The sequence below is a fragment of the Leucopleurus acutus genome (genome assembly GCF_964270905.1).
Source record: "Leucopleurus acutus genome assembly, chromosome: X".
Taxonomy (NCBI): domain Eukaryota; kingdom Metazoa; phylum Chordata; class Mammalia; order Artiodactyla; family Delphinidae; genus Leucopleurus; species Leucopleurus acutus.
The window spans coordinates 60,609,513-60,724,657 of NC_139148.1; the positions used below are offsets into that span (position 1 = coordinate 60,609,513).

Here is a 115,145-nt window from a genome sequence, read left to right on the forward strand (position 1 = left end):
GTAGAAAGAAAAATGTGAAGAGGCAAGGACAGAATATTTAAAAATTGATGAAGGCATGCAATGTTGATGAGAGTGTAAATCTGTACAATCTTTCTGGGAAGCTAATTGGCAGTATGTATTAAAAAAAACAAACAACACCTTTGACCTCAGGAAACTTGTAATACTGGTTGTCTCTGGAGAGCAGAACTGGAGAACAGGAGTCAGGGACAGCAGGGAGAGTTGTTTTTCATTTTCATTTCATTTATGTTTAAGTGCTTTTGTATTGTAAACATATTTTAAATGGGAATTCCCTGGCGGTCCAGTGGTTAGGACTCAACTCTTTCACTGCTAGGGCCCGGGTTCAATCCCTGATGGGGGAACTGAGATCCTGCAATCCATGGGGCACAGCCAAAAAAAAAATTAATGTTATTTATCAAAACTTTTGGCTCAAAATTTTCACCTCGATCATAAAACTCAGTGTCTTGTGTAAATGGCCAAATTCAGGGTTCTCCTATGTATCCATGTAAAATAATGTTCTTATATTCGTTGATATGGAATGATGCCCACGAAAAAAGTGAAAAAAAGCTGGTAAAAAAATACTGTACACCATGGCGGTCAGCAAGAACAAGCGCCTTACAAAAGGCAGCAAAAAAGGAGCCAAGAAGAAAGTACCATGATTGAAGCTCACGTTGACGTCAAGACTACCGATGGTTATTTGCTTCATCTATTCTGTGTGGGTTTTACTAAAAAAATGCAACAATCAGATTCGGAAGACCTCTTATGCCCAGCACCAGCAGGTCCACCAAATTCGGAAGAAGATGATGGAAATCATGACCCAAGAGGTGCAGACAAGTGACTTGAAAGAGGTAGTCAATAAATTGATTCCAGACAGCATTGGAAAAGACATAGAAAACACTTGCCAATCTATTTATCTGCTCCATGGTGTCTTTGTTAGAAAAGTAAAAATGCTGAACAAGCCCAAGTTTGAATTGGGAAAACTCATGGAGCAACATGATGAGTTTGCATGGTGAAGGTAGTAGTTCTGGGACTTCCCTGGTGGCACAGTGGTTAAGAATCTGCCTGCCAATGCAGGGGACACAAGTTCGATCCCTGGTCCGGGAAGATCCCACATGCCGCGGAGCAACTAAGCCCGTGTGCCACAACTACTGAGCCTGTGAGCCACAACTACTGAGCCCACGTGCCTGGAGCCCGTGCTCCACAACGAAGAATAGCCCCCCACTCTCCGCAACTAGAGAAAGCCCGCGCGCAGCAACAAAGACCCAACACAGCCAAAAATAAATAAATAAATAAATTAATTATTTTTAAAAGGGGAAAAAAAGGTAGTAGTTCTGGAAAAGCTACTGGGGATGAGACAGGTGCTAAAGTTGAATGAGTTGATGGATATTAGCTGCCAGTCCAAGAATCTGTTTAAAATTCAGACTTTTAATGGTGACAAATAAAAGATCTTGTGAAAAAAATATTGTAATGTGATACCATTTGTATTACTGTATATGATATATATGATAATTTTTAAAGACTAGAAGGATATAAATTAAAAATGTTAGTGGTAGTTACCTCTGTGGTGGTGGGGTTTCAGTTTTATGTTTTTATTTATAATTTTCTAAAGGACCTGATTTTTAACAATAAACATGTACCTTTTTTTAATCAGAAAAAAAAAAACTATTTCCATCTGGGAAAAAAATTAAAGGACAGGCACAGGAAGAGAAGCTTGTGAAGGAAACCCAGGAAGGAATTTTCGGAGAGGTAGAAAGAGAACCAGGAGACAATAGTGATCTGAAGGAGTGGGATAAAAAATGTTTCCAAAAGGAAAGTAGGTGGTTAACAGTGTTTAATACAGTAGAATGGTCAAATAAAACCTGGGAAATGTACAGTCAATTTGACAATTACCTAAAGGTGAGAGGTTTGGTAGAGCGCTGGGAGTAGAACCCAGATTGCAGCAGATTAAGAATTGAATCAGGGCTTCCCTGGTGGCGCAGTGGTTGAGAGGCTGCCTGCCGATGCAGGGGATACGGGTTCGTGCCCCGGTCCGGGAAGATCCCACATGCCGCGGAGCGGCTGGGCCCGTGAGCCATGGCCGCTGAGCCTGCGCGTCCGGAGCCTGTGCTTCACAACGGGAGAGGCCACAACAGTGAGAGGCCCGCGTACCGCAAAAAAAAAAAAAAAAGAATTGAATCAGAGGTGAAGTAGAAACATTTAGTACAGACTATTCTTTAAAGAAGCTTGCCCAAGATTTGAGGAATGTGGTAGCTAGAGAGCAATGCATTGACAAAGAAGGATTTGTTTGTCTGTTTGTTTAAAGAGAAAGGAGGCTTGAATATGTTTAACGACTGGCGTGGGGGGGAAGAATTTCATAGAAAGAGAGAAGTTGAATATACAGGTAAGTAATAGGAAAAGGCTTAAAATCAAATAGCCCTTGGAGAATTGCGAAAGTTAAATTCACAATGAGGTGTAAATACACGGTCTTTTTTTTTAAGAGAAAGATTTGATAACGTGGAGAGTAGCAGGGTACTGGGCTACTTAAATGTTTTGCAGTAATAATGCAATTGACAGCTGTTATCAGCTGGCTCCTATACACACACACACACACACACACACATACACACACACAGAGAGAGAGAGAGAGAGAGAGAGAGAGAGAATAGAATAGAATAGCCAAGGCAAATCTCTTGGCAAACAGGTGACATCAGAGCATGATGTGAGAGCAATGCGCGTTTTTCTCTCATTGGATTTCTTTGACTATGTTCATTCTTTGCCAAAAGGAGTCCAGTGTTGGGAGGGGAATGAGAGAGAGAGATTTAGGATCCTCAAATTGGAAGGAATCTCATTAGTTCATCCTCCTGCCCACAGGCAATACTGGACCTTAAACATACATCTATCCATCTTTCTGCCTTTAAATTTTTCCCAAAGGAGATTGCACAATCTCCGAATCAGTCATACGCAATCATACTGACAAGAACTTCTTTCTAGTCTCTATTCAGACTGTCCTGAGGAATTGGCAAATCAAGAGCCCCTATAATTTGGAGTGTTTGTGTTCTTGGGAGCAGGGGTCTGGAACTGCAGGGAGGGAGTAGGGGGGAGGGTCTGAGTGTAAAAGAGGTAGTGCAGAGAGGAAATCCAAAGAGCAGGGCTCATGACATACAGTCTACTCCAGGGAATGTTGATCCAGAATTTACCTGCCTTTCTATGGAGCCCCGCTCTCCTTCTGCACACATCCATTCAACTGCTTACTACTAGTAGTGACTTCTCCTCTTGAAGTTCCTTTAACCCTAATTTCACCTGGCGCCTCCCTAGGGATCGTCTCTACTTTAACTAAATCCCTTCTGAAAGTTGGATGAAATGTTAATGAAACATTTCCAATGTTGATGAAAAGTCCTTTAAATACTCAACTTGTCTACTTAAGTTGGTGATTGTATTTACTTTACTAAAGTATCTCTCGATCGCCTAAGGGTGAGGGCAATCTGAGGAAAAGTGGTGCGGCCTAAGTGTGTGAGTAGCTATGCATGTTTATCAGGTGTTGCTAAAGACCTAACCCTTTAGCTGACAAGAGTTTGGCCTCCAGCTTCCATACAGGTGTTTGTTAATTATATAATGAATCATCTAGCAACAATAAGACCTGGAAAGATGATAATGTTGCAATTAGCCAGCTTTCTTCCCTTAATAAAAGCTAACATTTATTGAACACTTACTATCTGCCAGGCACTCTTTTAATCACTTTATGTATTTTAACTCAGTTAATCCTCAGAACAATCCTATGACATAGGTGCTATTTTTATAGCTGCATTTTACTAATGAGGCACAGACAGATTAAGCAATTTGCCCAAAATCACACAGCTAATTAGTGGTAAAGTCAGGATTTGAACCCAGCCAGTCTGGTTTTGGAGCCCAGGTTTTCAACCTGCCGCCCAGAGAAGATCCTTTTAGCCCATACAGGGCTAAAAAGGAGTCATCATAAAGGGTGTGAGATGGAAAAAGAATTAGGAAAGGAAAAAGGAGAGAAATAAAGACCAAAAAAAAAAAAACTTTAAGGGGTAGAATGTCACTAACAACAGCTTAGTAACATTCTGGTGTAAGTTGCCTGCTCCTGCCTAGATGTTCTTCATCTGGCCTTTAATCTGAAACTTTTTGTATTGAATTCTATCTTCTTAATACCTATGATAACTTCAAGCCTATTTAATTTCTGCCCATCCTTCAAAGCCCAGTGCAGGTCCCACCTCCTCCATAAAGCCTCCATATTCATCCAGTCTACAGTAATCTGTACTTTTGAAATTTTTTACAGACTTCTTGTCTGTAGCGTTCATTTGGCTCTGACTCGCATTTTTAATTAGTCTTGTGTACATTTATGTCTCATCTTACCAACCATACCGTAAACTCCCTAAGGGAAGAGACTATGACTTTTATTTCTCTTGCATCGTGTATCCCCCATAATGCCTAGCATGGTGTATTGCAAATAATAGGCACTCAGCAAATATTTGTTGGTTGACTAATTGATTGGGAAAGGTCAGAGACTACATCAAATCTTGGTTAACCCCTGAATCATTAGTGAAGAGCTATGCACTAAATGTGTACTCAATAAACATTAATGATGATTACAAAATCATTCAAAGAGTTTTTATAGAGCTTCTACACTGTGTAGAGAATGGTGTGTGGGGATAGAAATTAAATAGAGGATACAGCTTCTACCTTTGAATACCTTAGCTTAGGCTTCTCTTACTACTTCAATGCACACTATCTCCTTTCTCTGAATTCCTGCTGCATTTGAAGTCAGTACTAGCTATCACTCAGTTGTTGTCTCCCCTGATTCAATTGCAAGCTCCTTGAAGGAAATGGATAACACTGTGCTGGGACCATAATGGAATCACAGAATTAGAAAGGACTTTAGAGATTTCCCTATTGTCAAACTTCCCACCCAACGCAAAAATCCCTTTTGCAACAGCCCTGATTCAGCTCTTATTTAATTATACACTTCCAGTATCAAAATTAATCAATATAGGAAGCATAGGAGGAAGAATAGGTTCAGGAGCTACATAATGAGTTGGATTCTGACTACATGCAGTTTACTGTGATTGTTAGACAACGAAGTGGAGACAAACAGCTGAAATTCAAGTCTCAATCTCAGGAGAGATGTCAGGACTGCAGACAGAGACTTGGAGTCTTGGGTATGTAAGTAGTAGTTGAAACACTAAGATTAAGACTACTAAGGACAAGAGAACAAAGAAACCAAGGACAAAATCTCCGAGAATTCCTCTAATGGGAAAATGAGAGGAGAAATCAATGAGGTGAGAGAACTGGAAGATGAAGAAGAGAGTTTTAAGGAGAGACTGGTCACCAGAGTCAATGGAGGATGGATCAATGAAGTTAGAATGGATAAGACTGAGATAAGGTTATTTGATCTGGTGATTAAGAAGCCAGACGTTTGATGACCTTGAAGAGAGAGGTCTCAGTGAAGTAGGGTCTATTTTGACTTACTCTTGTTACCTATAATGCCTAGTTCAATGCCTGGTTCAATACATATTTGTTGAATAACTGAATAAATGGTTGGAAGAACTGTAGTTCCTGCTAAAAATAGGAGGTGATGGGGAAAAGTAAACAAGTTAGCCTTTCTTTTTCTCTGAAGCAAGAGGAGAATATGGGTAATAATATAGAGAAATGTTAAGGTGAAAAAGAAAGGGGCAATGATTTTCCCCCCAAAATGTGAAGTAAGCTCATCTGAGATTCTCTCACAGGTTTGATGGAATAAACTCTCAACCGGTAACAACTATAAACTCTGGACAAAATACACAAAATACACACACACACACACACACACACACACACACACACACACACACATACACACACATGAAAGCTCCAGAGAGTAAACAAAAGTAGGCGGATATTGGATGGAGGTTGGAACTTAGAAGAAGGGAACAGCAGGGGCCAGGGTTCCTATTTTTATGGATTTGACCTGAGGACAGGCTGTAGTCATCAGCCACATCGCTAAAACTACAACAGGAAGCCCTCATCTTTCTAGCCTATAGAACCAGAGGACAGGATCTGGGGAAACGACAGTCTCTAGAAAATGAGGGGATATATTAGAAAGACACCCTGAGGAGGAGCCCTAAATTATCTGTATAAATTCCTCCCAAGACTTATCCTAAACCATGCATGCACAGGGTGGACTGAAAACAACTTTCATCTAAGACTAAAAGAATGGAACTGAGATTTGAGCTGCTACCCACCACAGGCAAGGCAGGGTTTTTAGTTTGAATCTAACCAAGTTAATTGCCTGCTGAAACAAATGCATCCTCACTCTTCAGAGAAGTATAACAGTATCCAGAGACTCCACAAGATAGCATTCACAATGTCCAGTAAACCCTCTAAAATTGCTCACTATATGAAGAATCAGGAAAATGTGGCCCATTCTCAAGGGAAAGACAATTCATGGAGGCCAACCCTGAGATGATGATGCTCAATGAGGAGAGGAAAAATGTCCTGGTAATGAATGAAGAGATAGGAAACTTCAGCAGAGAAATAGAAAATATAAAAAGGAACTAAATGGAAATTCTAAAACTGAAAAACACAATGTCTGAAATTTAAAAAATTAACTAGATGCACTTAATAGCAGAATGAAACACCAGAGGAAAGAGTAAGTGAACTTGAAGGTACAGCAATAAAAACTATCCGATCTGAAGAAGAGAGTTGGTTGAAATAAAATGAACAGAGCCTTATAGACCCATGAGAGAACATCAGTGGTCTAAAATAGGTGTGATTAGCATCCCTGAAGGAGAGAAAAGAGAGAATGGGGCCAGAAACAGTATTGGAAGAAAAAATGGTTGAACACTTCCCAAATTTGGTGAAGGACATATATTTAAAGATTCAAGCTCAGCAAAGTCCAAACAGGATAAATATGGAGAAAATTGCACCTATGTGTATCATAGTCAAACTGCTGAGAACCAAAGATCAAGAGAAAATCTCGAAATCAGCCAGAGAAAAACAGCACATTACATATAATGATTCAAATAACAATGGACTTCTCCTCAGAATCTGTGGATGCTAGAAGACAGTAGAAAAACATCTTTAAATTACTGGGGGAAAAAATCACTGGCGACCCAGAATTCTATGTTCAGTAAAAATATTCTTCAATAACAAAGGCAAAATAAAGACTCTCTTCAGATAAAGAGAGTCTCTCTCATGCTTATAATCCTTTATTCTTGCTGTTCCCTATGTCTGGAACACACAGTCTCTCCTCTAGTCCCCTCCCTATCTTCAGCCTGCTAACTCCTACTCATCCTTCACAACTAAGCTTAAACGCCACTTCCTCCAGGAAGCCTTCCTGATCCCCCAAGTCCAAGTTAGGTGTCCCTCACTAATACATCAATAGCCCCCCACATTTCTCCAGTCTTAGCATTTATCATGCTGTATGTAATTACATGAGTTGATTGTCTGTGACTTCACTAGACTATATGTTCCATTAGGGCATGCATCATGTTTTCCTTATTGGTGTATTTACAGTGCATGCAATAAGCACTCAATTAATATTATCGAATAAAGAAAAGAAAGTCTGATTCCAAAGTATTTTTTCCTTTCTACTATGCCAGGCTGTCATCATCGAGAAGGAGGTCCTGACACTACTATAAGATTGACTACTATTATACTCTCTTAAACTTTATGGAGAAATCTACTGTGCTTTGAAAAACTGAAGCTTTCATTGAACTATCATTTTCCTGTGATTTCATGGGCAATTACTGTTTGGAGGCTATCCATATGTGCTTAACATAGATCCTTGGTAATCAATGCTTGTGAAAATCCTCATTCAATACCACTTCAAGATAAATGATGAGTAACGTGGAAATGATTAAACTATGGTGCATCCAACTTATAGAATATTATGTAGGCACTAAAATTATATTTATAAACCTGTGTAATCATTTGAAAACACACTTATATGTTAAGTGGGAAAAAGACAAAACCAAAAATACAAAATTGTATGTATAGTGTGATTACATTGTTTTTGTAAAAAAAAAAAATCTATGTGGAAGGGAAAAATAATGCTAGAAAGAAATATAGCCAAATTATTGGCTGTGGTTTTCACTGGGTGATGGAACTACAGTTACTTTAAACAATTATTTTCTGTATTTCACAATTTTTTTTTAATAAACACATTATTTAAGCAGCATTATTCCTATAGTGAGTGTGGGGGGACTTTCTTTTTTAAAAAGTTTAAAATAGAAAGTCTAAGGGTAGGTAGAGGTCCCCTGATACACCAGACGACAATCACAAGTAAAACAGGACTGTGTTTAAGCCTCCTTTCTCTTTAACTTGTACCTTAATGGCCTGATACCACTCATAGATTAACTAAGTGCATGACCTTGTTGAAGGATGCTATAAGACTGGCCTCAGGAAAAGAAGAAAGGGGATCAGCAGTGGAAACTGCCAGAGGCAGAAGGAGAAAGAGACTAAGCAAAGAGATCAGAGAAAGTAAACATAAAAGAACAGGAAACGGGAGGGGGGAGGGAAAGACAAGAGGATAGGTATATGTATATACATACTTTCATACATTGGCACCCGCATGAAAAAGAGGAGCTGGTCATGGATTTTTATTACAGGCATAGCTAGCATATTTTTCATGTTATTTTATTATTATCTGTATTAAGAGTATGTGTGTTTGTGCCTCGTGCCTCACTATTCCCCAGGGGCACACTATGTATTTCTTCAGCCCACATGTGCTGTCATATCTGCCTGATGTTGCCAGGGAAGATCAACTGGACACTAGGTCTGGACATTCTGGAGCCTACTCTGGGAGCAAATTGCATAACCACGTGCCTATCTACGTGAGCTATAGATTTAGCAGACTATGTGGGACAGTCGGGAACATTCTGGGTGATAAAGGAGATCTGGTTGGGGATTCGGGAAGTCCCAGAGGCATTTATGGAACACAAGAAAGTAGATTAGTTCTCTCCGGGTCTAAACCCATTTATGACAAACAACTCGACAGCTCATAGCCAAGATTGTTTTTAAGATATTCATATTATTCTGTTGACTTTGTATATTGCTTCCGTCATCCTTGAAACTTTCACTGGGCTAGTGGGATGGCTGATGGGGGGGGTTCGATTATTAAATGTCATGCGACAGTGTTGGAATTAGAAGTTAATTTCTACATGGTTTGGTTTGAGTATAGTCATTTCCCAGAAAGGATTTCCAGCAACCTTGTCTTTTCTGTATGATAATCCATCTTTTAACCCACCTGGAAATCAGGAACAAGGAGACTTAAAAGTAGGACATGTAAAGGGACCAACACAAGATCTTAGCATCATTCATTGACCTTTAGAGGGTGGATGCAGTTGTCTTAGAGCTCCTGATGATATAATTTGTAGGGTAAAAAACTGTGGCTTCCATTACCGTACGCTAGAGTCTTGCACCATCCAATACAGTAGCCACTAGCCACATGTCACCAAATTTAAATTAAATTAAAACTTCAGCTCCTCAGTTGCCTGGCCACATTTCAAATGCTGAATAAGCACATGTGGCTAATGGCTACTGTATTGAACAGAGCAGATATAGAATATTTCCATCATCATAGAAGGTTCCATTGGACAGCACTGTGAATCTAGACTCGCAGGATGATGATCTGAGGATCAGGCATCCCTGCGTCTGCATGTAAAGTGACTTTTAAAAAAATTTTATTGGGGTATAGTTGATTTACAATGTTGTGCTAGCTTCAGGTGTACAGCAAAGTGAATCTGTTATACACATAATATATCCACTCTTTTTTAGATTCTTTTCCCATATAGGCCATTACAGAGTACTGAGTAGAGTTCCCTGTGCTGTACAGTAGGTCCTTATTAGTTATCTATTTTATATATAATAGTGTATATGTGTCAGTTCCAATCTTCCAATTTATCCTCCCCCCTTTACCCCTTGGTAACCATAAGTTTATTTTCTACATCTGTAACTCTATTTCTGTTTTGTAGATAAATTCATTTGTAGCCTTTTTTTAGATTCCACACATAAGTGATATCATATATTTGTCTTTCTTGGTCTGATTTACTTCACTCAGTATAACAATCTCTAGGTCCATCCATGTTGCTGCAAATGGCATTATTTCATTCTTTTTTATGGCTGAGTAATATTCCATTGTACATGTGTACCACATCTTCTTTATCCATTCCTCTGTTGATGGACATTTAGGTTGCTTCCATGTCCTGGCTATTGTAAATAGTGCTGCAATGAGCATTGGGGTGCATGTATCTTTTCGAATTATGGTTTTCTCTGGGTATATGCCCAGGATTGGGATTACTGGATCATATGGTAGCTCTATTTGCAGTTTTTAAAGGAACCTCCATACTGCTCTCCATAGTGGCTGTACCAGTTTACATTTCCACCAACAGTGTAGGAGGGTTCCTAAAGTGACTTATTTTTTTTTCTTACTTCAGGTTGTCTCTTTGCATCAATGTGCTCCAAGTGACACCAGGGAAACTAAGGCAGTTTAGCAGACCTTTTAACCCTCTTGCCACACACACACACACACACACACACACACACACACACACACACATAAGAATTCTCCCTTGGGGAATGGCTAAATAAAATGTGACATATTCGTTAAATGGAATACAATACAGCAGTTACAGGGAATGAGCTAGAAGTATCAACAAGGATAGATCTCAAAAACATTTTTGTGTGAAAAAAGTCAGTTGCTGAATGTAATCATTTATTGCACACAAAACAATACTACATTTTTCCTATGTAAGAGTATTTTTTTAAAAGGTCTGGAAGAGTACATATCAAACTAATGACAGTGCTAACTTCAAGGAGGGAGGAAAGGTGAATGGGATAAGGGACCAAAGGGATTTTTTTTAAAGGGATTTTTAGATTTTTCTGTAATGTTCTAAAATTTTAAAGAAAAATCTATTCATGTATTACTTGTGTAACTACAATTATTAAAACAGGACACAAATTTATATACATAACGTGAATATAAATATGTAAAAATATGGTGGTGAAAAAAATAAGGGAAGTATACAAAATCCTAATGATAGTTGTGTTAAGATGGTGGGTTTGTGGGTAATTATTTTATTCTATTTCCCTATTTTTTTTTTTTTTTTGTGGTACACGGGCCTCTCACTGTTGTGGCCTCTCCCGTTGCGGAGCACAGGCTCAGCGGCCATGGCTCACGGACCCAGCCGCTCCGCGGCATGTGGGATCTTCCTGGACCGGGGCACGAACCCGCGTCCCCTGCGTCGGTAGGCGGATTCTCAACCACTGGGCCACCAGGGAAGCCCATATTTCCCTATTTTTAAAAAGTTTTTTTTTTGTTTTATGGCTGTAATGCTAATACAATAAAAATTCTTAAATAAAAAATGAATCCGGGGACTTCCCTGGTGGCACAGTGGTTGAGAGTTTGCCTGCCAACGCAGGGAATACGGGTTCGAGTCCTGGTCCGGGAAGATCCCACATGCCGTGGAGCAACTGAGACTGTGGGCCACGGCTGCTGAGCCTGCACTCTAGAGCCCGTGAGCCACAACTGCTGAGCTTGTATGCCACGACTGCTGAGGCCCGCGTGCCTAGAGCCCATGCTCCGCAATACGAGAAGCCACCACAGTGAGAGGCCGCGCATCGCAACGAGGAGTAGCCCCCGCTCGCCGCAACTAGAAAAAGCCCCCGTGCATCAACTAAGACTCAACACAGCCTTAAATAAATAAATTAATTAATTTAAAAAAATGAATCCACCTTTATTCTGCTGACATAGTATTATCACACATTAGATGTAGTTCTTAAGAGGCAATGGGCTCTGGTATACAATTAGTGCCAGAAATAACAGCTCAATCTCATTTATGTAAAATATTTCAATTGTCCTTGGTGACAGTCTCCAAGTTTCAATTGGTCAATATAAAACCCCATTCTGCAGCTAATTCATACTGGCAGACACACTGGGACCCTACAGTTCCTAAAAACAGAGGATCCATTGGAATATTTACGAGAATTCCCTTCTTATGCCCAGGACACCTGACTGGTTATGGGCTTTGAAAATTGTTCAGATCAAAAATGCCTCCTCTGGGGATTTCCCTGGCGGTCCAGTGGTTACGACTCTGCACTTCCAGTGCAGGGGGTTCGGGTTTGATCCCTGGTCGGGGAACTAAGATCCCACATGCCATGCGGCATGGCCAAGGAGGTAAAAAAAAACTCTCCTCTGTAGTGTGGAACTCAGTTCCAAAAGCTGTTTCCTAAGAAAAATCTGGCTTCACCTGCACCCTACCTCCATGGGGATGCAAGGTCAACTTCCACGCAGGCAACAACACTGGTCAAGCTTCTCAACTTTCAAGCCAGAATGTTAACCCTGTCACCCAACCACCTGTTCATCTGGCTTCCAAAACGTATGGATCCTGCCTCAGTCAACAACAGAGCATACCAACTCTTCTGGGCTTCATCAGAGAATAAATGTAGTCAGCCTCTGAGGTCCTGTCAAAAGCCTGGCTGTGAGAAGAGATATTTATGGAATATATTATAAGGGACATTCTATCCATCCACTTCTTTAGGTGGCATTTTAAGTTGTGTCCTCAGATCAAGTTAGAGCACCAGAAGGTTACATGCCTGAACCATATTAGCTCAGCCCCTGCAGAAATGCTTTAATGTTATACCCTTGGCTTTTAGCCAGGGTAGTTACAAGAAAGTAATATGAAAATCTCTTCTGTGTGCATTATAAAACTGTTACTGAGGACATTGTCCCTTATGGTAAATCCCACATGAGAAATTTCTTATGGAATTTAGTGTCAGCGATGAACCATTATGTAGCTGTTAAAAATTGTAATTCTGGAAGACTAAATATGAAAACGTGTTTATGATATGTTCATTGAAAAAACAACACAGAATGGTACATAGGGTCTAATTGCAGCTATGAAAAATTATTTGTGTCTGTGGACAAGGACGGAAAGCTATAGGCAAAGATGAAAATTGCATGAGGGCGATGGGATTACGAATCTTTTATTTTTTTCAAAAAATTTTGTTTGCTGTAGCCCTGTCTTTTCAAGTGAGGGAAAGAAGAATTTAGTGACGAAAATCTCTATCTCTCTTGAGGAATTGCCACGTGTCTTTCTTTCTGATAAGAAGAATTGTGTAATTTACTGTGTTTTCCCCGTTCCCCTGGGCGGCCCAGAAGATTAATTTAATGTTCAGTCATCGCACATTAGCTGCTTTTTCCTCTACATGCCTCTGATGTTCTACTTCTATAATCTGATGACATTTGTACTGTTTTTTTTTTCTGGTAAAGTGCCTCAAATCCCTTATAGAAAGAGCAAAACATAAGGCATTTCCCACATTTTAAAAGTTATACACAAAGAAAATTGGAAAAATATAAGAAAGTAAAAAGAAAAAATAACCACTGTTAACACTTTTGGGTATTTCTTCCTATTTTTTTCTCAATGTATTTTAAACAAAATTATGAGCATATAAAGCATCACATCTAGCTCTTTTCATGCAATTTTAAAATACAAGCATCTTTTTGTGTATTGGACGCTCTTCTGGTAATAAGCCTAGTAAGTATCATGCCATTCGAAGGTTGAAACCATAGAGGCCTATAGGAATGGTTACTGAGAAAGCTCAAAGGTCAGTTCAAAGAGCCAGAAATGTGAGAGATGAAGCTTTGTGGACCTTATTCCTGCAGGGGACCAGGACAGAATTTGTGTGGGTGTGAATTGTAAGCTCAGGGCAGTCTAAAGCCAAAAGGGCAATCTAGAGTCTTGTACCCATATCAAACATCACAGAAAATAGGATTTTAGACCTAGGAGAGACTTTAGAGATCACCTAATACAGTATTCCCATTTTACAACGGAAAAAAACAAAGCCGAAGAGGTGAATTGATTTGTATAGGCTCTGGAGTCAGATGGCCTGGATTTGCACGTCTGCCTTACCACTTAGTAACTCTGGATCTTAAGTAGGTTCCTGTACCCTCTCTAAGTCTCATTTTCCTCTGTGAAATGAAAATAGCAATAGCATTTAATTTACATGCTTATCGTGTGGATTAAACCAGATAATCTGTGTAAAGCACTTAACACGGTGCCTAATACATAATAAAAACTCAATAGATGTTACTTATTAACAGTAGTGTAATTATTATCATTATTCAACTAGTTAGTGACAGAACAACGACAAGGACTCAGATCTCCTGACTCAACCTAGTGCTCTTTTTACTACATCAGACTGACTTCCAGGGTTTGGAAAGGACTGAAAGCTGCCTCGATCTTAGTAGTGGTGCCAACTCAAATCTACTTGGGGCTAAATCTTAGGACTTTAGTCTGGGGTGTACTTTATGCAAAAGCACGTAGCCTGGTGTCTGGAAATGTAGGCTCTTACGAAATGTTTATTAACTAAAAAGATTTTTAAAAACAACGACAGGGTTGGGAGGGTGTTGTTGGCTTCTACGAGAAGAACAAGAAATCTTTCACGGAAACACATAAAAGAAGGATTTAGGGAAGAGGGCTACAAAAACATGGATGTTCCATACACGTCTGTGAAGACCAGGGACAAGCTGAGGTTCCTTGAGCTTTCTCATTGTTATTTTTGTTAACCCCTTCATCTTTCTCTGTAGTTACTAGCAAAAACCCTATGCAAACCCTAGATGGGGGGAGGGGTGTTTTCAAAGCTGGGCAGGGTAAGAAAGAAGTGGGGAAATGTCTATCTCAATTCAAATGAATAAAGCCGGTTTGGCAGCAGGCTTGGGGGGTGGCACCCAGGTAGAAGAGTGGGTGGTGGCGGTGAAAGAGGCAAGAGAGCCAAACATCTTTGACCTTCAAGAGGAAAAAAACACGTGGGAATGGGGAGCCAGTTGAGATCATAAACTCCTGGCTTGCAACTGGGAAAAAGGCCTGTGCCCCCCATATCCTACCATATTTCTGTTTGTAACTTATAACTATAGCAGTTTTCTGGGGGCCTGCTGTTGGTCCTCTTTTTTTTTTAGTTTTATCGGAGGATGGGTGACTTACAATGTTGTGTTTAATTTCTGCAGTACAGCAAAGTGACTCAGTTATACATATATAAATTCTTTTTCATATTCTTCTCCATTACGGTTTATCACAGGATATTGAACATAGTTCCCTGTGCTATACAGTAGTAGGTCCTTGTTGTTTATCCATCCTATGTATAATAGTTTGCATCTGTGTTGGTCCTCTTTCATGACCAATGTCTCTTCTATTTTCCAAGGCCACCATGCTGACTCTCTCTCTTGACTAATGTATATTCCAACACTGCCACAGTAATAAAGTGCATAATTCTGACCTCTCTGGATGCATGCTTTAAAGTCTTGGTGTTCTTACCATTCCATCGATCCTTCAGCTCACCCTCCTAAAGCATCTGGAGGTCCTATGGTTTATAGTCATTTTCATCTGTCTGGAGTTACAAGGTATACCCTCATCTTAACAGTAAAGGCTCAATAAGCATTTGTGGATTGACTGAAGAATTTATACTCTAGTTGGGGAGACAATATGCCCTCATGAAATGAAAAGCCATGTAACCCCAAGCACAAAATGAAAGAATACAAACTGAGTTCATAGAGGCTCAGGAGATGCAAAGTTGTTAAGTGATCTGTCAGGTTGGGCTAGTTGGGGAAAGTTTCCAAGAGCATGTAAGTTTTGAGCTTTGAATTGGAAATTTAAGGTGATGGACATGAGTTGGTAGAGAGGTGGACCTTTCCAAACAAATGCACAAAGGGAGACAACACAAGATATAACTCAAGCCATGACAGGTGCCTGCCCCACCCTGCCATTTCCCTGTCTCAGCAGCTCCTCATGATCTGCCACCACACCTGTTTCAGTTAGAAGAGAGCTCCTTGTGACCTAGTGCCCACCAGGCTCCCTCTTCTACCAAATTCACTGCTCGTGCAGCACTTTCCGCGTACTCCAGGCTGTTCTGGAAGAGGCGTAGGCAGGAAATGTTCGCAGACATTGTGAGCAACTATATCCTGTCCCTCTAGTCTGGACCTCAGGTGGGAATACACAGTCTTCTCTTTACCCTCTATATGACAACTGCGTGTTGGAGTAGAAGAAGGCAGGAATATGTAGAACCAAGATGGTTATGTTACCATGAGCAGACTAATATCACTTTGAAGGTCTAATGTGCTGCGGCCTCTGAAAAACTTCAGGTGGTATGGCTTTACAACCGTGATGGGAAGAAAGCCTGGTCATCACAGAGCACGTATCAAGCAACACTGCCAATGGTATAATGCTAGGCACTATACAGATAAGTTAAATTACAGTCTCTACCCCTAGGAGCTTGTCATCTAACAGGAAAAATGGGACATGGCCAGGCAGTAAATAAATATGATACATTTATTAAAACGTTGTCAAATGCACAAGTGCAATGGTCACTCGATTCCTGACCTCATTCATTTGACAAACATTTATTGAATGTCTGTTATGTGGGCTCACAGAGATACATAAAACTCTGTCTCTGCCTTCAAGGAGTTCACAGTTTAGTGAAAGAGACATGCATACACATAAGCAAATAATTACAGTATAATATGGTTTATGCTATATAACATAAGCCTGCACAAAATGCTTGGGAATGCATAAGACAGAGAACTAACTGTACGTGAGGGAGACCAGGAAGGCTGAGTAAGAGTTTTCCAGAATAAGAGACTTGGGGAAGGGATGATGAGAGGGAGGACATCCCAGGATGTGGAGGGAAAGGTATAAAAGGGTATGTATGGCATTTCCAGGAAATAGTGTGAAACTCGAACTGGTCAGAATTTAATGTGCCCAGTGAAAGAGGAAGCAGGAAAGGTGGCCTGAATCTGAAGAGACCTGTATGCCTTGCTAAGGAGTTTGAACTTTATCACATAGGCAATGGGGAAAATCAAAGGAAGTTTTAAGCAGGGAAATGCTATGATCACATATAGGTGATATTCCAGTTCTCCTGCCTCCTAGCTGTGTGACTTTGGGCAAGTCACTAAATCTCTGGGCATTAGTGTCTTCGTCTGGAAAATGGGGATGACAGGGGTACCTACCTCACAGGGTTGATTTGAGGAGTAAAGGAGCTAGTTTATATAAAGCAGTCAGCACAGCGCCCAGCACATAATAAGTGCTCCATAAATTTTAGTTATTACCAGGAGTGTTTCTTAGAAAGGTTACTTTGTTGACAGCACAGAACATAAACTGCAGTTGGGAAAAGATTCGTGGTGGGAGGTCTGATTAAGACGATGCTGCAATTTAGTCCGGTGATAAATAAGATCCTGAACTGGGATTTGGATGTGGGAGGTTAGGGAGATGAAAAGATGAAGGGTAAATCTAGCTTAGGAGACTGGGTAGATTAGGACAACCATTAACCAAATTCTGAGATAAGAGTATCCAGAGGATAGGGGTGTGGGTGCAGGAACAGATAATGAGTTCTGTTTGGAACCTGTTGAATGAGAAGTGAAGCCGCCGAAGATGGGAACCTGGAGAATATCAATATTTGAGGAGAGGCCAGAAGAGCCAGTGGAGAAAACTGGTTAGCAACCGCACTATCAATGGGAACTGCGTATGGGGAGTCGAGAGCGGTGGGGGAGACACCATCATCAGCTAACCATTTGTTTATGTTCCCCAAGCCCTCTGCCCATCTCCTCAACACGAAAACAAGCCTATTCTTTAGTCAGTTCTTTGCTTCGTGCTTCTCGGTTTTCTGCTTCTTGCAGAGACCGCATTTTTTCCTTTTGCCCTCTTCCGATGGAAAGACGGAACGGTCTAACATCTCTCGACACGCTCATCTAGGCGATCCCGAATCACAAGGGAGGAGGGGGGAAGGGAAGAAAAGGAAGAACATGATTTTTAAAGAAAAGAAAAAGTCCGCGACGACCTCTAATAATTAATGTTCCCCCTCTCTATATCCTGCCACGCCGCTCTCCTGCCACCCAGATCGGGCTCCTGGCCGCGAAGTAGGACGGGAGATGTAGTCCCCAAGCCCGACCAGGCTGGCACGACTAGAGAACTCTGTTTCCCAAACCGCTCTCCAGGCGCGTGCGCAGATGGCTGCCCCGGCGAGTGGTAAACAGAGACGTCAGGCGGGGGCCGCAGCTTGGAGCAAAACAAAAGGGAAACCCGGGGGGCGGGGGGTGGGGGGGTTTGATAGGGGGATCGGTGCGGGAATTCGAGAGGCTGGGGCCGCGGGGACGTGGACCCGAGTAAGAGTTGGGGGGAGGGAAGAGGCGGGGGGAGGGGGAGTCAGGGGAGGGGCGAGTGACGCGGGGGAGCGGGGCGTGGGGGAGGGCAGTGATCCGGGTGGAGGAAATTCGGGAGGAGTGTCCGGGGGGCAGCAACTTAAAAGGGGGAGGGAACTGCGGCTAAAGAGACGTTCGGTGATGGGAGCGCGATTTGTGAGGGGATACGGTGCCTCAGGTTTAAAAGAGCAGGAAGCTGAGTGAGAGGTTGGGGAAAAAGTGCCTTCGCTAGGCGAAGGTTACAGGTGGTGTCTCGGAAAGAGCTCCGAGGCTGCAGGCTGTAGTGGAGGAGAGGATCAGAGAACTAACTGTGTGCAAGGGACAGCTTAGGGGCTAGCGTCCAGGGGCGAGGGGGAAGTTCGAGACTTTCTGAGGACTGGCAGGAATGTGCCTCCTGGCCCTCGGTGCTTCCCCCCTGGGGGGAGGCATCGCGAGGGACTGTGGCAGGCTCCTCTGAACGCTGAGCGGCGGAGGTCCAACTCCACGTATGGATCCAGTGAATGAGAATTCAGCCAGAGAGGCTGCCGCGCTCGTAGACCTCGATCCCGACTTCGAACCCCAGAGCCGTCCCCGCTCCTGCACCTGGCCCCTTCCCCGACCAGAGCTCGCTCCCGAGCCGTCCGAGCCGGCCGAGGTGGAGTCAGGTCTGGGAGAGAAGGTACACACGGAGGGGCGCTCGGAGGGGCGCTCCCAGCCGACCCTGTTGCCCTCCCGGCTCCCTGACCCGGCAGGGGGCCCCCAGCCTGGGATCCTGGGGGCCGTAACAGGTCCTCGGAAGGGAGGCTCCCGCCGGAATGCCTGGGGAAATCAGTCATATGCAGAACTCATCAGCCAGGCCATTGAAAGCGCCCCCGAGAAGCGACTGACACTCGCCCAGATCTATGAGTGGATGGTCCGCACAGTGCCCTACTTCAAGGACAAGGGTGACAGCAACAGCTCAGCAGGATGGAAGGTAACTATGACCCCCTTACCTCCGTCCCAATACCCGTCTGCTCCTGGTCCCCCCAGTCTCCTTACCTCTACTCTGGGGCCCCTTTTACACCCCTAGCCCAGAGGTCCACCTTCCGTCGTCATTTAGACAAACATTTACTTAAGACATAGTATATGCCGCTGGGTGCTTGATGCTGGAGGATCACAGATGAATAAGACACTGTCCTTGCCCTGGAGAAAATCGAATTCTCTGCTCACTGCTCAACACTCCCAGCACTTTGGCTTGGCCTGCCCCAAACACTTATCCCCACAGAGAAGTCTTTATCCTATGTACAGCAGGAACTGTGTGGATTCCCCACAGGAACCTAGCCTTCCCTCCTCCCCCACCTCCCACCCCAACACCTTTTCTCCCATTCCTGTGGGATCACTTGGATTCCCTGCTTGCCTCCCAATACCTCAGGGTAGAAGTACTGTTCTAGGACTCTGCTACCCAAGAAGATGGAGTGAAGTGGCGAAAGGTAAAAAGAGTGATATCCATGTGGTAAGGTAGCAGATCTTATGCACTAAGAAAAAAGGGTGGGCTGTCTCGGTTTACCCTATATAATGCCAAGAAACTCTCCTTAGTAAGGGGCTATCCAAGTTGTGGGGGGAAGTTTTCATTTACTGTTGAGGAATATTTATGGAAAAAATAGATAGGGCTCTGACTTCAGAGCACAAGGTTGGGAGCTCCCTTGGCCTTCCACGAGGAAACTGCGAGGAAAGATCTCGCTAGATGCTCTGAAAGCTTGTCCTGAGAAATATGGGACTCTAATCACAAGATTTGGGAGCTTTAACTCCTATTGACGCCTTGTGCCCCCATAGGTGGTGAGATCAGCATGCAAGGAAATGCAGAGGGTTGAGTGAGCAGAGGAGGGTCTTCTCCTAGGTATAAGAGATCAAGGGATCGGATCCGCAGTATCCCCAGGGGTTGGGCAGAACAGAAAGCAGGACAGCTGACTGAGACCCTTGGCACTATTTCTGGGTAGACTGCCACACCACAGTCTCAGCTCATACAGAGCTCCCCTCCTTGGACCCAGCCTACACAGCTGTTTTTCTTTTCTCTTAGGTTCATTTTCCAGGGTAGAAGAAATAACCATGAGTTGTTAGTTATGCTGTGGTAGTGTAGTCCCTCCTTAGAATTTACATTTGTACGGGGTTTTTTAGTTTACAAAGTAATTAAAAATTTTAATTTCATTTATCTTCACAGCAATTCTGAGATTCCACATTTTACATATTAGGAAACTAAGGTACAGAAAGGTTAGGAAACTCGCCAAAATCGATAGAATGAGGACTTGAACTCAGGTCTAACTATAAATCATATGCTCTTTCTGCTAATCCATGCTGCCATGGAATGATGGCAAAGTCAAATCAGGCCAAATCTGGGGCCTCCAAGGCCCTCACCTCCCACTCCCCACCCCCACCCCACTCCAAGGGGGAGACCTCAAGACTGAGCTGGCTTCCCTGGTGATGTGCCAAGGTTACTACCACTCCACCAGGGGGCGGCACTCACCTAGAACAAGAAGGCTTAATTTAGGTGGCTGGGGGAGCAATTAGCAGTCACCCCCCTTCCAACAGGTTAGAACGGTAGGCTTCTAGGGAGCCGACCTCTCCAGGTAGGAGGCTGTACAATGTACTAGTTCCAAGGCCTAAAGAAGAGAGGATGAACAAATGGCACTCGTGGGTACTGAGTAGTAGGGAAAGGAATGAGCCTTCTCAGTAGACCCAGAGTTAGAGGATGGGAAGGCAGGGGGTGCGGGGGGGGGGGGGAAATCACAGTGCCAAAAGTCACCGTGGTTCTCAGTTACTAAGAGCCCAGGCTGGATGGACAAGTGTGATTCCTTGAAGGAACCAAAAACATTAACGCAGCCAGAGGAGTTGGAATGCCATTACTACAGACAATGACTTCTAAAGAGCCCTGGAGCAAGAGGCTGCTTAAACATCTTTCCCCAGGCAGAGGGTCTCCTTATCTAGAGCATCAGTCTGAAACACATGAAGTGATTTCTGACTGTCCATAGCCTCAACCTGCTAGTTGCTCTAAGCCCTTCTGGGCTCCTCCCAAGTTTCTAAACACTAAAGACCTTCATGTGGGAGGTCAAATGCCTCTAAGGTTGGAGATCCTATGCACAAATTCCTGAGGAGAAGTGGGGAAAAGGAGGTAGGAAAGAGAAGGGAGGTTCCTGGAGGGTGGGGTGGGGCGGACACAAAAGGATGGTGTAACTAGCCTGGAGCAGCCAGTAGAAATAAGCTGCTCTGGGGGCTCAAGAAGCTGCCAATCTCAGCTCCCTGGGCCCCTGGAGAAAAAAACTTATCTCTAGCAGAAAATCAGCAGCGAGGGAGGAAGGAAGAACACAGCTTCTAATACTCAAGGCACTCAAGAGCTGACGGAGCCTCAAGGGGAGATTCACCATCCGTCACCAGAGGGCCACCCACCAATCAGGCAACAAATATTGATTATGTACTGGGAGATTGGCACTCTGAGGGGGGCACTGCTGGGGGCTGCCCACCTGGACAACGTGTCCTGGCGTTTACACTTGATAAGACGAATTACTTGAAACCATAAACAGCATAATGTAGATTGGGGAAATTTGTGTGGAACAGATGAAAAATGCTGTACAAGAAATTTGGCTGCAGAAGTCAAGCAACCACTTTAGAAAAGAGAGAGGACTTCAGCTTTATCTTGACGAGCTAGTAGAATTTAGAGAGGGGGGAGATCCTTCCCCGGACAAGGAGGGAGGGAGGGGAGGGATGGGCCTGGTGTATTTGAGGCACAGAGAGAAGCCTGGCCTGAATGTACTTGAGGGTGTGTGTCCAGGAATTGGGAGAAATCAGAAAAAAGGAATCTGCCGATCCTATAGAGAGTCGGGGCCCAAATGCCCTGTACAGAGTGGAGCACCAGCCTTGCTGAGGTTCCAGCCCCTCAGCCAGTTCCGAGGACCGGCTCAGGACAGGGTGGGTCTGTCCTGGGCTGCTGTTGCGCCACTGTCCTGTAAATTCCACCCAAGCCTGCACTCAAGGAAAGGGGTGGAGCTGTGGAACGCTCTTTCCCACTTGAGCCTAGTTCTTGCTGAACCAGGAGTGCGTCTTCTCAACGCCCACAAGCCCCAGACAGCCACCAGAGACTTGGGAGGGGTAGAGTGCTGTGAGCTCTTGCGGGGGGTGCGGGGAGGGGGGCACAGTGCCCTCTGACTAGCTCATTGCTCGGGTGGGAACTGTGTGTGGTCTCATCCCCTGCCACCACCCCCCACCCCTACCTTTGCCTCTTTTCCCCCTGGATTTGAATAGCTTTGCGTCTCCAGGAATGCCCCCGCTGCATCCCAGCGTCCTTTTAGACTGCACTGCCGGCCGCTGACCTTCCTTTCCTGTTGCCTCTGCCCCCTCCAGAACTCGATCCGCCACAACCTGTCCCTGCACAGCAAGTTCATCAAGGTTCACAACGAGGCTACCGGCAAGAGCTCTTGGTGGATGCTGAATCCAGAGGGAGGCAAGAGTGGCAAGGCGCCCCGCCGCCGGGCAGCCTCCATGGATAGCAGCAGCAAGCTGCTCCGGGGCCGCAGCAAGGCCCCCAAGAAGAAACCAGCTGTGCTGCCAGCTCCGCCCGAAGGTGCCACTCCGAGGAGCCCTGTTGGCCACTTTGCCAAGTGGTCAGGCAGCCCTTGCTCTCGAAACCGCGAGGAAGCTGATGTGTGGAGCACCTTCCGTCCACGAAGCAGTTCCAATGCTAGCACTGTCAGCACCCGGCCCTCCCCCAGGAGGCCAGAGCCTGAGGTGCTGGCGGAAGAGGAAATGCCAGCCTCGGCCAGCAGCTATGCTGGGGGTGTCCCTCCCACCCTAAAAGAAGATCTGGAGCTGTTAGATGGGCTCAATCTCACATCTCCCCATTCCCTGCTGTCTCGGAGCAGCCTCTCTGGCTTCTCTTTGCAGCATCCTGGGGTTTCAGGCCCTTTACACACCTACAGCACCTCCCTCTTCAGCCCAGCAGAGGGGCCCCTGTCAGCAGGAGAAGGGTGCTTCTCAAGCTCCCAGTCCCTGGAGGCCCTGCTCACCTCTGATACGCCACCACCTCCTGCTGATGTCCTCATGACCCAGGTAGATCCCATTCTGTCCCAGGCTCCGACACTTCTGTTGCTGGGGGGGATACCTTCCTCCAGTAAGCTAGGCACAGGGGGTGGCCTGTGTCCTAAGCCCCTAGAGGCTCCAGGCCCCAGTGGTCTGGTTCCCACCCTTCCGATGATAGCACCAGCACCGCCTCCAGTCATGGCGGGTGCTCCCGTCCCCAAGCCCCTGGGGGCTCCTGTGCTCACACCTCCTACTGAAGCTCCAAGCCAAGACCGAATGCCTCAGGATCTCGATCTTGATATGTACATGGAGAATCTGGAGTGTGACATGGATAACATCATCAGTGACCTCATGGATGGGGGCGAAGGACTGGACTTCAACTTTGAGCCAGGTACGGCACCGCCGAATCACGGTAGCATCTCACAACCTATACCTCCTCCTAGGTGTCCAGCTAGTCCTGTGATTGAGCAAAGGAGAGCTAGAACAAGGGGTAGCTGGAGGTCCCGGGGAACTGGAAGGGCGATGTCATGTTAGAGTGGCATAGTTTCCAGATGGGACCTCCAGGCCCCTCAGCAGTGCTCACCCCTACAAGGTAGCATGGGAGAGGTGGGGAAGGGGCCGTCTCTGTTTTCCTTGGTGTGGATCTTGATGGTGGAAAGTTGTCATGCCCCAGATGAGCCTCTTACGTTGTCCTCCGTTTTCTCTTCCCACAGATCCCTGAGCCATTGGCTGGCAGCTTTATTCCCTGCTTCAGAGACGGAGCCAGGCGTGCCCATATCCACTCTTTACCCTTGACCCCTCCCTGGGAATTTGGGACCCTGCTTTAGAGCTAGGGTAGGGTCTGCTCACCTGGGTGTTGAGGAAATTATAAAGCTGGGGGTGGGGAGGGAAAGGGGAGGGGGAAAGGGAGAGGGTTTATTCTCACTGTGCCAATTAGGGGGTAAGGCCCCCCTCTCAGGAGCCATCCTTGGGCCCCTCCCATTCCCACCCCATAGGTTTTGTAGCAGGGGCGGGCAGTACTGTTGGAAATGTGAAGTCACCAGTGGCCTTACCCCTGCCTTTGGGAGCAGGATTTTTTGTAGAGTCTTATCTGAGCTGGTCCAGGCTGGGTTGAGCCTGGGATTTTTATGCAGTGGCCCCTTGGGCCAGTGGTGTGGGACTGGGGGGGGGTGGTAATGGGGAGCTGGAAGGGCCGAGGTCTGAAGCCTGGAGTGGCTCACCAGGCCAAATCACCCTTGGATGGCTACAGATAACAGAAAGGCTTTTTATAAACTTTTAAAGAAATATAAACACAAATATAGAGATTTTTAACAGTGGCAAGGTGCTAGTGATGGGGAGAATGCTTTCTTCTTTCTGAAGGCTTTGTCATAGTGACCTGATGCAAACACTACAGACATTACTCCGGGAAACATGGGGGAAATAGGGGAGAGAACCCCAGGGCAGCAGAGAGCAGGGGGCAAGGGGAAGAGCTCCCGTGAGGACCAGGTGTAAAACATGGCCTACACGGAACTAGCTTGGAGTTTCCCTAAGCCAGGTCCCCTCACTCTGTCACCTTGTGCCTGGGAGTGTGGTGTTGGGGTACAGTCACACTCTCGTGTGACCCCCTGTGGGTTCGTGCTATGGTGGGAGAGTGTGTTGAGGGCCAGGAATGAGTTTGTGGCCTGGGAAGGGGGTGGGAGGGGGGAGAAGAGAAGGAGGGAAGGATTTAGGGTGGTAAAGTTAGGCACAGAGACCTCCCTGTTCAAGGCCCCAGACAGCTGTCCCTGCCCTTCTTCCCCTTGCCTGACTGCAGGGGTTATGTGGAAGTGTGTGCAGTAGCAGGCAGGGGGAGGGGCGGAACAGGGAAAGGGGAGCTGGGGAGCTTGGCTGAGGGTCTGGGAAATGAGCAGGGATGGAGGGGAATGTGGATCAGGTTTACTAGCACCTGCTAGGAAAGGCCATCTGGGGCTCCTTCTCCACCCTAGCCCCCAAAGCAGCCCCTCCCCCAGTCCCCTTTGCATTGTCCCCTCCCCCGCCCCTGCTGTGGGTTCCCATCATTTCCTGTGTCAGCGCCTGGCCTACCCAGATTGTATCATGTGCTAGATTGGAGTGGGGAAGTGTGTCAAATCAATAAATGAATAAATTCAATAAATGCCTATAACCAGCTCTGGTTTCTGCTGCCTCGCTGTTCCCCGCGGATAGCGGAGGGGGAGGTAGGGACTGCCCAGAGGCAGACTGATGGGAGGTGGGGGAATTTCAGACGGGGACTTGGTGGAGTGTGGCGGGGGGGGGGGGGGGGGGGGGGGGGGGGGGGGATGCCCATCCGTCACCTAACCCCAGCAGGAGTAGGCGGGCTGTGATAGGCCTCCCAGGGGGAGGTAGTCTGGTTGGAGAAGACCCCACCCCCCACTCTGTCCCTCAAAGGCTCATTGTGCTTGACTTCGCTGTCTTTCCTCACCCCCACCCATGTGCTTGCCCTCGCTGCTCCTACCCACCCTGAGAGCCTCCACAATGCCTGGCGCAGACTTAAGCCTTGGTGCAGATATTGGGAGAAGTCTTTCTTGAAAAAAGGAACCTCACATTAAATGCCAGTAATTTCATACCTAGTATTGCTGCTCTCAGTTGGTCACTTTATTTTGCTGGCGACCTTTATCCCTACTACGAGTTAAGTTCGCTTTGGTCTTAACGGGTGGACCACTGCGAGTGGTCCCTCCTCCATCTGAGCGTCCTGATGATTTGGACTGGAAAAGGATAGGGTCAGTAAGTAGAGAAAGAGGCCCCTGCAGGGAAGCTTTCTACAAACTAGGACCGAAGGCAGGACAAAAGAGGTGAGAGGCAGGTCTTGGGCATGGATGTTGGATTTGGAAAGGAAATTCATCCCAGAGGGCCAGGGTGGAGGAGCCTTCCGTAGACTGGCGGGGGAAAGGAGGTTGCTGAGACAGACCATGTTTGGGAAGACTTACTGGGAGTTTCACTGATTTCCCTGACGATTTCCCTGACGATTTCCCTGACGATTTCATTGACGATTTCATTGACGATTTCATTGACGATTTCATTGACGATTTCACTGACGATTCAGTTCGAGCACGTTTCTTGGCTTCTTGTCTTCTAAGCATTTTTATTTGACCCCTCCGCAGGAGGTCACATTGTGTATGCAAGGCATCTAGGAACCAGGAAAAGGCACCCCCACCTCCGAGGACTGGAGAACTTCCCTTCCCATCCTGTCCCTCCCATCATTCAAATGATCACTTGGAGTAACCGGGCCTAAAGCTAGGCTGAGGAGTGACCTGAAGGTGCCCAAGCTTTGCTCTTTTCAGTGGCAATCGGGACACCAAGACTCCAAGAGCGAAAGGTGAAGGGAAAGATGGGAATGATGTGGTGGGGATAGGGAGATGTACTGAGGAGATGGCTGAGAAACAGCGAGGAGGGATGAGTGACACAGGCACACTGCACCTGGTTTGAGCTAAACATCCCTTCTGAAGTGGCCCTAGACCCTATTCCCCTTTTCCTAGGATCTTGTGATCCTGCCTGATGGACTACACCAGCCCCACCCTATATTCTCCATCACCCACCATTATACAGTACCCTCCATGTGCCTTCTTCCTCCACCATGCTCCTTACCAATTAGCTTGGGATCTGGGTTCTTCAGGAGGGGCACAAAAGCTCTGTAGACATTCTGAAGTACAGTTCCTGTGAACACGGCAGTGCATGATCCCCAGCCCCCGTCACCCAGCCTCCACCCTTCCAAAGCCCAAGATTTCAGGACCCTAACACTCAACACTACCTTGAGCTGGTGTAACTTATTTTCTCCCCTCTGGTCCATCCCTAGGTCAGGTCAGGGGAGGGGGGGAGCAGTGCATAGAATGTGCTAACCTAACCAATGTCATAGAGGCAGTGCCCTTCCTTAGGCTGACTAGAGACGGTCAATTTGGATCTGGTTTAGGGGCCCTATTTGAAGGGCCAGGTCCACAGTCCATCTTTGGGGCCTTGCTCTATCTCTGGGGAATGCTCCCAAGCCGCTACCTGCTAACCCATGCTCCACCCTGCAAACGTAGTAGGTGTCTCGAGCTGTAAGGAATTTGTTGGCATAGTCTCCAAGGGTCTTCTTCAGGAAAAACATCTGCATTGTCCCCATTGCATCACACAAATCGATGATGTCTGGAGGGAGACCACAGGGTAATTGGGGCAGCTAAGGAGGGAGAGAGGGAGCAAAAGAGGCCAGTGATCCTATTCAGAACGTGTTGGAGGAAGCTGTCTGGATTCAAGAAGCTCTCTTCTTGGCAGGAGGAGGACTTGACGGCTAGAGATGACCCTGCTACTTCTGATCCTTGGCCATGAGTCTCCTCCCCACACTCCTCACCTGTTTTAGGCACCCCCACTTCATGACGGACATATTGCAGCAACAGGAGGACAGAACAATTAGTATTGGCCAGAAACTGCTGATTATCTGAGAAGAGATGGCACGGGGTATGTGGTCCTTCCGCAGTTATACCACCTCTGTGATCTCCACTGCCCTCCAACATCCCCAACCCTACACATAGACATCAGCTATGTGATACCCCTCACCTCCATGTTCGACATAGATGAACATGCTCTGAAGATCTTCTCATTCTTCAGAGAGTCTTAATAAGTCATGGCAGAAGGAGGGTGTTCTAGAGGCCTTGGGGGGCCAAGTGGGCCCATAAGGTCGGGGGACTGGAGAGGAAGATGGATTAAATTGGCTGAGGAGGTCCAGACTGTGCAAACAGGAGAGAGCTATGGGCAGTTGTGGATAAGCAGCATCCTTAGGGGTAGGGCCTGAGGCTGCAGCTGAGGGATTATGAGGTCAGAAGTGGTATGTGTGACAGAAGGTGAGGTAAGGCTAAGGAAAGAAGAACCTGGGTGGGGTCTATAAAAGATTTGTTAAAATGGGGGCAACAACAACAACAAAAGAAAATGGGGGCAGCATGGTAAATCTAACTCTAAACTGGCCCTTAGAAGGAGTATAGGATACCTAGAGAAAAGTCCGTTTCTGGAACAGCACTCTTTTCGAGTGAGTCTGTAGTGCCGCTGCCTCCGCGGCATGAATCCACCGCGCCTCTTTCCTCCCCTCGGCACCATGCCTCCCACCCGCATTGCACCCCACGTTTCCATTGCTTCCCCCCCCAACAGCAGACTTCCTTGATGATTATCAACAGAACTTTTATTTCTCATTCGTTTCTGGAACAGTTGAAGGGTAGATGGAAAGGGGGAGGGAGGGAGGGACAGCAGAAGCAATGCTGTGAGGAGGAAGGGCTGGGCTGGGGGAGATGAGAAACATGGACAGGGCAAAGGGGCAATTCTCAAGTAGGAGATATTAAATGAGAAGGCAGTTATAGGGGGCACAAAATTCAAAATCTGCCACAGGGGGGCGAGGTGAGCCCTGGACCCAGGTTGGTTGGACAAGGGCAAGTTAGTAAAATTTAGGGCTACAGGGCCCTGGGGTTCTGTCAGGGTGTCAGGGCTCAGGTTTCAGGGTGTAACATGGAGGAGCCCAGTAGGGGCTATGCTGGCTGCAGGGGGAGCCCCCAGGCCCTTCCCCTCCTTTTGGGGGGATCTCACTGACGTGGCAAAGCCGTTCACTGTAGTCTGGCTGCAGACTTTCTGCCAGTCCCTTAGACACACCACTCCAGGCCTAAAGACAGATATCTCCAGGTCAGGGCTCAATTAGGAGCAGGAAGTAGAAGACCCAGGCTCTGTGCCAGGGGAACTCTCCCAAGATCTGCAACCACTGTGATTACAGAAGGGACACACACACTCCTGGGCCCTCAATACCACTGTTTCCATCTGCCTCAACCAATCTAGGATCAGTTCTTCTGGGTGTCTCTCTGCATCTAGCCTATCCCCCAACTGGTCGGCCACATCCTGTTAGTGCAAGCCTCCCTCCCCTCCCCTCTGCCCCCCATGCTCTGTCTGTCTAGCTGGCAGGCAGTTGGCCATTGACAGACTGCAGTCTGCCTATGACAATGTTCTCACCGAAAAGTTCCCGTGGTATTCAGTAACCAGATCCTCTAGGTTCTTGAGGGTAGGAATTCGGGGCATCATCCTGAGTGGGGAGAAAGAGGGAGCAGGAACACATCGGTTACGCTCTTTTATTACCCTTCTCGCAGTTCTCCCACATGGAATGAAGCGATTCTGTGTTGTCTGCGCCTGCATCTTCCTTCCATCACCATGCCCACTTGGGTGATCCCTCATTCCTTACTGTCCCGCCCTCTACTCCTGGAGACTCGGTAACAACCCTCTTCCCCTATTCCCAGCCCCCACCTCATTTTTCTGGGATTCCGAATTCTCACCGTTCCAGCCAGCAGTACAAACAGATGAGGATCACGATAGATGCCATGGAGACAAGGGGGATCAGCACAGCTTTCCATGCAAACAACGAAAGAGTCTCAGGATTCTCTATGGAAAAGAGGAAAGGAAAAGAGACCGAACATTTGTAGCGCCCCTACTACGTGCCAACATTTAGAGCCCCAACTTGGTGCCAGACACTGTGCCAGACGCTATCTGTATACTTAATCCTCAAAACTCCTGAGCGGGGCGGGGAGCAATTATTATCTCCATTTTACAGATGAGGAAACAGAATCAAAGAGGTGAGTGATGTGCCCAAGGTCAAAGAGGTAGGAAGTGGCAGAGGCAGGTTTAAACCCTAGATTTGCCTGATTCCAAAGCCACCTTTACCATGCAGGCTTTCTGGGAATGCTGCGGGGAAATTTTATACATTCTGTATCCCCTTTGAGGACCCCCTCAGCCTCCTTCCCAATCCACCCCCCTACTGTAACAACACACTGATCCAACCCTACACAGAAAAATCCTGCTTCCTGGGGGTTAGAGTTGAACAGTGAGGGGAGATGAGCCACCAAGTTTGGGGGCTTAGGGGTAGGGAGGTAGGGCAAAAGACAGTGGTGCTAGAAAGGTTCCTGGGCTCATGGGTTGGGGTGATGCATTAGGCCCATTTTACCCTTTGAAGTATTGCTGCCCCAGTGAACGGGGCAGCTCCAGTCACTCCATTGCTGAGCGCTTCCACAGAGTGGGTTATAGCGGCTTCGAACACGGAACGTGTAGAATTTCTGTGCATCCACGCTAGGCAGAGAGAAGCTATGTCTCTGATCCACGGCTTGTTCCTTGAGGTGAAAGAGGGTGAGGGAAAGATGGGTGTCTATAAAAGAAGGGAGAATGGAAACTGCTGCCCCCCACCCCCACCCCAGGTCATCTTCTGGTTCTTCCCAGTTTCTCCCTCCTCTCTTGACTACTCAAGCCACACTGCTCCCTTCACTGCCTAGAATTTAATGCCTCCTTAAAGGCTTGCCTTTGTTTACTTGCCTTTCTGGCTTTGGGAAGAGCATGGGTAGGGAAACCTTGAGGAAAACTCACTGGTGATGAGAGGGAAAGGAGTCAGAGGAGGGTGGAAGGTGGGCAGGGGAACTGGGAGGCACAGAACAGGAGCTGGGGATCAGACCTTCCTATTGGCTAATTGAATCCTTCATCCCCACTTGCTCAGCCTGAGCTGCTATCCCCACTCACTCACAGTCCAGCTGTGGTCCCGGTCACTCCGGTACTGCACCAGGTGCTCCAAACAATGGTCCAAGTGTCTGTTGCTCCAGCTCAGTTCTAGCTGGAATTCACTCAGGTTGCGAAGTGTCAGATTCTCCGGAGCCCAGGGGATCACTGGAGATATGTGTGCGTGTGTGGTCATTCCCCTGGCCTAGACAAGTCAGGATCCTGAAGGTAGTGCGCCTGAGCCCTCCTCCCTTCCCCATTCTATTCCTCGCCTCTTTTCTGCCCAAGTACCCTTATGGTGAAAGAACACTAGTTTATATACCCCTTTCCTCAATACCCCACAATATCCTTTGACCCTCCTATCCAAATTACCCAGATCCTGCAGTTTTAGCAACTGTTCGGGCTGCCTCCTGTGTTCCCATGGGTCCTGGAGCTGGACAACAAATGTTTGGTAGAGATGGATCTCCTTTTTTCCAAACCAACAGCCAGAAGTGATCCCTTCAGAGAATAGATAGTGGCCACACTCTTGGAGTTTATCATCATCATTAAAGTTCTTGTACCTAGAGAAGGATTTCAAGGAAGAAGAACAGTGAGGTAAACTTGGGTACTCCGGATTTCCACAGCCCAGCCTCAGCTCCTCTGAACTGACTTATGACTCACCCCACGAGAAAACAGTGGGGAGCCTGGGATACTCTTGGTCCCCACGCAGTCTCTCACATCTAGCCCACCTCCTCTTCCTCCCCCGTGCGATTCCCTCTCCCCTTCTCATACCTATAATGCAGAGTCAGGTTGGTGCGCTGGGGCTCAGAGCTGCTGTTCCAGGTGCAATTCATGTACTCGACATTGAACACAAAACACTGAACCTTTGGGAGGGGCAGAGTGGAAACACTGAGGGTCCCAGCGGGTGTAGAGGTCAGGAAGAAATCTAGGTTGGGGAGAAAATGAAGTGGGGGAGGGTAAGAGAAGACACGATGGTCAGAAGAAGCAGTGTGAGGCAGGGAACCCTTCCCCTTGCCCTCCCCATGGTACTCTTAAAACTCTGCCCGCATCCTAATGTCCAGTGGCAGGTTCCAGAATTCAGTAGGACCCCTTCCCACAGCTTCCCTTCTCACCAACCTCCTCCAGTCCCAGGTTTCCCACCAGCTGTGATGTCTTCATTCCCATTGGGCATGAGGACCTTTGGGTTCAGCCCCACCCCCAGCAGAGGCAGTTGCAGGAATAAGAGGGATCTGAGTGGCAATGGTGGCTTCAACATGGCGCTTACTCTTCGTTCCCTGGGTGTAGACTGTGTCAGGAACCTGGGCCCCTTACCCACTACCCCTCCCCACCCACACATTTCCTTCTGTCATAACTTCCGGTGGAAAGAACCTTAGAAGCCAGGGCTTTACGGAGGGTGTGGTGAATGTGTGCTATGACACAGGCTAAATCCTCTGGGAGATTAGGTGTTAATCTAATCTGTAGCAGTAACACCACCACTGTAATGTGGTGTTAAGTAGAGACTAAAGCTGGGTATCCAAAATTGTCACAGACCCAAGAAGCCTCAGACTACCTAGATCCTGGGAAGGATCTGCTCATCACCACCACCATTCCCGGCCACCTTCTCATCTAAATTATTTTATCCCATATAGTGGAGTGTCTGAACCTCCCTCCATCCTATGCTATGCTCCTTCCTTGGCTCAGTCACCCTGAAACCGCTATCAAAGCTCTACTGTCTTGGCTGGATGGAAATTGCAGTCTTGGCTCCCGTGGGCACATCTATAGCTATCTTTCCCCTGACCTTATCCAAACCAGAATAGCCACCCTTAGCTGTTGCGAGAGCTGGGTCCCCATTGTGACTGGTGAGGAGGTCTGACTTAGAAGTAGATTCTGGAAATGAAGGAACAACAATACTGGCTTCAAACTCCTCATCTTCCCCTGAATCTGCTTCTCTTCCTGTGTTCCATATCTCAGTTAATGGTATCATCACTCTCTCAGTCACCCAGACTTCAAACCTCAAAGTCATCTTCGATTCCTCCGTCTCTCTCACCCTGAGAATCCTATCAGCTCTACTTCTGTTGTGTTTCTCCCAGTCGTGTCCTCCTTTCCATGACCACGGCCATGGTGCTAAATCAGCCTTTCATTCCCTCTAGTCACGATTAGTACTAGAACCCACTAACTGGCCTCCCTTTCTAAAGGCCCCCTGCTCTCTAAACCACTCTTCATTCTGTTGCCAGATGTATCTTCCCCCAAATGCAGAGCTGATTGGAGACACTATTTACATAAAGTTTATTTAGTAAACATTTACTGAGCCTTTAATATGTGCCAGGCACTATGCTTATATTCTAACCCACCCTAATTTTCCGTGGGTTTAAATTCCTCAGGGTTAGCGCAAATGTTACCTCCTCCAATATGTCTTCCTCTCCCCAATCAGAATTAATTTGTCTTTCCATTGTGATTCAATAGCATTGTGTTATTGTTACTTTTATTTGTTATGTGCTAGTTTTATTATTTTTTATTTATTGTTATTTGTTACTTTTATTACAGCACTCTATATTTTCTCTAAAAGGCAATACCATCATAAAAAGAATATCAAGAGTCAAGAAAAGTATGATATCACTTATATGTGAAATCTAAAAAAATACAACAGGGAATTCCCTGGTGGTCCAGTGGTTAGGGCTCCGCCCTTCCACTGCAGGAGGCACGGGTTCCATCCCTGGTGGGGGAACTGGGGAACTAAGATCGTGCGAGCCGCGCGGCCAAAAAAAAAAAAAAAGATAAAAAATACAACAAAGTAGTGAATATAACAAAAACGAAATAGATTCACAGATACAGAGAACAAACTAGGGGTTACCAGTGGGGAGAGGGAAGGGGGGAGGGGCAATATAGGGGTAGGGGACTAAGGTACAAACTATTACGTATAAAATGAGCTACAAGGATATATTGTACAACACGGGGAATATAGCCAATATTTTATAATAATTATAAATGGAGTGTAAACTTTAAAAATTGTCAATCACTATGTTGTACACCTGTAACTGATATAATATTGTACATCGAATATACTGCAATTGAAAAAGGCAGGAAAAAAAAGAACAGCAATGAGATGATACACTACTTTAAAGAGAGAGAGTGAGAGACAGAGACAAGAAAAAATCCTAGTCTCAGCTCTGTTACACAGTAGCCATATAATATAGGGCAAGCAAACTTCCACTCTTTGAAAATCAGCTTCCTCGTCCACAAAATGGAGACAATAATAATCCCTAACTCATAGGAGTTTTTTGCGGATTAGAGGAGACAATGTCTGAAAAGCATCTGACACTCAGTAGGTGCCTCTTTCGATACAGCAAGGGTTCTTAACCTGGAGTTCATGGACCCTTAGGAGATATGTGAGTGAACTTCAAGAGGGGGTCTAAGAATCTCCCGGCAAAGTATCTAACATTTTGTATATCTTTACGTGCAGTTTTCTGGGAAGAAGGGCCATAGCTTCCATCAGCATTTTAAAGGGACTGTGAAGCAGAAGAGGTTAAGAACCTCAGTGCTAGACCATAAAGACCTTGAGCCGACCTTTCAGGGTTTAATTGGTGCTTTCTTATGCATACATAGTTTCTAATAAAGATTAGAGCCGACCTTTCAGGGTTTAATAGGTGCTTTCTTATGCATACGTAGTTTCTAATCTTCGCAACAGTCCCTTGAAGGTGTTAGTACACCCATTTTTCAGATGCAGGAACTAAGAAACAAAGAAGCGGTTTGCAAAAGGCAGAGTTTCTAAGCAACGCACATACGATAGAGCACTTATTCTAGGCCGAGAACTGAGCGAGGCGCTGGGAATCCAGTTCCAGTCGGAGCTCAGCGCCGCGTCCGCCTCCCGCCTCGCAGGTTCGTATCCCCAGCGCCTGGCTGGCGGACGTTGCAGGGATCTTGACTGAGTGAAATCGATTCTCCGGCGGCCGGGGTGGAAAAGCTCCCCGAGCGCGGAGCTCCGCCCCACGCCGGGCTGGGCCCCGCCCCCACCCCCGCTGCTGTCGGTATTGTCCGATGGTTCCCGGCGTCCCTCGGTTTCCCTCGGTAGTTTCCGGCAATGATCGAGAGTTTCTAATGTGCCCCCTTGTCTCTCGGCTGCCGTCCTCGCCACCGCCGCCCCCCTTTTCGGCTCCCTCTCCCCCTCCCCCGCGGCCGGGCCCGGCTGGCGCCTCTGGCGCTACGGGCTGGGCAAGATGGCGGCCTTCGGGATCTTGAGCTACGAACACCGGCCCCTGAAGCGGCCGCGGCTGGGGCCTCCCGATGTATACCCTCAAGATCCCAAACAGAAGGAGGTGCGTTCAGAAATCCGGGCTCCCACGGGGCCAGGGGCCAGCGATCGCCATAGGAGGAAGAACTGATGGCTCGGGGAAGGGGGGGGCGGGGCGGTTCGGTGGGAGCGCAAGTCCCGAAAGGGGGAAGAGTAAAGTGGGCTGGTGTAGGAGAGTAGGACCTAGTGGGGGTGGGGGTTGGTTCCTGGGCGCGAACCGGGAGTGATGTCGGGGCCACGCTGGAGGCGCCCCCCTCTCCACACACACACACCTCAGAAAGTTGTCTGAGGCGGCTGGGTGAGCTACGGCTGCTTGCAAGCTCGCAGGGGCACAGTGCTGTTGAGCGAGCTCTGGGGAATTGGGAATCTTAGTGAGGGTGGGGTCCAAATGAATATAAGGGCCTAGCTTTAAATCACAATCTGTTCTCCGAATCCTCCTCCTACCTTTTCCCCCGCTTGTTCCCCTCTCTTCTACCCTCCTCTCCCATCACCCCCACCCCCAAGGGAAAAAAAAAAGCTAAAATGTTGTTTTCCTGCCTCAGGATGAACTAACGGCCTTGAATGTAAAACAAGGTTTCAATAACCAGCCAGCTGTCTCTGGGGATGAACATGGCAGTGCCAAGAACGTCAACTTCAATCCTGCCAAGGTGAGACAACCCTGCCAGGCTGAAGGAAAAGGCTGGAAGAATCTGAGAAGGAGCAAAGGCCCTGGGTTGGGAAGACTTAAAGGGATGACCTAAATGGCCGAGTTTTCCTTCATAACCTAATGCTACCACATTGGCATTTGCCCATCAAAGGCACGACCACTTCTTTGCCCCTTCTTCCCACCCTGAGGTGTAGTTTTCTTCCCTCAGATCAGTTCCAACTTCAGCAGCATTATTGCAGAGAAGTTACGTTGTAACACCCTCCCTGACACCGGTAGAAGGAAGCCCCAAGTGAACCAGAAGGACAACTTCTGGCTGGTGACTGCACGATCCCAGAGTGCCATTAACACCTGGTTCACCGATCTGGCTGGCACCAAGCCACTCACACAACTAGCCAAAAAGGTGAGGTACTGTTTCCTGTTCTTCAGGCCAAGGAGGGGAGCGCGGGTACCAAGTACCCTCCGATTTCCAGATGAAGCTACACGGGTGCCAGCTCATGGGGGTGAGAGAGGTCTCACTATTTGCGATGTCCATCCAGGTCCCCATTTTCAGTAAGAAGGAAGAAGTGTTTGGGTACTTGGCCAAGTACACAGTGCCTGTGATGCGGGCTGCCTGGCTCATTAAGATGACCTGTGCCTACTATGCAGCGATCACAGAGACCAAGGTTAAGAAGAGACACGTCATTGACCCTTTCATGGGTGAGTAACTCCTAATACCAGAGGTCCCACCACTGATCGCTTCAAGGAGCGGTAGAGAGACCCTTGCAATTATTCTCCTTCCTCATCTGTATTCCTTGCTTCTGCTTGTATCTTGCATTCACTCAATTAGTAAGCATCAAGTATCTTGAGTATCTGCTGTGTGCATGTACTGGGCTATAAAGATGACCACTACCTAATCCCTGCCCTTAGGATGCTTATAGTCTAGTAGGAATGCTAAGGCATATGTACGAATCCCATAATTGAATATAGAAGCGTAGTGTCAAAAGTGGAGGCAGAAGGTTCTTTGAGAATTCAGTGAACAAAAAGATTACTTTCTTTTGGGGACACCTGGGAAGGCTTTAGGAAGGTGGCATTTGTTTCTTTGTTTTGTTTTAATTAATTTTTTTTAAGTATAGTTGATTTACAATGTCACGTTAGTTTCTGGTGTACAACGAAGTGATTCAGTTTTACATATATATACATATATATATATACACTCTCTTGCATATTCTTTTCCGTTATTGTTTATTATGGGATATTGAATATAGCTCCCTGTGCTCTACAGTAGGACCTTGTTGTTGAAGGTGGCACTTGACTTGAGCCTAAGGGGATGAATAGGATTTAGAAGTATGGTGACTGGGGGTGGGGGACAGAAGGTGTTCTAAGCAAAGGGACAGTATAAAATAGCCCTTTTCCCATCTTTCCCCTAGAATGGACTCAGATCATCACCAAGTACTTATGGGAGCAGCTGCAAAAGATGGCTGAATACTACCGGCCAGGGCCTTCCGGAAGTGGGGGCTGTGGTTCTACTATAGGGCCCTTGCCCCATGATGTAGAGGTGGCAATCCGGCAGTGGGACTACAATGAGAAGCTAGCCATGTTCATGTTTCAGGTAGGAAGAAGGCATGTCGTGTGGGATGTGGGATTGAGCCTGACCTCACACTCTGCCAGCATAGAACAGAATCCGCCTGCCACCTTGCCCCACTCGTGGTTCTCTTCATTATTTCATTTACTTTCTCTGCCTCATCTCTAATAGTCCCTTGGCAAAACTAATCCTCTTCCCATCCCTTGTACCCATAGGACGGAATGCTGGACAGACATGAGTTCCTGACCTGGGTACTTGAGTGTTTTGAGAAAATCCGCCCTGGAGAGGATGAATTGCTTAAACTGCTGCTGCCCCTGCTGCTTCGAGTAAGGCCTAGGATTTGGGGGGGTCTAGGGAGGATGTGAGGAGATATAAGACGTGAAAGCAATGTCCCTTGGAGAGAACTGTTTTTTGTTTGTTTGTTTGTTTTCCTAATATTTATTTATTTATTTGGTCGCGCCGGGTCTTAGTTGCGGCTCCAGGGTTCCTCAGTTGTGGCAGGCGAGCTCCTTAGTTGTGGCATGCAAACTCTTAGTTGCGGCATGCATGTGGGATCTAGTTCCCTGACCAGGGATCAAACTCAGGCCCCCTGCATTGGGAGTGCAGAGTCTTATCCACTGCGCCACCAGGGAAGTCCCCAACTGGGGGGTTTTGATCGTCGTGTCTTCACAGTACTCTGGGGAATTCGTTCAGTCTGCATACCTCTCCCGCCGCCTTGCCTACTTCTGTACGCGGAGACTGGCCCTGCAGCTGGATGGCGTGAGCAGTCACTCATCTCATGTGATGTCTGCTCAGTCAACAAGCACACTGCCCACGACCCCTGCTCCTCAGCCCCCAACTAGCAGCACACCCTCTACACCCTTTAGTGACCTGCTTATGTGCCCTCAGCACCGGCCCCTAGTTTTTGGCCTCAGCTGTATCCTTCAGGTAGGTACTAGGTGGGCCCATGGAAGTATTAAAAGGCATCTTGAGAAGACTCAGGTGCCTGTCCTGGAAAATGGGACTGGTTCTAAATTGGAGGCGAGAGTAGGCACTGAGTACTTGCTTGGAAATTGTTGGCTTCTCATTTCTGGGGTGTTAATTCCTTTTCAGTTAGTTCCCTTCCAGGTCTAAATAGGAGGCCCAAAGCCTTTTAGGAGAGTGGATGAGGGGAGGGGCTCGGAGATGGAGTGATGCCACCTCAGGGGCTCAGAATAACTTTGGATCAGAAACTGAAGGGTTGGGTCTTATAATGGGCTTCTAGACAGGTAGCTGTGATAACTGAGTTTGACTTAGCTGTTCCTGTCTGGCAGACCATCCTCCTGTGTTGTCCTAGTGCCCTGGTTTGGCACTACTCACTGACTGATAGCCGAATCAAGACTGGCTCACCACTTGACCACCTGCCTATTGCCCCCTCCAACCTGCCCATGCCAGAGGGCAACAGTGCCTTCACTCAGCAGGTAAGTCTGACCAATAGCCTGGTACTCCCAGGCAACTGGGATGTGAGAGGCTTAAGTTACTCTTTCAGAAATAGTGACTCGGAGTCTGCTACTATTCTTTTAGCTTGGAGCCCTGGCCTTTTTTGTATGCCTTGCTACATCCTTAAAGCCTTCCTCTTTGCAGGTCCGTGCAAAGTTGCGGGAGATTGAGCAGCAGATCAAGGAGCGAGGACAGGCCGTTGAGGTTCGCTGGTCTTTTGATAAGTGCCAAGAAGCTACTGCAGGTGGGTGCCAGAGGACAGACAGTAAGAAGGATGTTTGAGGAAAGGATGGGGACGGTAAGGACATATAGATCTGAAAGTTGGAGTACATCGGGCCTCTAGTTAAAGTCCCCTTTACCACTTTCCTCCTCAGGCTTCACCATTGGACGGGTGCTCCATACTTTGGAAGTGCTGGACAGCCATAGTTTTGAGCGCTCTGACTTCAGCAACTCTCTTGATTCCCTCTGTAATCGAATCTTTGGATTGGGGCCTAGCAAGGATGGGCACGAGGTAATAAGCAAGAAGGGGAAGAGAAGAAGTGAAAAACAGCAAGAGCAACATTATATATGAGGGGAAGGCTTGGCAAGGCATTGAAACCAGAGGATGTCTGAAGAGACAGCCGGTCTTACTGGGCCTAGGATGTTTTAAGATGGGGCCTAGTCGCTGGGAGACTGCAACTCGGTTCTTTGTCCCCAGCTCTACCTTACTCACCCTTTTGGTCTTCCTTTGGTCTCCAGATCTCCTCAGATGATGATGCTGTGGTATCATTACTGTGTGAATGGGCTGTCAGCTGCAAGCGCTCTGGTCGTCATCGTGCGATGGTGGTAGCCAAGCTGCTGGAGAAGAGACAGGCAGAGATTGAGGCTGAGGTTAGGGGGCCCATGGGGCAGTGGCAGCTGGGGTTGGAGCCACATTGAGCTGGTAGTGGGACCAAAGTTGAAGTTGTGAGAGTGAAGAAGGGGTAGAGAATGTACAGGGAAAATTGAGGACATAAGGCAAAAGTAGAAAGGAGTGGATCAATGTCAGAGTTAGAGAAGTGACCAAGGCTGCAGCTGGGAGACGGTAAAGAAAATGGGAGTCAAGGGGGGGAGGGTAGAAGTGAAAAGCTTGGGATGGATCCAAAATAGGCAGTAGTTCAAGGATTGCACATGGACGAGTGAAGAAACAGGTAAAACCCAATCCTACAGTTTGTTCTCTCATCTTACAGCGTTGTGGAGAATCGGAAGCCGCAGATGAGAAGGGTTCCATAGCCTCTGGCTCCCTTTCTGCTCCTAGTGCTCCCATTTTCCAGGATGTCCTCCTGCAGTTTCTGGATACACAGGCTCCCATGCTGAGTATGGACCCCTGCCACCCTCTGGTTACCTCTGCCTAGACTCACCCATCCCTGTCATCAGAAAGCATATGAAGGGCCTTCTGGATATATTTCTGTCTTGAGCTCTATGCAGAATGACTTTGGGACATAATTCTAGCCTTTGCTCATCTTACAGTTTAACAGAGTAGAGAAGTAAAGAGAAGAATAAAAGGAGCATACGATCGAAGCATTTTCACGTATAAATAGCAGAGATGCTGTATTCCTTTATGAGATGGTGTGTGGGGCAGGAGTTTGGGTAACCAACCACACTTTATCCTTCAACAGTTTTGGTTTTATTGTTGTTGTTGTTTTTGGTTTGGCTTTTGGTTTTTCGGGTTTTTTTTTTTTTGAGTCATTGCTATTCTTGCCTACTTCAGGAACCCTAGGAGCACCATGCCTTAGGTGTGTCTCTCTCTCTTTCTGCCCATCTCTTTTGTGCTCCCCTAACTCATCTTTTCTCATCCCCTCTCTCCAGCGGACCCCCGAAGTGAGAGTGAGCGAGTGGAGTTCTTTAACTTGGTACTGCTTTTCTGTGAACTGATTCGACATGATGTTTTCTCCCACAACATGTACACTTGCACCCTCATCTCCCGAGGGGACCTTGCCTTCGGAGCCCCTGGTCCCCGGCCTCCCTCTCCCTTTGATGACCCTGCCGATGACCCTGAGCGCAAAGAGGCTGAGGGCAGCAGCAGCAGCAAGCTGGAGGTGAGGGGGCTTTTCCTCGCCCTAGATCATTTCTTCTGACAGTCCCATCTTCCTGGCTCCTGGAATCCTCTGAGAATCCTTTACCTAGTGACAAGGGTAAGATTTGCTTAGTGCTTTGCAGTTTAGCAAGCACTCTCATATCAGTTTTTTTCATTGGATCCTCACAGCAGCCCTGTGAGGTATTCTTTTTTTTTTTTTTTTTGGCTGTGTCGGGCGGCTTGCAGGATCTTAGTTCCCCCACCAGGTATCCAACCAGGGTCCATGGCAGTGAAAGTGCTGAGTCCTAACCACTGGACTGCCGGGAATTCCCCCTTGTGAGGTATTCTTATCCTCATTTTAAAGCTGAAGGAAACCAAGGCCTGTGGTGGTTAATGGACCAGTCAAGGCTTGCATCTGGAACTGGTGCTTTTCCCAATATGGTCTCCTCTCTTCGACTCCCTGGTCAACTTTTCTAGATGGTGGGGAGCAGCTCCTCGGGGCTAAAGCAGCTTCGCTTCTGTTCTCTGCCGTCAGGATCCAGGCCTCTCGGAGTCTATGGACATCGACCCTAGCTCCAGTGTGCTCTTTGAGGACATGGAGAAGCCTGATTTCTCAGTAAGTTAGATCCTGGTGTGGGAGAATCCAGCTCCTGAGGTCCTCCCGTTATGCCACTTTGGGGAGTTTCTTTGTGCCCTCTCATCCCTTTGTCTTCCTCTAAATGTTCTGCCCCCTTTCGCCTTTCTCTTAGTTGTTCTCCCCCACTATGCCCTGTGAGGGGAAGGGCAGTCCATCCCCTGAGAAACCAGATGTTGAGAAGGAGGTGAAGCCCCCACCCAAGGAGAAGCTAGAAGGGACCCTTGGGGTTCTTTATGACCAGCCGCGGCATGTGCAGTATGCCACGCACTTTCCCATCCCCCAGGTACCGTTCCCCAACACCTTGCGACCATCTGTTCTGAGCCCAGGTTTCTGTCCAAGGACTGTGCTGAGGGGTTGGAGCTGTTCTTAAGGGTGTGGTATGCTGGGAAGGGCTTGAGCACTGGGATGCTGAGGGGCATGGAGCATGCTTTTAAGAGGAGGGAGAACGATCCGTGCTGGAGTCTGATGGTGCCGCTGGGATGCAGGAGGAGTCATGCAGCCATGAGTGCAACCAGCGGTTGGTCGTACTGTTTGGGGTGGGAAAGCAGCGAGATGATGCCCGCCATGCCATCAAGAAAATTACCAAGGATATCCTGAAGGTTCTGAACCGCAAAGGGACAGCGGAAACTGGTGGGTTTGAGGCACCTTAAATGGATCTCCCCCAAAAAGCGCCCTAGTCAGTCTTCCCTTCCCCAGTGTAGGGAACTCCCAGTCATGTCCCGATGTCCTGTCTCTTGGAGTCTCCTGAGAGCTCTAGTCCTTTTGAAACTTCCCCCCTCATTCCCCCCCTCTGCAGACCAGCTTGCTCCTATTGTGCCTCTGAATCCTGGAGACCTGACATTCTTAGGTACCTCACAGTAAGCCCCATACTGCCCGCCCTCCCTCTCCCTTCCCTCCCTCAACCTAGCACCTCCCTGTACATATTCCTCTAAGGTCCACATAGTCTGTGGTCCTCCAAACCTTTGCTTCACTGTCCCCTTCCCTTCATCCCTCCCCGCCCCTTCCTTGACCCTCCCTTCCCATCTTCCCTCTTCCTTCCTTCCCTCTCTCCCTCCCTCCCTTCCTTCCCCTTGCCCCCCCAATAGCCTTCTCTCCATACCCCCCCTCCCCACCCCCAGTCACCTAGTTATCTTCCCTGTCCTGACTGGTCCCTTTCAACTGTCCCCTCAGGTGGGGAGGATGGGCAGAAGCGGCGGCGCAACCGGCCTGAAGCCTTCCCCACTGCCGAGGATATCTTTGCTAAGTTCCAGCACCTTTCACATTATGACCAACACCAGGTCACAGCTCAGGTGAGGGCCTAAGTCCAGCCCCCTTCCCACATTCTGGCCTCCTTGTCCCGTTTTCCTTTCCTCCTTGTCTTTTTTCCCCCCTCCGGCAGGCTAAGCCTCCTGGTCTCATCCCCTTCCACCATCCTTTCCTGCTTCCTTGGTTTTTCCCACCTCTCTCCATTCCTCTCCCACTGCCCTTATTAGGTCTCCCGGAATGTTCTGGAGCAGATCACGAGCTTTGCCCTTGGCATGTCGTACCACTTGCCTCTGGTGCAGCATGTGCAGTTCATCTTCGACCTCATGGAATATTCACTCAGCATCAGTGGCCTCATCGACTTTGCCATTCAGGTGGGGAAGCTGGGGAGATGAGGGTGGAGGAAGGAGTTTGTGCTGTACAGGGTCATAAGGACAGGAGGAGAGGCTCAAGCCAGTGTCCCAGGCTATTTGGAGGGACCGAAAGACTAGTGTGGAGGGAGTGGCCCATGAGCTAAGCCAGCAGGAATAGAGACTCAAGTGCTCCCTGAGGAGACCCGAGAGATGGATTAGAGCCCTGGGCACAGACTGTCCTCCCATCGTGAGGTTCATAGGATTGTATCCCGGAGACTGGTTACATCATTGACGTGACTTGTCGTTACTAGAATAAAGGACAGTGGGATATGGCACCAGGGCCCTTCCAGGCTGAGGCAGCTCCAGCAGAAAGGGGCTCCAGTTTTCTCACAGGAAGGCGGGTTATGTGTAATACTCAAGGCCTCTTCTCATTTGTCAACCCCCGCTCACTCTGCTCTAGCTACTGAATGAACTGAGTGTAGTTGAGGCCGAGTTGCTTCTCAAATCCTCGGATCTGGTGGGCAGCTACACCACCAGCCTGTGCCTGTGCATCGTGGCTGTCCTGCGGCACTATCACGCCTGCCTCATCCTCAACCAGGACCAGATGGCACAGGTCTTTGAGGGGTAAGCAGGGCTTCAAAATGCAGGGCCCTGGTGCAGGGCCCTGGTGAATGCTGGTGGAAGTGGCCTGCAAAGAACATGTGAGGCTCTCACTGTGCGGAAGTGCGTGCCATTCAGGTGGGGAGGGGAGAGAGTATTGCCAAGGGATGGGAATCTTTGCGCCCCAGCCTGCCATTACTTCAGGCACACCTCCCGACCTTGCCCCTTCGTGACAGGCTGTGTGGCGTAGTCAAGCATGGGATGAACCGGTCCGATGGCTCCTCCGCAGAACGCTGTATCCTTGCTTATCTCTATGATCTGTACACCTCCTGTAGCCATTTAAAGAGCAAATTTGGGGAGCTCTTCAGGTAAGAGAGGTGGGAGGTAAGGGGTAGAGACTGGGACCTCGTCCCGTCTCCTTCCCATTACTGCCCCACTCAGGAGCAGAGCACAGCCCAGGACCCTGCTGTCTCTGAAGGGTCATTTGGGGATGGTGTCCTCTGCGTGTTCTTGGTTCCTGAGAGTGGGCCTCCTTCCTCATCAGCCTTGCCTCCAGCCCATGTCTGCGGGGCCCACATTCCTCCTCCCTGCCTCCAGAGGCCCCTGTGCCTTCTTCTCACTGGGTTCCTTTCCTGCCCGGTCGGTCTGCTTTGTCCCATTTCCCCTTTTCTTGCCCTAAGGCCCCTTGTCCCTCACATTCTCCTTTTTTTTCTTTCTTTTCTCGCCTTTCCTGACCATCCCTCTAGTTCACTAGCCCTTCCTCAACGCTGCTCTCTCCTTTCCCCCACCCCTGCAGCGACTTCTGCTCCAAGGTGAAGAACACCATCTACTGCAACGTGGAGCCGTCAGAATCCAACATGCGCTGGGCACCTGAGTTCATGATTGACACTCTGGAGAACCCTGCCGCTCACACCTTCACCTACACAGGGCTAGGCAAGAGTCTTAGTGAGAACCCTGCTAACCGCTACAGCTTTGTCTGCAATGCCCTTATGCACGTCTGTGTGGGGCACCATGATCCCGATAGGTATGGGGCGTACTGAGTGAGGAATGGGCACCACGCTCCCGCCTGATATTGGGAGGGATGAGATGCCTGGGAGGTACTGCAACCTTGGTTATGGCCGGGGTGGAGATGAAAAGTTAATGAGTCTGAGGTTTTGCCGGGAACAAGGTTTTTCCTGAGGGCATTTGTACTTTTCCCCAGGGTGAATGACATCGCAATCCTGTGTGCAGAGCTGACCGGCTATTGCAAGTCACTGAGTGCAGAGTGGCTGGGAGTGCTTAAGGCCTTGTGCTGCTCCTCTAACAATGGCACTTGTGGTTTCAACGACCTCCTCTGCAATGTAGATGTGAGACTGGGGGTGGGGGAGTGCCGGACACCGGGCATGTCCCGGGGCAGGGGTCTGCTCCCAGTAATCACAGGAGCGGAGGGACAGAGTTTTGCAGAGTGGAGGCCAAGCGCTCTGAGTAGCCGCCCTCTCTCCACACTGAGTCCTGGTGTCTGTCTGCTTTTTTCCTCCAGGTCAGTGACCTGTCTTTTCACGACTCCCTGGCCACTTTTGTTGCCATCCTCATCGCTCGGCAGTGTTTGCTCCTGGAGGATCTGATTCGCTGTGCAGCCATCCCTTCGCTTCTTAATGCTGGTGAACTACCAATCCATAACCCCTAGAATGTCTAGACCCCCCCCCCAGTCTCAATACACACTGGATGGTCGCACTCTGGTTGTTCAGTGTGGGGCTCCTGGTGGCACCAGAGGCCAGTCCTGTGGTGTGCCTCAGGCTGGGAGGGGCGTCTTTCTAACCCTGCATTTGCAGCCCCGATCTTTCCGGTTCCTGACCCTTCCAGGTACTCCCCTTATACTGCAGAACAGTTTGCTACCCCACCTCTCCTCCAATGTTTTATCTCTTTTCGCCTGGCCTCAGCTTCCCTTTTAGCCCCTCACCACCTACAGATCCACATACAGTCCGCCTTCATCCTTTCCCCTCTGCTTTGTCTTCCTCTCTGTAGCTTGCAGTGAACAGGACTCTGAGCCGGGGGCCCGGCTTACCTGCCGCATCCTCCTCCACCTTTTCAAGACACCTCAACTCAATCCTTGCCAGTCGGACGGAAGTAAGTGACCTTGATCTGAGCCGGCCAGCCGTGGAAAGTGTGGCCACCCCACCCACACCGTTTCTACTTTTGCTTCCCCTGACTTCAGCTGTCTCCCCAGACAAGCCTACGGTAGGAATCCGCTCCTCCTGTGACCGCCACCTGCTGGCTGCCTCCCAGAACCGCATTGTGGATGGAGCTGTGTTTGCTGTTCTCAAGGCTGTGTTTGTACTTGGTATGGGGGTAGGAAGGGAGTGGTGCCAGAAGTGTGTATAGGGTGGAGCGCCAGCTAAACTACAAAGGACAGTCTTTCTCTCTCCTGAAGGTGGTCTCTCTGACCTTTGGGGAGGAGATGAGGGAGGGAAGTATATTTCTGTCCCATAGGGCAGGATCTGGGGAGTTGCTGCTTCTGTGGGTCCGGGGTGGGTCTCCACACAGCATTCGGATCTCACTCTGCCCTCCCTATCTCCTGCCTGTGAACCACAGGGGATGCGGAACTGAAGGGTTCAGGCTTCACTGTGACAGGAGGAACAGAAGAACTTCCAGAGGAGGAGGGAGGAGGTGGCAGTGGCGGTCGGAGGCAGGGTGGCCGCAACATCTCTGTGGAGACAGCCAGTCTGGATGTCTATGCCAAGTACGTGCTACGCAGCATCTGCCAGCAGGTCAGTCTCACCTTCCCCCCACACCTCCTAAACGCGGCTATATAATATAGTCCCGTTTCCTACCGTGATCGCACCACCTCCCTGCCATACATCATGTCCCTCACCAACCCCCCAGTCCATCCCCCTTATTCCTAACCTGCTTACTGGTTGCCCCAGTCCCCCGATTCTCGGCTTCCTCAGGAATGGGTAGGAGAACGTTGCCTTAAATCGCTGTGTGAGGACAGCAATGACTTGCAAGACCCAGTGTTGAGTAGCGCCCAGGCCCAGCGCCTCATGCAGCTCATCTGCTACCCACATCGGCTGCTGGACAATGAGGATGGGGAAAACCCCCAGCGGCAACGCATTAAGCGTATTCTCCAGGTAGGCCAAAGCGATGGGGGTCTTGGAGGAAGCAGTGGGGCCTGAGCCTGGGGTGAGACGATGGGGACCTTGAGAGGAAAAGAGAGAGGGAGTGAAGTAGGAAGGCTTCACTCGAGGATGTGGGTGAAAGGTGGTGAGAGAAACAGCTCCAGCATGGGTTTCGAAGTTAAGCCAATATGGTCTAGACTGGAGAGTGAACTGTTGGGTGAGTGCACAGCTATCTGGAGTAGGACTCCAGCTTAGCAGTGGGAGGCATAGCATCTGGGAGGCCTAGTTTTTGGCCTTGTATGTTTGGCATGTTGGTCGTGGCTCTGTCATGAGTAGTAATACTACCGAAGAGCTATTAATTATCGAGCGGCTGCTTTACGTGGGGTACCATGCTCAGCACTCTACGTACATTTTCTCATTTACTCTTTACAGCCCTGCGAAGTAGGTAAGAATATCCCTATTTGACCAGTGAGGAAACTGAGGCTTGAAGAGGTTAAGTAACTTGCCCAAGGTTCAGGAACTCACACAGCTAGGAAGTTTATGAGCCCAGTCAGTATATGAGCCCAGGTCTGCCTGTGCCCTTCCTGCCTCACCACGCTGCTGCAGACATTCATGTGACTGGAGGGTGGAAAAATAAAGCCGTTGAGGAAAAGCTAAAGGAATGAGGCCTCTTCAGCCTGGAGGAGATAATGCCAAAGAGAGATTAGCTGAGACTAGCCTTCGGGTCTGTAAAGGACTTTGAGCAGCTGGTTGGAAACAGGAGCGGCGAGCTTCAACTTCAACATCAAAGATTTAGGTTAAGCATTAAGCAGAACTTCCTGATGCTAAGGAATGTGAGGCTCTGGAACAGGAAACTGGGGAAAGATGTGAAATCTTTCCAGAACCACTTTTAAAATAGGATAGACTTTTCAGTCATTTTGGACTATTTAGGTATGATCTTCCCTAAAGAGGGGACATAGAGGTCCCTTTCAGACCTCCAGGCATATGTGATTCAAGTTTGTGAGAGATCAGGAGCTGGCATCAGGGTGCTGAGTGGCTGGGATGACACAATGATGACTAGCTTGTGGGTGGGGTCTCTGTCACAGAACTTGGACCAGTGGACCATGCGCCAGTCTTCCTTGGAGCTGCAGCTCATGATCAAGCAGACCCCAAACAATGTGAGTGGTGCCCGGGCCCTCTCTTTCCCATGCTTACTTCCAGCGACACATGTCAGGGAGGCGGGCCGCCATAGAAGAACCTAGGTCCTACCTTTGGGTTCTGGAGATCAGAGAGGATGGGAAGATGGCGGACGTTTGGAGCCGATGATAAGGCACATGGGTTGGGATTGTTGGGGCTCTGAGCTGTGGGGAAGGTTGGTGGCGGTGGCCATAGAGGCTGTTTCTCTGGCCACAGCTGTAAGGAGGTATGTAAAGGAGAAGACAGTGGGGCATTGGAGAGATACTGCGAGGTGCTGGAGGACACGACACCCAGCAGAGTTGTGTCCGTTACCCTCCTATCAACCTCCATGGATGCCTTCCTATGTCCTCATCTCCCAGCTCTCCTATCATCTCTTTGCCTTTGCCGTCAGCTACCTATTTAGCACCCCTGTGCCCTTCATCCTCCTCAGGAGATGAACTCCCTCTTAGAGAACATCGCCAAGGCCACAATCGAGGTTTTCCAACAGTCTGCAGAGACAGGGTCGTCTTCTGGAAACACTGCAAGCAACATGCCCAGCAGCAGCAAGACCAAGCCCGTGCTCAGGTTGGGTAGAAACGTGTTAGGACCCATCCCCTTCTGAGTTTTCTCCTCTGGTAGTGTAAATGATTTCAGCCACCTGGAGATGCCAGGCATGTCCATCAGGAAAGGAGAGGATGGGTTGTTCCAACCTTGCCCGGCTCCTCTGTAACCCTGTGCGCGCCATCTCTCCAGCTCCCTAGAGCGCTCTGGTGTATGGCTGGTGGCTCCTCTCATTGCCAAACTGCCCACCTCAGTCCAGGGGCATGTGTTAAAGGCTGCTGGGGAAGAATTGGAGAAGGGCCAGCACCTGGGTTCCTCTTCGCGCAAAGAACGCGATCGACAAAAGCAAAAGAGGTAAAGCGGCTACGACGGGGCCGGGATTGAGGGGTAGAAAGGAGAGGAGGCATACCCAGGGAAGAAGAAAAGTTGGGGCAAAGAGGTGAGGATCAAAATCAGAAAAGTGGACAGAGGATAAGAGTGATAGTTGAGCAAGAGGCTAGATCTTTTTTTTTTTTTGAAGAAGGCTAGATCTTAAAAGAGTAGAGTCTGGGGCTCAGAGGAATGAGGTTGCAAATCGCCTGACCTACAACCCACAGTCCTGTACTTTTCTTTTTCTTTTCCTCCCATCTCTAGCATGTCCCTGTTGAGCCAGCAGCCCTTCTTATCCCTGGTGCTGACGTGTCTGAAGGGTCAGGACGAGCAGCGCGAGGGACTCCTTACCTCCCTCTACAGCCAGGTCCACCAGGTACAGGTCTCTGGGCCCTGGAGCCGGGCAGGAGGGCAGAGAAGGATGCAGCCAAGAGGCCACTGAATCTTCAGTGTTTTCTGACAAGAACACCCTGGGTGCTTTGGCACGGAAACGAGAAGATCCCTGAGCTGTGTGTTGTACTTGTTTTTATCTTAGATTGTGAATAATTGGAGAGATGACCAGTACTTAGACGATTGCAAGCCAAAGCAGCTAATGCATGAGGCGCTCAAACTGCGGCTCAACCTGGTGAGAGAGGGAGCTGGGGAGACGAAGGAAAGGGGTGGGGCTAGGACTACAGACAAAGAAGCCCCAGCCCAGGGAGGCGAGGGTGAGGATGGAGGGCCCAGGCTCTTCTGGGTCTTCACGTATTAGCCCAGCTCTCCTAAAGGATGCAGGACCTGAAAGTGGTTAAGGAGACTGGATCCTTGCAGGGAACCTGCCTCAGTATCCTAGATTCTGGCTGGGCCCGAGAAGCCCTAGACGTCTATTGTGGAATGTTGAATGAGATCCTGGACATCCTTTGGTCCAACTCCATCATTTTATAAGTAAGGAAACCAAGGCCGAGAGATGTCAAGAATTAAGTCGTTGGCCTGAGATCATGTAGCAAATCATAGGTACAGCTGGAACATTGACCTCAGGTGTCCCGAGTCACATCCAGCCCAGGTTCTAATCTAAGCTTTCCTTAAATGCTGCACTCCGCCCCTGAGCCATCTGACTGACTTGTTGTGGCCCTGGCAGGTGGGGGGCATGTTTGACACGGTGCAGCGCAGCACCCAGCAGACCACGGAGTGGGCTGTGCTCCTCCTGGAGATCATCATCAGCGGCACTGTCGACATGCAGTCCAACAAGTAAAGCATCCCCATCCCCTCCCTCCAGTTTTGTACCCGAGAGGATCCCCTTCCCTGACACCAGGTGCACGACCCGCCGCAATCGGTGTGGCTCATACTGCGGACTCTGCGGTCCGGGGTTCCCCACACGGTTTTGGTGCCCGCTCCCTGCTCGTGTCCAACCCGGCTGTCTCTGTCTGTCTGAACTCTTTCTCCTCTGGTTTCCCCCCCGCCCCCGGCTTCCTGCCACAGTGAGCTCTTCACCACCGTCTTGGACATGCTGAGCGTGCTCATCAATGGGACCCTAGCTGCGGACATGTCCAGCATCTCCCAGGGCAGCATGGAGGAAAACAAACGTGCCTACATGAACCTGGTGAAGAAGCTGCGGGTGAGAGGAGGGGACGAGGGCGAGGCCTAGAGGCCTGGGGTCTCAGCCCCCTATTCCCTGACCTTGCGTTTGCTGTCCAGCCTCAGTGGCATCGTCCTGCCCAGAGCCCCTTACCCTTCCCTTTCACGTCCGTGTTTTCTTTGTTATTCATATGGTAAGGATTTACCGAGTGTCTTCTTCCTGCTAGCTTCTGTGCTGTCCCCTGAGACTTCCCGTCCCTCTTTTCCTGTGTCCTTGAACTCTTGTCCTGTCTTTCTGTGCCTGCAGAAGGAGTTGGGGGAGCGCCAGTCAGACAGTCTGGAAAAAGTTCGCCAGCTGCTGCCGCTGCCCAAGCAGACCCGAGATGTCATCACATGTGAGCCGCAGGGCTCCCTTATCGACACCAAAGGCAACAAGATCGCCGGCTTCGACTCCATCTTCAAGAAGGAGGCATGTTCCATTATCTTCCCATCCCCTGCTCCCCGCTCCCCACCTTTGTTCCCCTTTGGGTCAGAGCCTCCCCTGCATTAACCTCTGTAGCTGCAACAGGTTTATCACGCTCTGTGGGCGAGAGCCATCCCTGGGGTGTTGAGCTAATCACTTAATTTTCCTCACATTTCTTCTTCCCATCTTGGGAGTCTCCCTCTCTTTCCTTGGTCTCTCCCTTCACCCCTCTGCACCTCCCATCACCCCCACCCACCTTTATACGTACCACCCGTTTCTCAGCACCCTACCCTCCTCTTTCCTCTGCCCCACCTGCCTCCCATACTGCTCCACCCCGGCCTGCACCCCTTTTATCCCTGCATCTCTCTCCCCCCGACCCTGTCAACCCATCTCTGCACAGTTTTCTCTGTCCCCTCTCTTTGTCAGTTACAGTATTTGTTGAGTAACCATAATCATTGTGTGAGTAGAGGGAGAGGAGAAAGAGAACGCGGAGTTCAAAAGCCAAAGTCCGACCCGTTCATATAGCCATACTCTTCGTTCTTTTCCTGGCTCAGTGTGTCTCTGTCTGTCTTTCTGCCTGTCTTTGTCTCTCTCTCTCTCTCTCTGCCTGTCTCTCTCTTCCTGTTTTTCTCTCTCTCTCCCTGTCTCTGTCTCTCTCTCTCTGCCTGTTTTCAGTCTCTCACTGCCTTTTCTTTCTCGGCCTTCCTGTTTCTGTATCTGTCTTCCTCTGTCAGTGTCTGTCTCTGTCTCTGTCTCCCTCTGCTCCCCACCATCTCCTCTTAACTCTCTCTCCCCTGTGTGTGTGTGTGTGTGTGTTTCCGTGTGTCCGTGTGTCTTCCTTTCACCATCTTCCCTGAATCTACCCATGACTTTCTTTTTCTTTTATTGCCAACAGATACTTTTCCCTCTCCTCCAAGTCCTCAAGTTTTCCAAGTCTTCTGTCTTCTGTTTTCCAAGTCTCAACAGCTCACTGTTTCTCATTTTCCGGAGCAGGGTCTACAGGTTTCCACCAAACAAAAGATCTCCCCCTGGGATCTTTTTGAAGGCTTGAAGCCATCAGCACCACTGTCTTGGGGCTGGTTTGGAACAGTCCGGGTGGACCGGCGCGTGGCCCGCGGAGAGGAGCAGCAGCGGCTGCTGCTGTACCACACGCACCTGAGGCCCCGGCCCCGCGCCTATTACCTGGAGCCACTGCCACTGCCGCCGGAAGATGAGGAGCCCCCAGCCCCCGCCCTGCTGGAGCCTGAGAAAAAGGCTCCAGAGCCCCCCAAAACTGACAAACCTGGGGCCGCTCCCCCCAGCACTGAGGAACGCAAGAAGAAGTCCACCAAGGGCAAGAAACGCAGCCAGCCGGCCGCCAAGACAGAGGTGAGCACCGCTGCCACCTCGCCACAGCCCCGTCATGCCCCTTCCCCAGCCCCTCTCTCTTCCGGATGCTGTCAAGCGACTGGTTTGTGGGAGGGCTGGGGGCATCTGGGGAAGGGGTACCTTTAGAATTAGAACAGGGAACCACGTACATCCAGCTCCTGTTCCCCCCTCCTACCCCACCTGACCCCAGCCCTCTCCCTTTCCTCCTGTGCCGTTCACACAGGACTATGGAATGGGCCCAGGCCGGAGTGGCCCCTATGGAGTGACAGTGCCTCCGGACCTCCTGCACCACACCAACCCTGGCTCCATATCCCACCTTAGCTACAGGCAGGGCTCCATAGGCCTCTACACCCAGAACCAGCCACTGCCGGCAGGTGAGTGCCAGCTACCAGGCACGAGGGACTGACCCGAACATGCCTTCCGCCTGAGGGGCGATGCCACTCCTCCCAGGAGCTGTGGATGCCCGGGGCGCTGAGCAGGGCGCAGAGGGACGAAGAACCTAAAGAGGTCAGCCTGCTCCCCTTTCCAGGTGGCCCCCGTGTGGACCCGTACCGCCCTGTGCGGTTACCGATGCAGAAGCTGCCGACCCGACCACCTTACCCTGGAGTGCTGCCCACCACCATGACTGGCGTCATGGGACTGGAACCCTCCTCCTACAAGACGTCTGTGTACCGACAGCAGCAGCCTGCGGTGCCCCAGGGACAGCGCCTTCGCCAACAGCTCCAGGCAAAGATAGTGAGAGGGGCCGTAGGGAGGGCCGTCAGGGAGAGGGGCTTTTGGGGTCACAGGGATTGGGATCTTCACAAGGACACACAGAGTAGGAGATACAAGAAACGAGGTGGCAGAAAGCCCTTCCTGAGTTTGAGTTTGTCTCCTTTTTCCCTCTAGCAGAGTCAGGGGATGTTGGGACAGTCATCTGTCCATCAGATGACTCCCAGCTCTTCCTACGGTTTGCAGACCTCCCAGGTAAGGGCACGAGATGGTGAGAATCAGGGAGCTTGAGGCAGGCTGCGCTGCACAGTCTTGGCCCTGACTCCGTCTCTCTTCCTTCCCTCCAGGGCTATACTCCTTACGTTTCTCATGTGGGATTGCAGCAACACACAGGCCCCGCAGGTACCATGGTGCCCCCCAGCTACTCCAGCCAGCCTTATCAGAGCACCCACTCTTCTACCAATCCTACTCTTGTAGATCCTACCCGCCATCTGCAGCAGCGGCCCAGTGGCTATGTGCACCAGCAGGCCCCAACCTACGGACACGGGCTGACCTCTACTCAAAGGTACCCAAGGGAGCCGGGGGTCGTGAAGACACACTGAGGCTTTCAATTAGGGAAAACCTGGGCCTGGAGGTGATGGGACTAGTCAGAACTTTTGGTGGCATAAAGAACACTTATCTGGCCACCTGGCCTGTCGCCACAAAATGCCGGAGCTGGAAGGCACCCTGGCGGCCAGTGTTCTCACACCTGCTTCCCAACATTTCTTCGAGGACCAAAGAGGGGAAATCATTTATATATGACTATGAAAAGGAAAGATCGGGGGTTCATAGATGCAGTGTGTGGTAAGGAGTCATCCAGCCACTATTAGAGCAGTTTAGTGCTGGAATGGACCAGCGAACACATTCTCCCACCATGCCGAACGTCAGTCAGGCCTTAGTTAAGACTTTGGAGTCATGGCTTGAGGCTCTGCAGCTTAGGGTGGAGAACATTGCAGGGTGGACCAGAAGCAAAGTCCCTTACTTAGACGTGCCTTAGGCCCCCTGTGTGGCCAGCACTATGCTAGGACCAGGTGGGGTGAGGAAAGCTATTTGAAAAAAATACAAAGTCCCTCACCACAGAGAATTTCTACTATACCTAGGGAGAGGAGACTTACTCAGAAGAACACTTAGGGAACACAGTGATGAAAGATATAATCAGCTGTGCAGTTGGGTGCCGTGAAGTAAATGGGAATTCAGGAAGAGTGCGGGATGATATCACTGTGGGCCTGAGTCATCAGAGAAAGTTCCGTGAAGGAGGTCAGACTTGAGTTGGCCTTTGAAGCATAGCTGTGATTTGGATTTACGGGGAGGAGGAGAAGGAGGGGGATCCCAGGTAGAGGACGTAGCATGAACAAAGACATGGGGACCCGAGTGAGTAGGGTGGCTGGGAGGACAGGAAGGAGAAGAGCTTGGCTGGAATGTAAGACTTGTGCCAGGGAAGGAGTAGGGATAAGCTGGGAGTGTGCAGGTTGAGAGAGAGCCTTGAACGTTCGGTGAGGGATTGAGACACAATCCCAGAAAGCACTCTTTTTTTTAAACAAATTTATTTATATTTTATTTATTTTTGGCTGCGTTGGGTCTTTGTTGCTGTGCGCGGGCTTTCTCTAGTTGCGGCGAGCGGGGGCTACTCTTCGTTGCGGTGCGGGGGCTTCTCATTGCAGTGGCTTCTCTTGTTGCAGAGCACGGACTCTAGGCATGCGGGCTTCAGGAGTTGCGGCACATAGGCTCAGCAGTTGTGGCTCGTGGGCTCTAGAGCGCAGGCTCGGTAGTTGTGGCGCACGGGCTTAGTTGCTTCGCGGCATGTGGGATCTTCCCGGACCAGGAATCGAACCCGTGATCCCTGCATTGGCAGGCGGATTCTTAACCACTGCACCACCAGGGAAGTCCCCAGAAAGTACTCTTTTGATCAGGAAAGTGATGTGATGATTTGGGCGTGTTGAGAGATTAACGTGGAATTCATGGAGAGGATGCGTACGGAAGGTGACAGAAGACTTGAGACGGGCCCAGCCAGTAGCCTGTTGCAGTGAAGTACAGATTGGGGTCAGAAAGGTGTAAGGAGCAATAGAACACAACAGTCTTCAAGACCCTGATGTGTTACTGGGGACCAACAACAGTGATAAGCAGAACCACCTCAGTGGTGTCTATGGAATGCCTAGCTTGTGCTGAGACTGTGTTTCATTTTCATAAGAGAAAACCAGCTACAACAGAATTGAAAAATTCCTAACCACGAAGGTTAGGAGACACTAAAATGGGGTGTTGTCTTTGCTCCTCATTCCCCAACCTAGAAATCTGTCAGAAGCCAAAAAGCCTCTTCTGGTTGGTAACAGGAGGAGTGAATGAAATGGCCTGTTGATGTTTCTTTGGGGTCAGGGACCTGGGGCTCATCTGCACCCCCATCTCCCACAGCCCGTGCCTTGATCTCTGCGCCTCCTTGTCTTTGTAGGTTTTCCCACCAGACGCTGCAGCAGACACCCATGATAGGCACTATGACCCCACTGGGCGCCCAGGGTGTCCAGGCTGGCGTCCGGTCGGCTTCCATCCTGCCTGAGCAGCAGCAGCAGCAGCAGCAGCAACAGCAGCAGCAGCAGCAGCAGCAACAGCAGCAGCAGCAGCAGCAGCAGCAACAGTACCACATCCGGCAGCAGCAGCAGCAGCAGATCCTGCGGGTAAGGCCCTAGGATTTTCGTCTGGGACCTGGGAGCCCGAGGAGGAGGGGGAGGAGGAGGAAGGGGACTGGGAGCGGAGAGGAGGAGGGGGAGGAGAGGCACAGGCTCTTCCAGGTGGTTTTCAGCACTGAATGAGGCAGTGTAAGGGCGTACCCCGGCAGGGCAGCTGGCACGTAGTGGGGGCTTAAGAAGCCAGTTCCTTCCCTCCCCCTTTTTCCGGGGGTCCTGGTGGGAGAGTGTTGGGGGTCATCTGCTTGGTGCTCCACATTTGATTTTCTCTGCAGCTCTCCGAGCGGGGAGGGCAGCGGAGCCGGAGTTCCCACCCTGTGCTTCTTCCCCCATCCCCATCCCTCCACCACTGAGGTTCAGCCCCTCGCTCTCCTTAGACAGATCTCTTCTGTCTTCACAGCAGCAGCAGCAGCAGCAACAGCAACAGCAGCAGCAGCAGCAGCAGCAGCAGCAGCAGCAGCAGCAACAGCAGCAGCAGCAGCAGCAGCAGCAGCAGCAGGCACACCAGCAGCAGCAGCAGCAGGCAGCTCCTCCCCAGCCCCAGCCCCAGTCCCAGCCCCAGGTAGCTGCTGGACTCCAGCCCCGGGCTCTGGGACAGCGGCCCAGGCTGCGGACAGTGTGCAGCCATTGGCGAGGCGGGAGGCAAGGCAGGGCCCTCCTCCGAGAGCTGGGGACACGAGGACGGGGAAGGAAGGGGAAGGTTCGAGTTCAGTCTTCCCCTTCCCATTTTCACCTCAGTTCCAGCGCCAGGGGCTTCAGCAGACCCAGCAACAACAGCAGACAGCAGCTTTGGTCCGGCAGCTCCAACAACAGCTCTCCAGTAAGCCCGCCTTTCTTCCCAAGGAGAGCCCCACAGAATAACTGGGGGGCCGGCGGGGCGGGGAAGGCCAAAGTAGCTGAGGTGATTGCTTCAGGCCCCGGTTGTGAGGGGAAGCGTTGCCTTCCTTCCCTTCCCTCGGTGCCTGAATGGCTCTCCTCAATGCAGACAGCCGCCACCCCTGCTCGGCCTCCCACCCCTGATAATCTCTGGTTTTTCACAGATACCCAGCCACAGCCCAGTACCAACATATTTGGACGCTACTGAGCCACCTGGAGGAACTGCTTGTGCACTGGATGGGGCCCCACCCTTTCCTCTTAATTCCCAGTCCCCTTCCTGGGCTAGCACCAGTAGTGGTTGGGGCTCTTCCCTCAGGCTCCATTTTTAATGAGTTTTTAGTATTTTTGTTAATGTGAGGCATTGAGCTGTTGGGTTTTGTATATTATTTATATAGAGACCCCAGAGCTGTTGCACCCAATACACAGAGCTTCTTTGCAAAGGGAGTGTGTGAGTCTGCATGTCCGGGAAGGGCGGGCTCTCGGAAGGGTGCGGGCCGGACCAGCAAGTCAGCACCTTCATTCTGTTCAGATCATCTCCCCTGTTTACCTCCCACCCCCTAAATTTCTGAATTCTAATTGGCTTACTACCCTGTCTTTTCTCCAACCTGGCAACGTGTTAAGGGTTGGGGCCTTAGTCTCTCAGTAAGGGCGGTTCACCTTCTCAGCTAGATGGTGCGGCTTCTGTATAGTTTGTCTCCGTGGGAGGATACACCACTGGGATTGGTGGGGGGCCGCTGGGCCAGAGGAAAAGTCACTGGAACCTGATTCTCCTTCCACCCATCCCACATGCTGGGTCTCGAACAAGCTTCGGGGTGGGGGGGTGACAGACACTGCTTACCCATTTTGCCACCTTCTGTGGTCTCCCTAACGTTCCAAGTGATATCCTAGATAGAGAACTTCCCTGAGTCACATTTCTGGGATGAAACATTGCCCTCCATTGGCAAGTGTCGCCACCACATAGGTGGTGGAAGGACAGTATGGTTCTAGGAGGAAGAGAAACCAGCAAAAGGAAGCATCCTTTTCTCTGCTCTGTTGCCGGAACTGCTTGTTTTCACACGACCCACCTTGGCAGTTACCCAGTGTGACCTGCTCACTCCCATTTTACAGTAGAGAAAACTCAAAACTGTTGCTCCGGGGTCACGTTTGGAACTGCGGCGGGGCCATTCTCAGCCCCCTTGCCTTCAGGTTTGGGGCCCTAGATCTAAGGCTATCCAGTAGAGCCAACTGGTTTACTACCATGGAGTCTTCTGGTATGCCCAGGCTGGAGCTGGAAGAGGGCTAGCCCCAGCCTCATGGGTGGGTGGTACCAGATGATCTGACAACTTCAGGATACCGTCCAGGTCGTAGTTGCACTCTATTACTGGGAAGTGTCAAGTGTGCTGGTAAAACCAGGAGCACCAGTCAATACCCAAGTTACAAAAAAAAAAAAAAAATTCCCTCTTTGAGGTCCATGAAGCCCTTGCTCAGATGGGACTTACCAAGTTTAAGAGTTGCGTACGCAAGGAGTGGAACTCCCCGACAGGGTAAAGTTGAACATGATTAAAGCTTTCTTCTGCCCTGTCCTATCCTGACAGAAACATTCTGAGGAGCTATAGGGGTGGAGGCTTTGCTGGGATAAGGGACACTCAGAGGGGCTTGGGGTGGGGGGCTACTGAAACTGGACAGGTGCACTACACACAAAAACACAAGACACAAAGACAGCCAGATCTGGAGGAGAGAGACTGAAATGGTCCGACAACTGGCACGCTGACAGCTGGAGTGTGACATGCCCCAGCAGAAAGGAACAGCATTGACCTTTGGGAAAGTGACAGGATGAGGGCAAAGTGCCCCTCCCACACGCACACCTCCTGGTTGCTGCTTGAGTGGTGCTGGTGCTGAGGAGAGGTGAGGGATGCCAAGTGAGGTGGAGGTGGGTCTTCGTGGAGTGTGACTGGGGACTCCTGCAGGCAGTGCCTCAGTTTCTCCCTTTGTTTCAAGGTCTCAAGCTTTGCAGGTAAAGTTTGGACTAGCTGCCCCGGAAGATCACCTGACTGTGACTTGAGGGGTGTGAGAGAGAGAGGGTGGGGAGAGAGCTTGAGGAGAGCGTGCTTGAGCCTGGGAGGAATTGGGCCATGCCCCAGGACTTGAGCCATCTCTGGCACAAAAGGAGTTAATGGCAGGGACCGCGCCCCCCCGTGTCCGGGCACGCGCAGCGCGCCCCCTCGGTGCGCGGGCACAGCAGCCAGGCTGCCGGAGAGCAGATCTCGGGGATTCGGGTGCGGAGCCCTTGGCCTGGAGGCGATATGGGTGGTCCGTGGCCCGGTTCAGTCGCTCGCAACAGCCCGGGGAACAGGTGAGGCCGCCTGCCCCGGTCTCTCATCCTCTAGCTGCCCATACCTTGCCCTGATCCTATCCCCCCCCCAATCCTGGGGTGCTCCACTTCCCAGCCAGTGCTCCCCATCCATCTCAACCCCACGTTCTCCATCAGCACCCCTGACCCCCCAATCCTCCCCTGCTTTTCTCCTCCACCTCCTCCCTGAATCCCGCACCCTTATCATCCTCCCGCCCATGGTCCCTCTATTTCCACAGCCCGGCCCGCATGCTCATCAAAATATCCCTCCTGAAGGCCCCCAGCCCCATTCCTGTATAGTACATTGCCAGTCCCCCCTCCCCCGCAGTGCAGCCCCATCTCTCTTCCATCATAGCATCTCACAGCCAGGCTCCCTCCCCCACTCTCTGCAGCCCCCCCCCAATGGAGGCCTTTATCCTATCCTCCCCCATTCCAATGCAGCTCCGTCCCCCAATACCATTCCGAACCCGCATAGCCCCCAATACTGCAGTTCTTGACACCAGTCCATTCCTGCACAATGCCCCTAGCCCAATACTGCTCCAGCCCAGAAAGTACCCCCAGATGCCATTCTAATCCCCGGCATTGCCGCCTCCCCTTGTCTTCTCCCAAATTGCAAGTTGGACCAGGATGGAGATCTTGGCCTTGAAGACTCACAGTGGGTCCTAGGGTACAAAGGGCGTTTGGGGGTCGGTCGATTTGTCTAGGTGTTCACGGGGGGAGGGGCTGCAGGAAATTGACTCAAAGGAGAATGGCATTTGGTGCTGAAGGGTTACTGGAGAGGGAGGCATCCCGAAAGGGTTAATGGAATTTGCGGGGAGGGGCGGCACCGAGGGGGTTAATGATGTGTGTGTGGGGGGGTTGCTGGCGGGGAAGCCGTGTGAATGAGCGGTCTGTGCCCCGGAGTTGCCATGGAGACAGTGAATGGGGGGATTGTGTGAACTCAGCTGCGGACTATCCCCCCCCATACACACACACACACACACACACACACACACACACACACACACACACACACACACACACACACACACACTCCCTCCTGCCCCACCTCCCTACTCTTACCCCTTCCTTCCCCGTCCCCTCCTCCCCTCCACCCGGGTGCATTCTGGGCAGCGTCTGGGATCTAACCACCCATACTTTGCTCCCCTTTTCCTCCGAGCCCCCACCCCTTTAGTCGCTTTGCCCGCCCTCCCTCCTCCTCCTCCTTTTTCTCTTTCCCTCTCTCTCCCTCTCCCTCTCTCTCTCTCTCTCTCTCTCTCTCTCTCTCTCTCTCTCTCTCACACACACACACACACACACACACACACACACACACACACACCACACACACACACACACACACACACGACACACACACACACACACACACACACACACACACACACACACATTCTCATTCCTCTCTCTCGGTGGCGGCCGATTGCCGGGCGTTCCCAATCTCCCTCCCCCCACCCCTTCAGCCAGTTCTTAAAGGAGCAGGCCCACAATCTTGGAAGGCGGGAGAAATAGGGGGAAGCTAAATTGTGTGTGTGTGTGTGTCCATGCGGAAGTGTCTGTGTGTGCCTGTGTATATATGTTGACTGTACAACTGTTTTGTCAGAAGGCCTGTGTGCCTCGAGTGTGTTGCTGTTTCTGTTCCTGTCTCCACCTATGTGTCACCATTATGCTGCATGTGTCTCTGGATATTTACCTATGCGATGTGTGTGTGATTATGTTTCAGTAAGTCTCTGCGTGTGTCTCTGAATGTATCTCTCTGTGAGTCTCTGGCTCTGTGAAGCTCTCTGTCTCAGAATGTGAGACTATATGAGGCGATCTCTGTGGGTTTGGATTGTATGTCTCTGTGAGTGAACATCACGGTGTCTGTGGTCCCGGCTTGCTCTCTCACTCCCTCTTTGAGTGTTTGTGAGTTTATTTCTATGAGTCTCTGAGTGTGTGTCCCCCGCACTCTGCTGTTTATTTTACACTGGCTGAGCATCAACAATGCCTAGGGTGCTAGGCAGAACGCTTTCTGCCTCAGTCTCTGGCACCCCATGTGAATTAGAGATAGCTGACAGAAAGGACCAAGGCTTAAGGATGTGGGAGCAGTGAGGGCTTTGAGAAATGTACAGGAGGGTCTGGGGACTCTGGTGAATGGCTGTCCTGCCCCCTGCCCTGCCAGAGGGAGACGGGGTCTCTCTGGGGGCCCCTTTGCCTATCTGCTGTGTTCCCTTCTTCTGCCTTAGTCCCGGAGTGAGGTTCACAATCCTACCGTCTCCTGAGGTTGAGGTCCCTGTGTGGGGTCATGGGTCTTGGGGGGCTAGGAGCTCAGTGTCCACGCAGCGTGCCCAGCTCCATTTCCTGTTCTCCCATCGCCTGCTACCATATGCTACTCTGGTTCCAGCTGACCCCGATGAGCTCCATTGGCTGAGGAGTTGAAGTCGGGGACTGGCAACTTGCAGTGGCAACAATTGTCAATCTGTCGACCCCCTTGGCTTTTCCAACCATGGCCCGGACACAGCAAATGGCTCTGACTGGCAGTGGAGATCGTCTGAGGGTCCCTGGAACCCTGGGCATGGGAAACCTCTCCTAACTGTAGGAGAGTAGCCCAAGAGCAGCAGGGCCCCAAAGACCCACTCCATAGCCCTCCGCGACCATCTTGGATGACGCATACTTCCCTCTTTCCACAGGCCTGTCTGGCCCTGAGGGAGTTCCCTTTCTGAAGCTGTGGTGCTCGGAAGACCTGCTCTCTACGTTGCCGGGCACCTGTAGGTGTCCCTCGAGAGCTCAGTTTTGAGGTTCAAGTCAGTGTGGCCATGAAGGGGCTGCCTATTGGGCTGATGCTGTGACCCCGGAGTCTGCCTTTCCTGCCAGTCCCCCGGCCCGGAACATGTGGCTGCGGCTTGGCCTGCCCTCGCTGTCCCTGAGCCCCAAGCCCACAGTTGGCCGGAGCCTGTGCCTCACCCTGTGGTTCCTGAGCTTGGTGCTGAGGGCCAGTACCCAGGCCCCAGCACCCACAGTCAATACTCACTTTGGGAAGCTAAGGGGTGCCCGGGTACCATTGCCCAGTGAGATCCTGGGGCCTGTGGACCAATACCTTGGGGTGCCCTACGCAGCCCCCCCCATCGGCGAGAAACGTTTCCTGCCCCCTGAACCACCCCCATCCTGGTCGGGCATCCGGAACGCCACACACTTTCCCCCAGTGTGCCCCCAGAACATCCACACAGCTGTGCCCGAAGTCATGCTCCCTGTCTGGTTCACGGCCAACTTGGATATCGTCGCTACTTACATTCAGGAGCCCAACGAAGACTGCCTCTACCTGAACGTCTATGTGCCCACGGAGGATGGTGAGTGCGGCCAGGCACTGTGCCCTCCTTGCCTCCCACCCGCCCCGCTGTGTTTGTGGCTGGCATGTGGTGGTGTGCCCTGCTGCATGCATCTGTCTGTCTGTGAAAATGCTTCTAACCATCACTCTGCTTGGCCTCCCCCTTCCTCCTCCCTGTTCTTTCCTCTCCCAGCATTGTCTGAGCTCCCATGTGTGAGTGACACTGTTACCAGGAGGGGCCTGGCCAGGCCTGAGAGCTTTGACAGGTCTAGGGCCAGGTGATGGATGGGGGTTCCCTGGGGGAGTATGGGTCACTGCTGGCAGCTGCCCGCGGGAGGATGCTGGTGCCACCAGGCCCCCCTGTTGCCATTCCACCTGCTCGGAGAGGTGGTAGGTGTGTGTGGCCAAGGGAGCTGGGTGTGTGAGGGGGGCAGGGGGCAAGCCTGGTGGGCAGTGCTCAGGTGCCTCCTCTTTCACTAGCTGATGCCTCCTCCCGCGGGGGTCACACTAAGGTAAGTGACAGAAGCAAGGAGATGGTGGGACAGGCTCTCTGCCACGTGCCGCCTGCAGAGCAGCTCTTGGGGCCTGGGGGGGTGCGGGTGCATGCCCCTGGGCAGAGGCCTCCTGTTATTTTTTAGTTTTTTATTCATTTTACAGTAAAGCGGATTTCCAAGGAATGCGCCCGAAAGCCCAACAAGAAAATTTGTAGGAAAGGAGGTAGGTAGCGAGCCGGCGGGGAGGGAGAGAGAGAGAGAGGGAGGGCTGCCTGCCCACCTGCCCTTGCCCCCGAGGACCCAGCCTTCCTTCAAGTAGCCCAGGCTCAGGGGGCGGCCGGTGACAAGCATAAGCTCCCTCTCGTCCGAGGGCCCCGGCTGCTCTTCAGGGAGGCTCTGGTGGCCTAAGGCAGGTCCAGAGCAGAAGCAGCAACCCCATTTCTTCCAACCTTCCCAGCCCCAAAGTCCACCCTAAAGTGTGTGCCAAAGACAGAGCCAGTGGTTCCCTCTGGGACACCTCAGGAGAAACTCTAAGCCGCCAAGATGGAGCCAGAGGCTCTGACCTTTGCCAGGTGAGGGAGCCACCAGCTCATCCTTCCGTGCTCTTTCCCGGATTGAAAGTCGAGAGTCAACTCTCCAGCCGTGGAGCTTAGACCAAACTGTAGCCAAGTGTAGCAGCCCTGCCCACCCCCCCACCCCCGCCCACCACCTCTGGCCAGGGCCTAGCTGAGTGACCCGGGCTAGCCTGGTGGCAGACCTTGGGGGTCTCCAGGAACTGTGCACTCTGAAGGAGGCACGGGATCCCGAATTGCAAACTGACCCTCTTTCCAGGAGGAATCTGTCACCCTCCACCCGTGTAATAATTCTTCCTGTTCAAATACCACTTTATGTTTTCTGCAAAGCGCTTGCATACTTACCTCAGAAAATCCCCCCCTCCCACTTCTGTGGAAGCTTATGAGGCAGGAATTGGTATCCCAATTTTACAGATGAGGAAACAGGCCCAGGGGAGTGACTTGCTGCTGCTCAGGGCCCCGTCGCTGGTCTGTGGCAGGGCCTGGACCATAACCTGGGTCTCTTGACCCTCAGGGCCGTGTTCTTTCCACTGTAGCATGCGAGGCAACTCCCATCTGGTCCTTCCCACCTCCCCTACTCTGAAACAAATGGTGAAATGTGGATGGGTTGAACCGAATTGGAAACAGTAAGACTAAGGAACAAGTGGAAAAGCACAGCCTGGTCCCTACAACCCTTTGGCAAGCTTGGAGTTTGTTTTCCTTTGAAATCATAGGGCGGGGTTCCCCCAAGTGGGGTCGTCAGGATTCCTGGGACTGAGCGCCCCCTACTAAGTAAGAATCTCTGCGGGCAGAGCCCGGCGATCTGCCTGTTGCACTTTTGATGCTCACTGAAGCTTTGAGTGAGGTCTGCTGCCCTGGGGATAAGCGTTACACCACCTCCCCACACCCAGCCCAGGACCTCACACTCAGAAGGCAATCAGTAAACATGTTTTTGCACGAATGAAGACGCATTGCGGTGCCGCAGAAAGAGTATGGGTCTGGGAGCCACAAGCCTGACCGAGTCCCAGCTCTGCTGCTCACTCACAGTGAAACCTTAGACAAGTCTTTTCCTTTGAGAACCTCTGTTTCTGCATCTGAAGGTGGTAGGGGACTATTCTGGTCTTAACATTCCATTAACGTATAAAAGATTTCAGGAAGAGGGTCTCTTAAACCTGCTGCTACTAGTTACTTGCTTACTTGGGTGCAGGGTGGCGGAGGGGGAGGCGATGACATTAACCATTTCCTAAGAGCAATGATCCCCCAGGGCACCAGTAAGAGCCTAGGGCAGTCCAGTCCAGTCCAGTCCTGAGAGTTTGGCTAGAGAGCCAACTGGACGCTCCAGTCAAGTTCAAACACTTACCAATCGTGATTGTTGACTATGGGCAAGGTCACGTGCTAGGTGCTGTTGGGATGTGGAGGGATACGAGGTGGAGGAAAGATTTAGAAATAACTGAAGACCTGATCGCTACTCTGAGGAAACTCCTAGCCTAGCACTGAAACTCAGCTGGTTTAGCTAAGCCCCACAGGCCGAGCTGGGAAGTGGGTTCCAGACAGCGTGGGAGAGGGCATCTGGTCATTTAGCTGCTCAAATGAGTTCCCTATCCAGGGCCTGTTGGCCATTTGGAACAGACTTTAAAAGTCTGCCTCTCGGGGGAGACCCGTCCCCAGAGGTGGTTAGGGTTGTGATGTGTGCAGGGCAGGCAGGGCTGGCCTGGCTGGGCTCCTGCCGCAGCACAGTGTTGGGCTGGGGGACGGTGGTCGAGCTGGCCCGGGGGTGGGGGACAGGCCTGGCAGCAAGGAGTTGCTCAGCGAGTGCTAAGCTGAGGGAGCAAAGGCATCTGTAAGGAGGAGGCTGGGACAAGGCAGCAACCCAGGGACATTCCCAGAGGGGGGCAAACGGGATGCATCTTCTAAGTTGGGGTCCAGGGGAAGCGAAGGATTTCTTGGGGAAGATAGGCCCTGTCCCCCAACCTCCACCCCCATCAAGTTGGAGGGAATTCATGTTTAGGGATGGGTGATTCCTTGCCGTTCGGGGGCCGTCTGCTGTGTGGGTGGTGACGCCCCATGTCCCACAGGGTTTCTGAGGGCAGCACCGTCGTCGTCAGGTGTTAAGAGGGTAGGCGCCACGGGAGGTTCGGGAAGCCGGAGGCAGTTTCTGCCCCTCAGGCTGGGCTCTTGCCCTGGTTGAAAAGCCATTTTGTAATTGGAGGGCGGCTCCTGTTGTGATTAATAGCTGTAAGGGAACCCAGACCAGCTGAGAAAGAGGGCTATTTGCTGCCTCCAGGCCGAGAGTATCTGACGTCTTAGACAAGAGGATAAGCCCTGGGATGCCAACAGAATGACCTCCGTTTCTACACACTGACAAGCACCCAGGCGGTGGGTCCTCTTTCTCAAAGCCGTTCTCATGATGAACTTCTCACCTCCTTAGAATGAGAAGGAGAATTGGGGATAGCTCACCCAGGCCCTAAACGTCTCTCTTCTCTCCTCGGGTCTCTTCTTTTCTCTCCTTCCCTCCCCTCCCCTCCACCCCACCCCATGCTCCACCTCTTTCTTGACTTATTTTTTCCCTTCCCTTTCCCCCGTCCCAGAAAGGTGGCATGGTGCAGTGGAAAGACCATGGGCTTTGGAATCAAGCAGACCTGGGTTTGGATCTCACCTCTAGCACTTCCTAGCTGTGCAATCTTAAGCAAGTCACTTTGCCTCTCTGAACCTCAGTTTCCCCATCAGTGAAACAGGAATAAAGATAGTCCCTCCCTCAGTGGGGTGTAAGGATCAGACAGTAAGGCAGAAGTAGAGTGTCTGGCACATGGTAACCATTCGGTACATGGTAGGAGCTGCTACCATTATTCCTATCTCTGTTTTTTCTCTCTCTCTCCCCCTCTCTCTCTTTCTCTCTCTCTCATGTCCCTTTTCTCCTTTTCCCCTTCCTTCTCTCCCTCCCTCCCTCTCTGGCTCTCTTTCGATCTCAGAGCAATGCTTGCTGCTCTCAGGCCTGGTTCCTGTGGGCAGGAACCCCATTTGCCATTACCCAGAGCAGGCCCCAGTGAGGAAGACCGGAGGGAAAGCTTCATCTCCCATTTTCTCCTGTGGGAATCAGGGTCAGCTGAGGCCCAGCTGGAGCCTGCCCACTGGGCCCGAATAGCTCAGGGCTGGGGTCCCTGGCTCTGCCTTAACAGCTCATATCCATATCTACACGTGCTGGCGATGCCGCCTCTCACCTTTGGTGCCTGCCTCTGCTCTCCAGCTCAGCCTGCCTGTGTACACACGTGCAGCCCCTTCCACCCAGGAGAAGTCCTTCCCCTGAGTGGGCCTCTGGCTCTGTGCCCTGGCCCACCTGCTGCCACCTCCTTCCTAACTGGGAAGGTGGTTGGTTGAGACAGGCTGTTGGGGACAGAGAGGCACAGGGAGGCCAGCACAGCAGGGGCCTTGCAACACTGTCATCCTGATGAAGGTCTGGGCCTCAGCCCACCCATTCCCTCAGTTCTTGCCATCCCTCCTGCCTGTCCTGGGCCCAGGCCCAGAGCTGGCTTGCTGGGCCACACTGCAGTCATGCTGTTTTTGAATTCTCTCTCTGTTTTGTTCTCTGTTCTGTGCTGTTGTGTCTCCCCGTGTCTGGTCCCCAGGATCCGGCGCTAAGAAACAGGGCGAGGACTTAGCGGATAATGACGGGGATGAAGATGAAGGTATTTGGGGGCTGCAGGGCGTGGCGGCTGGTGCATGGCACAGAGCCCCTCCCCCTCTCGATGGGGAGAAGCCCCGTCTGTCTGTCTGTCCGTCCGTTGGTGTGTTTCTGTTCCTGTATGAGGCCGTTGGGCTGTTCATCCATCTTTGGCCTGGTCGGCCACTGGGAGTTCCAGGGTGATGGACACGGCTGGCGGGAACAGGGCACCACGAGCAGAGCCATGGGGAGGGCATCCTCCTCGCCCCGGTCCCCACTGCCCAGAGACAGCTTCCTCCCCCATCTTCTGTGGTTCACGGGCACCTGCCCCTACTGAGCAGCAGCGAGAGTGGAGAGAAAGCAGGACTGAGGGGGGCGGGGGCGAGGAGAGGCACAGAGGAAACGGAATGGCGAGGAACCCCTGTGTTTCTGCGGGGAGGCTGGCTCCTGGAAGAGGGGCCCAGCAGGATGCTGAACTGAGGAGTGAGGCAGTGACAACCACAGGGCCTGGGGAACAGCGCCACCTAGAACCTCCTTGGCCTTCACCCAGAAAGAGAGAGATGGCCTCAGGGCCAGGGGCTGCATTAGGTTCAGGACAGGGCCACAAGGACTGGGCCAAAGCACCGGGCTGAGGCCAGGACGCCACAGCCCGGTCAGCGGATGGCATAAGATCCTTGGGTGACGGTTGAACCAGTCTTCCTTCCTCCTCAGGAAAACAGGTTGTGTTTGCTCGGCAGCAGAGAGCATTCCCTTCTACCTCCACGCCCCAGACCTGGCCTGGGGGCCACACAGCTCAGGGGGGCCCACTGGTGGCTGGTAGGGCTGTGCCGGTGCGGCAGAGTGTGGTCCAGCTCACAGGCCGAGAGGCTTCAGGTCGAGGTGATCAGGCTGGGAGCCTTCTCGTGGCCGCCCAGCCCAGTCGCCGCACTGCTCGGGTCTTGGGAGCAGCCGCTTAAAGGTCTCTCGTTGAGTGGCCTCTGCGGAGGCTCCATCTTCATCTTAAAGCTGCCTGGGGGCAGGCTCTCTCATCCTTAGTTCTGCCCTCACCTCTTCCCCATCCCCAGTGTTTCCAGTTAAGTCTTCCTGATGCCCGGGGAGAATGGGGTAAACGAGCACGTGGCTGAGAAACCATGTCAGTGAGGTTCTCCCCGCCACAACACACACACCCCATCTCTGCCATTCACTCCCCTGTCCCCACATTCTCCCTTGTTCTCTTCCTGTGCCACCCCCTATTCCCGCCCCTCTTGTCTCTGTCTGCACTGGGGGGCCAGCTGCTGCCAATGGCCGTATTTCCATGTAACTGGTCTAGTCCTGGGGGTTTCAGGGCTCCCCAGCCCCTGCTCTCTAAAGCCATGTCAGGTCCCAGGACTCCTGGGTGCCCGGGGCAGGGACTCACTGATCCAGCTAAGGGACCTGCCCTTTCTCTTCCTCCCTCCCCCTGTCCCCCAGGGCCCAGCCACGGCCTCTGTAGACCTAGCTGTATCAGGAACGCCTAGCTGCCTTCTACTGGGAGGCACTTGAAACCAGAGTCTTTAAAAGCATCACTGACGTCCAACTTTCTCTGGCTGATGCTCAAGCTCTGGGCTGAACAGCCCCATGAGTCCTGCCCTCAGAGATGGCGGTGGTGTCCTGGCACCTGGGATAGCTTTGCTGCCCACACCCCCCCACCCAGGGCTGGCGGGGGTGGGGGAGGAAGGGCAGCCTACCCAGCCTGTGTCTCACCCCTTCTCCTTGCAGACATCCGGGACAGTGGCGCTAAGCCTGTCATGGTCTACATCCATGGAGGCTCTTACATGGAAGGGACAGGCAACATGATTGACGGCAGCGTCCTGGCCAGTTATGGCAACGTCATCGTCATCACCCTCAACTATCGGGTTGGAGTGCTAGGTATGGTTCCCTGCTGGGTGCCTAGAAGGAAGCCTGGGTTCTCAAGGAGGGAGGAAAGAAAGCTGAGGAGCTGAGAACAGGCCTCCTTGGTTCTCTAGCTGGTGCTAATGACCATGGCCACAATGTTGTTATCCCATAGCCCCTACCCAACTGCCCGGGGCTTCCCCACAGTGTCCCTAGGCCCGTTCCTGGAATGTTGAGATGCCACTGGAAACTCAATTCAAACTTCACACCTTCTCTTAGGTCTCCAGCCAGGTCTCTGGTTCCAGACTTTTGCCTGGCTGAGTTTTGTAGAGTCGATTCATTTTCTGGTGTCCTAGCCTCATCCCGACCCACCCACCCCACATCCCTAAACACCCCACACATGCACAGATACTCCTTCTAGCCAATCACATATCCACACACCCACGTACTCTCACATGTCCACCGTCCATGCTGCCCACATCCACCAGCATGCATCTATTTCTCGCTCACCCCCCCAAACACTCATACATACCCATACACATACAGACCCCGACATCTACATCTACAGACCCCCTCACATATATGCACATTCCCCCACCACTCCATACACACTGCACGCGTATAGTCTCCCTGATGCACATATCCACATACCCAGGTGCCTCTCTACACTCCACATCCACACCGCACGTCTACACAGATTTCTCTCACCTTCCATGGACGCGTACACACACATACGTTCCCATGTATCTCTCCCTCCGCATCGCTGTATCCACATCTGTGCCCACATACACCACAAGTGCCCCCACGCTCACGCTTTCCTCTACCCCCATAATACACTCTACACAAAGACCCACACCCTGCACGTCCACATCCGCGCACAAGCCCCACATATATGTACCTTAAATGTACACAAATGTTCCTTCCACACATACACGGGCAGATCCACGTCCCCCTACACACCCCACTTCCACCTCTCCTCCAACAGCCACACACACACGTATGTCCCTCACCTTCCCTACACAAACATGAACCAGCGTTCCCCTCCCTACACATGTGGGAGCCATACCTGCACGTCCACACCTCCCCAGCCCATAGTACACAGATACTACGCACGTACCCCTCATATCCCTGCTTCCACATCTACGTACACATCCCATGCACTACGCTTACACATCCCCCCTTATACACACACCCACAGACCCCGATACACGTACCCGTATCACATACACACACACACTCTTCCTATACACATCTGGCATATATATGTCCAATACATACATATTATATATTCCTACCCCACGAATATACACGCATCCATATCCCCACACCTGGTCATCTATATCCATACACACATACACACTCACGCACACCCCACACTTACATATCCCACATACACACATTGCACATTTATTCTACTCTCTCCACACATACATCCCCATACACTCCCATCCATTACACCATCTTCCTCCCACACACACACACTTACTTCCCAAATACCTCCTGATACACACCCATATCCCCTTCCCCACACATACTCTGTCACCCACATGGTTATTTTGGTGATTTACGCTGCCCCTCTACCCTGTGCCTTCCTTGGTAACTGTTAATGCCTAACTGTGGCCAAGGTCTTGAGGTAAACAAGTGCCTCAGAGAGGGCGACCAAGCACACACGGCCTTGCTCCCTTTCGGATGCTCACCCAGGCCTCTGAGGGCACACGCGGCCCCATAGCCCTGGAGTGGCACAAAGAAGCCAACTTCCTGCCCGGAAGGCTGGGGTCCTGAGTCCCAGTGGCTGTCTGGGCTGTTTCTCAGGTCTGCAGGCCTGGGTGCTGAACGAGCAATTAGGCACGGCTTACTCCAGGGCTTGTCGGCTGACAGGACCCTATTTTAATTTGCTTTTGAGTATGTGGCTTTGGCAGTTGGCATCCCAGAGGCCCCAGAAATGCGTTTCACTTCTGGGTGCATCCACGTACACGGAAAGGCAATCTTCTCTTGACTACCCCTTAATACTATGTGGGATAGCAAGACACCTTCTGGGGGTTCAGATGAGAGAAATGATATTCCCAGAAAAAAGTGGAGCCTGCATTCCCTTCAGCGGCATCTGGATGCTGGGTGTGACATATGCAGGGCGTCTCCCTGGCCTCTCCACAGTCTAGTGGGCTTTGGGTTTCATGGTTCTGCCACTGCTCCTCTGTCTCTCTGAGTTGCCACAGACATCATGGCAAGGCTCTGTTCTGTAAGCTGTTCTGTCCTGTTGAGAAAGGGGATCTGAGTCTCTGATAGTAAAAATGGTACCATGAAGGTGGCTGCAAACCCACACGCTTGGGCTGCATAGTTCCTGAAGAGTAATGCGTATACCAACGTAATCACACACAGATACACAGGCACAAGTGCATGGTTGTTGAAGGCCAGAAGTAACTGTGTTACTTTATTTTCTAAATGAGGGTGACAGGAAATATTCAACTCGGTTGCTTTTAAAAATTATCAACACAAAGCTCCAGTCTCTAAGGATCAATGGAAAGCACGGAGAATACTAAGAATATGCTTCAGTTCCAAATGATCGGACCAGGTAGGAATGAAAGAAAAAAGAGAGTGGAGCATCGGGGGAGAAGAGAGGAGAAAACAAGGAAGAGAAGGAAAGGACGGGAAAGAGAAAGAGGATACGAGTGACACACAGAAAGGAGGCGGAAAGGAGACAGAGGAGAGACTCAAGATTTGAAGTGTCAGTTGGGAGCTGTGGGCTTCACGGAAGGCTATTATTGCTGGCGAGCGCTCCCTATGATATCCTGATTTGCTGATTACTTCACAACCCTTCAATTGCTCTAATCTTTAAGCTTGTATATCAGAAGTTCTTAATCTTTTGGGGAGTCTTGGACCCCTTTGAAATTCTGATGAAAGCTATGGACTCTTCCCCCAAAAATGCATGTGTGTGCACACACACACACACAGAAGTTATTTCATGGATCCCGCTGAAACTCATCCACGGAATTCAGGTTAAAAGACCCCACCACCACCACCTTATAACCTCCTCTCGTTTGGATAACCAGAACAGCACATCTCGGGGTAGGATTTTTATTCTTTGAGCTTAAATAGTTAATGATCAAACTAATATTACCCAAACCTCAGAAGGAGCCATAAACTGAGATTTGGCCAGAAGTTCCCCACCACTTCCTGTGTACCCTTTAGTGCCTGCTCTGGAACACAAATGTAATCAATAAGCCGCTGATTGGATTCTGGGTACATTCAAGATGTTTTTGTCTCTTGGCGCCAGATTTAGAACACGGGTCTGTCTCTGAATCTTGGGGATTTTGCTGTAGAGCTGAGGCTCTGTTGTTTTGTTTCCCAAAACATCCCAGAACAGGTGGCCAGTTTTGGACCTCAATTATATGCATTCATTCACCCTCCCTCCCATCAGCTTCTCTGAGCCCTGAGCCCAAGCAGACGGTTTCCTCCAAGGTGCTTCTTTAGACATCTTGGTGATTCATGTATTTGGAGAATGTCACAGGCTATTCCATGGATCCCATCCAAGGCAGAGGGGTAGCTATAATCGGAGAAGCCCCCACTGGGCTTGAGACCAACAAAAGAAAGGGACCCCAGCAGGATACAGGACGTGGATATCCCTGGGGCTGAGGAAGTAGGGGCTTGCCGAGTTTTATTCTGGATTTCAGAATTTAATCCTACATTCTTGCTCAGGTACCCTTCAGGCAAACTGAAAACCTGATAAATGTCAAGCCTTGGGTGACACAGATACCTGGTTTTGATACAATGTGCCAGATTCCCCTGTCTTCTGTTGACAAGCAGCTTACCATGCACTGCAGTATAAACTTGGGCCCAGGGAGACTGGCTCAGATTTGCTCTAACAGTTTATGGAGTTTGGTGTTTCAGCCCTCATTCTCACATGGTTTCTGTGGGTGACTGAGTTACTGGGGAGCTAGTAGCGAGTGATCGCTCTCCCAGACTGACAGGTTTTTGTGTGCTTGTGGTCGGCGACGTTTTCTGTATCATCCGCCTGAGCCTGTTGGATAGAGCACTTCAAGCAGGACGCTTGTAGTAGGATGGTTGGCATGACGTCATCCACAGGCTTCAGTGCCTCTTATCCTGAGGTTTGTGTGATCTGAGGGAGCAGAGAGTGATGGTCAAATCCTCCACCCAGCCCTTTCAGACCTTTGTTTCTAACCCAGGGAATTGGTACATGTTGGAGAAATCTACTGCATCCAAATGCAGGCTCTTCATGCTGGTTAGGACAGACATATTTGACACATTTCACTGAACGATACCTTGGCAAAGACCGAAGCCAAGTCTGCTATTGCGAAAATAAGAGGAAAGGGAGAGAGAAAACGGGGGAAGGAGAGAGGAGGGAGAGAGGACAGGCAGGCTAAGAGAAACACATAGTGATTTTTGCTGGAGGGTCGCAAGGCTTGGACAGCCGGGATGGATCTTGGTCAGCATACTTTAAGACTTGCAGGAGCAACTTCAGCTTGTGAACGAGCCAGGCAAAGGAGAAGCTGGTTCTCTTGTCTAGAGGAACAAGAGCTCCTCCGTTCATCCTCATTCAGGCTTTCTCTAATTCCTTCTCATTTCCTCATCGGGAACCTGGGGCTAAAGAGGGCTTGTGACTAGGTCCTGGGAGGAATAACTAAGTACTTTACATACTTAATTGCACCAAAGGTAAATTAATAACACACTTGAAGAGGGTGAAATGAGCTCTTTTACAGAAACTAGAAACAAAAGGACTCAAGAAAGACAGTGATGGGGTCTTGTCCCTGCCTGAGTCTGTTTAAGGTCAGCTTCTGCCCGTGGACTACCAGGACCGTCAGAGAACTCTCTGTGAGCTGAGGGAGCCTCCTCAAACATGGCCTCCCACAAAGTTGATCTCAGGGGCTACAAATGAGCTTTTAACTGTGGGGTCAAAAAATACTCACCCAGGTATAGGTTTCCAATGTGTAGGAGCACCACAGCTACCCACTTGGAAAGGACCTTTCTGAAAGCCTAGGGCAGGAGAAGATAGAGCCTTCCAAGGAGACTAAGGATCAGGGAAGAGAGAAAAAATGAAGCAGCAAGATCAGACTAAAATGGAAGCAGGGTGGGGGGGAATATAGGACATCTCTGTGGGATAGCCAGCAGGTGGGCGGGAAGGTAGTTGCCATGGCAACAAGTCTCCACAGCAGCAAATCCCAGCAGGTGGGTGGGAAGGTAGTCTCCATGGTGACATGTCTCCTCAGCAGCAAATCCCAGTGGGTGGGCAGGAAGACCTGTTTCTGTGGTAACCGCACTGCACTGACTTCCCCATTTCTCCACTAGAGGAAAAAGATGGTCTAACCCAGTGGTTTTCCAACTTTAGCAGGCATCAGAATTACCTGGAGAGCTTGTTAAACACACGGATTGCTGGGCCCCATCCCCGGAGTTTCCGATTCATTAGGTCTTGGAGGAGGGGGAAGTGAGGACCTGCCGTGAGAATGAAGAGAAGGGGGCATCCGAGACCCTGGAAGGAAGTGGAAATGGATGAACTTGGACAGGAGGGGCAAGGAAGGCTTAGGAATTGTAGCCTCTTGGGATCTTCACTTCCTCCAGAGAGAGAAGGATGGGGAACGAGAAGTAACTATAGATGTGTAATGTGCTGAGCATATTCGAGATGCTTATGTTCATTTTATCCTTGTTACAACCCTTTGAAGTATTTTATCCCCATTTTACAGAAGAGGAAACTAGAGCCCAGAGATTCTCAATAACTTGCCTAAAGCTACATGGCCAGTAAGTGGTAGAGCCAGGACTCAAACCAAACTGACTCCAGGGTCCCTGCTCTTTCCACTCTATCTTGCCAGGTGCTAGGGTAATGTCCTGGCTGGTACATCAGGGCAGAGGATGCTGGGTCCTGGTCATTTGCAGTTCCTGCAGTTTAAGTCTCCCAGCTGGAGGCATCCCTTTTGAACGGTTTGGAGACCTCACCTTCCAAACTGGAGAATGGGTGGGAGGTAGGAAGCCGATCCTTCCTATAGTGATGGCGCTGGTCCTTGCAGAAAGGAGCAATGGTTAATGCTAGCTGGGTGGAAAGAGCTGCGCTGCATGCTCATCCTCCGTCCTCATGCCCCCAACTGTCACCGTCATCCAAATCCTCCATCCCTCCACCTTCACTGTCCTCGTGCCCTTTGTTGAATCCAGGTTTCCTGAGCACTGGCGATCAGGCTGCCAAGGGCAACTATGGGCTCCTTGACCAAATCCAGGCCCTCCGCTGGGTGAGCGAGAATATCGCCTTCTTCGGTGGTGATCCCCGCCGTATCACCGTCTTTGGCTCAGGCATTGGCGCGTCCTGTGTCAGCCTCCTCACGCTGTCGCATCACTCTGAGGGTGAGTAGCTCTTGGAACGAAACAGGAACTAGACAAGTGCTGGCCGCCGACCCTGAGCCCCAGTCCCTCCAGGCTCCAGGGTACCCAATTCCATGTCCCAGGAGCATCCAGGGGAGTCAGCAGCCCTCACCTGCCAGCTCGGTGTCCCTTTGGGGAGAAGTGGAAGGGAAATGTTTCTCGAGGGGAAGATGTAATTCTCCCACTGTGAGAGAGGGAAGGAGAGAATCCCATTTACATCTTGAGAAAGGAATGTTCTCCTGATGTGGGAGTCTTATTGAGGAGCGTGGGAGTAGAATGTCTCTCTCTGAAGGACAACGGCTCTTTTTGGGCGGGGGCGGGGGGGGGAAATCTTTCCGTGTGGGAAGGACACATGACTTCGGGTAGAGCTCTAGAGTGGAAATTAGTTTTTAGGTGTAAGAGACATTCTCTGCCTTTCTCGCTGAACAAATCTGTGCAAGACGGGAACTGCCCTTGACGGGGGTGGGGGGGTGGGGGTGGGGGTGGGGGTGGGGCAGAGATGGGACCGAAGTGAGGATTACAAACCTGCGGGTGGGCTTTGCCTGAGGGATGTCGAGCTCTTATCAGACTCCAGACCAGACCTCTCCCGCCCCCGGGCTGTTCAGCCCCCTCTAAGGGAGACTCATTTTTAGCCCGAAGGGAAACCTCTCTCCTTGCTGTGGGTCCCCCTGCCAGTGACCCTTCCAAGGGGGCCAAATAGGGCCTTTTTTTTGCTCAGCAGGAAGTGTTCTCTTCATTCTCTTCACCTCTGGACTATAAGAGCCCTTTCTACCTCTGAGAGGCAAAGATGAGCTTCTCACAAAGAAGAGATCTTCCCAAAATAAGTGTCTTTCTCCAAGATAAGGAAGGCCGTAAGAGAGGACAGAGTTTATTACTGAAATCAACCTTATGAGTTAGTGATATTCTAACAGAAAGACTTGCAGTCTCTCTTTGAAGAAGGCCTGTCTTTCTGAAGGAGAAAAATCACCTTCTCTGACCTAGAAATTCTGTCTCTATCCCTCCAGGGACTCCATGAGGGGAGACTAAGGTGGGATGTAGGGAATGTCGGATGTACATCCCTCCTTTAGAATATGTTTCTAGGTGACAGTACAGGAACGGGAATTCCTTTTTTCCACCAAGGAGGGTGAAGTGACTAGTTGTGAGGGTGCCTCTGTTTGGAAAGAGGAACGGTGCCTCCTCTGATTAGGGACTATTTCCCTGGGAGAAGGCCTTTCTTGGTGTGCTGCTATTCTCTGTCTCATAGGGGGCCTGTGTCCCTGGAGACCTGGCTGCTTTTAAGATTTATTCTCTTGGGACTTCCCCAGTGATCCAGAGGTTAAGACTTTGCCGTCCAGTGTATGGGGTGCAGGTTTGATCCCTGGTCCAGGAGCTAAGATCCCACATGCCTCCTGGCCAAAAAACCAAAACAGAAAACAGAAGCAATATTGTAACAAATTCAATAAAGACTTTTTTTTAAAAAAAATCTAAAAAAAAAAGATTTATTCTCTCTGTTTTTCTGTAACCGATTAATGGAGAATAATCTTTCAAAAAGTGAGGCTCACTTAAGTACTCATCTATATTTCTCTCCCTCTCTTTTTCACCCATGCAAACTCCCTTTCTCTCTCTCTCTCTCTCTCTCTTTTTTTTTTTTTGGCCGCACCATGCGGCATGCAGGATCTTAGTTCCCTGACCAGGGATCGAACCCGTGGCCCCTGCATTGGGAGCATGGAGTCTTAACCACTGGACCACCAGGGAAGTCCCATAAACTCCCTTTCTCTTAGAGGAACAGAACTGTGCACCTGAGGGCCAGGTTCTCCCTTACTTGGGAATGTTGGGGCCAGAGAGAGAATGATACCTTTTTCCCCTAGGGGGGAAGAATCATCTACTTTTTGAGTTTGGGGGACTGGTTCCCTCTCACCTAGGGGGAAATTTGGATCTGAGGCATCAGTAGCTTCGGGAAAAGGAAAGTGTCTGTGGAGGTTACAGCCTGGGAGGGCACGTTCCCTGGAGACTTTCAGACCATAGGGCCTTTGCCCTTGGGAATCTTTCCCTAAACTCCCAGAATGTGAGGCTCTCTCCTGTCTGCATTTCTCATCTCTCATGAAAAAGACCCCTTTGTGGCGGAAGCGCCAGCTCCCTGGTGGTGTGCTGGCACAGAGCTGGGCCCAGCTGGGCAGGAAGCAAGAGGGGAAGACAAGGAGAGATAAAGAGAGGGAGCATAAGGAAGCTGATGTCTGGGACCCAAGGGGTTAATTCTTCCTGGTGTTTCCTTAACCCCCAAGTTACCAACCATCACCCAGAACAAGGAAGCAAGAAGCAGGCAGGGGATCAGTCAGGAAAGGAGCCCAACAACCCGTCCTCTGGTCCTAACCCATCATTCCAGCCGAAAGGGTTACTCGTCCTTTGCAGTCCATTCAACCCAGAGGGCAGCCTCAGTAACAAAGGAATGAGGAGGTGTTCGATCTGTCCCTCAGGGACAAGCAAGGGAGGCTTAGGCTGTGAGAGACACGACAGATCTGACCTGGTGCTGCTTATTTTCTATAGGGCTTTTCCAGAGGGCCATCATCCAAAGTGGTTCTGCTCTGTCCAGCTGGGCTGTGAACTACCAACCAGTGAAGTACACCAGCCTGCTGGCAGACAAGGTAGGCTGTAACGTGCTAGACACCGTCGACATGGTGGACTGTCTTCGGCAAAAGAGTGCCAAGGAGCTGGTAGAGCAGGACATCCAGCCTGCCCGCTACCATGTGGCCTTTGGCCCTGTGATTGACGGTGATGTCATTCCTGATGACCCGGAGATTCTCATGGAACAGGGCGAGTTCCTCAACTATGACATCATGCTAGGCGTCAACCAGGGTGAGGGGCTCAAGTTTGTGGAAGGGGTGGTGGACCCTGAAGATGGTGTCTCTGGCACTGACTTTGACTACTCAGTCTCCAACTTTGTGGACAATCTGTATGGCTATCCTGAGGGTAAGGACACCCTGCGGGAGACCATCAAGTTCATGTACACAGACTGGGCAGACCGTGACAATCCTGAGACCCGCCGTAAAACACTGGTGGCACTCTTCACTGACCACCAGTGGGTGGAGCCCTCAGTGGTGACAGCTGATCTGCACGCCCGCTATGGCTCGCCTACCTACTTCTACGCCTTCTACCATCACTGCCAGAGCCTCATGAAGCCTGCTTGGTCAGACGCAGCTCATGGGGATGAAGTACCCTACGTTTTCGGTGTCCCTATGGTAGGCCCCACTGACCTTTTCCCCTGCAACTTCTCCAAGAATGACGTTATGCTCAGTGCTGTCGTCATGACCTACTGGACCAACTTTGCCAAGACCGGGTAAGGAGAAACTGGGGTTCTTCTTTGGGACCCCAGCATGCCCTCCCCTCTGCTCCTCTATCCAAACCTCTTCCATCATCTCCCTTCCTAAGACAGTCCCCAAATCTTGATTGGTAACCCCTTCATCCCTCTTCCTATGTCCCCCTTTCTAGTCTTTCATGCCATTTCCTTCCCTTAAAAATTTTGCTGGGCTTCCCTGGTGGCACAGTGGTTGAGAGTCCGCCTGCCGATGCAGGGGACGCGGGTTCGTGCCCCGGTCCGGGAAGATCCCACATGCTGCGGAGCGGCTGGGCCCGTGAGCCATGGCCGCTGAGCCTGCGCGTCCGGAGCCTGTGCTCCACAACGGGAGAGGCCACAACAGTGAGAGGCCCACATACTGCAAAAAAAAAAAAAAAAAAAAAGTAAAAAAATTTTGTTGAGGCTCAGAACTCAGCATTAGGATTGAGCAGGAGTGAGAGTTACTGGCAGAACTATGGGATTCAAGGTTAGATGGTCGGAGACCATGTGAAGTGGGAATAAAGTACATTCAGAAAGAGCTTTTAAAGGGCGCTCAGAAAAATTGGGCAGCTGAAAAGATTGATGGGTGCTCTGTAGCTTGTGAGAAGAAGAAGCGTCCTATAGGTTGATCTCACAGGATGGGCGTAGGGAAGGATGAAATGGTTTCCATGATGTCACGGGCAATAGGAGTTCAAGGCCTGGGGACAAACAGGGGTATGGACAGAGGGAAGGACCCTGAAAAAGATGGAAACGGTGGGACATTTTGGACTGGGAAAGGGGTTTAGGGCTGGGTGTGAGAGGAAGAATCCTGGACACTTTCCTTGTCTAGGTAGAGTGGTGACCCCAGATTTCCATGTGGTATTTCAGGGATCCCAACAAGCCGGTCCCCCAGGACACCAAGTTCATTCACACCAAGGCCAACCGCTTTGAGGAAGTGGCCTGGTCCAAATACAATCCCCGAGACCAGCTCTACCTTCACATCGGCCTGAAGCCAAGGGTCCGCGATCATTACCGTGCCACTAAGGTGGCCTTTTGGAAACACCTGGTGCCCCACCTATACAACCTGCATGACATGTTCCACTACACGTCCACAACCACCAAAGTGCCACCCCCGGATACCACCCACAGCTCCCACATCACCCGCAGGCCCAATGGCAAGACCTGGAGCACCAAACGACCAGCCATCTCACCTGCCTACAGCAATGAGAATGCCCAAGGGTCCTGGAACGGGGACCAGGATGCAGGGCCGCTCCTGGTGGAGAACCCTCGTGACTACTCCACTGAATTAAGCGTCACCATCGCCGTGGGGGCCTCCCTCCTCTTCCTTAATGTCCTGGCCTTCGCTGCCCTCTACTATCGGAAGGACAAGCGGCGTCAGGAGCCCCTGCGGCAGCCCAGCCCTCAGAGGGGAGCCGGGGCTCCTGAATTGGGAGCTGCTCCGGAGGAGGAGCTGGCAGCACTGCAGCTGGGCCCCACCCACCATGAGTGTGAGGCGGGTCCCCCCCATGACACCCTGCGCCTCACTGCACTGCCCGACTACACGCTGACCCTGCGGCGCTCCCCTGATGACATCCCACTCATGACCCCCAACACTATCACTATGATCCCCAACTCCCTGGTGGGGCTGCAGACATTGCACCCCTATAACACCTTTGCCGCAGGGTTCAACAGTACCGGGCTGCCCCACTCACACTCCACCACCCGGGTATAGCTGCAGCCCAGAGCACAGCATATATCCCGGCTCTGTCCCTCCCGGATCCACGAACACACACACACACACACACACACACACACACACACACACACACACACACAGACATATATGTATACGCACGCACCCACACCCGACAGCAGACCCACCTGCACAAACATAGACAGATGTGGGCATGCACCCGCATGTGCAACAACACAAATAAGGAAGTAAACCTGAACAAACCCTTCAAGTGGGGACGCAAACAAGTCCTTGGGGAACTGAGGACCCGTGGAACAGCAGCTGAAGCCGGCTCCCCGAGCCTGACCACAGACACTACTGGGGAGCCTGAAGCACCAGCTGGACACCCCCTTGGTGCTCGCCTTCCACCTCTCTTGGAACTGCACCACCGACCAACTCCAGACTTGGGAGCTTTAAAGAGCAGAGTAGCTCTTTCTCCCCCAGACTTGGTCTTTTTTCTGGGTCTTGTTTTTGTTGATTTTTAAAAAAATTTTTGGAACAAATGCTTCTCCAACCGATGGGTGCAAAGAAGCTCTGGAAGGGAGGGCTCCAGGCCCAGGTCTCTCTGGCTCTGGAACTCCCAGTGCTCACACAATCCAACCAAGGAACATGGCCCCCAAGAAACAGGTTCCAGCAAAACCATGGGGAGAAGGAGGAAGGGGCTCTCACTGGATGGGGTTGGAGGGCCTTAGGGGGCAACTTGCCAGCCACCTCTGTATCTCTGCGGAGGGCTGCAGAGACCACAGGGTGACCTGCGTCCCCCAGAGGGCAGGAGCATCGGCCTAGCTAGACCAGGCAGGGGACTGCAAATTTGGTGAAGGAGGTTTTGTGGAGGCCATGTGATTATCGGTGCCCTGGGTACAATCTGGGTTCTGCCTCTGCCCTTGGGGTAATGCTATCAGAAGTTCGCCCCATTTTCTTTACAGAGTCTCTTTTGTGTCTGTCATTTCTCTTTCAAAAAGGTGGTGTTTTTTGTTGTTGTTGGCTTTTTTTTTTTTTTAAAGAAAAGTTCTTAAAACACTAACGGAAACCCACGGAGTTTGTCCTTTGTAAAAATTTTAAACACAGTGTCTTGATATAAAAATAAAAAATCCAGTTAGCACTCCCAACCTGCCTCCCTTGCACAGGCCTTGCCCAACAGACCTCCTGGCAGGGCGCCTCCCTCTGCATCCTGTGCCTTTAAGCTGATACAAGTCTGGGCAGCACACTACCGGCCCCCTTCACGAAGGCCTCTCCAATCTTAATCAGGTTGCAGTCCCCACCCCCCTACCCCCCCAACGCTCTAGGTTCCTGCAGCTGAAGCCTTCCCTCAGCACCTCGGGCCTCCCAATGAAACATCAAAAAAAAACACTTCCTTCTTCACTGCACCACTCTGCTGCCGCCGCCACCACCCGCCGCTGCCTCTGCCACTGCCACCATTGCCACCACCCTGCCCTCGTCCTGGACTGGGGGCTGGGAGGAGGTCTGCCCTCTAACGTGCTGAAATTCTTTTTCGGGGCTGAATCCAGTGCAGCATCAGATATGTGGACTCCCTGGCCTTGGGTGACTGACAGAGCAGGGGCCCTCTCCTCCCCAGAGATACTGGTTTCCTGGTCTATGAATTAAAATTGGAGAGGTCACTGGGGCTCTTGGAGCATTCCTCTCCAGGATGGTGATCAGTGGCTCCCTGTCAACCCTGGGGGACAGATTCAATGGGCTCCACAGAGTTAGCATTATGGTATCGGATTATTCTCAGTGACTTGAAGGACTGAACCAGGAGTCTGCTCATCAAGTGTGACAGTTGGGTGGGGTTGCTGACACCTCAGAAACCAGGAATAGAATTCTTCAAAGTGACCCTGACAAAATGAGGGAGATGAACCAACACAACAGGATGATGTTCAGAGGGGACAAACACAAGGCAGTACAAAGACCAAAATCGAGGACTAGTATACTACTATGGTACGTGGGGACAAGAGAGATGGGCAATGATTGACTTGACCCAGGTTAGTTAAAAAAGAAAAAAAGAACTGGGGGGAGGCTGGCAGGGTGGGTCATGAGTTGAATGAGTCTGAGTCCGTAGTGTAGAACTGGTTTTCTCTTCCCTCCCTGCTCCCTCCCACCCTCTTCTTTCTCTTCCTCCCTCCCTCCCTCCCTTCCTTCCTTCTTTCCAAAACTAACTCAAATATAGCATATCATTGGGGCTTCCCTGGTGGCGCAGTGGTTGAGAGTCCCCCTGCCGATGCAGGGGACACGGGTTCGTGCCCCGGTCCGGGAAGATCCCACGTGCTGCGGAGCGGCTGGGCCTGTGAGCCATGGCCGCTGAGCCTGCACATCCGGAGCCTGTGCTCTGCAACGGGAGAGGCCACAACAGTGAGAGGCCCGCGTACTGCAAAATAAATAAATAAATAAATACTAGCATATCATAACAAAAATTTAGGATGGAATCCCTGGGAAGTAATCAGAATCCAAATTTTTAGAATTAGAAGTAACCTCAGAGTCATGTAGTCCAACCCACTTATTTTATAATTGGGTAAATGGGCTCAGAAAAGCACAATGTCACAGTGTTAGAAACAGATCTAGAATGCAGTCCAGTAACATATGACCTTTCTCATGCTCCTCAACTTTCTCCACTCTACCTAGTATTGGTTAGGCCTTTGAAAACAGTCGTGGGTCTGCCCTTGGTCAACACATTTTCAGCATATGTGGAAAAGCTGCAGAGGGTCTGGAGAAGAGCAAAAACAATGTGCCAAAGGACTAGGGTTTTTTTTTTTAATTTAGAAAGGAAGAAGCTGATGAAGTAACATTCAATAATTGTAGAGCACCTGCTATATGACAAGTGTGCTATACCATCTTCAAAAATGTAACTCTTAAATAAGGACAGAGGTGGTGATCTGTTCTCCATTTCTTCTGAGACAGATAGAGGGGAAAAGATTGTTAAACACATGGCAAAACTTTGCTGTAGATAGGAGCTGATCATGGCACGTAGTAAGTCCTCAATAATAATTGCCAAATTGAGTGAATGACTAAGGGAAGCCATGGTGCTCACCTTCCTGAAGGCGGAGAGGGCTGGGTTACGTGACCATTTTAGATCAATTCAGAGTCTTTGTTGTCATGATCCTTTCATTGCTCCATGTCAGATATTACCAAATTGGGCCTCCTCTTATGGGGCGTGTGTGTGTACCTCCAAATTAGGAGGCTTTCTAGTTGGGAAGATTTAGACATTGCTTCTCCTCTAAGAACTCAAGGTGCCATAGCAAACCCAGCTCCAATCCTATTTGGGACCCATCAGTGAGAGATTACAGTTGGTCTTCACACCTTCAAAAGGTCTGAGTGACCTCCAAGGCAGGCAGGGTTTCAGTCTAATTGACAGTCAGTGCTGTCCCGGGGTGCCTTGAGTGTTCTTGGCCCCCTTGTTGACCGCCAGCCCTGAGCCCAGCTAAGAAAGCCCAGGCTCTTGTTGAAAGGGCTGAGGGTATAGTTAGATTTGATTTCACACTGCAAAAATCATTAGTGCCTAGACCAGGTCCAGCCTGCATCCCTAGATTTATCTAGTTTCTATATTAGTCCTTTGAGGAGCTGGACACAGCTATCTTGGGATCTGAACTTGTGGTATGTGTGAAGGGCCAGAGGTTGGTCTCTGTGGAAAATCTCTGTAGGAAGTGAAGATGGTTATCAGGACTGTAGGCCAAGGCCCTGTGCTGGTTTATATACCATGAGGGATAAAACATACCCCTTTTGGTGTGCATACTGTCAGGAAGACAAAACTGAACTATGATCAAATGAGTGACATGCATAATCTCTGTATGCTAAAGGTTAAAGGAGTTACAGAAATTGCAAGAAAGGCTATGATGAGATCTGGGTAGATGGGTGGAATAGTGGGCATTCCAAATTGGGAGAAAGTCCTCAGCCAGAGCATGGAGATAAGGTCTAGATGTGCTTGAGGAGCAGTGAGGGAACTGACTTGACCGAAGTAGAGGGTTCAAGTTAAACGGTGGGAAATCAGATTGGAAAGGTAGGTTGTGGAGGCCTTCATAACAGCTGAGGAGTTTGGGTGTTACCAGATGAGTGATGGGGTGCCCTTTTTCATTTGCTAATGGTTTTACAGAGAGGAATCAAAACCTCCTAGGCAACCTTTGTGTTCCTTCTCTTCTGCAAAGAGAAGGATTTTCAGAGTCAAAGGGACAAAGTGAGCCCCAGAGAGAGGCTCCTCAAGGCAGTCTAGTCCCAGAGAGCCTTTAGCTGCTCTGAGCAACTCCATCTCATAGTTTAGGTCAATAACAGCCCAGGGCATTATGATGACCTGCAGCTCAAGTTGCAGGACAACTGGTGATGTCTTTGAAATCCCCATGGAGGGTGAAAGGGATGCACACTGCTGTGGTGTCACTGAGATCAACGAGTTAAATATTGATTGAAGGCAAGATTTGAGAACAAATGATTAAAAGGAGGATTGGTGAGCACTTACAAAAGGAAGAGAAGATCACTCAGCCCCTGCATGGATTCAGGAAAAACAAGTCATTCCCCACTCAAGCTCATTTCCTTTGATAGGGTGACTCGATGGGCAGATGAGGAGAATGCTACCCCTACAATGTATTTGGAGTTCAAAAAAACGTTCTCTCACCATACTCTTGGGACAATATAAAGAAATGTGGGGATTCTAAGCGATTCTTAAGCAGTTGAACGACCACACACAAAAGGGTTCTTTCTGTTTTAATGTCACTAGATCAAATTTGAAAATTACGCATAGCTGGGAGAGAGAGCCAAAATGTGAGATGACAGAAAAAGAATTCGTAGAGCTGTCAAGAGGCTGGTATGATATATACCAGTCATGAGGCTGGACTCACTATAGCAAAATCAAAGTTTACAGGGACAAATATGAAGTCACCTATTTGAATTCCAAAATGTAACAGTACAACCGTAGGAAGTGAGAGACGTTGCTTAGAGGGTTTTAGAATAAATGAAAACTCTTCATGATCCATGAGTCAAAAGCACGGTTTGGTTGTTACAAAAAGTATTGTGGGGACTTCCCTGGTGGTCCAGCTGTTAAGACTTCGCCTTCCAATACAGGGAGTGCAGGTTCGATCCCTGGTCGGGAAGCTAAGATCCCACATGCCTCGCGGCCAAAAAACCAAAAAACAGAAGCAATATTGTAACAAATTCAATAAAGACTTTAAAAAAAATGGTTCACATCAAAAAAACAAATCTTTAAAAAAAAAAAGTATTGTGACCTTGGGCTGTATTAATAAGAGTATAATGTCCAGAATAAAGGAGGTGATCATCTTGTGCTACTCTGCACTGGTCAGACCACACCTGAGGTCCTCCGTTCAATGGAGGCATCACACTTCAAAGGACATGTCAACAAAAGTACAGCCAGAGAAAGAGTGGTGAGAATAGTGAGGGGACTAGCAAATCCCCAGAGAAATTTGTCTACTGTCAGCAAATCATTACTGGGCTCATGGTGAAGAGGAAGCTGTAGATTTATTCTGTGTATGACTCCAAGGGCTCTGAGATCTAATGGGTGGAAGTTACAGGAAAGCAGATTTTGGTTCAACAGAGGAAGAGGCTTTTTTTCTTTCTTTTTTATAATGAAAAAAATGATAATAAAAATTTTGGCTCATGATTCCAGCCTCTTGAAGTCCTTTTAAAATTTACTACCGACAGTTTCAAAAACAGAGAAGAAAAAATTTCCTAATCTCAACAGCCTGATATAAGCATTTCGCTGTGTTTAGGAAGAACTTTCTAATGATTAGTAATAGTCTCTGAAATTAGAAATAGACTACCCCAAACGGTAGGCAGCTCACCATCACCAGAGATATTCAAACAGTGACTGGACAATCACTCCATGTGGGTGATTCAAAGGCAAAGAAAGCATCTGATAAAGGACTGTGCCGGATGACCTCTAGAGTTACTGGGATTCTATGATACGTGAGCTGGAAAGTCTCATGATAAAGTATTCAGAAAAATATTACTGGAGTCTCTGTGCAGGGCAGGCTGGAAGCAGAGATAGTAACTGGTTGGGAGGTACCTACTTTGAGGGCCACAACGATTTTCACCTCTGGCCCTCACCCCTACCCCTGACTTGAATCCCCAAATTACAGTGTCAGAAGCTGACTTAATGGTTGCCTAATTCCTCACCCTTATGATCTGATGCTTGATCCCCTCTGCAACCTCTTTGCCAATAGTTATCTTGCCTCTCTCTGTTTAAATACCTCCAGTGATGGGAATATCTTGTCCTTTCAAAGCCGACCATTGCATAATATTTGGTCATCTTGAACCATCATAAAGTTCTTCCTTAGGTTGAGTCAAAATATGTTTTCCCAGAGCACATGCCCTTTGTCCCTCTTATCGAGCAAAACAAGATGACTCCTTCTTCTATATGATGAAGCTTCCAATATTTGAAAACTTGATCTGGATCCACCACCATCCCCTTTTTGATCCCTTCTCCAGGTTCACAGACGATGATTCTAAAATCCCCTCACACTCCTGGTCTCCGTCGTTTGTGCATGCTCCAGGCTGCTAATGCCCCTGTTCTTGTGTGGTGTCCAAGGCTAAAGACAGTCCTCCACTGTGGTCTAGTGAGCAGAGAAGAAAGCACAACTGTAATCTCCCACATCCTAGCCCTGAATTCATTAGCATTGCAGGCAGCTAATGTCAAAAATAATGAGCCTACAGGCACCTCAAACACCTGAAACCCTTTCACACAGAGTCACGTCTCTCCTCCCTTGCACTGAAGCATTTGGTTTTGATGAACTAGATTATGAAACTTCACATTTCATTTTCCTGGTTCATTATGGCCTCTCGGGATCTTCCTGAAACCAGCATCATTTACAAATTTGACCAGCATGCCATCAATGTCCTGATCCAAGTTGTTAATTAAATTATTGGACAGGCCAGGGACCTCCCTTCAGGCCTCCAAAGATCCACTAGTCACCGGCTGTGAATACACCTTTACTGTCCTATCTTCACCCCACATTTTTTCTTCTTATCCACAAGGACATCTCACACCAGGACATTCTTAAACAAAGTGAGATTGCATTCTGAAATCCTCTTTGGAAACAAGGGAGGGGGAAGCGAATGGAGCAGAGATGAAAGGAGTTTGACCTTTAGATCTTCCCCTCCCTTTTCCCCAGTCCCATGATGAGTTCCATGACCTCAGTCTCCAGGAAGGAATTTCCAGCCACCAGCTCAGGTAGAGAAAGTTGAAAGAACTGAATTTAGGGTCAGAAAAACTGCATTCAGACCCATCTCTGCCTCTTCCCAGCTGTATGACCATGGGCAAGTTCTTTAACTTCTCTGAGTCTGTTTGCTCATCTGTAAAACAGGGATGATAACACCTACCTCACAGGGTTGTTGTGAGGATTAAATGGGAAAATGGATGTGAATGTGCTTTGTAAACTGTAAGCACCATACAAATGTAAGATATTATTATCATTATTTATTGAGTGCCTACTGTGTTCATCAGTACAGGGTATAAAAAAGATACATAAAATATGGTCCTTGCCCTTGGGGAGCTCATAATTTTGTAGGGGAGACATGTTCAAAAACAACTATAACATAAAGTAGAAGAATAGGGCAAATGGCACAAGTTGTTATGGTAATTTAGAAAAGTGGAGGTCCCTTCAGACTGGGGGAAGTGAAGGAAGGCTTCATGGAGCTCTATCTGCACCTCAACAAGTGCCTTGGATCTGACAGATAAAAACAGCTGAGAGTGGACAGAATTCCAGGTGGAGGAGCCTGGGAATGGGGATTTATGGAGCGTGTCTGAGGGGCTGGAAGCAGTCCTGTTTGACTGTAAGAGGCCATGAGGCTGGTTGGCCACATCACAACTTGTTTAGACATGGTCATTCCTAGCATGCCCATGACAGAGCACTCAGCCCTTCAGAAGGGGGCCCAGGATTTGAGCAGAGCCGCCGAGGTTTGATGTCTGCTACTCCTCAGCTGACCACCTTGAAGAAAAACAACTCTTCTGGAGGGTGGAGGCATCTGAAATGATTCCAGGAAAGTCCCATTTTCCTTATCTGCCGCTGAGAAATAGGTCTCCGAGAAGGGTGAGGACTGAGGCTGCATTTAAATCCTTGGAATCTTCAGCTGGAAGATTAAAGATTCAAGCGTTTTTATTGAATGAGAGTTATCCACCATATCTGAAAGGCTTCTTATTTTTCAATTCCACGTGGGGAGCGGGGAGGGAGAGGAAAATAGTTCAAGGACTCTCTCAAGGTCCATTTCCTGCCGGTTTCTTTGGAGTTATGGTTATACTTTGGTGCCACCTGGTGTCCGAGATGGAATATAGCAGCCTCCTTCCTAAGTTGAGAGCACTGGACCGTCGCCCAGCATCTAGGATGAGGCAAGCTTCCTTCCAGTAGGGTAGAGTCACTCTGGGGTCTGGGTAACAGAAAAGAAGAGGGAGAAAGGGAAAATGCTGCTCCAGGCAGGCCTCATGGCCATCCTTTCCTCTGTCATTAAAGCTCCAGTTTCCCCCAGAGTACCCCTGGAGATGTGTGCTTACCCAAGTACTACAGGATTATGTTTGCTGTGTCCCCCTTCCTCCACCCAACCCCACTCACACACACTTTCTTACGATGGCTTGAATATCCGTAACAGATGCTACAAGATCTCTCTTTCAGATCTGATCAAGAGACATTGTTGTCAGCCTCTAGGGCGGCCAAGGGAGGAACAGTAAAAAGGTCTGGTTCCCCCATGAGCTCACCTCTGTTTCCTCCCGTGTGAGTTATACTGTTCTAGAATGACTGCGCCCAAACTCTTCCAAGAGAAATCTGTTCCCGGAGGCTATACTTAGGCTTCCTACAGCCCTTCTAAAAGGTTAGGGGAGGGAGAATGGGGGGGCCTCAGAGAGTAGAACAGACGGTAGCCCCTTTTGCCCTCAAACCCCATTCCTGAATAGATTCAAAACGATCGATAAAACTAAAACCGAATTGGTCTGATGATGCCTCACAATGGGGTAATCGTAGAGGGTAGATTGAGGGGGTCGCTTGAATTGGGATGGCCGGAGCTGAGTAAGGACAAGACTGAGCTAGTGAAGAGGTGAATCCCTCTGCCACTGCCTGCATTCTCAGGTACCCTTGAAGTCTGCTTTTCTGTTGTGCCCCCATCTTCTCAGGCACAGCTTTTGCAGGCTCCTCTGAGTGCTGGGAATCCTGGGTAGCTCTGTTTGGATTATGGATTGTGGGTGGGAGACTGAAAATGGCTGAAGTGCAAATGGGAGGAATCAGCTAGATTAGAATGCTTTCATTCTCAGATCACTACTTTTACATGTCCCAGCTCTTCCCTGGTCCCTACAATACAGAGTGGCATGAGTGGAGGCCCCCAAACGGGACTGGCCAAGAAGTTAACAAATCCCTTTTTATCCTGTAGTTTAGCTACAACTGGGTTGCCAATTTTTTTAAAGTAACATCTGCTAGGAAACAGATAAGAAGACTAACAAAAGAACATACAAACAAATGGGTTTAGGGGTTAACTAACATTCCTTATCCTATCCTGGATCAGCTGAAGTCTAACTAACTGTAGGTGAACTTACCTGGTGCAATGTACAGGGAACCCAACCAAGTCCTTTTGTGTCAGGGCAACCTTGCAAAACAGGTGAGAGGCCAGAAGTTAGACCAAGCTGCCTAGACTTTAGCCTGACATAGATCTGGTGAGATTAGCAGTCCCAGGCAGAATCGGCCTCCCACCTTGCCTCCTGGCAGGCACCCAGCTGCCTTCTGGTTGTGCAGTCACCCTGAGCCCTGGGATCTCCCACACTTTCCTGCTCCCTGAGAGAAGAGCCCCGGTGAAACTCCACCCCTTCCCATATCGTTTTTATGTTTTTTAGGACCTACGTTCTGACAAACCTAAGTGTGCTTATGAGTTTAACTGGCAAAAAAATATTTGGATTCGAGACTGCTTCTGAAAATCTGAATCCTTAGTTGGCTGTTCCTATCATTCTCACTAGTATTTCTCTTAGTCCCCTAAAGTGGCCATGCGACCTTGATGGCAAACGCCATCTTTCCAAGCAGCCTACCGGCGCTGAAGCAGACTCCTCCGACTGCTGCTCGCGCTCTGTCTTTTCCGATTTCAAAGCCTTACGACCGCCCACTGAGACCCTCTTTCCGGTCTGAGAAGCCTGGGAGGCTCTCAGGTCATTTGTGGAGCAGACGTGATTGACACGGTCTGTGCCTAATGAATGCTCGCCTCCCTCCCAGCTCAGATTACTTGTTCCGCTCTCTTTCCCAGCTTCTTTTTGATGACTCATCCCTTAAATTCTTCGCTGACGCTCCTTCCTTATACCCGCCCCGCCCGTCCTATCTCTCTTGGCTCCTAGCTGTCCCCCACCCTTGGGGGAATGGTTTTTGTGAATCCTATCAAGTGTAGTTTTTACAGTGTACTCGAAAGATACAGAAGCAAAAAACAATTTCCGCGCAGGAACGGGAAGGTTCGTTTCCTTATAAGGAGCTTAACCCGTCACTGTTCTTTGAGCTTTCTCTTTCTCGTGAGAAATGATGATGGGGTGATGGGGGCTGCCTTCTGCCTCTGTTTCCAGTTCAATTCCAAACCCCAGGCAGCTCTGAGTTCCTAGCAAAGGTCAAGTAGCCCTGCTTCAGCGGCTGGCCTCGCAGAGGGAGGACTCAAGGGGAGGCGCGATTAGGGTTGGAAGTTTTCAAACATTTCTGTGGGTCTCTTGGGCATCTGCATCAGGCACATACGACAGCTGTGCTGGGGACTACGGCCCTAAAGGGGAAACAGACTTGGAGTCGTTAATGGTGTGGAGAGGGAAGTGGGCGGTTGGGGGTGGGGGGCGGTGAGCAAAACAAGTAGGGGGCTGGGACTGAACTTAGAAGCTGTCCTTGACCCCGTCCATTTAAATAAGTGAATGAATGGAGTTTCACCTGGGCAAGTGTCCTCACAGCATGCTTCCCCGGATAGGGTGAAGTGAGGCCAGCAGAAAATCGATAGTAGGAAATTGGCAAGGAACTGGCTGAATTTGTCCCCTTTGGGCACTTGTAGGCTCAGTTGCTCTTTCATGCTCACATGCTCATCACCACTTCTCTCCGTCTCTTATGCCACAGCTAAAGCCTGTTATTGAAAGCTTCAGTTTGCCTAGGTTTAACACTGCCTGTATAGGGCTTTGTGCAGAGTGGGTGCAGAACAAATTCCCTGGAGTCTGAGTATCATACCAAAGCCTAGAGACTCAGGGACCACCCAGTTTGCGAAGTGCTCTCAGGCTCGGGCATCTATTCAGGGGGAGCTTATGCACTTTGGTATTGTGTCTCTGGGAGAAGAGAGTAGTTTGTTGCTTGGGGAAAAGAAGGTGCTGAGAAGTACGTAAGGCACCTTCCTTTTCTGTTCCCTCCTCGGCAGCCCCGCTGCTCTCCCTTTGGAGGCCCCTTGGCTAAGTCCCATCCACACAGCTCATTTGCATTGTCCAGGCTTGCCCCTCTGGCCTCTGAGAGGAATGTAGCCAATGAACAAGAAAGAGGCAGCATGCTTTCTGCCCCTGCTGGGGTGAAGAGTAAGTGGGGACACAAATCCTGTCCCTTTCTCAGCTTCTGCATGCACCTTCTCTCCTTCATCTTCATCAAAAAACAATTCAGAAGTGTTCCTCTGTCCAAAGCTCTGTCTATCCTCATTAGTTTGCACACAGTCCTTGCCCTGACCATCGAAGGCAACAAGGAGTGAATGACACGGAAAATGCATAAAACACTAACACATGGAGATGGGAGGGGAGAAGTGGGCTAATGTGGTAAAATGTGGATTCCAGAGATGTTCATGCCAGTGACACATCTGGGGATCAATGCCGTTTGTGGCTAAGGAATCAGGATAAATGCATGTAATGGTGATGAAAGTGGGGGTGGGCAGTTGTGAGAGTTTTAGATCTAGGTAGATTGGGACAAGCAAAGCTATTGGCTCTTAATTGTAAGGGATTCCTAGAGGAGTTGCGATTTCAGAAATAGCTGAGTGACAGAACCAAATGGCCACAAGGGATTTACATCCTGAGGTGGGAGTGGAATTTGCAGATGGAGTAGACTTTGATCAGGAAAGCTTTAATAACCACTGATTGTTATTCCTTTCCCTCCTCCCTTCTCAACACACACTTGTTGAATGCCAACTCTGTCTTAGATACTGGGAACATAAAAATAAGAATGATAGCAAATAGTTATTGAGTACGTACTATGTGCCAGGTACTGTGTTAAGTACATTATCTTATTTACATCTCACATTGGCCTTATGATGTAGGTATCATTATTATGTCCATGTTGTAGATGAGAAAACTGTGGTTCAAAGAGGTGAAGTGACTTGCTCCAAGATCACACAGCTGGCTGTAAGTGGAAGAGGTGAGATTTGAATCTAGGCAGTTAGAGTCTAGAGCCCATGAATTTAATCAGTATGCTTTACCTAATCTTCTAGTTGGACAATGATAGAAATGGAACTCCTTTGATGGCAGGGGAAGCAAAACAAGAGGGCCAGGACTCTGAAAGTAGACCAGGTAAAGCAGAAGATCCCAGAAGCAGCAGCAGAGTCCCCAGTCAGCTATTTAGACAGGCAGGTAGAGCAAGCATCAGGGTAACCAGGATACAGCAGACACTAGGAGGAAGCCCAGATAGGCAGGTGGTTGGCAGCCAGAGTTTCTGGCAGCCAGTGACAGAGGCTCTGCCATGGGGCCTGGGCTTCCAGAGCAGGATGCCAGATGTCAAAAGGTCTGGCAAGAGCCAGATGAAGCACTATTCTAGCAAAGACTAAGGTGCCAGACAGGGCACCAAGGTAGGACTAAGGAGCTGGGAGCACCTGAATGGGGCTTAAAGTATGGGCTTCTATACAACAAACCAGGAAAAAGCCCAGTTATTAGAGCTAGGAATCAACTCCATTCATTCATCCTCCCATCTCTTCTTTCAACAACATTTTTTGAGCTCTCACTAGGTTGTAAGCGCTGTGCTAGGCTCTGGGGTAAGACACAGTCTAGTTGGGGGAGACAGACTTATAAAACGGATAGCTACAAAACGGTGATTAGTTCTATATTAGAGGAACAAACAGACTCTGTGTGTGGAGGAGGGAGGAGACTAACTTTCCTTGGGGAGTTCACAGAGAATATTAACTCTGAGCTAGGTCTTCAAAGAAGAGGGGAAATTTCCCAGGCTCTGAGTGGTAGAGAGGATTTCAGGCAGAGGGAATACCATGGGCCAAGGCTTAAAGTTTTGAGAGAATAGGCCACATTTGGGGAACAATAAGCAATTCATACCAGATCATGGGGTATATAGTAGGGAGGGGTGGGGAATATGAAGCTGAATAAGACCTGAGGCGAGATTATGAAGGCTTTTGTGGGTGCTGCTGACAATCTTGGACATTCTCCCACAGGTAAAGGAGACCCAGCTGCGGTCTTTATGTTGACAAGTGATGGGATTGCACTGAGGTATTTCAGGAAGACTGCATGGGAAATAGTGCCCAGATGTACTGGAGGCAGGCAGATCACTCAGGAGGTTATTGCAATTGTGCAGGTAAAAAATGATAGGAGCTTGAATTAAGATAGTGACAGAGAAGATTAGTTCAGGAAAATATTTCTGAGGGAGAGCTGACAAGTCTCAGTGACTAATGTGGTGAGTGATGGGGAAAAAGGAGTCATGGACAGTGCCAAATGTTTCTTGCTTGACAACTGGATCTGTGGTGACATCATTCACATAAAGATTGGGAATATAGGGTGAGGAGTGGGTTTTATGGGAGGAGATAAGGAGTTCAGTTTGGGATATGCTGAGTTGGAGGTGCCCGGTATTGTGCTGGTAAATGCTTAACTACCAGCTCTGGAGTGGCGGTTGGGGGGGGGATCCTTAACTTACTTATTTCTGTGGTGTAAATACACCCACCGTAGCCAATTTCAAGCTACCAATGTGATGTCAACCCACTCACAAAATTCCTGAAAATTTAACAATCAGTCTCAGAGCCCCAGAAAGGACTGTGCCAGGTAATCTGGGGCACAGGCTTCTGATGGCATTACTGAAATAATTTTGAGACCATACCAGTGGACTTAGGATTTTCAGAACTCCAGTGGAGAACTAATGGGTTCATTAAGCTGCTAACCCAAGATCAAGAAGAACAAGAATGAATTATATGGCACTGAATGAACTGATGAAGGATGATTATAGCTTTTGTTTGGAATATCGCTGCTGGGTTCAAGGAACCCCTTTCTCTTTTCTCTTTAGTTAACTATACTCATGACAACTAGTATATTGTACTTTTGTAAACAGAAATGAAACTTTTATATTTTCTCCCTAACTGATCTCTCCAGAATTTTTTAAAATTTATATTATTTATTTTTTGCTGCATTGGGTCTTCGTTGCTGTGTGTGGGCTTTCTCTGGTTGCGGCAAGCAGGGGCTACTCTTCATTGTGGTGCATGGGCTTCTCATCGCTGTGGCTTCTCTTGTTGCGGAGCATGGGCTCTAGGTGCATGGGCTTCAGTAGTTGAGGCTTGCAGGCTCTAAAGCGCAGGCTCAGTAGTTGTGGCGCATGGGCTTGGTTGCTCCATGGCATGTGGGATCTTCCCAGACCAGGGCTCGAACCCTGTCCTCTGCATTGGCGGGCAGATTCTTAACCACTCTGCCATCAGGGAAGTCCTCTCTCCAGAATTTGAAAACTCTTATTGAGTATTCTTATTTCCATGGCAATATAATTATTTGCATAAGTTCAGTAGGGATCTGTCCTCCTTGTAACAGGACATAATTAGAAACATTGCATATATAACCAAGACGTTGATTGGAATGTCATATTTGAAAATGATATGCACAGAATCAGATATGACCAGACAGCTTTAAGGAACTAAGGTTGACTTTATGGAGCCAATACTTACAAAGTCCTCTTGAGAAAACTGGCCTGGTACCTGGCTTACAGGGTTCCCAGACTTACAGGTGAGTAAAGAAGGTCACTTCTTGCAAGGAAGGCCCAGGAATCTTGAGATATTTTGGAGACCTCAAGAAAAGAGGAATTCACCCACATCTATAGGTACTGCAAGTGAAATCTGATGGCAAGTTCTCAGCTTGGCTTCCAGAAGGCTTTTGAAAGTCTAACATGAGACTCTTCATGAACAGTTCCAGCAAAGCAAACTTTAAAAGGCCTATGTGGTCAATTACCATTTTTTTGCTGCATTTAGGTAAATAATCAGGCCAAATCTAATGAGATGAGATGTATTTTGTAAACAAGAATCAAAAAGGTGGGGTGGCTGTAGAGAGAAATGTCTGTTCTCAGGCCACAGTGGAATTAAAATAGAAACCAATAATAGAAAGTTAACTGGAAAAATCCCAAAATACGTGGAGATTAAACAACACACTTCTAAATAACACAAAAGTCAAAGAAGAAATCTCAAGACAAATTTTAAAATATTTGGAACTAAACGAAAATGAATACACAACTTATCAAAAATGTGTGGAATGCAGCAAAAGCAGTGCTTAGAGGGAAATTTATAGCATTGAATCCTTGTATTCAAAAAGAGTAAAGAAAAAAAAAAGAATAAAGATCTAAAATCAATCATCTAAGTTGCCACCATAGGAAACAGGAAAAAAGAAAAGAGCAAATTAAATGTAAAATAAGCAGAAGAAGAAAAAAAGAAGAAGTAGAGCAGAAATCAGTGAAATTGAAAACAGGAAATCAATAGAGAAAAATCAACAAAAACAAGCTGAGTCTTTGAAAAAAATCAATAAAATTGATAAGCCTCAAAAAAAAATTGATAAGCCTCTGGCCAGGCTAACTAAGAAAAAAGAGGGAGAACACAAATTACTAACATCAGAAATGAAAGAGGGGTCATTATTACAGATCCATGAACAGTAAAAGGATAATAAAGGAATACCACAAACAACTCTATGCCCACAAATTTGGCTACCTGGATGAAATGGACCAATTCCTTGAAAGACACGAGCAGCCAAAACTCACACAAGGAGAAATAGACAATCCGAATAGGCCTAATTATTAATGAAATTGAATCAATAACCCTCCAAAAACAGAAAACACCAGATCCAGATGAATTCACTGGTGAATTCACGCAAACATTCAAGGAAGAAATTATACCAATTCTTTACAATCTCTTTTAGAGGATAGAATGAAAAGGAATACTTCCTAACTCATTCTACGAAGCCAGCATTACCCTAACATTAAAACCAGAAAAAGATATTACAAGAAAAGAAAACTACAGACAAATAGCTCTCATGAACACAGATGCAAAAATCCTCAATGAAATATTAGCAAACCAACTTCAACAATGTATTAAAAGAATTATACACCATGATCAATTAGGATTTATCCCAGGTATGCAAGACTGGTACAACATTCTAAAATCAATTAAGGTAGTCTATCACATGAATAAGTTAAAGAAGAAAAATCACATGACCATATCAGTAGATGCAGAAAAAGCATTTGATAAAATCCAACACTGATTCATGATAAAAAAAAATCTCAGTAAACTAGGAATAGAGACAAACTTTCTCCACTTGATAAATAATATCTCCACTTGATAAATAATATCTACCAAAAACCCTACAGCTAACATCATACTTAATGGTAAGAAACTTGAAGTTTCCCACCAAGATTAGGAACAAGGCAAGGATGTCCCCTCTCACCACTCCTTTTCAACATTGTACTGGCAGTTCTAGCTAATGCAATAAGACAAGAAAAGAGAAGAAAATTTATACAGATTGGGAAGAAAGAAATAAAATATCTTTGTCTGCAAATGGCATGATATGTAGAAAATACAAAAGAATCAACAATGACAAAAAACTCCTGGAACTAATAAGCAATTATAGCAAGGTTAATATACAAAAGTCAGTCACTTTCCTAAATACCAGTAATGAACATGTGAAATTTGAAACTGAAGACACAATACCATTTACAGTAGCACCCTCCAAAATCAAATACTTAGATATAAATCTAACAAAATATGTACATACAATATATGAGGAAAACTACAAAACTCTTATGAACAAAAATGAAAAAGAACTATATAAATGGAGAGATCCTCCATGTTCATGGACCGGAAGACTCAATAATGTCAAGATGTCTTCCCAGTTCTTCCCAACTTGATATATATATTCAAAGAAACCACAACCAAAATCCCAGCAAGTTATTTTGTGGATATCAGCAAATTTATTCTGGGCAATAGACCCAGAATAGCCAACACAATACTGAAGGAGAAGAACAAAATTGGAGGACTGACACTACCCAACGTCAAGACTTACTATAAAGCTACAGTAATCAAGACATTGTGGTATTGGTGCAAGAATAGATAAAAAGATCAACGGAAAAGGATACAAACCCAGAAATAGATCCACATAAATATAGCCAACTGATCTTTGACAAAGGAGCAAAGGCAATGCAATGGAGCAAAGACAGCCTTTTCAACAAGGGCTGGAACAACGGGACATCTACATCCAAAAAATGGATCTAGGGACTTTCCTCGTGGTCCAGTGGTTAAGACTCCACACTTCCATTGCAGAGGGCACAGGTTTGATCCCTGGCCAGAGAACTAAGATCCCGCATGCCACGTGGTGTGGCCAAAAAATAAAAAAATAAAAGTAAATAAAAATAAAACTCCTAGGAGATAGCATAGGCAAAATCCTAGATGACTTTGGGTATGGCAATGACTTTTTAGATACAACACCAAAGGCACATGAAAGAAAGAATTAATAAGCTTAAAATTAAAATGAAAAACTTCTGCTCTGTGAAGAATGTCAAGAGAATGAGAATACAAGCTACAGACTAAGAGAAAATATTTGACAATGACACATCTGATAAAAGACTGTTATTCAAAATATACAAAGAACTCTTAAAACTCCATGATGAGAAAAAACCCAATTTAAAAATGGGCCAAAGACCTTAACAGACACCTCATCAAAGAAGATAACCAACTGGCAAATAAGCATACAAAAATATTCTCTACATTGTATGCCATCAGGGAAATGCAAATTAAAACAACAGTGAGATACCACTACACACTTATTAGAATCCTCCAAATCCAGAACACTGACAATACCAAATGCTGGTGAGGATATGGAGCAGCAGGAACTCTCATTCATTGCTGGTGGGTGTGCAAAATGGAAGACAGTTTGGTGGTTTCTTAAAAAACTAAACATACTCTTACCATACAACCCAGCAATCACACTACTTGGTATTTACCCAAAGGAGTTGAAAAGTTATGTCCACTCAAAAACCTGCACTGAGATGTTTATTACAGCTTTATTCATAATTGCCACAACTTGGAAGCAACCAAGATGTCCTTCATTAGGTGAATGGATAAATAAAATGTGGTACATCCAAACAATGGAGTATTTTTCATAAAAAGGGATGAGTGATCAAGCCATAAAAAGACAAGGAAGAACCTCAAATGCACCTTACTAAGTGAAAGAAGCCAATTGGAAAGGGCTACATAACTATGATTTCAATATATAACATCCTGGGAAAGACAAAACTTTGGAGACAGTGAAAAAATTAGTGCTTGCCAGGGGCTGGAGTTGGGGGAGGAATGAATAGGCAGAGCACAGAGGATTTTTACAGCAGTGAAACTACTCTGTATGATACTATAATGGTGGATATATGTCATTATGCATTTGCCCAAACGCATACAATGTACAACAACAAGAGTGAATCCTAAGGTAAACTATGGACTTTGAACGTACCACTCTAGTGAGAGATGTTGATAGTGAAGTAGGCTATCATGTGTCAGGGCAGGGAGTATATGGGAAATCGCTGTACCTTCTTCTCAGTTTTGCTATGAAACTAAAACTGCTCTAAAAAAAATTGTCTTTTTAAAAAATTAACAACTGACTGCCAGTACAGGCTGACTCCAGCATACCAATAGAGGTGCCTGAGGAACATCTAGGAGATATTTAGAAGGCCGTTGGAAACACAGGTGTAGAGCTAGGAAGGTCAGGGCTTCTCTACCCTTGCCTCGGTCCTTGCCCTGGCCCAGCTCTTCCTGAAGGGCCTGCCCATACACTTGCATTCTTGCATAGCCTCCCTTAGCCCTCTCCTAGATACCAGCAAGTCAGGATCAGGAATCCGTCCTCCACAAACCCTTTGGATTGTAATTTAATCTTTTTTGCAACTCAATGCAAGAGTGTCTTGCAAGACTCTCCCAGGACAGTTTAGCCCAGTTCTCACCTGAGTACCCTGGCAATATTTCCCAAGCTTTAGTCATTCAAGAATAACTTTCACAATTTTTTTTTTTTCGGTACGTGGGCCTCTCACTGCTGTGGCCTCTCCCGTTGCAGAGCACAGGCTCCGGACGTGCAGGCCCAGCGGCCATGGCTCACGGGCCCAGCCGCTCCGCGGCATGTGGGATTCTCCCGTACCGGGGCAAGAACCCACGTCCCCTACATCGGCAGGTGGACTCTCAACCACTGCGCCACCAGGGAAGCCTAACCTTCACAATTTTTGACAGATCCATGTGACCACTTGTACTATTATTTACTTAACATGTTTCTTTCAGTTGCCTTTATATCAACTCCTCCTCCCTTTTTCTTCTTCCCAAGCAACAGTAGTTAAACCCACCCTTTAAAAACCCATGAGGAAGATATCACGCTGGAGACCAACATACTTTATCTCAAGAAATTCAACAGAGCTTGCGACAGATTGCTGTTTCTTGAGCTGAGCCATTGATGAAGTTGTACACATGCAGTTAGGAACCATGTTGTTGGGAAATCTGTAAATTCAAGCCCCACTTGGTGTCATGAAATTCCTATGGGGCTGGAGAGCAATTTGGAGAAAACGTTAGATCCACATTTCCTATAGTACCTCACTACAGGGTTGATTTGGAATAGTGGCGGGGGGGTGGCAAAGGTGGGATCTGGACTATTTAAATATTTTTTTCTCTCTCTCTAAATCGTTAGGTGAATTCATTCATTTCAGTTTAATGTGCTTATGATGGACACCACTATATCCACAAATAATCACTGTCTGATACACTCACAGGAGTGCCCAGCAACTTTGCCCTTCACCATAGCATATAAATGGATTAAAAACCTTCCCAGGGACTTCCCTGGTGGCACAGTGGTTAAGAATCCACCTGCCAATGCAGGGGACACAGGTTCAATCCCTGGTCCGGGAAGATCCCACATGCCGCTGAGCAACTTAGCCCGCGAGCCACAACTACTGAGCCCACGTGCCACAACTGCTGAAGCCCACTCGCCTGGATCCCATGCTCCGCAACAAGAGAAGCCACTACAGTGAGAAGCCCGCACACCGCAACAAAGAGTAGCCCCCGCTCTCCGCAACTAGAGAAAGCCCCTGTGCAGCAAGAAAGACCCAGCTTAGCCAAAAGAAAGAAAGGAAAAAAAAAAACCTTCCCAGATGTGAGGTGAAGACTATATATGAAGATATATTCATCTATTGACCTTGCGTAGATTCCAGAAGAGGAGTATGCGAGTTTGCAGAGAAATGGATGTTCACACTGGGAATAGCTGGAATGAGCTGGAGGGGTGGAGGTGGAAAGGAACCATCAAAACCTGAAATAGAGCTCTAGGAGTCATCAACAAACAGATGGTACTTGAAAGCAAGAGAGTCAAGTAAATCACTCAGCAAGAGTCTTGGAGTAAGAAGACACTGAGGCTAGAATTCTGGGCAACATCTACAGAGACGGAGAAACCAGAAGAGGAAAATGAAGAGTAAAATCATGAGCATGATATTACGGAAGTCAAAGGAGGAGTAACTTTCTAGAAACGAGATTTGTTCTTAGTATCAAATACTACTGAGAAGTTCCCTCTGAAGTATGTCTGTGGCATTTCCAATATGGAAGCCACTTACGAGCATAATGAAAGCTGATGGTTGGGGCAGAGACCAGAATGCAGGGATTGAATTATGGTGGGAAGTAAGGAAGTGAAGATAGTGAATGTGAACTATTTTTCCTGAAAACTGGAATCTGGGCATTTCTTTTCGCAGTAGCAATACCAGTTACCATATGTTAAATAACAAATATACAGAAGGTGAGTATTACAATTTCTTTCAACTCCAGCAGACATTTATTGGGTGCCTTCCTTGGTCGTTAGGGATATGAAGAAGATCAAGGTGAGGTCACTGTCCCCAAGGTGCTCATAGTGTAGTAGAAGACAGACATAGAGGTCTGGGAGCACAGAGGAGGGAATATAATTTCTGTTGGAAGAAGGGGTTGGGAATCTGAGAAGTCTTGACGGAGGAAATGACATTAGAGCTGGGATTTGAAAGATGAGTGGAAGTTCTGGTGACGGGTAGGGAGGGTATTCTAGGTAGAGGGACACATAGGCAAAGGCTTATAGACAGCAATGTCTCTGCTATGTTTGGGGATGACTAGCGGCTCAGTACAGATAAAGGGCATGTTAGTGAGTTTGGACTTTAATGGAGGTAATGGGAAGCTTCCAGAGTTTTTTAAAGCTAGATTAGTCACATGTCCAGAATTGGAAGGGTCAAACTGCAAGTGGACTTGAGAGACTTTCATAACTGTCTGATCACGAGGGGCTGATAACCTGTTCTAAGAGAGTGGCAAGATGTTGAAGGAGAATGAAACAAATAGCAAAGTAACGCAGTTGAACTGATTTAGAAAATAAAGATTATGACTTTGTGATTGATTGATCATAGTGAATTATTAAGCTCTCGAGCTCTGGAATCAGGAAGAATCCTGGTTCTGTAACATTCCATTTGTGTGATCTTAGACACGTTATTTAACATCTCTGAGTCTGTTTCCTCATTGCATAGTGGGGATAATAAAATGCCTACCATATGGGACAAAATAGAGTAAGTACTCAATAAATGTTAGCTATTATGTTTAATATTATTATTTTTACTGCCAGCTAAATTTCAGTGACTGATGGACATGCCTAATAGGCAGTTAGAAATGTGAACTGAAGTGCAAAAGGAAGGTATGGACCAGAGATTTTTTTGTGTGTGTGGTACGCGGGCCTCTCACTGTTGTGGCCTCTCCCTTTGCGGAGCACAGGCTCTGGACGCGCAGGCTCAACGGCCATGGCTCACGGGCCCAGCCACTCCGCGGCATGTGGGATCTTCCCAGACCGGGGCACGAACCCGTGTCCCCTGCATCGGCAGGCGGACTCTCAACCACTGCGCCACCAGGGAAGCCCCAGAGATTTTTTAAAAATAAATTTATTTATGTATTTATTTTTGGCTGTGTTGGGTCTTTGTTGCTGCGCACGGGCTTTCTCTAGTTGCGGCGAGTGGGGGCTGCTCTTCATTGCAGTGCGCGGGCTTCTCATTGTGGTGGCTTCCCTTGTTGTGGAGCACGGACTCTAGGCACGCAGGCTTCAGTAGTTGCGGCACATGGGCTCAGTAGTTGTGGTTTGCGGGCTCTAGAGCACAGGCTCAGTAGTTGTGGCGCACAGGCTTATTTGCTCCGCGGCATGTGGGATCTTCCCGGACCAGGACTCAAACCGCGTCCCCTGCATTGGCAGGAGAATTCTTAACCACTGCACCACCAGGGAAGTCCCTGGACCAAAGATTTTTGATTCACACCAGAGATTTTTTTAAAATTTATGTATTTATTTTTGGCCATGTTGGGTCTTAGTTCCGGCATGTGGGATTTTTCTTTGTGGTGCATGGGCTCTTCGTTGCGTCGTGCGGGGGCTTTTCTCTAGTTGTGGCACGTGGACTCCAGAGAGCGTGGGCTCTGTAGTTGTGGCATGTGGGATCTTAGTTCCCCGATCAGCAATCGAACCAGCGTCCCCTGCATTGGAAAGAGGACTCTTAACCACTGGACCACCAGGGAAGTCCCACACACCAGAGATTTTTGAGTCACCTTATAATCTCGGAGACTGGCTGAGCCACTGTGAAGAGCAGAGAATGGAATTTTGCAGAATATTGTACACAAAATTAGTGGTGTGAGAGAGAGGGAGAAGTCCTTACCTTGGAGAGGATCTTTTTATTTATTTATTTATTTTTAAACATTTTGGCCACACCACGTGGCATGTGGGATCTTAGTTCCCCAACCAGGGATCGAACCTGCACCCCCTGTGTTAGGAGCATGGAGTCTTAACCACTGGACCGCCAGGGAAGTCCATGGAGAGGATCTCCTTAAACTGCTAAACGCAGTGCCTTCATCTAAGTCGTCAATTCCTGACACCTCTGCACCACTGGATGCAAGTGACCTCTTCAAACCTTCTTTTAGAAACTCTCTTCTTCAGTTTCCATGGCATTCTCTTCTCTTCTATCTTCTCTGATTATGCATAGGATGTCTCAGCCTTACCGCTTACTTGTGCCAACCCCCTCATTTTACAAATGAGGAGACGGAAGAGCCAGAAAATGGAAGTAGCTGGTTCAAGGTTCACAGTCAGTTGTTCCTTCCTTGCCTTTTTTTCCCCTTTTCTCACTTCCCATAGTTCTTTGCTCTTTCCTCTCCTATGCTCACTTCCTCTTTCTATAAACTCATTGGTTTGCACAGCTTCTAGGATTGCCTTTAGGTTTTTTGATCACCAACTTGAAATCTCCCACCCTTGCCTCTCTCCAGAGCTGCTCTCCCACCCTTTCAACAGTTAGTCAGATGTTCCACCAACACCTCATACTCAGCATGCCTGAAACATCATCTTTCCCCACAAGGCTAGCTTCCTTCTTTGACTCCATCGTCATATCAATGGCACCTTCATTCTCCGAGACAGCTAATCCCTTACCAAATCTGGTCAATTAGTCGTATAGGAGTTAAGCACACTGCCCCTAGACACAAGGCTGCCTGGGAGCAAATCCTGGCTCTGTGTTATTGGACAAGTGACTTAGTCTGAACCACAGGCCATTAGAGCTGGAAGAGAACTTGAAGATAATTATTTCTCTAGGCTTCATCTTTTCCAGAAAAGAAACCTGAATCTGTGAAAGGTAAATCCCCATTGACTGTAAATAGGAGTCAGAACTGGAACCCAGGGCTATTGGAGTCCCCAGTTCATGGGCTTTGTCCTGCGCCATATTGCCTCTCGCAATCTTATTGGTTCTGTCACCACTGCCACCTCCCAAGACTGAATATTTGTAACTTTGTGCCTGGATTATTGACACAACCTTCTACCTACTCTTGCAACTTCTTTTTTACCCATCCTCATTTCATTCTGCCACATTAATCTCCCTAAAGCTTCATTTCCATCTTGTCATTCCCCTCATCGAAAAGCTTTTAGTGGTTCCTCATTGCCTCCTAAGTAAAATTCAAATGGCCAAGCTAGGCATCAAAACTCCTCCAAAGTCTGCTGCCAGCCCACCTTTCCATGCTTCATTACCCACACTACCCTTTTATACTTCATGACCCAGCCATGCCCAAAACTCTGTGTTCTTTGAACAGCTCATGCACTTTCATGCCCTGTTGCCTTTTTACATAATGTTCTTTCAACTTTGAGTGTCTTACTTTGATTTCCTCTTGTCAAATTCTTATTCATTTTTCAAGGCCCAACTAAATGTCCTAGTGCATGAATGCTTTTCAGATTTCCCCAGTCAGAATTAATCTCTATGATAACATATGTGATAGTAGTTGACAACATAGATAAGTGTTTAGAGAGTTCCTGTCCCCCTTTTTTTCACCTGTGTTCCCACAACATATTGCTTATACTTCTGTTTAACACTTTTCACTTATTCACACCGGTTATTTTTTATTTATTTATTTTTTTGCGGTACGCGGACCTCTCACTGTTGTGGCCTCTCCTGTTGGGGAGCACAGGCTCGGATGCGCAGGCTCAGTGGCCATGGCTCACGGGCCCAGCCTCTCCGCGGCATGTGGGATCTTCCCGGACTGGGGCACGAACCTGTGTCCCCTGCATCGGCAGGCAGACTCTCAACCACTGAGCCACCAGGGAAGCCTCACACTGGTTAATTAAACAACTAATGAGACTTGTCTTATTCATCTTTGCATCCCCTACGGCCCCTAACAGAGTTCCTGGCATACAATAGGTACTTAACGAATATTTATTGAAAGGAATGAAAAGGAGAGGAAAACTTTGGAGCCAAGTCTTGAGACATCACCTCATTAGTAATTCAGCAAGGCCAACTCCTGCTGCTGAACATGGAGTGACATGTTGAGAGAAGAAAAATCTGGGAAACCTCATTGGAAAATCTTCAACAGTGTGCTTCGGAGAAGCCTTGGTTCAACCTGACAGTTTGCTTGAGGGTGATAAGGTAGGAGACGTGACACAACTCAGATAAAGTTCTTATCCACACCTTATTTAAAATAAGCTGAGGTCAATGCAGGTCCATTGTCCCCGGCCAGCGGGTTTACAAATAGCTGGAGAGAGCAGAGACTGGTGCTGAAGAGGGGAGGAGGTGGAAGCAGAACCTCTTTGGAGCCTTTAGCAAAGGGAGGCTATCATGATCCAGAAATTAATCTTTCCCTGAAAAAGGATTCTTTTTTTTTTAAATTGAAGTGTAGTTGATTTACAGTGTTGTGTTAATTACTGCCATACAGCAAAGTGATTCTGTTATACATACTTATATATATATATATGTGTATATATATATATATATATATATATACATTTTCTTTTTTTATATTCTTTTCCATTATGGTTTATCATAGGATATGGAATATAGTTCCCTGTGCCATACAGTAGGACCTTGTTGTGTATCCATTCTAAATATAAAGGCTCACATCTGCTAACCCCAGCCTCCCACTCCATGCCTCCCCTAACCTCCACCCCCTTGGCAACTATCAGTCTGTTCTCTACGTCCGTGATTCTGTTTCTGTTTCATAGATAGGTTCATTTGTGTCATATTTTAGATTCCACATATAAGTAATATCATATGGTATTTATCTTTCTGTTTCTGACTAACTTCACTTAGTATGATAATCTCTACTTGCAGCTTGTTGCTGCAAATGGCATTATTTTGTACTTTTTTATGGCTGAGTAGTATGGAAAAGGATTCTTGACTGAGCTCCTTGGATCACTTCCCTTGGAAGAGTGGGTAACTGTGATGGGTGATGCAGGCCGAATAGGTTGGCATGTGTGACACTCCTTTATGGTCTCTCAGTAGCAGGATCTGTTCCAGGACATACTGGATGGAGCTTTTAGCTAAGGCCACTCTGCAGATCATCCCAATTCTGGAAGTGATGCCTGGAGTAATGCCTAGATAAAAGACGATTTGCATTCTCATGTTTTTGGCCGCACCACGCGGCTTGTGGGATCTTAGTTCCCAGACCAGGGACTGAACCCGGGCCCTAGGCAGTGAGAGAGCAGAGTCCTAACAACTGAACTGCCAGGGAATTCCCTGCATTCTCATGTTGACAGTTTAATGACAGGTTGAAAACCTCAATTTCATTTCTTTGTTGGCCACATCCATCATTAATTCAACTGTCGTTCATTAAAATTTTTCTAAACACCTACTACGTGCCAGGTACCTAGTACTGATACAGAGATGAATGATCTCTGCCTTTAAAAAGTATTATTCTAGGGACTTCCCTGGTAGTGCAGTGGTTGAGAGTCTGCCTGCCAATGCAGGGGACATGGGTTCGAGCCCTGGTCTGGGGAGATCCCACATGCCACGGAGCAACGAAGCCCGTGCACCACAACTACTGAGCCCGCGCTCCTGGAGCCTGTGCTCTACAGCAAGAGAACCACTGCAATGAGGGGCACATGCACTATAATGGAGGGTGGCCCCCATTCGCTGCAACTAGAGAAAAACCCACACACAGCAACAAAGACCCCACGCAGCCAAAAATAAATTAATTAATTAATTTAATTTTTTTAAAAAAGTATTATTTTAGGGGCTTCCCTGGTGGCGCAGTGGTTAAGAATCCGCCTGCCAATGCAGGGGACACGGGTTCGAGCTCTGGTCCGGGAGGATCCCACATGCCATGGAGCAGCTAAACCGGTGTGCCACAACTACTGAGCCTGTGCTCTAGAGCCTGCGAGCCACAACTACTGAGCCCACGTGCTGCAACTACTGAAGCCCACGCACCTAGAGCCCATGCTCTGCAACAAGAGAAGCCACCGCAATGAGAAGCCCGTGCACCACAACCAAGAGTAGCCCCCTCTCACCGCAACTAGGGAGAAGCCCGCACGCAGCAACGAAGACCCAACGCATCCAAAAATAAATAAATAAAATAAATAAATTTATATATAAAAAAGTGTTATTCTAGGGACTTCCCTGGTGGTGCAGTGGTTACGAATCTGCCTGCCAATGCAGGGGACACGGGTTCAAGCCCTGGTCCGGGAAGATCCCACGTGCCACGGCGCAACTAAGCCCGTGCGCCACAGCTACTGAACCCGCGTCCCTAGAGCCCGTGCTCCGCAACAAGAGAAGCCACTGCAATGAGAAGCCCACACACCGCAACGGAGAGTAGCCCCTGCTTGCCACAACTAGAGAAAGCCCACGTGCAGCATCAAAGACCCAACGCAGCCAAAAATAAATAATAAAATTAATTAATTAATTAAAAGAAAAGTATTATTCTAATAGAGGAGACACACAAGTAAACAGACAATATGGTGGACTACGAGGAGACACACAAGTAAACAGACAATATGGTGGACTACGATATACAGCACAGAGGAGGAAATGAGGGATAGAGAAAGGGGACGGAACCAAACCTAAACTCCTGAATTTAGCATAAATGGCTACTGGCTACCTCTCACCTCTCCTCAACCTTTGTATGTGAAGGGCAGACTATCTGAGCTGAGTTTCAAAGAATGAAGAGTTGGCAAAGAAATGGGGAAGAGGTGTTATAGGCAGATTTTATCCTAAAGGCAGTGAGGAGCCAATGGGGCATTTGAAGCAGGGGAAGGATATGATCAGATATATATTTTAGAAAGATCACTCTGAATAAAGTTTGGAGAATGGATTGGAAGAGGCTGTTAAAAAATATGTTTTAGAAAAATATTTAATGACATTTTTTAAATGGTCATGATATAATGGCAAGTGAAAGAGGATATAAAATAATACATATTGCAGAGAACAGATTGGTGATTGCCAGAGGTGGGGGGTGGAAGGTGGGCAAAAGCATGAAGGGAGTCAAAAGGTACACACTTGCACTTACAAAATAAGTCATGGGGATGTAATGAACAGCATGGTAACTGTAGTAAATAATACTGTATTGCATATTTGAAAGTTGTTAAGAGAGTAGATGTTAAAAGTTCTCATCACACACAAAAAATTCTGTACCTATGTGTGGTAACTAGAGTTACTGTGGTGATCATTTCACAGTGCATACAAATATTGAATCATTATGTTGTACACCTAAAATTAATATAATGTTACATGTCAATTATACCTCATAAAAATAATATGCATTCTATAATGACAATTTTATTTTAAAAGTATATGTATATATTTTCATTGAAAAATGGCTAAGGTTTCACACCTTGCAGTAATGGTTATCTATGGGTGGTGATGTTACAGACTATTTTTTTTTCTTTTTTCTTTATTTATTGGTTGCGTTGGGTCTTCATTGCTGCGTGCGGGCTTTCTTTAGTTGTGGCGAGCAGGGGCTACTCTTCGTTGCGGTGCACGGGCTTCTCATTGCAGTGGCTTCTCTTGATGCAGAGCATGGGCTCTAGGGACGTGGGTTCAGTAGCTGTGGCGCACGGGCTTAGTTGTTCCGTGGCACGTGGGATCTTCCCGGACCAGGGCTCGAATCCATGTCCCCTGCATTGGCAGGCAGATTCTTAACCACTGCGCCACCAGGGAAGTCCCTAGAATAACACTTTTTTAAAATATAAATTTATTTATTTTTGGATGCGTTGGGTCTTTGTTGCTGCGTGCGGGCTTCTCCCTAGTTGCGGTGAGCGGGGGCTACTCTTTGTTGTGGTGCACGGGCTTCTCATTGCGGTGGCTTCTCTTGTTGTGGAGCATGGGCTCTAGGTGCGTGGGCTTCAGTAGTTGCAGCACGTGGGCTCAGTATTTGTGGCTCGCAGGCTCCTGTTACAGACTATTTTTATGATTTGGTTTGGTATTTTCCAGTTTTCCATAAGGAACGTGCATTACTTGTGTAACAGCAAACATAAAAAAATTAATATAGGGCTTCCCTGGTGGCGCAGTGGTTGAGAGTCCGCCTGCCGATGCAGGGGACGCGGGTTCGTGGCCCGGTCCGGGAAGATCCCACATGCCATGGAGTGGCTGGGCCTGTGAGCCATGGCCGCTGAGCCTGCGCGTCTGGAGCCTGTGCTCCACAACGGGAGAGGCCACAACAGTGAGAGGCCCGTGTACCGCAAAAAAAAAAAAAAAAAAAAAAAAAAAATTAATATAAAAGGGAAAAAAATCAAAGAAGGAACTTTAGAGAAGGTGGGAGTGGTCAGCTGAATCCAACACCTCAGAGTCAGTAAGACTAGTTCTGAGGGATGTCCATTGGATTTAGCAACAAAGTGACCCTGGTGAAAACTATTTCAATGGAGTAGGGAGCAGGGGCAGAAGTCAGACTGGAGAGGAATGGAAGAGTGAACGGGAGATGAAGAAGTGTAGACGGCAAGTATAGACACGTCATTCAAAAACTGTGGTTAAGGGCTTCCCTGGTGGCACAGTGGTTAAGAATCTGTCTGCCAATGCAGGAGACATGGGTTTGAGCCCTGGTCTGGGAAGATCCCACATGCCACGGAGCAACTAAGCTTGTGCACCACAACAACTGAGCCTGCGCTTTAGAGCCTGTGAGCCACTACTACTGTGCCCATGTGCTACAGCTACTGAAGCCTGCGTGCCTAGAGCCTGTGCTCTGCAACAAGAGAAGTCACCGTAGTGAGAAGCCTGCGGCACCGCAACAAAGAGTAGCCCCCGCTCGCCGCAACGAGAGAAAGCCTGTGTGCAACAAAGAAGACCCAACACAGCCAAAAATAAAAATAAATTAATTTTTAAAAATGTGGTTAAGAAGGAAAAGACATAGGGCAGAAGCCCACTTTCAGATATCATCCAGTTTAAGACTCCCACACTATGTGTGGTGGCTTTAAGCACCCTGAAGAGGGGTAGGTTATGAAGGTCTTCTGACACTCAAATTTTCAGTGTAAGGGGTACAGCATAGTGTGGAATTGGAAGCAACAGCCAGCTCAAGGAATCAACGTCAGAAATTGCTCTTCTGGGCTCAGAGACAAACTTACGATCATTAGAACTGAGTGAAACACTCCAATGCTACGTATGTGGCTACCTAGTTTAAAGTGTGGGTTAATACTTGGGAAAGAGCCCTCCCCAAAATCTTGTGATAAGTATGAAATCATTGTGGAAGTTCTTGTGACTCATGTGATAACAGTCAGGGCTTCTTTATCAAGGTGTGTAACTCAGTTTTGTAGACAATGTTGTTCTCTAGGAGTAATGCCAAACCTCAGTGCATGCTACAGCTCAACCCATCCCCAACACTGTGAAGTGAAATGTCAACAGTGAGAAAGAGCAGTTTATGTTTATTAAAGCACCAACACAGATTCAGCAATCAATAACCACTTGACATTCTGAAAAGCGCCCTCATGCTGGCAAATCCAATGCCACTGAACACCCATTGCCTAGGAGACAATGAAGTAGCTCAATCACCCTTGTCTTTTGTAGGAGGAAAAATCAACCAAAATGGAGGCCTCTTCAGAGAATCTGAAGCTCTTACTTTTTTATCTGAGGCAGAGGCCCCATAGATTACGGAATCCTGATTCAGGATGTGTCTGCTTCTGGGGCGAGCAGAGGGAGAAGGATCCTAGGGGCATCCAAATAGAAGAGGTTTTCACATGTGGAGGCCCAGAGCAGCAAAGCCATAGAGGAGAACCATAATCTTTAAACAAAAGGCAAGATGAGGATGGAAACAGAAGGGAGACAAAATCTTTGTCTGAGAGGCTTGGGAGCAGGATTGTCCTATTCAGGTGCAAGGAACAAATTAAGGAAAGTAGGCAAGTTAGAATGAAGGCTGTAAAGGATGAAGAGGTATGAGAGCTCCCTCTTTTACACAGTGCTCAGAGCCTGTTGCAGGGACTGATTTGGCAGTTTAAAGAAGATATATGGGAGTAGATCCTATTTTCTCCTTGTGACACACGCACGCGCACACACACACGTGCGCACACACACACACACACACCACTGTATTGGCTGGGGCTGGAGGTGAGTTGGCTCAAAGCATTATGGATGAGAGTTAAGGTTGGACTCAAGCTCTTAGGGGTACCCCTCTGACCCACAGTTCTCTCCCTGGAATCCAGGTTGGTGAGGCTATCCAGGAATCCCTGTAACACACTTGCTGACTCCCTATCCCTGGTAGGGTGGATGGATGTACGTGAACAGGAACAGGGGCAGCTTTAGGCAGAAGGCAATGGGGTTCATGATTTCAAGGATCTGAATGGGCCTAGGAATCAGTCCTTTAATTGGCAGCAGAGTTGACTGGGGCAGGTGGAATTGGGGGAAAAGTGCCTGGGTTTCCTACCTAGGCAGCCTACCATCCCTCCTATGAGCAATGCTTGTCAACAAAAGCCTTGGCCTTCAGGGTGTCATCAGCAGCCTGGCACTCCCTTAGGTATTGACATAAGAGCACTGGGTGGTTCAGAGAAATGAGAGGGGCAGTGGCTCTGATTGCTGAGGCAGAGGGATTCTGGATGAGGCATTCATGGTGTTATTGCTGACAAACTTGGGTGACAGAGGGAAGAGCAGAGAAGTCCAAAGATTAGACAGAAATGATGAGCCTCGGGACTTCTATTTAGGGCCTGATTTACATGTTTTATTGGATTATCAGTTTGAGGGGGTGGGTGATGAACCAATACATTTCTACTTGGAAGTCCTGGAAAAGGATCCTATGAAAAAGAAATCCCCTTTATATACAGTATGATTTCAGTGATCAGTGTATATGTAAAGAAAGGAAACTGGTGGGAATTCCCTGGTGGTCCAGTGCTTAGGACTCTGCAGTTTTCACTGCTGAGAGCCCGAGTTCGATCCCTGGTCGGGGAACTAGGATCTCACAAGCTGTGGGGCGCGACCAAAAAAAAAAAAGAAAAGAAAAAGAAAGGAAACTGGAAAGAAAGTACTAAACTATTAGCAGCTTAATGGGCAGGGAGTCAGCTCATCAGGTTGGACAATTAACAAACGTGGACAATTAGCAGAACAAGCTAAATTCTTCTGTGTCCTTTTTGCTTCATCCTTCAAACTTGACTCTTGGCCCCATTTTTCTGGCTATAACCTGGACTCCTCTCTGATTCCTCACTGCTATCATGCTACGTCTAGACCCCTTGGGATTGGATGCAACCTAGGAATTTTCTTCCCCTGCACCGCTCCCTGGGTCCTACAGCACACTGTACCCCAAAGCAGAAAGATCAGGAAATGGACATCAAGCTGTAGCATTAAGATGGGAGCCCAAAAGTTCCAATTTCCCATTACCCTTGTTTCACTTGGCTACCTGAAATGATGTGGAATTTTCTGGAATCTTTTGCAAGCATACCCTCTTTTGGTGCAGTGATCAGACGCCAGTGAAATACAGTACCATTCCTCAAACCCCAGGAATTCGGGTCTTGATAAAATACAAAAATGGAGGCAAAGTGAATTTCAAACTGCAGGGAGCGGATATGGTGCTGCTTAATGCTCTTACTCCCAAGAAATCAATAAGCTTTACTGTTGGTAGAATGAGTGCACTATCCTGACCATGTGGGGCTGGTTTCAGGATATTTTACACTCTTAGGTTTTTTGAGGGGACGGCTGAAGCAACTTTGCTTTGTTCCCTGCTCCAAACTGTCCTGAGAGCAAAAGGTATATGCTTAATGTCAAGTGAATTGGTACACTGTGTCCAGTTGTTCAGAAACTCTCTTGAAAAAATATTGATAACTCCCCCCCCCCTTTTTTTTTTTTTTCGGTACGCGGGCCTCTCACTGTTGTGGCCTCTCCCATTGCGGAGCACAGGCTCCGGACGCGCAGGCTCAGCGGCCATGGCTCACGGGCCCAGCCGTTCCGCGGCATGTGGGATCTTCCCAGACCGGGGCACGAACCCGTGTCCCCTGCATCAGCAGGCGGACTCTAACCACTGCGCCAGGGAAGCCCAATAACTCCCCCTTCTTGACCTCTTCTAAGAATATGAATTCCTGAGACACAAACTCATTCATATAATATGTGTCCTTTAAAAAGGATTTGTGACAACAAAAACCAATTATGAATACAGGAAAACTTCCATTTTTCCCTAGCAGCCCTTATGGAAACAGTTTGCATAACCTTCCACAGCCTGAGCTGGGGTGGGGACTTTTGAAATGTTCTGCAGATTTTCAGGGTTAGCCATTTCCTTAATCTTATGGACCCATTTGGGAAGATCTTTTTGGCCTGTGTGTCTTAAGCAACATTTATATGGGAAGCTGTCCCCTTTGATTGCTGAGCCATACAGCAATGCTGTCTCATTGATCAAAGCCATACAAAATGCCACATTTTGTTCAGTAATGAGGCCCAGGGACGGACTGGATGATGGACTCCACATGCAATTTAGTACTGCTGCAGGCCATCCCGGGAAGCCTCAAGATCGCTGTGCTGAGGCAGCCGGCACTGCTCTGGGGTGTGATGAGCAGAGCTCCCACCGGCCTGCTGATTCTGTTGATGAGTTCAGAACCTCTGAACTATGACCATGTTGCTGGTGAAATGTGCTCTGAAATAAAGTGATCAGTTTTTTCCAGCAACTGTCCTGGTCCTGGGTGGAACAGAATGGGGAAAGCCCTTGTTTGGGCTAATGTCTGAGCCACGCCGGAGACAGCAGGCTTATGTTTAGGGCCTCTTATCTTGTATGTTTCCAGATCTAATGAAGATCTCCCTGAGTGAATCTGAGGAAATAAGCAGTCTGATGTAAAAAAAATTTTAATATTCCCCCAAAACGTCCACTGCAAGAAGAAGGTCTACTTAGGATTCAAGGCAGACGCTGATTTTAGCTGCTTACCAGAAGCAAATGGATTTGCGCTGCTCCCTGCAGTACAGTTTTCCTCCTCTCCTCTCCGTTTTCCTCCCCTCTTTCCCTCTCCCTTGCTCTCCCTTCTCTCCCCTCGCCTTTCCTCTCTCTTGCAGCAGCACCCCATCCAGAAGATGTATTCAAGCAGCAATAAACAGGCAGAGGATAAGTGGCTTCTAACAATAGTATTTTTTATACAGCTACAAACTACTCTAAAAGACTTCCTGTAGCCTAGAACTGCAAGCACCCTAGAGAAACCATGTCTGAACTCTAAGAAACAATGAGTACACACTGATATTGACCTGTATTTTCCCTTCCTAGGAGCTCTGTTATAGGAGCTTTCTCTTCTGGTCAAACAGGTCTGCCCACCATTCCCTAAACATCTCACAGCTTCCTGTCACCTGGAATGCCTGGCGTCTCTATCTCTTTTATGACCCATGTCCCACTCTGCCTCTTTCAATAAAACCTACCTTAATACTCCTATATCTGAATGCCTTCTGGCCCCTCATATCTACGTATGTCATTTAGGACATACTCCCTTGTTGTAGGTACTCGGGTATACCTCTCATCTCTCCTGCTAGCTTAGACCCTTCTAGAGTCAAGGACCAGTTCTCACTCAGATACTCCATGGGACCTATAGAGCTCATCAGCTGTGATGTCATGGTTAAACTAACAAGCTCTGGTGCCAGACTCCCTGGGTTCAAATCTTGCTTTGTCACTTGCTAGCTGGGTGACCTCAGTTATGTCACTTATCCTCTGTGTGCCTTAATTCCCCTGTAACATGGGAATATTAATAACATATACCGCAGAGGGCTATTTTTTTTAATAAATTTATTTTTTATTTTATTTACTTTTAGCTGTGTTGGGTCTTTGCTACTGTGCGCGGGCTTTCTCTAGTTGCAGCAAGGGGGTGCTCTTCGTTGCGGTCCGCGGGCTTCTCATTGTGGTGGCTTCTCTTGATGCGGAGCACGGGCTCTAGGCCCGCGTGCTTCAGTAGTTGTGGCACATGGGCTTAGTTGCTCCGCGGCATGTGGGATCTTCCCAGACCAGGGCTTGGACCCGTGTCTCCTGCATTGGCAGGCGGATTCTTAACCACTGCGCCACCAGGGAAGTCCACAGAGGGCTATTTTGAGAATCAAAGTGATACTTGCAAAGCACTTTGAACGTTGCCTTTCACCCATTAAGTACTCAAGAAAAGCTAGTCCTCTTTATCTACTCCAACCTGTACTCTCAGCAGGAACTGCCAAGCGCCAAAGAATGGCATTCAGCCTGTCCCCCATGGTGTCTAGCTCAGTTTTGCCTTATACCAAGTTTACCAGACACTCACTGAAGGAATTCCCTACCTGACTTTAAATATCCTTCCTGCTCTGAGCCCCTTAGCTGACTGATGGTATTGTCCACAGCCACCCAACACAGTCTTGTCTCCTTTCTATCTCCCAGACATGCCCCACTCATTCCTACCTTTGTGCCTTTAGTCACAGTGTTCTTCCTCCCC

At 48.8% G+C, this 115,145-nt stretch overlaps 5 protein-coding genes and 1 pseudogene across 9 annotated transcripts; 4 read left to right on the forward strand and 2 right to left on the reverse strand.

Annotated features, from left to right (window-relative positions):
- The first annotated feature begins 381 nt into the window (after positions 1-381).
- Positions 382-1,439, forward strand: LOC309978737 (small ribosomal subunit protein eS1-like; annotated as a pseudogene). Its single transcript has 2 exons — positions 382-1,006; positions 1,327-1,439. The product of its transcript is annotated as a small ribosomal subunit protein eS1-like (transcript).
- A 16,857-nt stretch (positions 1,440-18,296) lies between these two features.
- On the forward strand, positions 18,297-23,994 carry FOXO4 (forkhead box O4). Its single transcript, XM_082864136.1, has 3 exons — positions 18,297-19,115; positions 22,514-23,579; positions 23,902-23,994. The coding sequence occupies exons 1-3, from the start codon at positions 18,651-18,653 to the stop codon at positions 23,907-23,909; spliced, it is 1,539 nt and encodes a 512-aa protein (XP_082720262.1). The 5' UTR covers positions 18,297-18,650; the 3' UTR covers positions 23,910-23,994.
- Positions 23,995-25,832: 1,838 nt separating this feature from the next.
- Positions 25,833-27,758, reverse strand: LOC309978584 (uncharacterized protein CXorf65 homolog; the record flags this gene model as incomplete). Its single annotated transcript, XM_082865111.1, has 6 exons — positions 25,833-25,908; positions 26,240-26,330; positions 26,789-26,908; positions 27,191-27,325; positions 27,528-27,614; positions 27,734-27,758. The coding sequence occupies 6 exons, from the start codon at positions 27,756-27,758 to the stop codon at positions 25,833-25,835; spliced, it is 534 nt and encodes a 177-aa protein (XP_082721237.1).
- Positions 27,759-28,374: 616 nt separating this feature from the next.
- Positions 28,375-31,937, reverse strand: IL2RG (interleukin 2 receptor subunit gamma; the record flags this gene model as incomplete). The annotated part of the gene is made up of 8 exons (XM_082864335.1): positions 28,375-28,820; positions 29,162-29,231; positions 29,479-29,584; positions 30,144-30,306; positions 30,711-30,850; positions 31,055-31,242; positions 31,454-31,607; positions 31,799-31,937. 8 exons carry the CDS (start codon positions 31,935-31,937, stop codon positions 28,644-28,646), a joined length of 1,137 nt encoding a protein of 378 aa, XP_082720461.1. The 3' UTR covers positions 28,375-28,643.
- A 2,938-nt stretch (positions 31,938-34,875) lies between these two features.
- On the forward strand, positions 34,876-56,760 carry MED12 (mediator complex subunit 12; the record flags this gene model as incomplete). The annotated part of the gene is made up of 45 exons (XM_082864999.1): positions 34,876-34,974; positions 35,492-35,596; positions 35,804-35,995; positions 36,132-36,291; positions 37,002-37,183; positions 37,372-37,482; positions 37,829-38,083; positions 38,449-38,595; positions 38,759-38,858; positions 38,989-39,125; positions 39,353-39,484; positions 39,823-39,949; positions 40,442-40,671; positions 41,185-41,265; positions 41,399-41,569; positions 41,772-41,916; positions 42,083-42,133; positions 42,457-42,575; positions 42,759-42,902; positions 43,342-43,505; positions 43,718-43,849; positions 44,278-44,505; positions 44,683-44,827; positions 45,001-45,121; positions 45,486-45,587; positions 45,688-45,801; positions 46,053-46,228; positions 46,409-46,588; positions 47,662-47,733; positions 48,183-48,316; positions 48,485-48,646; positions 48,926-49,037; positions 49,197-49,286; positions 49,779-49,888; positions 50,120-50,255; positions 50,523-50,684; positions 51,672-52,046; positions 52,270-52,420; positions 52,576-52,781; positions 52,935-53,012; positions 53,105-53,322; positions 55,240-55,462; positions 55,881-56,033; positions 56,210-56,291; positions 56,512-56,760. 45 exons carry the CDS (start codon positions 34,876-34,878, stop codon positions 56,553-56,555), a joined length of 6,558 nt encoding a protein of 2,185 aa, XP_082721125.1. The 3' UTR covers positions 56,556-56,760.
- A 4,782-nt stretch (positions 56,761-61,542) lies between these two features.
- NLGN3 (neuroligin 3) lies at positions 61,543-79,912 on the forward strand (the record flags this gene model as incomplete). Of its 4 annotated transcripts, XM_082864509.1 has the most annotated exons (7): positions 61,543-61,999; positions 62,635-62,694; positions 66,646-66,705; positions 68,418-68,567; positions 74,688-74,873; positions 77,415-78,204; positions 79,069-79,912. In XM_082864509.1, the coding sequence occupies 7 exons, from the start codon at positions 61,543-61,545 to the stop codon at positions 79,910-79,912; spliced, it is 2,547 nt and encodes an 848-aa protein (XP_082720635.1). The 4 variants fall into 4 exon arrangements, with proteins under 4 accessions (XP_082720635.1, XP_082720636.1, XP_082720637.1 ...); XM_082864510.1 differs by lacking the exon at positions 62,635-62,694; XM_082864511.1 differs by lacking the exons at positions 62,635-62,694; positions 66,646-66,705.
- Between the last annotated feature and the right edge of the window lie 35,233 nt (positions 79,913-115,145).

Bases quoted from the DNA above. Each gene is read 5' to 3' on its own strand.
- FOXO4 (XM_082864136.1), top strand. From the start codon at position 18,651: ATGGATCCAGTGAATGAGAATTCAGCCAGAGAGGCTGCCGCGCTCGTA. The intron at 19,116-22,513 runs GTAACTATGACC...TGCCCCCTCCAG, and splicing joins ACAGCTCAGCAGGATGGAAG to AACTCGATCCGCCACAACCT.